The sequence below is a fragment of the Tasmannia lanceolata genome, unplaced genomic scaffold, assembly GCF_043159265.1.
Source record: "Tasmannia lanceolata isolate RefF3 unplaced genomic scaffold, GAP_Taslan_0.1 ptg000015l, whole genome shotgun sequence".
NCBI lineage: Eukaryota > Viridiplantae > Streptophyta > Magnoliopsida > Canellales > Winteraceae > Tasmannia > Tasmannia lanceolata.
This window is the reverse complement of record NW_027518692.1, coordinates 12,561,260-12,705,438: the sequence shown is the minus strand read 5'-3', so window position 1 is coordinate 12,705,438 and position 144,179 is coordinate 12,561,260. Positions and strand designations below refer to the sequence as shown.

Below are 144,179 nucleotides of genomic sequence, written 5' to 3'. Positions count from 1 at the left end.
GTCCATCGCAGAAGGGATTTGCTAGCGTCCATCGCAGAAGGCATTTCACAGATGGTATGTCGCATGTCAGACCAGCCACCTTGCAAATGATGACAAAATCTGATGAGAAGTGATCCTCTGTGGCTCGTCTGACATGCGACAGACCATCTGCGAAATGCCTTTTGCGATGGACACTAGCAAATCCCTTAATTTTAGGGTGATGATATTTTCACCTCTCCTGCATTACACATGCACCCCCCTTATAACTTGATTTGAAGTCAAAAAGCGTTAAAGTTGCCCACTTTTCATGTCAAATCAAGTTATAAGGGGAGCGCATTCGTAATTCAGGGGGAGTGAAAATATCATTTCCCTAATTTTAATTAAAAAAGATTGCAACTAGTATAGATTTACTCCCATCACTAGGTCATTTGGATGTGAGTAATTCAATTGCTGGAGTAATTTGATTTCATCCTAAACAAATTCCGCTCAAATAAATTTGTGGTGAAATTGGTTTACATTTTTTTCTTTTTTATTTTTTTACAAAAATCTAATTTCATTTAAAACTTTAATAAATGGTGTTTGGATGAAACATTTTTTCTTTTGATGAAATAGTTTTCTCTCTCTGAAGAAGTCTAAACTGAAGGGCGCCCTTGCATAAATAAGATGAAAGGGCGTCCCCATTGGTTGAAAGTTGCAAAAGTGAATTTAATGCCTTTGACTTTTACATTTTTTGTGCTACTATAAATGCACTTTCGTGAGTTTCAACCAATGTGGGCGCCCTTTCATTTTATTTATGCAAGGGCGCCCTTCAGTTTAGACTACGTCCTCTAGAATACTTGTTTTACACAGTTTGGGTAGTACATTTTCTACGAAACCAATATTTAATGGAATTAAATTTGACATGAAATTCAATCAAAATGGCATCCACCCCACACCCCCCTATTTCAATTTTAATGAAAAAGAATCACAATCAAACTATCATTGATCTAAAAACCTATTTTCTCTTTGATTGTGTACATATGCCCCTCTCCACTCTTAAGGTTGGAGAAAATGGAAATATTGATAATAAGCACAAATAAGATCTTATAAGTTATAAATAAAAGTAAAAATAAAATAATAGAAGAAAAAATCAGGGTTTAGAAATGCGGATGTGACGAGGAACGCGGCCAAGAAAAATCCTTGTCAACTCGGCGCGGACGTAGCCAAGAACGATGTTGATGCAGTCATAACTTGGGAGAGTCAAAGGAGTTTTTATTGTCTCTATATGGCAAAACGCAGAATGCGGATGCGGTGCAACGCGGAAAGTTGAAAAATAAATAGGATCTCCACTTTTATATATAACTAGTAATATCACGGGGAGACAGAAAATGCAAAAGATTATGTTTACACCTTAAAATTCATAATTGGAAAGGGAGAACATGTGGTGACACACAACTTTAAAGGTTATCATTATATTGAATATCGATTAAGGTTCAAGGATATATGATTAAATTATCCGAGACTAAATTATTAAATATGGCTCATCACAAACATATATGTATACCTATACATATATTTAAATAGAAATCCTCCTACTTTGTAAAAGTGAAAAACTAATCAATACAATCTCATACAAATCATTTCTAACAACAAACAAAAGAATGTGATATATCCGTGTGCACCTTATATGATAAAAAAATGCTTGCACCTTATATATATGTTTGTAAATGAAATGAAGTTCTTCATTCTATATGTTTACGACATGAGAGTAGAAAAGGAACACAATGAGCTACCCAAAAGCTAGAAAAAACAAAGACAAATGAGTAGTTAGGGCCGTGTACATTACATCTTGTGGGACCCGATCCCACGAGAGGGGTGGGGCGCGAGCCGCCACCCTCTCTCTTGGTCTCTCGTACCCACGCGAATGGCGTATGCTTTTTATTATTGATTTTAATTACCCAACCAAGCAGGCAGCAACCAAGCCATAGGGTGCAAACAAACGTGCAACCCAGTACCCATAAGGGCAGGGGTAAGCCGCCGAGCCTAGCAAGGTGTGATTTAATTCATCATTTCCGTGAACTTGGGATCACTAAGGCAATCCGAATTCCACACAAAAGAGAGTGACAGAGTCGCCACCTAGATGAGGGATCTAGGACCCATAATTGACCAGAAATCTAGACTCGTTACCTAGTTACGAGAATGGAAGGTATGGGGAGTTACCACCACATGCACCATTCTTGCCCGATAATCGGTCTTCAATTCCAAAAGTTAACTCTTTTGAATTTCTTTTAAATGGCTCATTTAACTCTATATTAATGTACGAACTACGTGACATGCATCCTAAGATCTAATTTCAGTGTAATTCCTAAATGTGTATCTTAATTTTCTTAATTTGTTTGAATTCAATATAAGTGAAAGTTCTCCTAAAATTCTAATTTCATGGAAAGTCCTAAGTGATTTAATTACTTTTAATTTAAGGATTACTGTACAAAATCCCACTTATGTATGGAGCCGACTCGTGATTAGTATGCCATCAAGCATTCAAGCTGCCTACGTACCCAAGCCTCACTGGGATCAGAGTCGACGTAGTTCGGTGCACCTGAACTAAGCTACTTATGCCTTACTCATCTAGGACACCGATCTAGACTGGATTGACTGTTTTACAGTTTAAGAGAAATTATTTAGTTCAAGTTGAGTAGATTTTATTATCCTAGGACTCCATCTAAGATGCTATATGGTCCTACCTAAGTGCAAGACATCCCTTTGACTAATGCAGGTGAACCTACATCCTAGGTAACTAGGCTTGTCCTATGAGAAAAGTGAGGTAACTAGTGTAACTAGATCTATGGCACGGTTGCTATCCATAGCAAACGCCCGTGATGAGGCTGGACTCCTAGCTCTAGGACTCCCTAAAACTTAGGACACAACATGACACAAGCGTTCCTAAATGGGGCTCTAATGGTTCCTACGATGGAAACCGCAATCCAACGGTTCCGAAAGACATGGAGTGAGTTAGTTCAAGTTGTTGAATTTGATGATTGTCAGATTTCAAGGATTTTCGGTTCCTAAACATCTAAGGAATACCAAAGGCTCTATGGTTCGCAAGTTTCGGCCTCGAATCACAACCATGGAAGGGAATCGTGCTCTCAACCCTTGTATAATTTAGCACGTAAATTATAGTATCTTATTGCCTGGCATATTTCTCAAGATTTCCGTGGACAGTGGATAGTCATCTCAAATATTGTAGTATGATCGACATCTTTTATGATACAAGTCATAAAAGATGCCCCTAGTATGATTACTTCCATGATAAAATTCATTGGAGAGCAATACAAAAGGGTTGAACAAAAAACTTTCATATATGAACACTCGGGTTTACAAAGCTTTTGTCAAGTACAAGAAACCGGTTCTACTCAGAAATTCTTTTCATCTCTGCCAGCCGCTGATACTTCAAATGGGTTTAAGAGCCTGCCACATTCTGAACTCTGCTCTGCTTTGCATTATAAACAGGAGGCACAGATTCTCACATCTTCTCTCTTTTTTTTTCTTTTTTTTTCTTTTTTTTGTCACCCCAGCTTTGGGAGGACATTAACTAAACAGGGCTTCAAAACTTGACCTCGATTCGACAAAAGAAAGACTTTGACAAGCGACAAACGAGGACTTTAACATAAACGCATGACATGAACACTAAGAGAGACTGAATCTGCTTCTTAACCTGATAAAATATTTTAAGATGGTAAAAGTCTACCACTCTTAGATTATTTTGAATATTGTGTTTAAAGGTGTCTCATTCCTCTTTTCAGTATTTCTGTCATGGTTATTATCCCTTTAGATTGCTTAGTCTCAACCTCCTTAACTCAAAGAGTATTAAAGGAAGCTTTGTTGACGCTTACTCAAACATTGGAGTGATGCCAAAGAAAAATGAAAGCTCAACTGGCTCTTTGAAGCTCTGTCCTCTCTGCATGAAGTCACTGCCATGACTAAATCGCCTTTCTAGGTTTTCGATTTGGTGGACCGTATGCCTTATATTTTGCCTGGACTATCTGCCCTTGCAGATTTTCCATCCAGCAGGCTCTGCACCCTGATTTTTGCCTAAGTCGCCCCTTCGGGTTTTCAACTTAGCGGGTAAATGACCATAACTTTTGCCTAGACCGCCCTTGCGGGTTTTCAGTCTAGCGGGTCTAAAACTATCATTTTTTTTTCTTTCTGTTTTTCTACAAACCTGGACCTAAATACACCAGAAGGACTTTAAGGTGGGCTTAGGTTCAAACCGGTAAAACCTTGGTGAGTTTGCATGTATTTAAACCAAATCTAGACCTTCTAGACTGCCTACGTATCCCTGAAGAAATGGGAATCAGGTCTGCGTAGTTCGAACATTTGGGTTTCAAAGGATTGTTGAAAATGTTGTGACCAAACCTGAATTGATCAGGCTACCTACGTACCCTGTAGAAAGGGATCAGGTCATAACGTAGTTCAAACAACTTTTTTTTTTTACTAAAAAAAAATGCCCCTAGTTTGGGTTTATCAAAGAAAATAATAATTTTTTTAAGCCCAAAGGGTTTGCAAATGGTTTAAAACTCTTGGGATGTTGGCTTGAAGCTCAAATCGTCCAAGGATGGCCTCCTGGTGTACTTAAGCGTAATACTTCTTGAGTTGATCCAAGTTTGTAGGTTCATTTAATTTTTCTCCATTTTCATCGGGGAGTCTTACGGCTTTTCCAAGCAGGACTTCATCGACGATGTAAGGACCAGACCAGTTTGGCCTGAATTTCCCTTGAGGATCAAATACCGGTGCCCTGTATGACTTTAAAACAATATCTCCAGGCTTCAAATCTCGGACCTTGACTTTCTTGTTAAAGGCTCTTTCGATTCTCCTTTGATATCCCTGGACGTGATATAAGGCTCTCAGCCTCTTTTCGTCGATCATCTGCAACTCATCGTATCTGACCTTTGCCCATACAGAGTTACACCTGTTGAAGACCTGATCGATGTCCGATAAGCCCATAAGGCATATGGAAGTTTATTCGACCAGTCTTTATAAGTCTCAGTCATCTTACTGATAATGACTTTGATATTCTTGTTCGCAGCCTCTACAGCCCCATTTATTTGAGGTCTATAAGGGGATGACTTGTGATGTTTTATCTTAAACTCTTCACACAGGTGTAACACCTCTTTCTTGAAATGCAACCCATTATCTGAAATCGACTCATGAGGTACTTCGTATCTGCAAATAATGTTGGCACGGATGAACTTTGCAACCGTGTTCAAAGTGATGGAAGCATACGAAGCGGCTGCAATCCATTTCGTAAAATAGTCAATCGTGACAGAATGTACTCATGTCTGCTTGAAGACATCGGATAAACTTTTCCAATGATATCAATCCCCGACACTGAAAACGGCCACGGAGAAGTCAAAGAGTGCGACTCTGAAGGAGGAATATGGATAAGATTTGCATAGACTTGACACTTATGGCATTTCTTCACAAACGTGAAATAGTCTACTTCCATTGTGGGCCAATATAATCAAAGTCTAAGAATCTTTCTTAACAACATTTTGCCATTCATATGCGGTCCACGAACTCCCTCGTGAGTCTGCTCAATAACCTCCGCAGCTTTGTCCTCATCAACACATAAGAGTTGTATTCCGTCAAAAGATCGCCTATACAGCTCTTCACCACAAATGATGAAGTTGGTAGCTAGCCTCTGAAGAGTTTTTCTCTCTTTGCTTGAAGCTTCAGGAGGGTGACCCTTGCCAGAGATGAAGTTCTTGATATCTGTATACCATGGTTTCCCATCCAGACATCTTGCCAATATTTCTATCATATTCACATGTGCAGGAGCCCACTGTAATCTGATAGCTAACGGTCAAACCTCCATAGTTGCAGAGATGTCTAGCATCGAAGCCAAAGTAGCCAAAGCATCAGCAAAATAGTTCCTGGTTCTTGACAAATGAGTGAAAGTGATATTCTTAAATTTTTTAACCAGAGATTCCAAATATGCATTATAAGGGATCAATTTATCCTCTCGAGTTTTCCATTGCCCGTTGGTTTGACAAATAATGAGCATTGAGTACCCAAACACATTTATGTCTTTAACTTGAAGAGCTAAAGCTGCCTCGAGTCCTACTATACAGGCTTCATATTCTGCCATGTTATTCGTGCACTCAAACTACAACTTGATGGATATAGGGATATACTCTTTCTTTGGAGATATCAACACTGCACCCACTCCTTGACCTTGGTTAATGACTGCTCCGTCAAAATATATCAACCATTTGGTACATGGAGTTTCTTCTTCAATATCCATTATCTCTTCATCAGGAAACTCAGTTTTCAGGAAAGCATTCTCCTCTGTAGGAGAATCAGCCAGCTGCTCAGCTATAACCCGTCTTTTGATGGACTTCTGAGTGACATAAATGATGTCAAACTCAGATAAGAATAACAACCACCTTGCGGTTCTTCCAGTAATGGCGGGTTTCTCAAACAAGTACTTTAACGGATCCATCTGTGAAAGTAAAAGAACCTTGTTCGACAACAGATAATGTTTAAGCCTTTCGGTCGCCCAAACCAATGCTAGATAAGTTTTCTCCAAAATGGAGTAGTTTATCTCATATTCCAACATCTTCTTACTGATATAATATATAGGCTTTTCCCGCTTAGACTCCAGATCTTTCTGAGCAGGCATACAACCCATTGTTGTGTCTCTGATCGACAAATACAACAACAAGGGCTGGCCTGGAATGACAGGTGATAGGACAGGAGGCAAAGATAAACACTGCTTAACCTTTTCAAATGCTTCCTGACATTCATCATTCCACTTCTTTGAAGAATTCTTCTTCAAAAGCTTGAAAATTGGTTCACATGTCATTGTCAGCTGAGATATGAACCTCCTCAAGTATTGAACTTTCCCAAGGAAACCTCTGATCTGCTTTTCTGTCTTAGGCGGTTCCATTTCTTGAATTGCCTTGATCTTTTGAGGATCAACTTCAATTCCTCTTTCACTGACCATAAATCCTAGGAGTTTCCCTGATGTAACTCCGAATACACACTTGTTTGGATTCAAACGAAGCTGATATTTCCTGATTCTTTCAAAGAATTTTCTCAAGGCAATTACATGCTCTGGTCGAGTCCTCGCCTTTACAATCATATCATCTACATAGACTTCAACCTCTTTATGAATCATGTCATGAAGAAGAGTAGTTGCAGCTCTCTGATATGTAGCTCCAGCATTCTTCAAACCAAACGGCATCACTCTGTAGCAGTAAGTACCCCACTGAGTAATGAACGCTATCTTCATCATGTCCTCGGGCGCCGTCTTAATCTGATTGTAACCTGAGAACCCATCCATAAAGGATAAAAACGCATGTCCAGCGGTATTATCCACCAGGAGATCAATGTTCGGCAATGGAAAATCGTCTTTCGGACTTGCCTTGTTCAGGTCTCGAAAATCAACACACATTCGAACATTCCCATCCTTTTTGGGCACTGGTACTACATTAGCGAGCCATTCAGGGAATTCGACCACTTGGATGAATTTCACCTCTAGAAGTTTCTTGACTTCTTCATAAACTTTCAATTCTCATTCTGTTATGAGTTTTCGGAGTTTCTGCTTCTTTGGCTTGATGCCAGGGATTAAAGGTAATCGATGCTAACCAATCTCCTCATTCAATCCCGGCATGTCATCGTAAGACCAAGCGAAAACCTCCTTGAACTCTTCAAGTAAGGCGATTAATTCTTCGCCCTCTTCAAGAGATAAAGTTTTGCCAATCCGTATTTCCCGAATCAAAGTTTCATCACCTATATTCACGGTCTCAACTTCCTCTTCGAGTGGTTTTGCTCGGCGATTCCCCTCCTGTTGAATCAGATGTTTGATTTCAAGGGGAGGTTCGTCAGCATCCTCATCAGAGGGGGAGTCTTGATTATTATTATTATTATCAGATTTAAAAGCAGATTCAGTAGAAGAAATAGAAACAGAAAAGTACAATGAAGAGTCTTTTATTTCATTGAAAGTTGAATTGAATACATCAGATGATGAATAGCCTACATCAGGCTTTACAGACTCTGGAATTGTATTTACAAACTTAGAAACAAACATGTTGACATCAGTGTCAACACACTCAGAAATATGTACATGAGAAACATCAAGTACATCAGCAGGAATGTCTTCAGACTGGACCTCACTAGCAGGAGACACATCACCAACTCCAAGTCAAGTATCACATTAGAGTCTAGGGTTTGTCGTGTCGAGTCGTGTGTGAAGTCGAGTTGTGCTGTATGTTTTGTTGTGTTTTCTCACTTTCATGTACAAGCCTTATACCTTTAGTTTTAGCATGCATGTGTTTGTTCATCAGAAGTTTGATACTAATTAGGTATGACACTCATAACCTAACTATTCTTAGGTAACACTTCTTTCATTTCTTTTTTATGTATGCTTATTATTCATTTTCGAGATACGCATGATTAGATAGACGTCTTCTCGGAGATATATGTTCTCATTTTACATGATTTTTGCCCAAACTTGCCTTGCACTTGCAAATCATTTGAGTTTGGATTTAAGGCTTTCATTTGCAACCTATTGTGGAGAGCACTCAAGGGGACTTCATTGTGCATCAAGCTTTCAAGAGAAGCCAAGCAATCTTCATCTTCCATTCATTGTAAAGGTGGCTAGGGCATCCCATTTTTAATACCCTAAGGAGTAACGCTTAGAACTCGGCGTAGAAGGAGAGTCGGTGTCAAGGTGTCAAGGGCATCCTCATTTAATACCCCTTGAGAGTGTAATCGCCTCGGAGCCGGGCATCGTGGAGGTCTCACATAGTGGAAATCCTTGAGGACGATCTCAAGAAGAGTGGAGTAGGGCTTTGCCCGAACCACTATATATCGGTGTGTTCCTTCCTTGTCTTGCACTTTCATTTTTGTTTGGTTTGGCATTCCCTTTTTGATTTGATATTATATGAACTAACCAAAATCTAATCAAGAGAAGAAAAAATCAAATTAGGATTAATACTTAAATTTAAATTGGTATAAATTTTGATAAAACCAATTCACCCCCCTCTTGGTTCTAAAGACCTTTATTTCAGTTTTCATGCCTTAGATCTGCTTGGCCTCTCCCATGTCTTTCATAGCAAACTGGGATGCCAGCATTTTCTTCACTTCAGCAATTTTCTTCATATTGGAGCTAGCTACTAGCATATCATCCACATATAAAGAGATGTAGACAATATCACCAGCATCGTACTCTCAGAAGTAGACACAATGATCAGATTCATAGTGTACAAATCCTTTCAATTCCATAAAATAATCAAACTTCAGATACCATTGCCGTGGAGCTTGCTTCAAACCGTACAAGCTTTTCTTCAAGCGGCAGACCATGTCTTCCTTGCCTTTGACTCCAAAACCTTTGGGTTGTACAATATACAACTCTTCCATGCAGAAACATTGTTTTCACATCCGACTGATCAAGATGAAGATCCTCCACTGCTACTATGCTCAACAGTACCCTGATCGATGCCATTTTCACTACTGGTAAAATATTTCGGTATAGTCGATCCCTTCTTTTTGAAAATAGCCCTTGACAACAAGCCTCTCCTTATGTCTCATGCTACCATCAGCTTCATTTTTATCCTATACACCCACTTGTTCAACAAAGCTTTCTTACCAGCGGGCAACTTGGTTAACTCCCAAGTTTTGTTTCGAAGCAACGAATTCATGTCGTCTTTCATTGCACACTCCCACTGCACGTGAAATGCATCTTGCTTTGCCTCATCATATGTCTCCGGCTCTCCCAAGTCTGTATATAAAATATGACTCAGAACAGTATTAGGTGATGGATCAAAAGTTACCTTTAGCTTTCTCACACGTGTAGTCCTCCTAAGTGTAGGGACTACAGGCTTACTGACCGACTAAGAATCACTGTGTCCTTCTTGAACTTCCTGCTCGCCAGTATCAGATTCATCATGAATCTCTTCATCTAGTGCACCATGATCTGCTGGAACCTTTTTCTCTGGCTCTGTATCCAGCTCAACGTACTCTGGCTCGGCTGTGTTCTCTTGCTCTGTTTGACAGTCCTTGTACATCTTTTCTTCATGGAATACCACGTGCCGACTGCGGATGACTTTGTTATTCTCATAATCCCAAAGTCTGTAGCCATACTCATCGCCACCATATCCGATAAATATGCATTTTTGGGACTTAGCATCAAGCTTTTTTCTGTCCTCCCTGTCAATCAAAGCATATGCTATACAACAAAAAACTTTTAAATACGAACAATTCACCTTTTTTCTGACCACTGTTGTTCTGGTATTCCTCCATTCAGCGCACTAGATGGACTCCTGTTGATCAAATACACTGTCACGTCAACTGTAGAGGCCCAGAGGTGAAGTGGGCGGCTCGCATGCAGCCTCATGCATCTCGCTCACTTGAGGATAGTCCTGTTCATTCTCTCGGCTACACCATTCTCCTATGGGGTTTTAGGAATAGTCTTCAACCCATGTATGCCTTCTCGGCTCAAGTATTCTCTGAATTCCTTGCTTGTGTATTCGCCTCCATTAACGGACTTCAGAGCTTTAATCCGGTAACCTGTTTCATTTTCAACCATGCTCTTCCATAGTTTGAACATGCCAAACACTTCTGATTTCTCTTTGAGAGCGTAGACTCAAGTCTTCCTCATTACATCGTCGATGAAAGTAACGAAATATCTCTTACAACCATAAGAGAGTTTCTGAGCTGGTCCCTATACATCAGTATGTACCAACTCTAGCTTCTTGGCCTTGTTGGGTTGCCCTTTCAACTGGAAAATGACTACCTTCTGTTTTCCATAGATGCAGCTCTCACAGAAATCCATCTCCACCTTCTTTAGCCCTGGAAGCAACAGCCTCGAATGTAACTCATTTACACCCTTTTCGGGAAGGTGCCTGAGTCGACAATGCTAAAGGGTAGACAGACTACCATTAGCTACTGTAGTTGCAACCATGGTTTTAAATTTTGGTTTCGGTTAAAATTTTGGAGTTATCTAAAACAGAAATTTCAGCCGAAATCCCGACATTTCGGGCGAAATTTGGTACTGCTGCACGAAATCCCGGATTTTTGAGACAAAATTTTTTAACAAAATAAAAAAGTATTATTTTATTATAAATTTCGACGGAATTCTTGAGATAAATTTCAAAAATTTCGGTTCGGTACCATTTCGTTTCGTTCCTCACTGAAATCCGAAATTTCGGATTTCAGTCGAAATTTAAAACCATGGTTGCAACCATATCACCAATATTGTCTCCCTTGAGAAGATAAAGCATACCCATATGCTTTCCCTTTGCTACTACTCTTTATCTGGAAGTAATTGTCCACTCTCCGCATTCAAAGGTTGTTACAAAACCTTCTTCGTCGAGTTTGTTGGTTGAGAACAGATTTTTCTCCAACTCTGGGATGTGCCTTGTTTCATGCAGAACAAGGTGTCCTCCACCATGAACCTTCACTATCATAGTTCCTTTACCGACAATAGGGCACTTGTAACCATTTCCCACGACCACTTGCCCGAAGTCTCCACGGACATACTCTTGAAATACATCTCTCCATGAGGTGCAATGGAAAGAAACATCTGAATTCACGAACTATTGATCCACTGCCAAATTGACCCCTGCAGATAAACACATATGTTCTAGCAGAGGTTCACTGCTAACCACGTTAGCCCCTTTGCCCTCTTCCTGCTTATTCTTCTTGTAGGCCTCACACTGATGCCTTCGGTGCCCAGTCTTGTAACAATGCCAGCACCCATCTTTTGCTACCTCCTTTTTGCCCCTTGACTAGGATCTGCCATGCCCGCCGAATCTTCCTCTGTTCTTGCTTCTTCTACAATTTTCCACAGTTAGTGTCGTAGAATATGTAGAAGTTGAAGGATTATCTCCGCCTGAGACTCTCCTTCTCATCTCCTCATCCATGATGCTGCTCAAAGCATCATCTAGAGTAAGATAATCTAAATGGTGCTAAAAATCCCCTGCACCGTGGTGTTATAGCTATCTGGAAGGGAACAAAGGAATAATAAAGCTTAGAGCTTCTCGTCCAACTTTATTCCTACAGATTCCAATTGGTTTGTGACCTGTGTGAAGTTGTTGATATGTTTTGCCACAGAACTCCTGTCGGATAACTTCATGTTAACCAACTTCTTTGGCGGAAAGATTTGATTTGATGTGGAGGGTTTTTCGTACCTATTCGAGAGAATATCCATAGCTTCGTTTGCGGTCTATCCTTTCAAGATGTGGTACTCCATTCTCTTCGTCAGCCCTAGACGAATCGCGCTGAGCGCCTTTCGATCAAGGATTGTCCAAGCCGATTCTGCTACCGGATCTACAGCCGTCGTTTCAGGTTTCAAACTCAAAAGAGGCTCATGGAGATCTTTCTGATAAAGATAATCCTCGAACTGGAGTTTCCACCATCCGAAATCCTGTCCATCGAACTTCTCGATTCTGATTTTATCTTCTGCCATCTTGCTTGCTCTTAGATTGTAACAACGTCATCGAATTGCTCGATCATATCCTACAAGCCAACCTTGCTCTAATACCAATTGTTAGGGAATTGTGCACCTGTTCACTAATAACAAGCAAATACAAACAAAAAATAAAATGGTAAAGACTAGATAAAAATAACAAACACACAAGAGAGAACAATCACACCGAGGATTTGTTAACGAGGTTCGCCCTAACTTGGCTATGTCCCTAAGCAGAGGCACTTATACGAATCCACTACTTGGAAAGAGTACAAAGATACACTGATCTTATCACAAGATCTCTCACTTTTGATAGTCTCACTATACAAAGTTTCCTGTCGAGGTGTACACACACAATGTGTTCTCTCCTTCTCACACACTCTCTCTCTCTCTCTCTCTCTCTCTCTCTCTTGAAACACTACCTGTGTTTCTGTGTCTGTGGTGTGTATAGAAATGAAGGAGGAGAGGCCTTTTTATAGGCATGGATGGTGGGCCCCACCCATGGTTGGTGGCCCACCAAATTTGACATTGAGGGGGATGCTGCCGTTTTCTTTAAAAAAGGGAAAGTGGTCCGTGGGCATTGTTTTTGAAGAGGGCAGCCACCATGGGTTGTTGGTCTACCATGGCAGCCACCAATGTTGACTTCACATCCAACACTTTTTTCATTAAAATTGAAATAGGAGGGATTGAGCTTCTAGCTCAATGGTCAAGGCTTTGCTCGTCAACCTAGAGGTCCGAGGTTAATCCTAGCTTACCTATCAAATAAGGAAAAAAATTGAAATAAGGGGTTCATACACTTTCGTTGAATTCCATTTTAGATTTCCTCAACTCAACTCAACAAAGCTTTTGTCCCAAACTATTTGGGGTCGGCTGAATGAATCCTTTAGAAAAACTTCAGGAAGAATGTGAAAGGAATCTATCCGGCTCTAATCCTGGCTCTAGTTAGGTTCTTCTACGTGGATTCATGTTAGATTACCTATACTCAATTAAATAGGTTTCATAGAAAATGTGCTACCCAAACTGTAGTATCCAAACACCTTTTATTAAAGTTTTTAATGAAATTATATTTTTGTAAATAAAAAGAAAAAAAAATCGGCTTCCAACCAAACAATGTAATCAATCTACACATCAACCTGGATGCCATCCAAAAAGTGTAAAACAATTTCACCACAATCTATTTTAGTTGCAATTTTATTTCAGACGAAATCAAGTTACTCCTGAAATTGAATTACTCACATCCAAATGATCTAGTAATGGGAGTAAATCTATACTAGCTGCAATCTTTTTCAAATAAAATTGAGTTACTCCACTAGTGGTAGTAGGGTTTAGGGTTTAAGCTTTAAGATTTAGGATGAGTTCAGCAAAAAATACAACAAGGCCCCCACATGAATAGATGATCTAAACCCTTATTGTGTTGATCCCTACCATAGATAGGCATGCCCCAAAATGGGTCTTATAGGATAATCCTAGCCCTGCAATTTGTGGAGGTTTTAATGGGCTTACCGAGGGCAAGGACTAACACGTGAATGGTTTAAGACAATCCCATTATTAGAATCTCACAATCCCATTAAAATCTCACAATCCCACGATCCCATTAAAATCTCTCCCTTGCTCTCTCTAGGGCTTCCTCTGGTACTATTTGCAGGTATTTTCTCTTGTTTCTCAAATCTGAAACCCTAGGGAGTTAAGATTTCATTTAACTTTTCCATTCTTTAGATTGAAATACAGAGAATGCACGTTAGGATAATGCCATTAACGAGATAAAAATCCATCAATATGAATCAAGATTGATGGAAGACTACCCAGACATCAATACTTTAATATATGTCATTTCATACCTCAAAATTCCTTAGATTAAAGTATATGCTTTTTATTATACTTTAATTTATTTTGTTTGTGAGTTCAATTTGTTTTTGATCGTGGAAACTCTTTGGTGGGATTTATCCACAAACCAATTCATCCAAAATGATGCTTGTAATGACATTTAATTTTTAAAATTGGCATTGATCGACTTTAAAATTTTGAATTCTTAGATGAACAGATCAGTTCTGTATTTCTGATCTTGTTCCTTGTGTAGGGAATTTGGGTATTAACTAAAATCTAATGACTTGCCAAAACCATGCCTTGATCCCTAATGGCCTGAGCCAAGCATCTTTTACCAATTATAATATTTCCATTGTTCTATGATTGAATATAGTAATGTAAAGGGTTGATTTGTATAAATCCACTTTTTTGTTATTGGGTTTCCAATATTTAAATCCTGAACAGCAGTTTTTTATTGTTTAACAAGGGAAAAGATCACTCTCTGATGTCTAGTGTGGGGAAGTCGACGAACATTTTCTGGCAAGAATGTTCAATCGGAAAACTTGAAAGACAGAAGTTACTCAAGCAAAAAGGATGCGTTGTATGGATTACGGGTCTCAGCGGGTCAGGTTGGTTAATGAAATTATCAGCTCAATCATATTTTCTATTAAGTCTATTACAATGCAAGGGCAGCTGGTGGCGAAGGTTCCCATTCTTTGCTAATTGTTATCGCGTAAAGTTCCATGTCATTTTTATTACAAATCCAGACTCATTTTTTGTACTTCAATGTTCTATGAATTCTATGGGGTTGTATAGTACTATAGTTTGTGCTAAACTACTCAAATGTCTCTCTAGTTTAAGCTATTAGTCATGAGATGTTATATTTGGTTACATTTTGCACAGGCTACATTGTCACTCACTATTGTTATACATGCTTTATTATAGTTAGTTTTCTTTCATGCTTGTCGATCTTGATTATCTATTTGTTTTTATTACTTGTTTAAGCTATTATTTTCATCATGCAGTATATGAGTTATATTTCATTTGCATTAAATTGAAAAAAGCCATTGCTAACTAACATTACATAATATAACGATAAGTTTTGAATAGTAACTATGAACTTATATTTTATATTCTTTACCAGTGTGCATTTTCATTCTTAATATGACAAAACATCATTAAGAGAGAAGAAGAAATAACCAAGGAGAAAACCCTCTTCACTAGTTCTACAAATCCTTTTACCTAATGGTTCTGCCTCTTATTCCCTCCCCTCAGAATTGTGGACTAAACAGATGTCCTTAAGTGGTAAAATAGGGTGTCAGATGCCTTTAGTCCATAATTCTGGGAAGCAACAATAACATTAAGGAAAAGGCTTCACAGAGTGGCAAAGTGATGTAGGCTAGGACGAAGAAGAAGAAGAAGAAGATCAGGAGGAGAACTCAGGTAATAATCTCAATAAAACATCAAAAGTGACAATAAAGTCTATAACTGGCCTATATATAGGCAACCAACAATAATAAAAAGACTAAAACGTCTCTAATATCAATAATAGACCAAAATATCCCTAATAAACCCAAAAGTCCTGCCATTAAAAAACCCAAAAATCCCCAAAATGTCCCTACAAACAATAAATTGATCCCTACGGGGGCTCTTGAGTGCGACCCCGCCTAGAATAAACCCGTAAGGGACGCCTACGATCCCCATCACAAAGGCTATGGCTGATAAGTGATCTGAGAGAGAGAGAGAGAGAGAGAGAGAGAGAGAGAGAGAGAGAGAGAGAGAGAGAGAGAGAGAGAGAGAGAGAGAGAGAGAGAGAGAGAGAGAGAGAGAGAGAGAGAGAGAGAGAATTCTAAGCTTGACCACTTGACCCGTATGCAGTTGGACTTCTTTGGAAATATTGCATTGGGAGCTTGCTATATGGACTTGACCACATTGGAAATCTCTCTTGTGGGAGTTAATTAGGGCTGGCAACGGGGCGGGTCGGGGCCGGATGTTGCATTCCCCGGCCCCTTCCTTGCAGCGGGGAATTTTTCCCGTCCCACACCCATGGGGAATATCCCCTCCCCATCCCCGCCCTGCATCCTTAGGGGACAAAATCCCCCCCCCCCCCCCAACATCAGCCCCTCTTTAATCATTCATACACTACTGATGGGTGCCCCTAATCAAAAGAGGCGGATATATCACTTCCCTTTGTTACTTGTTAGGGTTAAAACTTATAAGGTAAAGTTAAAAAGACCTAAGATGATGTTGGCAGTCCCATGTTTTGATATCTTCAGCTAACTCATCTTGTCTAGTTGTCTTTTAAGTTTTAATTTTAAACACACAAAAATTTGTGCACTTATCAAAATATGGTAGTTCCAAAATCACTAGCCTAAAAGAAAGAAATGCAAATATGAAACTGAAATGTTTAATATTATATTCCCAATCCAGTTCTTACGAAAAAAAAAAAAAAACTAAAGTAAATGGTATTGATTAATGGGTCCGGGGCGGGCCCAACTACATCCCCGTCCTCGCATCGGGGAATTTTTTTAAACCCCCGTCCCCACCCCCATCCCCGGTCAAATCGGGGAATCCCCATGCCGGGCGGGGCTGGGTGGATCCCTTGCTTTCACGGGTGAAATTGCCAGCCCTAGAGTTAATGGCCTAGGAACAACTTGGGGCTGTTTTTTTGTGTGTTTGGCATCAAGAGAACAGTTTTCTTCTCTTGAATCGCATCTTCTCCCTCCAACCTAGTTGGTTTCATTCCAAGAAGAGAGAGAGAGAGAGAGAGAGAGAGAGAGAGAGAGAGAGAGAGAGAGAGAGCCTGTGTTGGGACTTATGCTCTTTCTGTGTTATTGCATTTATTTTTACTACGATTTTTTTTTTGTCGGTCAAAAAGAAAAGGATTTTCGTAATTGCATAAAAGTACTGGAAATAAAACTAGCAAAGTTACAATTCAATAATAATAATAATAATAAAACTAGGAAAATTACATGTCAAAAAACTGCTCAAAACATGGAGATATCTACTGAAATGCTGCAAGACTTCTAACTTCTAATGATTAAATTGGTCTAGTGTATTACAAGAAATCTCCTATCTTAACACAACCTAATAATGAGATCAGCCTTACAGGGAGGTGGACTCCAAACATAAAATTATGCTCATTTAGGTGTATAAATTGAAAGAATTGGATGTTGTAGGTGCAGAATGTTCTTATAATTAGAAAGACAAACCGAGAACCACCAGCAATTCCAAAATCCGTACAACAAAACACTCTAACTTTGAACATAGAATAAGAGTGTGTTTGATCAAATCAATTGTTCCATATTCTTCAGTAGAAGCAACTGATTCAGTGGGGTATTGAACTTTCTCTGTACAGATTTCCAGATTAAGAGGTCCCATAGTGCTAGATCTTCTCGTCAAGTCTTTTTATTCGAGGGAAGGGGAGGGAGTGAATTATCATTATTGAAACTGTAATACTCTGATATGACGGACATGGATTCACCAGGGCTCCAACATTGAGACTAAAATGATATGTTTCACAGGGTACGAGATTGATGTGAGATCCATCTTGAGGTATCTGGATTATTAACGAAGATGTTGAAAATTGATGGAGTTGGACATGTCCCTTGTAGTTTCAAATTTGAATGATGATTAATATTTAAATCCTAAATGTTCCTTATCAATTACACTTAATATAGAACAACACTAGAGGAAACAAATATTTTTCAAATTTATTGACAAATTACACATGCTAATGGAGGATCCATGAACTTAAAAGTATCAGAGCCCTGCTTTTTTAGCTATGCTAATATTAGCTTCATCCTAGTGGTGTCTTTCCCAATTGTCTGTCATGAAAAGGAAAGGCAATTGAAATAAATATAACTTATCCAACACATAATTCTCTATACCATGAGCCCTTATATCAGGGATCAGAACTCAAGTTTGCTCATCAGATCATATAATTGATTTTGCACTTCAGAATGACTTTTTGGGAATCATGTGGTTATATGTTACAGACCTGCTAGTGTCATCCTGCACTGTAATTTTAGAATCATTAAGGCCACTTTTGGAGAATTTATGAATATTTCCTGTGTCTTGTACTTTGTTTTGTTTCCGAGAAATTCTGCTTCTGAGTATCATGCTACTATTATATTTGAAAAATTTTCATATTTTAACTTCCATGTTCAAATTGTGTAGGGAAAAGCACACTTGCATGCACATTAAATCGAGAACTGTACTCTAGAGGAAATCTTAGTTACATCCTTGATGGTGACAATGTTAGGCATGGACTAAACAAGGATCTTTGTTTCAAACCAGAAGATCGTGTGGAAAATATACGCAGGATCGGTAAGTATGGTTGTGTGTAGTATGATTGTTAAGTTCAATCATAGTTTGCTAGGTAGCTAAGCTCATCAATAACCTTAAACACTTGGTTCTTGCTGTAAAAAATCTATTTTAATAAATTCTATGTGCCAAACAAGGTCTTCTTGGTGCTGGGAATGTACTATTTTAGATACTTTTCGTTTTAAATCATTTCTAATTTATTAAAGCCTCAAATTTTAGGGGAAGTGTCAAAGCTGTTTGCAGATTCTGGTTTAATATGCATTGCTAGTTTGATATCTCCATATAGAAAAGACCGTGACGATTGTCGTGCACTTTTGCCAGAAGGAAATTTTATTGAGGTTGGTGGTTCTCATAACTTGTTTATTGCACCTACCTAGAACCTATTTCTTGTAGTTGGAATATCAACTTATGTTTATGTAACAGGTTTTCATGAACATGCCCCTAGAAGTTTGTGAGTCGAGGGACTCGAAAGGCCTTTACAAGCTTGCACGTGCAGGAAAGATCAAAGGTATTCATTTTTCATGATCATTTAATTCAACTCCACTCCCCCAACTTAAATGCATATGGGCATTAAACTTTCTCCCACATTTCCATCAATCCTTATATCCACCAACACAGTTCCATGTGGGCTTTCCCCTACCAAAGAACACAAACTTGAACTGCCAACCCTACAAACTTTTTTGCCCTACTAGCTTGTACATACTCTGCAAACTTAGAAACCCCATTCAATACAGGGAAGCAGTTTGTTAGTGGTAGAGTTAATAAGCACATCTGCACATGACCTTTGCTGAATTTAGGGCTCATGTTAGGAGATTTGTTTGGACTTTGGATTACCTATTGTAAACTTGTGCCAGTACAACTGGCTCTTGTTCCTAAGGTTCCGTTTCTTTCTACATAGGGTGTAAAATTTGTTTTACGCCCATTTTAAATGCAAAAGCAAGACTCTTACGCATATATCGTTACAAGTCTTCCATTTACCCGGGCAAGAAAACCATAGTTGAGCAGTCGGCATAAAAAGTATCAGCTCTATTTCCTCTATGAAAAGGCAGGGAATTGCAAAGTATATGTTCTACCATATTAATATGAAATCAAGTGGTGAGCAATAAATTATTACAGATTTCTATATTGTGGGTATTGCAATTGTGATTTGTAGGCAATAGGCATAATCTCAATATTGTTACGATACTGGGCCAGCAAATGCAAGTAATATTTGATCTGCCCTCCCCCATCAACCAAAATCTCCTAAACTGACATATTTATACTATGCAATACCAACACTGTTTGAATTTATTGTATACAACCCACGTGAACCCTGGCATAAACTGGGCAGAACGTTTCCACCCAAACTCTTTGCTAGGACCTAGGACTTGGGTGAAGACGGAAACGTGGTAGTCATCAAAAAGTGGTTGGGTCGGTTATAAAAAACTGAGATTCAGCTGAACCTCAGCCCAACTCCACTCATCGGATTTTTGGTCAAGTTTTCAAGATTTATTTTCAGTTTTAGCTTTCATCTGATCAGTGAAGTCCTGTTATCAAGTCAATTCATTTATGCAGAAAATCATTGATAAAACAAAATTCTTGATGGATTTTGGTTGTTATAAGGTTCCCACCTCCTGATGGAGTCTGGTTACAGGCATGGTTTTAAATTTCGACCGAAACCGAAATTTGCCGAAATTTGGAATTTCGTTAATTTTTGCCGAAATTTCTAGAAAATGTATATATATATATATATATATATATATATATGAGGAATAAGATTGTACGCTCGACCGTACCTAAAGTTAGGTACGGTAGAGTGCCAAATCACATGGGTCCCACATTTTTGGTGAGCATCTAAACCATTCATTTGCAAGGCCCCATCATAGATAGGGTGCATACCAAAAATCAGCTCCATAGGATCATCCTAACCCATCCATTTGTGGAGGCCAAAATGGACAGACAGTGTTTGTCCACAAATCTGCCCATTTTGGCCTCCAGTTTTGGAGGGGTTAGGATGATTCAATGGTGCTGATTTTTGGTATGCACCCTATCTATGATGGAGCCTTGCAAATGAATGGTTTAGATGCCCACCAAAAATGGGGGACCCACCAAAAATGGGGGACCCATGTGATTTGGCACTCTACCGTACCTAACTTTAGGTACGGTCGAGCGTACAATCCTTTTCCTCATATATATATATATATATATTTTTTTTTTAATATTACAAAATTTCGGTATTTCAGTCCGAAATTGCGGTATTTCGGTCCGAAATTAATTAAATAATATTTTTTAACTATTACCAAATTTCGGATTTCGGTGGGGTCAGAAATAGGTACCGAAACTGAAATTTAAAACCTTGGTTACAGGTTTTTGATTTCTTGTAATTAATGTAGTCTTTCTTCTTTGTCTTCTAGTCCATTGATGCAGTTTATTGAATCCGACATATCAATTTCCCCTACGACAACTACTGAGCGTCCCCCCCGGGCGCGCGCTCGCACATGAGTATCTTGATAGTGAAGATTGATAAAAGAATAATTCGTGATGGATTTTTGTTCTCTGAATCTTAGTTGTTCCCACATCCTACCTCATGATGGGATACTGGTTACTGGTACTTGTGTTCTGGTCAATGGATGTGTGTTTTTTCTGTTTTTTTTCCCGGTGTACTAGTTAATTAATGCAATTTACTGAATCTGAAACTTCATTTGAGACATGTTATGGATTAGGACAAACTATTGTGTTTTTCCTAGATACGTAGATATGATGCATCAGAGTCTCCCTTGTCATAAAAACGAGAACCCAGTATCTCGTTTTATTGTTTTTCTCTCTCCCTGAGTCAAATGTTTTGTAGACATTTATGAAAAGTGAGAGAACAGTTCTTTCTAGGAGTTTAATATGATATCATCTCCTTAAATTTAGGGAAATTAGTGCAGCTTGATGCCCCTTATCTCTTTTATAATCTAGATGACAGTTACTCTTCCTTCTGTAATTTTGGAGTCTAACATATAAGACTGAGTAAATCTGGATGACATTTACTCTTCTGTTATTTTGGAGTCTAATATATTAGGCCCAGTAAATCGTACACTAAAAACAACTGTATATTCAAAAGGTAATACCCATTGGCAACTCATTCTCACTGCAACTGAATACTGTCAATTGCATGCATCGCGTGAAAAGAGGCAAAGAAGCTTTGTCCACTTCAGGTCTGGTTTTATATCCTTGATATTGTAGGGATAGGCAGTTGAAGTGGTTTCTATCTAATACATGAAAATTTGAGTTGGTTGAGAACCATTCAGAAAAAAAAAAAAGAGTTGGTAGAGAGTCTCATTACCCTAACATTATCCATATCAATGGAGGAAAGTACGATAAAGAATATCAAGGGGACTCAAGATTTTTAAGACCAAAATTCTATTGTTGCCAAATGGGGGATAGGATTCTTCTAAAAGTAAGTGGTGATGCATTTTGCATTCTGTGATCAGATAAATAAATTGATGAGAAAATGAGATCATTAAGACTCTTCACAAATCCAAAACCAAAAACCCATATCTTGTTCTGTGGTTTCTCATTTCTGAGTGACTTTTGAAGTCCACTAGGGCCAACAAAATCCGGGTGGTTGTTGGCTAGTGATAAAAAGGAATGGCTTGGTCTCCTCTGGTTTTGGTTCCTAACTGGCATTTCAGTTTTCTTGCCTAAAGGGACTGCACGCCATGCTGTTATGTGTCGTCAGTTTTTTGAGTAAATCTTATCTAACCAGTATACATACTAAAATAGAGTGTCAGTAAAACAATGCCAATTTCGTATGTTCTGAAATGTTGGATGAGTATTGTTTTAATGTTGGAAATGATTATTGTTTAATCACCATTGTAATTGGAAGTTTGAATCATTAGATTATAAATTGTTCAGTTGCTTTAAGTATTTTAATAGACGTTGGATGAATATTGCTTTAATGTTGGCAATGATTATTGTTTAATCACCATTGTAATTGGAAGTTTGAATCATTGGATTATAAATTGTTCAGTTGCTTGAAGTATTTTAATAGAGGTTGGATGAGTATTGTTTTATATATTTCCCCTTACGTTCCCTTCTCTGAAGCAAAACAAAAATGTGTTTTCAGGCAGCTAAGGGCGTGTTCGGCAACTATTCTTTGACGGGATGTTCCCCTTTTTTGAGGCTGAGAATGGGGAAAGCCAAAAAAATCTCAATAATCTCGTTCGGCTGTGACCCGAAACTGCCCGTTTCTAAAATATCAGCTACTTTTTCAACTAAAAAATAGGATTCTTCAAACAAAAATATCCTCTTCTAAAGATTCTCATCACTCCGTTTCTCGCCCGTTTAATCGGGCGTAAATGAGAAGCCTTGCCGAACGTGCCCTAATAGTTTGCATTCATTTTTCTAATTTTCTAATTACTTTACAGGTTTTACTGGAATAGATGATCCGTATGAGCCACCATTGAATTGTGAGGTACATCTTTTCAAAACTTTGCAAACTAATGGACTCTTTCACACACAAATGAACTTGTAAAGACTTTGAAATAATGCATGTCACTACATAGTTATGTTTTTGTTGAACACATATGCTTGACAGTGCACTTTTTTTTTTTTGGAAATTTGACAAAATATATTTATACTATGAGAATTACATTGGGGACCAGAGGTCCCAATTTGCATTTACATAGTATGATTAATCAGGAGTATACTCCTGACCTAAAGATAAAACAAAAAGAACTATTCTTAGTTACATCGTGACAAGCTTGATCTGACGGATCTCCTAATCAAACAACCTCCAGATCCACTACTAAAATTTCTTCTCTCCGAACCTCCTGAGGGCAACAAAAGGCTCTAGGGAAGGATATCACCCAAAGCGAATGACCCTAAAGTCTCTCAAGCTAAGGGGAATCAACTTCCAAGCGAATGCTCAACAGCTTCCAATTAAAGATTAGTGCCTAGAACCATGGTTTTAAATTTCGGCCGAAATTTTGGATTTCAGTTGGGATCGAAATCTGAAAATTTCGGATTCCGGTTTGGATGTCAGCCAAAATTGTGTCATTTTGACCGAACCGAAATGACCGAAATTTGAAAAAAAAAATACTGAAATTTAAATCCATGCCTAGAACGGCCACATGTATTGAAGCATAGTGAAGATCTTCATCGTGTCCTTCGCTCACATGCTACCTCCAGAGTAATAAAATCCACCTTCTTAAAAAACTAAACACCTTATAAGTTAACCAACCATCTTCTTTCTGACCACACGGTTCCCATCATTTTAACAACCTTGCCCTGTAACTACCACCATCTTTTAAGTCTATTCTTCGCACAAAAAAACCTCTCATCACTTATAAAAGAAAAACTATGCCACCACAATCCAAAACGCTGCACTAACTATCTGTTTCCCAGCATGCCCATAATATCAACAACCTAAAAAAAGATCACAAAAAAGCCAAAAGCTAACACCAAACCTAAAAAGCTGACTATCTACAAGAGAGGGGTTGGATGATAGTTCCTTTAGGGTTCATGACTCTCGGCCTCCTCAGCATCAACCCGCTTCCCAGGCTCCTGTTCACTATGGTTCTCCCTTTTTTCTTTCAGATCTCTTATTGCCATACCCACAACCTTTTTTTTTTTTGGTAGCTTCAAGGTCATCGTCATAGCCTATCCCAAAGACATCTCCGTAGCCAACATTTCATCAAATTCCTCAGAGGAATAACCATTTTCCTCTACCCCCCTGGATATTCCTCAATGATTTTGTTTTTATCTCTGCCTTCTTCTCCCTTTCCCAACCGTTCTCGAACTTCCTAACTTACTTCCCTATCCAGCGAATCTCGGGACTCTTTAGATTCCTCTACAGAAGCTGCCACCAGTTTTTCTAACCTTTCTATCTCTACCGCCTTCTCCTCCTCCCACCACCGTCAACGAATCCTCCTTTCATCGCCTAAATCATCCTTGAAGTGAGGGAGCTTATAGACGGGAACATATGCACTCTTAACATGTGTCTTTCCTGATACTTTTATGAACTCCTCCATGTTCTCCCTTGCATCATTTTTGAATTGCTTCCACTGTTTTTTCCAAATCCCCATCGAAATTTCTCTTAGTGGGAAATTCCTCTGAAGCCATGTTCTCGCCGTACTCCAACTCCTTAAGTAGTTCAAGGTCCTCAACAACGAAGGAGCTGGCCTTCCTCTTCCTGATACTGGATCCTTCTACACCAGACATGTTGGGAGAGAGCGGTTTATCAAAATCTTTCAGAAAAAGTTTAACTTCGGAGGTTAAATCTTTCTTATTGATTTCTTCTTTCTTAAGACGGCCCAAGAGCCTCCTTTTAAACAGGGAAAGACTGCCTTTAGTGGCCAATAAATGTGACTCGACATGCGAGCCTCGACCAGCGTGACCGACCTTACCAACATGTGACAATTGCTTATCAGAGGGGTATTGATACAAAACCCATTGTCCTAACATTTATTAGATTTCAAATCCCTCAATCTTCCTTTGTACTTTTTGTTCCCATTAAAAAATCAATTTTTAAATTTGATGGCCTTTCCATCTACTGCCGACTGCAGATTGAAACTGTCAGAAATATCTTTTCTGATAGCTTTCCCCATGAGGCCATGTGTCTCAGCATTTAAGGATTTCTGAATCGCTCCTTTTCCATGACCGTCTATCTTCCCTCTCAATGATGATTTCTTACTTTTTACTTTTCCTGACGACTTTTCCATTCCCAAAGCGGAAGGAAATTCAAAAAACGTTAAGGGCCCATCCAACGGCTCCCTAGCGATGGTATTGACAATTTACCCTCAGGATTTTCCAGAGGAGTTCCTTCCTTTTCCAGGGAATTATCTTTCTCCGGCGACTTTTCATCGGAGACTTGATTTTCAGGTCCCTTGTGAGAAACTGAATTATCTTTGGCAGTGGAATCCCCTACCACCAACAAATCTACTATAGATATTTTTTTGAAACGGTAGAATTAAACTCCTCAGCTACCGCCTTAACTCCCACCGGATAGATATTGGACTCTACCTTTGACAGTGCACTCATCCATGTGGGAATAAACTCATTGCATTTAGATTTCTAGATTCTATTATAGGAACTATGTGATCTCACAAGCCAATTACACTCCTATGAACTTGATTATCTTGAAAGATCCTTAATCAATTGAAGGCTTCCCCTTTGGGCTTTGGGTGTCAGGTCTGGGAAATTTGGGATGTTAGTTGGCCTGTTGGCAAGTATCATTTTTCCTTTTGTTGGAATTACTAAATCGGAAAAATGGGTAGTTAATCATTGACAAATGAGGTACGCTACTGAATAAAAATTGGTGGATACTTTTCCTATGAATATGGGTATTGCAGCCTTGCAACCAGTGAGATGAACTTTACATCCCTCTTAGATGATTTTTTTGGAATGATGATGAAACTTTATTAAAGAGGAAGAGAGAGAACAATCCCTCTAAGTACGTGCATCCTTCCTAGACGTTATTCACTAAAGAATGGAACTATTAAGGGAAACATTATTCCGGTATTCAATTATTATTGATTGTTGTCCACTCCAAGGGCTCAAGCTGTATTTCTGCACAGTTTTCGTAATTGTACAAGTTCTTGACTTGGTAAATGGTACTCGAATCATATTGTTATACTATTTGACATTCAGATTGAGAACTAATATTGTAAGCCCAATGGTTCCCACCTTGGCAATTCCCATCGTATTTTGATGATTCCAATACACAAGTGATTTATGATCACTAATGTGTTTGATTGTCTAAGTTGTAGATCATAATTGCTTAAAGACATCATTGCTTGGATTAAGGCCAAAGAAGCTCGCATTGGACCGCTTATGAAGGCCAAAGACATCGGAGATCCAAGACAAATGAAGACTTGAAGAATCGCATTGAAGATCGAAGTCAATTTAGATTGTATAAAATCCAATCTTAGTTTTAGATTTTAAGAGGCATAATTAAGTTTATCTCACACTCCCTAAATGTATAAGAGATTGTCCTTGTGGTGTTCCAACACCTTGGAACCCTCATAGCAATCCCAAGTTGGTGAGAAATTGGAAGCCCAAAAACAGAAGTGAAAAATCTGCTAAACATAGGCTTCTCGGAACTCCGAGAGAATTCTCGGAGCTCCGAGCTCGGAACTCCGAGAAATCTCTCGGAGCTCCGAGAAATGGTCCAGTAGACTTTTTCCAAGTTCTGTTTGTATTCCCGGAACTCCGAGATTTTTTCTCGAAACTCCAAGAATTCTCGGAACTCCGAGAAATATGCTCGGAACTCCGAGAACACTATAACGGTCATATTTTGAGCCGTTGGGAATTTTGCTGGAATTACCACAATGCCATTGAACGGTCATATTTTGGTTTTCCTATATATATGGGCATTCTAAACTTCAAGAACATCAATCCTAACACTCTAAAAACCTACTTGAACATCCATAGAGTGAATCAAACTTGTTTATGCCTCTCATCATCTAAAGATTAGGATTTGGATCATAGGCTCAATTTGTACATCTTCTACATTTTGGAAACCCTTGTGAGGGATTGTTTTTTGTTCTTTCTTTCTTTTCAAGAACTTGTATTGGGCGAGTGTTCGGAGAAGCGTAGCCCACTCTCCGTGGTGAAGATTGCCACCAAGGTTAAAGGCGGTTGGAATTGTGTAATCGGCATTGATCTTCGCCGAGGTTAAGAAGATCACTTAGTGAAGCCATCAACGGGTCTTTGTTGGTGGAGTGGAGTAGGCCTCGCGTTTTGAGGACCGAACCACTTTAAATCTCGGGTGCACTCTCTCTTGAACTCTAGCTCTTTATTTTTGCATTGCACCTCTAGATTTAACTTGTGTGCTTAAATTTCATTGTTGATCTCTTAATTTCCAAATTAGGTTTGAGTTTTTCAAAAGGTTAAAACTTGCTAAGCAACCTAATAATTTTCACTCCTCATAGTTGCCATCTTGGGACCACCCTTGGAATTTCAAATATTAACTGGAATATTTAAAATTTATGGGACTGTTTCATTGACTCAATTGATCATTTATTTGTGTCAAAATTTTCTCTCAAACTTTCTAGATAAATTAAATTTTTTGATATTGAATAAAATATTAATGGTATTGGCACCTTTGATTGGTTGCCATTGGAGACCAGTGAGGGAAAAACACAGGGAATGGGAAATGCCCCTTATTTAAATTTGAAATGCTAGTTTCTGTAAATACTTGAATTTTTTTTGGGTTTAATAGGATACACATTTTATGTTTTCTTTAGAAAATGCTGGCTTATTTAGAAAATCTGGTAGCCTGACCTGATTTAGAAGCTTTCTCCTTTGCGGATGGGGCAGTTCAGCGTTTTTCCTGGATGGAAACATCAACATAAATACCTATAAAATCCATATGGTCTTATTCACTATAACTTTTGAGTGTTGTTGAAAATGGCTCTACAAAAAGTTGGGAGTGGATGCCAGCCAATCCATTTTTTGCCAAGCATCTCTCCATGTTAGCCCCGAATGTGTTGCATGACATAAAAAAATTCATACTATAATACTATACTTATCCGGTGTGGGAGTGGATGCCAGCCAAACCTGGAAGACTAATTTCTTACCTCTTGCAACACATCCAAAGTTCCATTAAAAAAATTCCAAAACGTCCAAAGCTATTCTACTTGTATATTCACCAATATTTGCACAAAGATAGATTCATTTTGCTTGATATACTTTAGCAGTTGCAACACTTCAAAGCTATATGTTGACATTTTGGTATGTTCACTTCTCTTCATGCAAAGCAACATATTCAAAGCTATGCGTATTTACGAATGCTTTCTTGGTGGGTACATTCACAGAGGTTTTAAATTTTGGTTTCGGTTGGCACGGAAATGGAAACATTTCAATTTCGGTTGAAATCTCGGTGGAAATCCTGTAAAATCTCGGTGGAAATCCTGTAAAATCTCGGAAATATCTGCAAATGATAGAATTTCAAGATGAAACTTCAGGAAATGCTAGAATTAGCACAAATTCACATGTACAGTAATTCATATAGATATTCATACATAATGCATGCACCACATTGCACATGCAATTCATATAAATATAAATATATAATTATGTAATACATACAAATATAGTATGCTGCTATTACACTTGTGATTTTGGTTTAAGCATTTCGGTGGAAATTTAAAACCATGACATTCACCGGTGTTTATATAATGATAAGATTCATTTGCACCATGTCACTTACTACTGAATGGCAACTTATAGAACTCTACCATGAGTCAGCATTTTGATCCTCTAAATATGGCAACATATGTCAAGAATAATTAGCTATATTTCATTTTTTAGTAATTTCTGCTGCTTAAAAAATTAAAATTTGCCCAAGGTTCTGCTTGTTATTCATATGTACTTCGTATTTATGTGTTTAGGTTCACTATGTTTCAATATTTTTAGCTCATGGGTTACATGGGTCTAGATGCTAATGGGTTTTCGATTACACCTTCGCTCACATGCTCAATATCTCATGACTGAAAACTCCTCATACAACATTACGACATAGTGAAACCAATGCTTTCTATCTGTCAAAGAAAAAAAACGAAAGAACCAGTGCCTGCTAAACAAATACATTATGTATTGCAGCTTTTGTTACAGAGTGAGTTATTTGATTATCTCCTTTTATAATTATATGCATGAGAGTATATGTTATGCTATTTATAATACATAGTGGGCTTCTGAAGTTGATTTGTTGTACACCCTGGCTCTCTATACCCGTGCCTAGCTTCTACCTGTTTATGTATCTCGGTATCATATGCACTGGTTTCTCATGCAGTTTGAAATACGATTATCTAATCAAATCAGCTAATATATGTTGAATGAAAACATGAATTGGTTTTTATCAGATAGAGATACAACAAATAGATGGCCTTTGTCCTACTCCGTCTTCCATGGCAGGGCAAGTTGTTTCTTACTTGGATGAGAAGGGCTTTCTTCAAGAGTAATTATCCATCCTCTATTCACATTCCTTCCATCTTTCGTACTTCCGTAAGTTCTTCTTTCGCTGCAACCTATACCATGGGTGTGATTTTATGGCTCTATTTGCTTCAACACTTGTGAGCAGTTACTAATTTATTCATTACTTATTTATCACAGGGAAATATTTCATCTGAAAATTGGTTCTTGTTTAGCTATTAATGTAGAGTTTGAACATATTATTGACATTGCAAGTTGTTTTTGAACCTTATGAAAACCTTATGAAGAGGCCAATAGTTTAAAAACTGAGTCAGCTAGTCTTACTCATGGCTGTTGAGCTGAGAGTTTCTCGTTTATTTTTATTTTCTCTTAATTGATTTAGAACCCAAGTTTTGTTTTGTAGAAAGTGCTGGAGATTCTGTAGTTCTGAGATAAAACTCAAACCCAAGAGCTAACTGAATTTCGAGGGTGAAAGTAGGGTCTGGTTGAGCTTCTGCTGAAAAATGATTTGAATTCGATTCCCAATAGCAGGTAAGAGCTTGAACTGATGAACCCAAAAACCTGGAAGACAGTTCAAGTCATGTAATTGTAATGTAATAAGGCGCTCCTAAGACATTACAATGGGTTCCACCTTTTGATTGATCTGAACGGTCTATCTAATAGGCCTTTCTGTGGATCTCATCTGACTGAAAACTCACTCCAATCATACATTCCTGACAGCCAATAATGTGCAGTTTTAGTTGTTGAATTTGAACCATGGGCCTTTCTTTGAATCTCATATGCAGTTAGGTTTTTTTTTTTTTTTTTGCCATCCATTTTCAGCAACAAAAGTACATATTATTTGATATTACGTTTAGATGATTGAATTGATTTTTGTCGTCACAGCTAATCCAAAGCAAGGACTATCAGATGGATGGTTCTGATCAACCATAGCTGGTACCCAGTGCACCAAAGTGGGTGGGCCTCATTGTATTTCAATGAGGTTACAACCTGCTGACCCATTTCTTGTGCACTTTTTATAGGCATGAAATTTAATAAAAACAAAAAAAAATGTTGGGTGACAATTGTCGCCCCCAATTGAAAAACACTTATCAATCTCTTATCCAATAAGGTGGACAAATTGGGAAAGGGACCCGGCACAAATTGCCCATGTCAATATGTGGGCATGGTTTCATCTTTCAAATTAAAAAAAAAAAGTTAAAATCTTAACATACAGATTAAAGTTGCATGGTACTTATGGCAAAACAACCAAATTGCTTATTAGTTTTGGTGAAACTGCCAAGTTGCCAAAGTTTTGAGGGTAAAAAGGTTGAAATACTATTCTTCTTCTTTTTTCTTCTTGCCAATTTTTAACTGTTTTTCTTAGGAGAGAGAGCATTAGGATTCCAATTTTCTTACTTTCAGTTTCAATCTAGAGAAATAAATTTGTAACAGGTGAATGAAGACTCTACAGATGATGTTCTTTTTCCTTTACAAAGCTGTACATTTCAATTCATAAAGATCTTACATATAAAACAATCCCTAGAATTCAACTTCTGTCATCGCTTTCCATGAGACGAACAAGCCCCACTGCATTGGCTCTTGCAGTTGGGCCAGGTTGCATACTTGAAACCCATGCATTGCTTTAAGCAGCTTTCATAGCATCTTCCTTCACCCATTTCCACCCTCACCAACACCACCAACATAAAAAATCAACAGCAATATTACGGAATTCTTCTTGTTAGTCATCTATTTTTAACTCACTAGATTCTCTTCCTTTTTTTGGGTAGGTAATCTGGGGTTAGGCGGACCCCCACCAGATATATAGATAAAAAATCAGAATTACATCCTTTTATAGAAAGTTCCCGACAAATCTGAGAACATTACATCATTTAAAGAAGGGGATCTAAAGTTAGGGAGAATGGAGGTCCCCTTACATTGATAATCATGCTTGGATAACAGATCTGCCTCTTGATTTGCTTCCCTCCAGACATGAGAAATTGACCATTCTTCAAAAGTCTTAAGCAGATTACTGATGCTACCGAGAGTACCTAGCTTTCTCCGGGGGCAGGATTGCCTTCCATTAATGACTTGAACTGCATGAATAGAATCTGATTCAATCCATATCTTCTTGATCCCTAGCTCTTTTGCCAGCCTAACCCTTCCAGGACAGCATCTATTTCCAACTCATGGATTTCAGTAGAGCCAGTGTTGATAGAGAGGCATCCAAGAGACTCCCCTCTTGAATTTCTAATGAGTCCTCCCAGAGAACCTCCATTTGATGTTAACGAAGCATCGGTGTTAAGCTTTAGCATTGGATCTATTGGTGGAATCCAGCGACAGAACTTTGGCTCCTTTTCGATTTGAAACAGTGGAAGGTCAAAATTCAAAGCAGTTTTCCTAGATTGAGCAGAGTCCTCATCAAACAATTTAAGGTGAAGGGTGCGAGTGCGAACACTGAGAAGGATGCGATGAAGAACATCTTGCTTGTGGGAGGAAGCACCTTCGAATATTCTCTGATTTCTCTCCAGCCAGATGTAGTATATCGCCGCAGAGAAGGCGATTTTTGCAATAATAGATGACTGACCTTTCCCCTTAAATTTGCCTCGAATCCATTCTTCTTCAGCCTCCAGGGTTCTGAACTGTTTTTTCTGTTGGAAATCCTCCTCAGGATAGTGCGCCAGTTCCAGGCAGAGAAAGAACATGAGAAAAATAGATGATCTCTCGATTCTGGCTCGATTCTGCAAGGAGGGCATCTGAGATCATTGACAGGGGAAAATGATATGAGCCTACCTTTTGTTGAGAGCCTGTTTTGAATGGCTTGAATGGCAGTGAATCTGTGACGTGGAAGGCAACCATGGAACCAGACAGAGCTGAACCAGGGACTTTAGGGCTTTGGATACGAGTTACATTCCATGCGCTCTTAATGGAGAATTTTCCGTCATTTGTGGGTTTCCATATCGGAATATCTGCACAAGAATTTTAAAAAATAGCCTCAGCGGTAACTGTATTTATCTCCCGAAGATGAGGGTCTCTGATTACATTTTCCCAGAAACTGCCATTGATGACCTCTTTAATAGATGCATAATCTGGGATGAAGTTGAAGGTAGAGCCTATAGAGGTTAACTCACCGATAGTACCTGATGGGAGCCATGGTTGATACCAGAAGTTGATTTTTGCACCATCTCCAATATCGTAGCAGATATTTTTCTTAGCACAATCTCTGGCTTTGAAAATACTCTGAGTGGCCCAAGAGGGGTTGGAAGGAGGTTTTGTAAGCCAGAAGTTTCTTTGCCTAATGTATTTAGCTTCAAACCATCTATTCCAGGGGGTGTCTCTATGCTGAACAATGTTCCAGACTTGCTTGAGTTGAAATGCACGATTTATGTCTGCAAGCCTTCGAATGCCTATTCCACCTTCCTTTTTTGGCTGACAAATGGAATTCCATCCAAGAGGATGATATTTTTTCTGAAGGTCACAACCAGACCAAATAAAATCTCTGAGTGTTTTTTCAATGTCATTGAGGGTCTCCACTGGAATATTGAAAGCCGCCGACCAATAGAGCTGGAAGGAATTGAGGACAAAGTTCACCAATTCTATCCTTCCAGCACGAGAAAGAAATTTCGAGGACCAGCAGGTGATTCTTTTTTTTACTTTTTCAGTAAGCGGCTTGCAGTCCATAGAAGTTAATCTGGTTGTGATTAAAGGAAGACCCAGGTACTTGATGGGCAGAGTTCCTTATGGGAACCCCAGAATGCTACAAACAACAACTTTGACATCCTTAACTACTCCCAAGAAAAAGATATTCGATTTGGAAAGGTTTACCTCCAGTCCTGAGCTAAACTTGAACTGAGATATGCAATTCTGAATTATACCAGCCGCAAACGGGGTTGCATCAGTGAACAACATTACATCATCTGTGAATAGAAAATGAGTAATAGACACATTTCCTTTTGAAAAAGGGGAGATCAAATTTCCAGCAGTTATGGCCTCTTCAATGATACAGGAGAACATCTCCATAACTAAGCAGAACAACAGGGGAGAAAGAGGGTCACCCTGCCTCAAGCCATTTGTGGACTTGAAAAATCCTCTGGGAGTGCCATTCAGAAGAATAGAAAATGAAGGGGTAGAAATACATTGATGAACCCAGCGACACCAGACCTCATTAAACCCTATCTTGTGCATAAATCCAAGAAGGGATTTATGGTTAACACTGTCAAAGGCTTTTTTTGGTCCATCTTGATACACATGGCTCTGATATTGGATTTATTATGGAAGTTATGACAGAGATCATGACTAAGAAGGATGTTGTCTTGAATAACCCTACCCTTAACAAAAGCAGGCTGAAAAGGGCTAATAATCTTATCCATAAGGGGTTTCAATCTATTGGCCAGGAGCATTGAGATGGTTTTATACTGGAAATTGCAGAGAGAGATGGGCCTAAACTTATCAGGAGAAGAGGCTTCAGGACACTTAGGGATTAAAGTTATGAACGTTGAGTTCAACTCAGGAAGGAGTTTTCCAGATTTGAAGAAGTAGGCTAAGGCTTTTTCAATTTCTTCACCAATTAAATACCATAACTTTTTGAAAAATTCGCCATTAAAACCATCAGGACCAGAGATTTGTTGCCATCTTGAGAAAAGACAGCCAGCTTTATTTCTTCACTAGAGAAAGGGATGGAAAGGGCAAGAGAATCATCTAAGGTTAGTCTTCTCATCGGATCAGGAGAAGAGTCATGACGATTATCAGATTCAGAATGGGAATTAAGGAGAGAGTGGAAATGATCAACTAAAATTGATGCTATCTGGTCCTCATTGGAGGTTATCTCACCACTAGAGTCAAAGAGGCCATGAATTGAATTTTGGTTTCTTCTGGACTTGAGGGCTGAATGGAAGAACTGACTGTTTGAGTCTCCAAGGTTTAACCAAAGCACTCGGGATTTCTGCCGGATCATAGATTCCACCTTCCTAGCAATAATCTCATAGTTTGATTTGGCTTCGGCTACTTCATCTCTCAGAGTTCTGTTAGCTGGGTTTGCGTAGAAATTTGCTTGAGCCATCTCCAGCCTCTGCCGAAGAATAGGAGCTTTTATGTCTATCCTCCCAAACACATTTTGGTTCCATTGCTTGATGGTTATTTTAACTTGCTTGAGCTTTTGGATCAAAATGTACATTGGGTTTCCTCGGACCTGATACTTCCAAGCTCTTTCAACTGCTTCAAAAAGAGAGGAGTCTTCCAACCAGGAGTTGAGAAATTTGAACGGCTTTTTGCCATTATCGGAGTAGGGTCTGATCTGTACGATGATCGGCATGTGGTCGGAGAGCCAAGGGGCTCTGTATTCAACAAATGACGTGGGGAAATTGCATAACCATTCAATATTGACAAGAGCTCTATCCAGCTTACGGAATTTAACTTCAGAGGATTGAGGACTATTATTCCAGGAAAGATCTTGGCCTATCGATCGAAGATCAGCTAGCCTGCAGTTATCTATACACTGGTTGAAGTCGGCAAGATGGGAGAGAATTGGATTGGCTCCTCCGAATCTTTCCTCCGAGAATCTAGTTGTGTTGAAATCCCCCAGAACAATCCAGGGGCGATTAATATGAAGTGATATATTTGACAAATCTTCCCAGAGGAGTGCTTTTCTGAGCCACGGTTTCTAGCATACACAGCAAATAAATAAAAACTGACTTGGGTTTGAAGGAAAAGAACCTCCGCATGAACGAATTGAGCAGAGTCAGAGATGATGTTCACATGGACAATGAGAGGATCCCATATTAGCCAAATCCTACCTCTTTCTGTATGATTATAATTGGCAAAGAAGTTCCAGGAATCATTAATATCTCGAACACAGGGATTTAGCATTGGAAAGAAAACTTTTGTTTCAAGAAGACAGAATAAGGGAAGATTAAAAGATTGGATGAGCTTTTGAATAGGGCTATAGATGCTCTGACTGATGCAACCAGATTCGTAAGCTGCTCGGGTGTAGTGTCCTTTGACACTTGGGAGGTCTGCAAACTTTTGAGGAGAACTTCTCGATGCTTAAGAGATACCATTAGTAATCCCCAAAGTGAGATATCTGTCTGAGTCTTGTTGAGCTGCCTGATGATGTTTAGATCTTCTTGATCAACCTCTGTGCTAACAACTTTTCGTTTGACAGTGTCGATCTGCTCATGAGTTCTAGAGGTTTGTAGTTCCTACCACCCCTGATGAGATGTCCTCCTACCTCTGAAGTTTCAGGATCACTGATTCTGCAATCTTCTAATGAAAGGTTTCGTCTATTCCAGCCCCTTCTAGGTCCAAAATATAAGGTTCTTTGTCGAAGTCTGCGCAAATGGCAAGAGGATATGGATCTTCTTCCCCGTCTTCTCATATGTAATTGTTGTTATCGGTACCCCATGGATAGGGTTCGATAGTACAAATTAAGGACGAGAAGTCCCTTGGCGGAGGTTCGGTGAAGATGTCATTTAAAGTGGACGAAGATGGGTTATGATTTGGAAGAGGGTTGGGGTTGATATTTGGCCCAAACGGGAGAATGAATTGTTTCTTTTCAAGAAGATCTTGGATAGCATGTTTTAAAGCAAGACGGCTACTCCGCTTCTTGTCTTTTCTCTTAGCTACAATTTTGAAAAACGAACAAAGTCCTTTGGATTTTGAGAACTGATTGTGAGTCTAGAAATGATTATTGGACTCAAAAGTAAATTGCAAATCTGAGTCCGATAATCAGTTTTGGACTCAAAATTGGTCCTCAAAATGCAAAATTCCTGATAAATTGATGCCTCAGAGTGGTGAGAAATGGGTAGGGCAGTGAGAGAAGGAGAGAGATTTGAGAGGGGCACGAATGAGATGAGCCTTAGAAGTGGCTAACAATCCGGAAAAATTCTATCCAATTTTGAGTAGAGTTCTTTGTTTCTTGACTTTATGCCACACTTAAACATCTCAAATTTATTGCTTTGAGGGCCTTGGAACCAAATTTACAACCCTTGTAACCATTGTTTAAAAACTTGCATCAATCTAGTGGTTCCAAGGGTCCTAAACTCTCTCGACTCTCGGAGAGAGAGAGAGAGAGAGAGAGAGAGAGAGAGAGAGAGAGAGAGTGAGTGAATAGAGTTCCTGAGGTTAACCTCATATAAGCTTATATGAGGTGGCGCTCAAAAAACATAAGGCGCCCACTTTGTTTGGATGATCCAAACCATTCATTTGCATGGCCCCATCATAGATAGGGTGTGTACTAAAAATCAGCTCCATTGGATCATCCTAACCCCTCCAAAAGTGGAGGCACGGCGGTCGCCCGCCCTTATCGGGCTCTTAATTTGAAATTTAAAATTCATACCGCGCAGTCGGTCGACCGGCGAGGGATTACTGTTTGAATTTAATTTTCGCTCAAAACACTATCGCAGTCGACCGGACCCATGGAGGTCGACCGCCCACACCATACTGGTTTGCTCAATTTCGTCATATCTCTCTATTGGATTTTCTGGTTGCTCTTCTAAGGCAATCCTATCATTTTCGCTCGCATCTTGAATGAACTCTTCTAAAAATGCGGCCTTGCTAGGCTCGGCGGCTTACCCCAGTTCCGAGAAAGTTCTCGGAGCTCCGAGAAATGGTCCAGTAACATTTTTTCAACTTCTATTTGTATTCTCGGAACTCCGAGAATTTGTCAGAGCTCCGAGAAAATGTTACTGGACCCTATCCCTATCCCTATCCCTCTAATGTTCCAAACTGCTAGAGCATTCATGGGAAACAAAAACAGGGGGTGGAGAGGCAGAAGAGGGTGGTGGTTCCACAATTTCAAAGGGGAAAACTTCCTCTGTTTCTTCAAGAATGTCAAAGGAATTTGATATTTTCAAGCATTCTATTCTGGGTAGAAAATTTGGGAACTGCGGGAGGGGGTCAAAACAACACTAAGGTTTTTTAACAGCAGGACGCTTTCACCCCTGTTTTGCATAGGGGATCTCTTACTATTAGCTGGTTCCCAGAGCACCATCCTATTCTCCGAAGATGGTCGAGGGCTTTTGGGCCTCATATTTCCTTCTACAACTTTCTTTTTCATAACAATCATGGGGGCTTTTTCTGAGGAAACCTTCTCTAATTCTTCAGGATCTGGATTTGAGACAGGACGCCATTCTTTTTTCTGGGGCTTTACCGGCAGATTTTTCGGACAAGAGGACGCTGAATGGTTGAATGTACAACATTCCTTGCAAGAAGGGGGCTTCCATTCGTATTCTACTTTCTGGTAGGAAATTCCCAGCGAAGTTTTGATCTCAATTTCATTTGGGAGGTCACACCCTGCTTCTATTTCAATGCAGACCCTGGCATAGCTGAGGCGAGAACTTCCAGTAGTTTGAGCATCCATGTATAAAGGGCGACCCAGTTTGCTTCCGAGTTTGCTAAGGCAGTGTGCCGACTAGAACCGAAGGTTCAAACCAGGAAATTTGATCCAAATCGGCACTAACGAAAGGGAGAGCTTCTCAAGAGCCATCTCCGGAGACCATCTTATGAGAACTAGTGGCCTTCCTCCATAGGTATTGCCTCCTTCCAATATTTTTTCGCAGTCCTCTAAGTTGTTAAATTGGAAGAGAAAGAATCCACTATGGAGGTTGAACATCTGGAATTCCCCTTTCACCTTCCAGCTTCTAAGAAGATACTCTTTCAAAGCTACAAAATAAGGCCTCCTTCCCAACAGGTATCCAACCAAGGAGTTTTCCCATTTTTTGTCATTTTCTTCTAGTTCTTCATCTTCAAAATCCAGCCCGAAACTCCCGTAGCTTCTTCTTTGGTGAAAAAATTTAGCTTTGAGGACTGTTGGATATCCTCTTTCTCGAATAGAGAGCTCCGGGCGTCAGTTCTTTTTGGGACAGGGTTTTCCTGCGCAAAATTTTGGGATGAATTTTCAGAGGTTTTTGAAGCAGGAAAAGGACAAGGATTGGGGTCTTCCACTAGACCCTTTGGTTGACCAGACCCACTACTACTGAACGATTCAAATTGACCCGCTTTAGCTAGGCGGGAATTTATAATTGGTGAGGGGCTCGAGGGAAAGTCGGAGCAGGACGAGACAGAGGGAGATAAAAGTATGTCGGCTAGCAGGGGAAGTCTTTAGGGGTTAGCTCTTTTATCTGGACAATAGCCGAACGTCTATTGTCCGATGGACAAGAGATAAGCTCAGGATGCTCTACCAATTGCAGGTTTTCTTCCTCACCAAGCTGTAACGATTTCACATAATCATTATTGAGAAGAATTCTCAAGGTTGGCGAAGGGGGAGGTTTGAAATCTTTCAAAGTCTTAGGGTCGAAAGGAATATGGGATTTTCCTTTAGAATGAAAAGACTGCAAAGAGCTTCGCTTTTTCTGGTTAGCAAACAGGGGAATAACTTTGGGAGGTTTCGGAAATATTTTGTGACGCCGAGTTCCCTTTTTAGAGTGGGTATCAGAATCAAAATCAGCAGGGATGGCTATCGAAGAGGGTGATCGGAGAGATTGAGTACGGGGGTGAACTGGCTGAGGTTTTAGCGAAGACAAGTACTCCTTCTCCAGGGCTAAAGCTTCAGGGTGATCATCCCTTGAGCTAAAGGGAGAAAGGTTAAGAGAGTCTATGTGCGAGAAGAAACTAGGAGAAGGGGAATCTTGCATCGACCATCCCCTTGTTTCTTTTCCCGAGCTCGCCAAGGAGAGCCTTACAGAAGGCTCAGAACCAGCCAGAAGGGTGGAGGACGGAGACCAAAATCGGCCATTAATTTCTCCAGAGGGGTACTTTCCAGGAGCAGGAGGCTCCAGCGAAGAAGACATCGCTTTTTTTGGTTAGCAAACAGGGGAACAACTTTTGGGAGGTTTCAGAAATATTTTGTGACGCCGAGTTCCCTTTTTAGAGTGGGTATCAGAATCAAAATCAGCAGGGATGGCTATCGAAGATGGTGATCGGAGAGATTGAGTACGGGGGTGAACTGGTTGAGGTTTTAGCGAAGACCAGTACTCCTTTTCCAAGGCTAAAGCTTCAAGGGGATCATCCCTTGAGCTAAAGGGAGAAAGGTTAAGAGAGTCTATGTGCGAGAAGAAACTAGGAGAAGGGGAATCTTGCATCGGCCATCCCCTTGTTTCTTTTCCCGAGCTCGCCAAGGGGAGCCTTACAGAAGGCTCAGAACCAGCCAGGAGGTTGGAGGACGGAGACCAAAATGGGCCATTAATTTCTCCAGAGGGGTACTTTCTAGGATCAGGAGGCTCCAGCGAAGAAGACATCGCTTTTTCTACTTAGCAAACAGGGGAACAACTTTGGGAGGTTTCGGAAATATTTTGTGATGCCGAGTTCCCTTTTTAGAGTGGGTATCAGAATCAAAATCAGCAGGGATGTCTATCTGTAGACACCCCATTTTGCTCCGCTCTAATCAACAAAGAAATTAATGTGTTGTTATCAGTTTTTTTTCAGTGTTTTCTATTCCCGCGTCCACACTCCCTATGTTTTCATGATATTTTCAATCATTTCTGCCATGTTTCGTATTTTTCCGTCAAGTGTCGAGAAGAGTTATTCAGAAAAATCCAAAGCAGAGAGAATTGGGACCCGTTTGGTGGGCCCGCATTGAATATTTTGGTTAGATTTGAATCAAGCAAGTTGGCCCATATAAGAAATATTCAAGTTATCTGTGGAGTTTGTCATGGATGTTAGCGATCAAATTTTATAGGAATAAGTGTGCCCAACATGGAGTGGAGTTCACCAAGTTGAAGCAAGCGGACCCGCTTAAAATTTCGATGAATGGATCTCATGGAAAATGCGGCCAAGGAATAGACCTAGCATTCGGTTGAGGGATTTAAAATGGAGTGGCCCACTAAATATGCGTGGGGCCCACCCAAAGTGGTTCAATCTTATTCTTCGAGGTCGGTATTGAAATCTAACGGAAAATATTTGTGGGCCACCAATTAAACCATATAAAGTGATTTAAGAGATGGTGTAACCGATCCACATTGTAGCCTATCAATTGGACGGCCAAGGTCAGCTTTCGACAATGAATTAAAGGAGCGAATCATTTATAGGGTAGCCCATTGAAATGGAGGGTTTGGATCATCTAATGAAGATGATCTCGAGGGCGTGGTTAATCAACTGGATGGCTTGGATCAGTCCATAGGATTGATTAGGAGAGTACGATTAATTCACATTTGATGCCTATAATTTGGGTGATGTGGATCAGCCCAATGAATTGAATGGTTTAGATCATCTTCCGTGTGTTGCTCGTTATGGACATTGCATGTTGAAATTTCTTAAAAAAGATTTGGGCTGAGGGAATATCACGTGAGTATAATGCAATTGCTAATTCATTAACTTGCTTTTCTCACTTAAAAAAAAAGCTTAAATTTAGACTCATTGCTAAAATCCACGGTAAGTCATATAAGATTTTTAGAAGGCAGCCTACGTGAGGCAATTTTTTTACCTCGGTAATTATAGTAAGAATGAGAGGTTTCTAAGAGGGCCCACTCGGCTAGTGAGAGGGGATAGATAGATGTGGAATTATTGGTTTCTACGAGGAGAAAAAAAACCAGAAAGAGGGAGCCGTCTCTCGGAAAAAAAACTCCGCTCAGAGCCTCTGTTTCTGGATTTCCACGAGGGAGCCTTTGTTTGTTCATTTCCACGAGAGAATCTCACGTTTTCATCTCCCCACCCTCTATCTCCATAGCTTGTCATCTTCCCACTCTCTCATATCCCGGCAGATCCCATCCCTCTCACTCTCCTGTCAATCACTCTCAAGCCTCCATCTCTCGGCCTCCTCCAGCTCCCAACCATCCCTCTGCCTCTAACATCTCTCGGCCTTTTTCACCTCCTCCTTCTCTCTACTCCCCACAGCCCACCCATCTCTCGTGTATCCATCCCCAACAGCCAGGAGATTACTGGTAAGAAAAAAAGAAAAAAAAAGAAAAAGAAAAAAAAACAAGCCGATACTCTGTTTTCCTTCTTCCTCTCTCTCCCTCATTTCCATCTCCTTCTCTCTCTGTTTCACAACTATCCCTCATCTCTCATCCCCTTTACACTCTCCAAACGAAAGCTCTGTAATATAATAGAAGAAAAAAAATAAAACGAAAAACAGAGTGTCGTGGTTTTCTGTTTCTCTCTCATCTTATTCTCTCTCATTTATTCTGTTACTCTCCCTCCCTCTCTCATCTCTGTTGCTCTCCCTCACTCCCTCATCTCTGTTACTCTCCCTCCCTTTCTCATCTCTGTTACCCAAGCTCACTCTCCCTTTCTTGTTTTGAAACATTCACCCTCGAACTTTCTATCTCTATCTTTATCTTACTCTCTCTATTTATCTCACACTCTCTGCCAATCCCTCCCTATCTCGCACACTCCCTCTCCTCACAGTGGTTTGAATTTTTTCAAAAATAAAAATAAATAAAGATATAAAGAGGAAGAAAAGCGGAGCGGATCGCACGTCGGCGGGATTTTTCGGACTCTGCAGCTCTCGGATTCGGCGTGGAACTCTATCACAGGTAGGTACACTGTTCTCGAATTTTTCCGAAATTATTTGGTATTTTTTTTAGATTTTTGCATGATTTTTAAGCAATTAAATGATTTTAATTCAATATTAAATGTGTGTGCTTAAAATCATGATCTGCATGAGTGTTTCAATTCCGTTTTGTCCCGAAATTTAATACAACGATCTATCTAAATAGAGTAAGATAATCATCAGATCGGATCGGACATTGGATCAACGGTTTTCGAAAATTTGAGTGAAGAGGGGTATTTTATTTAAAATAATGGTTGAGTAATTACGGAATTCGAAAAAATAGCCATCTCAGGATGATCTATTTTTTGGAATTTTAAATTTTTCTTGTGTTCATCACATCAGAACAAGGTTGGAGGATGTTTTCCGGAATCATAATACTCTCGAAAATCGTGTTTTAAAAATAGAAAACTCTTCAAAAATATCTTTTCGACGAAGAAAAATAAAATATATAATAAACGAATTCTAAAATTAATGAAATTTCGTGAGAAAATAATATGATACTGGTACATTCTACCATGAATTTTTGAGAATTTTTGGATTTGTTTTGGTATATTATTTTATGCTTTCTTTAAAAATTATCAGATTTTGGGATAATTGTTACAGACATCAGATCACAGATAAAATTCCCAAAATTTTTATAGTAGTCTTATATTCCATATTTCTAGTTTCTGTAAACGTTTCGAGTGATTTAGATCTTGTTTCATATGGGATGTAGGTGTTAATTCATAATCTTGTCTGAAAATTGAAAAATCTGAAACTGATAGTAAATTGTTTCTAAAATTCATGAAAATCTCACAGCATGCTATATTTACTCATATCTTATTTCTGTAGAAATTTCATTGAATTTAGATTTCTATTTCTAGTAGTTTCTGTGTTATTTTTGCAATCTGGTCAATTAATTGTTAAATCAAAATTAAATATGAGCTTAATGTAAAAATCTTCCAGTAAGCTACATCTCATCATATCTTGCTGCTGTAGACGTTTCAACTCATTTTGAATTCATTTGCAACAGTTTCACTTGTAAAATCACTCATATGGTTTATAATTGATAAAATCCATTAAAATATTGAAATTAATTGAAATTCATCTAAAAATCTCTAAAGAACCTTAAATCTCTGTCACATATTAACTCCTTAATCCATTGAAACAGAAATCTTAGGATCTTTAGATTTTCCTGGAAAAATGGCCAGCGCATCCATAATCGTATCCCTATTGCACTCGATCTTTGACAATTTGAATATTTAAGCTATAGCACGTTGTTGGCTCCGAGGTTACTGTCCACGGAAATCCTGAGATATGACAGGCAATAAGGTGCTATAACCTAAGTATTAAATTGCACAAGGAAAGAGCGCACGATTCTCTTCTTTGGATGCCATTCGAGGCTGGAATTGGTGAACCCTAGAACCATTGGTATTCCTTAAATGTCCAGAAACCGAAAATCCTTGAAATCTGAAATTAACTAACTTCAAGAACTGAAATCGATTCATCTCGTGTCTCTCGGAACCTTTGGGTTACGGTTTTCGTCATAAGAACCATTAGAGCCCAATTTAGGAACACTGGTGTCGTGTCTAGTCCTAGGTTTTAGGAAGTCTTAGGTTTTAGGGAGTCCTAGAGTTAGGAGTCCAGCCTCATCACGGACGTTTGCTATGGATAGCAACCGTGCCATAGGTCTAGTTATACTAGTCACCCAATCTTTCCCTAGGACAAGCCTAGTAAACTAGGATGTAGGCTAACCTGCATTAGTCTAAGGAACAACTTGCATTTAGATAAGAATCATATAGAATCTTAGATGAAATCTTAGGATAATAAAATCCTCAACTTGAATTAAATAACTCCTCTTAAAACTGTTGAAACAGTCAAATCCGTCTAGGTCGGTGTCTTAGTTGAGTTAGGCATATGTAGCTTAGCTTAGGTGCACCGAACTACGTCGACTCTGATCCCAGTGAGGCTTGGGTACGTAGGCAGCTTGGATGTCTGATGGCATACCAACCGCGAGTCGGCTCCACAACAAATTGTTGGATTTTGTATATTAATTTTCTTGTAAATTCTTAATTAAATCACTTAGGATTTTCCATGAAATTAGTATTTTAGGAGAACTTTCACTTAGATTGAATCCAGACAAATTAAGAAATCAAGATACACATTTAGGATTCATATTGAAATTAGATTTTAGGATGCATGTCACTTAGTTCGCACACTAACAAAGAGTTGAATGAGCCATTTAAAATGAATTCAAAAGAGTTAACTTTGAAAATTGAAGACCGATTATCGGGCAGGAATAGTGCATGTGGTGGATAACTCCACATACCTTCCATTCTTGTAACCAGGTAGCGAGTCTAGATTTCTGGTTAATTATGGGTCCTAGATCCCACATCTAGGTGGCGACTCTGTCAGTCTCTTTTGTGTGGAATTCGGATTGCCTTAGTGATCCCAAGTTCATATAAAAGATGAATTAAAATCGATAATAAAAATGCACACGCCAATCGCGTGGGTATGAGAGACCAAGAGAGAGAGCGTGGCGCCCCACCCCTCTCCCGGGATCGGGTCTTAATAACAATTTCACATAATCATTATTGAGAAGAATTCTCAAGGTTGGCGAAGGGGGAGGTTTGAAATCTTTCAAAGTCTCAGGGTCAAAAGGAATATGGGATTTTCCTTTAGAATGAAAAGACTGCAAAGAGCTTCGCTTTTTCTGGTTAGCAAACAGGGGAACAACTTTGGGAGGTTTCGGAAATATTTTGTGACGCCGAGTTCCCTTTTTAGAGTGGGTATCAGAATCAAAATCAGCAGGGATGGCTATCAAAGAGGGTGATCGGAGAGATTGAGTACGGGGGTGAACTGGCTGAGGTTTTAGCGAAGACCAGTACTCCTTCTCCAGGGCTAAAGCTTCAGGGTGATCATCCCTTGAGCTAAATGGAGAAAGGTTAAGAGAGTCTATGTGCGAGAAGAAACTAGGTGAAGGGGAATCTTGCATCGACCATCCCCTTGTTTCTTTTCCCGAGCTCGCCAAGGAGAGCCTTACAGAAGGCTCAGAACCAGCCAGAAGGTTGGAGGACGGAGACCAAAATCGGCCATTAATTTCTCCAGAGGGGTACTTTCCAGGAGCAGGAGGCTCCAGCGAAGAAGACATCGCTTTTTTTGGTTAGCAAACAGGGGAACAACTTTTGGGAGGTTTCGGAAATATTTTGTGACGTCGAGTTCCCTTTTTAGAGTGGGTATCAGAATCAAAATCAGCAGGGATGGCTATCGAAGATGGTGATCGGAGAGATTGAGTACGGGGGTGAACTGGCTGAGGTTTTAACGAAGACCAGTACTCCTTTTCCAGGGCTAAAGCTTCAAGGGGATCATCCCTTGAGCTAAAGGGAGAAAGGTTAAGAGAGTCTATGTGCGAGAAGAAACTAGGAGAAGGGGAATCTTGCATCGGCCATCCCCTTGTTTCTTTTCCCGAGCTCGCCAAGGGGAGCCTTACAGAAGGCTCAGAACCAGCCAGGAGGTTGGAGGACGGAGACCAAAATGGGCCATTAATTTCTCCATAGGAGTACTTTCTAGGATCAGGAGGCTCCAGCGAAGAAGACATCGCTTTTTCTACTTAGCAAACAGGGGAACAACTTTGGGAGGTTTCGGAAATATTTTGTGATGCCGAGTTCCCTTTTTAGAGTGGGTATCAGAATCAAAATCAGCAGGGATGGCTATCGAAGAGGGTGATCGGAGAGATTGAGTACGGGGGTGAACTGGCTGAGGTTTTAGCGAAGACCAGTATTCCTTCTCCAGGGCTAAAGCTTCAGGGGGATCATCCCTTGAGCTAAAGGGAGAAAGGTTAAGAGAGTCTATGTGCGAGAAGAAACTAGGAGAAGGGGAATCTTGCAACGGCCATCCCCTTGTTTCTTTTCCCGAGCTCGCCAAGGGGAGCCTTACAGAAGGCTCAGAACCAGCCAGGAGGTTGGAGGACGGAGACCAAAATCAGCCATTAATTTCTCCAGAGGGGTACTTTCCAGGATCAGGAGGCTCCAGCGAAGAAGACATCGCTTTTTCTGGTTAGCAAACAGGGGAACAACTTTGGGAGGTTTCGGAAATATTTTGTGATGCCGAGTTCCCTTTTTAGAGTGGGTATCAGAATCAAAATCAGCAGGGATGGCTATCGAAGAGGGTGATCGGAGAGATTGAGTACGGGGGTGAACTGGCTGAGGTTTTAGCGAAGACCAGTATTCCTTCTCCAGGGCTAAAGCTTCACGGGGATCATCCCTTGAGCTAAAGGGAGAAAGGTTAAGAGAGTCTATGTGTGAGAAGAAACTAGGAGAAGGGAAATCTTGCATCGGCCATCCCCTTGTTTCTTTTCCCGAGCTCGCCAAGGGGAGCCTTACAGAAGGCTCAGAACCAGCCAAGAGGTTGGAGGACGGAGACCAAAATTGGCCATTAATTTCTCCAGAGGGGTACTTTCCAGGATCAGGAGGCTCCAGCGAAGAAGACATTGCTTTTTCTGGTTAGCAAACAGGGGAACAACTTTGGGAGGTTTCGAAAATATTTTGTGACGCCGAGTTCCCTTTTTAGAGTGGGTATCAGAATCAAAATCAGCAGGGATGGCTATCGAAGAGGGTGATCAGAGAGATTGAGTACGGGGGTGAACTGGCTGAGGTTTTAGCGAAGACCAGTACTCCTTCTCGAGGGCTAAAGCTTCAGGGGGATCATCCCTTGAGCTAAAGGGAGAAAGGTTAAGAGAGTCTATGTGCGAGAAGAAACTAGGAGATGGGGAATCTTGCGTCGGCCATCTCCTTGTTTCTTTTCCCGAGCTCGCCAAGGGGAGCCTTACAGAAGACTCCGAACCAGCCAGGAGGTTGGAGGACGGAGACCAAAATCGGCATTAATATCTCTTCCTTGTTGTGGACCCCGATCCCCAGGACGGTGAGCGAGGGACACGAGATCCCCCGTCAGTCCTCTAAGATCTCCACAATGTAAAGGAGAGCTCTACCAATGAACTCTCGAAATGATGCCACTCACAGCATGGGTGGCTATATGAATGAGATACCTCTCGATTCAAGGATTAGCCCGGAACCAAGATGTACCTATAACAAAGAAGAGTCGTCATGCAAGGAAGTAAGCCCTGGATCCTATGAAATACTCTGTTACAACGGATAACCAGAGATACAAAAGTCTGTGCCTGATGACGAATGGGGAAGGTGTTAAGCGCCCTCAATTCGCCCAAGTGCAAGCACCTGGTCTATTATGCCATTTTTAATTAATTTTGAAGAGTTTTGGGCTAAAATCATGTGAAATGGGAACAAGTATCCCCGAGAAAACGTCTATCTAAGCATGCATGACCCAGGGATGGGCAAAAGAAAATAAACATCCAAATCCTAACTCACCGTATCTAATCCTAACTCACCGTATCTAATCCTAACCCATCACATCTAGGAAAGCAGTAACATCCGCACGCACAGCTACAGCTAAGCAGATAATCAAGATAAGATGAATAAATGCTACAACTAAGCAGGTGAGAGGACAGATAAGTACAACAGTAAACTACCAAAGCAATAGAATAAACACACTAGCATGTGAACCTATGTAAGAGATAATGCTAAGAAAATAATAATCAATCTCATGCTAGGAAAGTAAGCAAGCTAACAGTAGCACATAAGAAGTCAAAGATAAACACAGAATGAGCTAAAAGATACAGGGAAAGAAATGAATCGGAAAATCAACGGTACATGAGGACCAAGAATGCCAGGGAAAAGAAAAGGGAGCGCACGATAGGCTCAGGGAGCAATTCTAATGAATCAAGCTTAGCGATCCTGATCCACTAAAATCAGATAAGTCTCACGATCATCATAGCCTATCATTGGGCTCAGGAGGACAATTCCTGTGAAGGGGCTACGCTACGTCGTCGCCCATCCCGAAACCCGATAAAACCGGAAAACCACGATCAAAATCGGAAATGAAATGAAAGGAAAGCTCCGAGTGACTTCGTAATCATTCATCCTTGCCCATTTTGATTTTTGGTGTGAAAGGTTTGAAAGATTTTTTAGAAAATGTTTGAATGATTTTTTGAAGGGTTTAAATGATTTTATTGAAAAGTTTGACTGAACTTGGGACGAAAATCCCAAGCTGCCTACGTACCCTGTGGAAAGGGATCAAGCCAGCGTAGTTCGAAACAGCATTTCGAAATACGCCTTGAGTGTTTTTTTGTTATTTGATTTTTATATATTTTTATCCATTTTGATCGAAAGGGGGTTTTGGCTCAAGAGGTTGCCGTCCGTCATCGCCTAAACCCGACGAGAGTGTTCCTGTAATCGAGGGAATCCTGAAGCTCGAAAAGGATCCCGATGAACATAAGGAGAATGACTCTGAATGAAAAAGAAACCCAAGAAAATGTACCCTATAGTCGAAAGAATCCCGAAGCTCGAGTAGGATCCCTAGGAACATGAGGAGAGTAGTCCCGAAAGAAGACAAGGTAGAACCCCTGAATCCTATAAGAAACAAAGGTCCTAAAGAAAGAGAAATCCCTAAACCCCTATGAGAAATCCTAGTATAAGGAGGAGGACAAAGAGGGTAAAGGGGTAAGGATACAAAGGAAACTCCATAGAATTAATCAAAATAGGAAAGACTCTATGGAATCATTAGACATGGCTATGTTGATGTATAGCCCAGAGACAGTGTCAAGGAATGGGGCTTCTTTTTTATACACAACTGGATTTTAATAATTTGAACCAATTGAGATCCAACCCCTTTTAACTCCTACAATTAAACTACACGAAGAAATCTAACAGATTAAGCGATCTCAGCCATCCACAATAACCAAACCAAAATTGCAGACCTACATCATTCTAAACAATATGATTCACCTATTAGATTTGAATTAAAGAGAAAGGAAGAGATTACTTGAGTCTTGGGTCAAATAGATTAGCTTTGGATCTCTAATCTCGATGCTACCCTTGCGGATTGGATCAGCTCTTCCTCCTCCAAGAAAAATTAGAAGCTCTTAATTGATCTCCTCCTTCTTCTTCTTTCTTCTCTGTAACTCATCTACCCTTGAAATTTAAACAAATTCTTCAATTCCCAAACCAATTCTTAAGGAGATGGTGGAGGTAGAAGAAGGGTGGAAGAGGAAGAGGTAGCTTGGTGGTGGTGGTTATGGAAGATGGTGGCAAGGGGGAGAAAGTTGGCCGGCGAAAATGGTGGCCGATGGAGCTCAAGACCCTTCTCTGCTACTCCCTCTCTTTTCTTGCAGCTGCCCAAAAATGAGGCTCTCCCTTTCTTTTTTAGAAAATGGGGGCTCTCCTAAAACCCTAGTCGATGGGCCTCTTATAAGAAAAGAGTGTGCTGATATTAGCACACCCTTGCCTTGATATTTGCACACCCCACTTGCTTTTTGTCTACTTTATTTGCTCGTACACGGGTATTGGTAGTGGCACACCCCCGCTTCAATAATTGACCCCTCTTCTGCTTAGCGCAATTGATAATGGGACAAACTTGTCTTGTCTTTTCCTCCAAATTTTGTTCGATTTTTCTGAAAATTTGCAGGGCTATTCCTTAGAGTAGTAACCATTTTTCGGGAGATTTATATCCACTGAAGGACAAGATGAATTGGATAAAATTTTGGACTTTTCTCGCGTTTGGATTTGGTTTCGGGAATTTCAGGATTGGGATTTTATTCGATTTTGGGAAAAAGGGTCCGGTCAAAATGGGGTGTCTACACTTGTGTCTAGTTTTAGATCCTTGCAAAAGAAATTACACAATAGATGGATTTATAAAGGAATTGGGGCCCTCTAATTTTGGAAGAACTCTAATAGTCTTCTTGTTAGCATGTAACTGTTTCAACAAAACGGCAGTTTGTAACTTCTAATACGCCCAAGGGGGGATGTCTTGGCACAGTTGTGATGAATCTCCCTTTAATATGGTTGTGCCAGTTGGATAATCTGAACCCACTATTATGGTGGGCCCTATCATGGATGGATAGTGATAAGAATCTCACCGATCGGACAATCATAACCATCCAATTATATGAAAAAGTGACATCTGCCAACTAGACACCTATAAATCTTTGTCATTGTAATGTGAAAACATGAGTTGTCATATTGTGGATCTACACCATCCATTTGGAGATCTTCACCATGGATGGATCATCATGCAAAAATCACATTGACAGCACATTCCTAGCCATTGATTTGTGGCTTGCATTCAGGCGGTTAAAACGTTATGCAAGCCACTGACCAAAAAGGTTAGGAACACTATCCATTTTGGTGTGGGCCCAACAGATGGATGACCCAGATTGATGATCTAACTGTCCACATGTCCAATACACCTCATTTGTTGAACAACTGGTTTCTCCATTATAAGCCAATAGGAGAGCCCTTTCACCTCTTTTTTGCAAGGGCTCCCTTCATTCTAGAATTCCTCTTATAATCAATTTCCAACATTTTCATTGTCATACTACTTATGGCTGTATTAGCAGATGTTAAAAGTTAACTGTCCATACAGTGTATTTTTTACCATTTTAGCCCTTTCTTAAAACAGTTGCATGCAAAATTAAAGGGTCCCCAATTCCTTTAAATTCTGCTAATCGCTTTCAAGGATATAAGATAAGAGGCGATCAAGAGAGATTTCGGAGAGTGAAAAAGTGATGGCTAGAAGGAAGGTTTCTGTAATGGTATTGATTTTGACGTTGGTTATGTTGGTGACTGTGGAAATGGCTCAAGGAGGATGCTATGAGAGCTGCTTGCTGCAATGCATGGATCTTAAGTATGTGACTTGGCCCAACTGTAAGAGGGAATGCAGTAGGGCTTGTTCGTCTATCTAATGGAGACAGGTGACGAAAGTTGAATTTAGGAAGATGGCTTTACCTGTAAAATCTTTGTTGGTCGAAATCTACAGCTTGTACAATGCCATTCCAAAAAAAATCAAAAAAATTCTACAGCTTATACACATGTTGGGGGTTTCACCTGAAAGCAAAGATCTCACATCGGAAAAGTGAATGGATGTGAATGGGCTTATAAGGACTTTGACACCCTCCCCTTAACGGCTAGCTTTTAGGGGTGAGTTCTACCTGGATCCCAACAAATGGAATAAAAGTCGGGGTGTGGTAACCCCCCCAGTGTACCTCCGAGGACGAAAAAATCCCTTGGAGAAGATCTCGGTAACCCTAGTATGCCTCCGAGGATGGAAAACTCCCTTGAGGAAGATCCTAGTAATCCCGGTATGCCTCCGAGGAGGAAAAACCCCTCAGGGAAGATCCCGGCTAGTAATCCTTGTATGCCTCCCGGTATCTCTTAGGTCCCACATTTCTCCTGCATGGAGGGATGAGATTGTCCACATTGCTTCCATGTGCAAGCAAAGATTGTTGGGCATTCCACGTGAAAACAAAGATCCCACATAAGTGAATGGATGTCGATGGGCTTATAAGGACTTGGACACCCTCTCCTTAACGACTAGCTTTTACAAGTGAGTTCTATCCCGGTCCCAACAATACAAAAGCATTGAAAGCTTTCAAAACGATTATGGGAGGAAAAAGAACATCATGTACAGACTCCTTTCACCCATTACAGTTTTTTTTGGGTAAATAAAAATGCAAAGCTTTTGTGAAATTGTGAATGAAGGGTGAGGTTTTCAAATTCATCAGAAAAGGGCTGTTAGGTACGGTTGGGAAAGGAAGATTACTAAAATACCCTTCCATCCATTTAACCTCTCGTTTTACCCTTTCACCCTCTTTTACCCTTTTTCAGTCGTTTTCTTCATTTTTCACTCGTTCTCTCCCTTTTACCTCGCCGGAAAATACTATTCTTGCCGGAAATCTTGCATACGCGTAGGAAAGTTTAGCTTATCGCCGGAAAGTGTAGCTCCTCTTGCCAAAAACAGTACTTCAACTCTCCCAAGGTATTTTTTAAACCATTTAATGTAGGGTTTCATTTTTTGGGTTTTCTTGTTGGGGTGTTGGATATGAAATACTTGGAACCATTATTGAAATTGTATAAAGCTATAATTAGTTCCTGTGTTAGGGTAGGGTTTCAAAAGGTTTCACTTGATTTCTAGTTTATCCATGGTTTGCAAAGGGTTTCATTTTGTTGATTTTTGTTTTTTTAGGATTTTGATGGATTGAAAGAAATACATTTTAGAAACCAAATATTTTCTTAGTTTCCATGTATTTGACTATGGTTTCGAAGGATTTAATGTAGGGTTTCTATGTTTTGAAGGGTTTCATTTAGGGTTCGAAAGGGTTCCATTTGTTTTGAAAGGTGTAACTGTGGTTTGTTAGGATTTCATTCAGGATTTGTAGGTTTTGAAGGGTTTCATTTTGATGGCCAAGGGTTTTATTTGATTTTGTTGGGAGAAGGACCGTTATCAATTTTGTTTTGCACTCTTTTGACAGAAGGGAAAGAGGCATAACCATTAATTTTGGGATTTTTGACACTTTCGAACCCTTGAAACCAGTAAGTATGGTTCCAAGGATCCTTGTAAGCAGTGATTTTCATTCCAACTGTCTAATAGTGTGTTTGAAGTGGTTCCAAGTCTGAAAATAGTGGTTCCTATTGTTCCTAAAATAGTGGTTCCTATTGTTCCTTCTGTGGAAATAATTATCCCAATTGTCAATTTTGGTTCAATTGTGGTTCTAACTATTTCTAGTTCAAACCCTCATATTTGTGGTTCCAAGGATTGTTACGTCTTTCACTTGGATTTTCCTATGGTGAAAAATGGCTACTTCGAGGGAGCCAACTTCCACGAAAGAGTATACTTTTTAGGAGAAGAAAGTTGTATGTCTTTCATTCATGAGAAAAGAGTTTAAGTAGAATACAATTCTCCAAATGACAACTACGACAACTGACTCCACGTACTAGTAACAGGACTCCATAACTGACACCACAATGACTCAAAACAAACTCCATTACATACATGGGACTGACCCTACAGAAAATAACTAAATAACTGGTATAGATTGTTCACGTAACACTCCCCTCCACTTCAAGCAACCTTGTCCTCAAGGTTTGAATCTGGAAACCTCTTCAATAGATCATGGTAGCGCTCCCATGTTGCATCTTCAACTTCAGCTCCTTGCCATTTCACTAGCACTTCAGTCATGGTTCGATTCCCACGCTTCAGAACTCGACGATATAAGATGATTTGAGGTTGAGGTTGGATTAATCCCTCATCAGTAACTGGTGGCAGCGAGGTCTGTGTTGGAATGCTCTCTCCCAACTTCTTCTTGACCAAAGAGACATGAAAAGAAAATACTTGGTTGACTGAAGAAGGTGAATGGCCTCCCTTCTTGCATGAGGACACCACCCACCCCTTTTCCTGAAGCATCACAGTCAATGGTGAAAGGTTTGGAGAATTTGGATGGAGCCAACACTGGGGGTTCAGCCATTGCCTTTTTGAGGTCTTCAAAAGCTTCCCTTGCTACATCGGACCATTTGAAAGAATCCTTCTTTAGCATAGCCGTCAAAGGTGCTGCGATTTTTACCATAATCCCTTATAAATTTCCGATAATACCCACATAACCCCAAAAACCCGCCTAATGGTTTAGTTGAAGTAGGTAAAGGCGAACTAAGTATGCAAAAAATCTTGTTTGGGTCAGCAGGTACTCCTTCTCTTGATATTACATGACGAAGGTACTCCACTTTGTCACAACCTAACCTACATTTAGAGTCCTTTGCATAGAGCTTGTGAGATCTTAATAACTCCAAGGTGGTACGAAGATGTAAAAGGTGTGCATCCCATGATTGGCTGTACACAAGTATGTCGTCAAAGAAAATGAGAATAAACTTGCGTAGGTAGGGTTTGAATACCTCGTTCATCAAACCTTGAAAAGTTGATGGTGCATTGGTCAGCCCAAAGGGCATTACAAGGAACTCGTAGTGGCCTTCATGAGTCTTGAAGGCTGTCTTAGAAATGTCGTTTGGATGCACTCGAATCTGATGGTAGCCTGAACGAAGGTCAAGCTTGGAGAAGATTGTGGCACCATGCAACTCATCCAACAATTCTTCGACTACAGGGATTGGGAACTTGTCTTTGACAGTAGCCTGATTGAGAGAACGATAATCTACGCGCATACGCTAGCTTCCATAACTTTTTCTCACTAGCAATACAGGTGAGGATAAGGGGCTTTCACTTGGTAGAACTATACCATGCTGTATCATCTGTCTTACTAACTTCTCAATTTCTAATTTCTGACAATGAGGGTATCTATATGGCCTAACAGTGATTGGCTGAGTTTCATTAAGCAAAGGAAATCTGTGGTCATTTGGCGTTGAGGTGGTAGTCCTTTTGGTTCTCCAAAGACATCTTGGAATTCAGCCACCAATGTCTTGAGATTTGAGTTGGGATTTACTTGCGGCAGACTTCCCTCCACACTAAATAATTGGAGAAGTAGTCATCTTCTTTCAGTTTTAGAAGCCTTCTTGATGCCATCCCCAGTAGTGACAGTTAGCTCTTTTGTCACCTCACCCTTAAATTGGTGAGTCTTCCCATCAATTGTAAATTGCATAGAGAGATTAGCAAAATCCCACAAGAATGGGCCAAGGGTCCTCAACCAATGGGCTCCAAGAACCACATCACAACCTCGTAATTGTAATAAATACAAATCAGTGGTTAGGAGAAAACCTTGTATGATTATAGTAACTCCCAAACAACAGCCTTCACTTGCAAGCTTTTCTCCATTCGCCACCATCACCCTGAAGTGGCCACCCGAACTAATTGGTAGTCCCACCTTACGAGCAATACTCGGATGAAGAAAGTTATGTGTACTACTGGAGTGAATCAAAACCACCATTTGATGTTGACCAATAACACCCTTCAGTCTCATAGTTTGAGGCGTTGGTGCACTCGCAATGGCATGTACTGAAATTTCGGGGGCGGGATCTCCTTCAACATTTGCTGCATGAATGGCTTCGAAATTGGCATCTCCTTCCACTTCCTCCAGTAAAGGTTCCTCGGGATCAGCACCATCAAGTAGACAAAGTTTATGAGTTTTACATCGATGTCCGAGTGATAGTGTTAAGAGAAATATACCTTTTTTTACTTTTTCTTTCTTACTTTCGTTTTTTAATTTTGACACTGTTTTTTTTTTTACCGTTCTCTTCTCAAACGAGCCCCTCTTCTCGGTGGAGAAACGAGACTTCTCACCGTCGTACGTTGGCGTGAATCTCGTTGACGCACGACCTACTCGCCGGAAAGCATCCCCTCTTGCCGGAAATCAGTTTCGTCCAGTATAGGAAGGTAATTTATAAACATATCATCTAGGGTTTTGTTAATTTTGGGTTATTTTCGTGATGGGTTGGATCTCACACACCACGAACCATGTTCGTTGGTATCTGAACCTGTTTTAAGTACCTCTTTGGTAGTTTGTGAGAGGGATTTGCATGAGTATGTAGTTTTGAAGCCTTTGAAATGCTTTGCAAGGGCTTTCATTTGGATGGATTTAGAAATTTTAGGGTTTTAATGGGCTCGAACCATTAATTGTTAGAAACAAAATATTTTGATATAGGGTTTATAGGTTTTCAATGGTTGGGCTTTGATTTTTGTGTCAAAGGGTTTCGTTGAGGGCTTTAAATGGGAAAAATGAGTAGGAAAATCAGAGGAGATCTAAATCCCAAGGGTAGGAGATAAGAGTATGGGCATGGAATAGTCCTGACCAGTTTCCAATCATGTCTTTTATCTTTCCGCATGAGATGATATTTCATCAGTAGGATGGTTGAGAGGGCCACTAACCGTATAAGAAGGTGCACTTTTGGAAACTATATCATATGCTATTATGTCATTTTGTTCAAAAACTTGAAAAGAGAACGGAAGATTGTTTAGCGATAAAGGCACATCGTTAGTGGAGAAGAAGATGTTAGTAATTCATAGGAAATTGTGAGGAAAGGGATTAGAGACATCAACGTACAAGACTTCGAACAGAAATAGATGATGCAGCACAAAGTCATAAGTCCTTCAAACAAGAAATTGGAAAAGGAAAGAAAAGCTCTCCATGGTGAAACTCATGATAAACCACGGCCCCAATTCCTCAATAGTGAAAAAAGGTGAAGAAGAAGAATTAAAATACCAAAAGAAGGGGTCACTGATAAAATAAGAAATGTCGCAGAACTTTTGGGCACACACTTCTTTTTTGAGGGAGGGAGGGGATACACTCAAACGGAAGGAAGAATTGATGGAGTTACAGAGAAGGACAAAGAATGTATTCCCAATCACAAAAGAGGAGATGAATCCAGTGTTAGGGTGGAGGAATCAGAGTTCGACAAAGAACCATCTTTAATGAACATTCTGAAAAAGAAGAGAAATTTACTACAGAAAGCTAGAAATTGTCTTTGAAGATCATGATGAGAGATGTGTAGGAGAAAAAGCATTTGTTGTTTTGATGTGTTTCTTTCACTCTGCATGAAAATAGCAAATATACGAGAAGATGTTATGGCCGTGGTTGTGGATAAAAATAAAGTGACAGAATTACTGAGGAAGGTGAAGCTCTGGGACTTTGATTCGTCAATGAATCTATAATTTTTTATCAGAAAGGCATGGCACCTAAGTAGAAGGTTGTAGAAAAGATGAGTCATGAATCATTAAATCGGATCCGGAGAAGGAGATGTTCAAGGAAACCATGGAACAAGAAATGGACAAAAATTAGGGGGGGTGGAAACATGGAAAGAACTTGTAATCGACGCACTCACGCTCAACTTTGAAGAGAGCTTGGTTGGAATTTGAGAACATCCAGAATTGGGGTATTCAGGAATTACATAGGAAAACTGAAGTTAGTTTTCTTATAAATAAGGTGGATGCTAGAGTATTATTGGAAGGTTTACAGAAAACGACGTGAATGCTAGAGTATTACTGGATGAAAGAAGTTAGGCAAAAGATGAGTAATCAAATAGGATTGAAGTAATTATAAGAAAAGGTCATGTCATTAGTACTCAACTCAACTCAACTAAGCCTTTGTCCCAAACTAGTTGGGGTCGGCTAATGAATCCTTTAGAAAATTTTAATGAAGAAGGTGAAAGGATCTACCCCGCTCAAATTGACTAAGTCTACTCGTGACACTAGTTGGGTTCGTGTGCATGGATAATTTTCTTCCATTCTATCCTATCCAAGGTCGGTTTGGGGTTTATTTTGGGTTTTAAAGGGTTTAATTTATGGTTTGAGAGGGTGTAAATATTTTCATTTATGGTTTCAATAGCTTTGAATGGTTTAGGTTTTCGTTTAGGGTTTGAATAATCCATGAGAGCATCTAGCGACTCCAATACAGAGCTGAAGGGGTGATGGAAAACCACTTGGAGTTGCTAACGTGTTTCGTCCGCAGAAATCTGTCAATATGAAATGCAATGGTATGTATTAATGGTTGTTTGTGGTGACGAAGAACCAATGTGGGGGAAAGCGATGGCATTTTGCAAGCCTGGTTTTTTGGATGGGGCATCTTTCTCGAACCTGAATTGAGCGAATGCCCCTGGTTTGATGCATCTATTTGGTGTGTAGTGGTGGAAAGGAGGGAGGGGGAGGGAGAGAATGTTGGTAGTAAATGTAAATGTATAGTGATATCGGATATGTTGCTGCTTATTGTGATTTAAGGGTGCATCTAGCACACCTAATAGATCTTTAACATGCGGAATGCATTTTAAAAATGTAAATTTAGTATCTTAACCTAAATCATCTTCTTCCCTCCATCTTACCGTGAACTTTACTGATGAAAACATAATCGTGCCTACCTGCTTGGGTTGCAGAAGATTAACGGGGAAAAATTCTGGTTCCTTTCATCATTTGATCTGTGGACTGGAGATTGTTGAAAGAAGACACTTCAATACTAGTTTGTATGCATCATTGAAGTTGAACTTGGACATTTTTTAAGTATGCCATGGTGCTTGGTACCCTGCTAAATCTAAATTCTTAAATTTTTTCTGTGCAGGTTACTTCTCACCTGTTCTTTGGAGAACCCTGACTCGAGCAGTTTCACACGATTCTTGTCCTTTGACTGTCTATGTTGCTACCTCTATAAGGTTATCTCAGCTCTCACTGTCATTTATGGTGTAATGTTTCCATAATTTGTATTACCTTGAAGCCTTATAATGTCTTCATATCCACTATTGTTGCTATAAGTATTATTTTTCTGAATGGTATCTACTTCAAATTTTATATTCTCCAGCTTTCTGCCGATAAGCACCGGAAGCGGCTCCCTTTTTTACTTTGTAATCCTCCCTAACCACCTAAGCGAAAACCCCTAGTCATGCGGCGTGCCAAGCAAACAAAGAAGAATGTGAATTTAGACGAAGGGTCTTCCCACCGCAAACAGCGTGGGAAGGCTATCCGTGAGCCCTCCCCTAGTCCTCCTGCCTCTGACGAGGATATGGGCAATGAGGATGAAGATGTAGAGGTCGGCTCCCTCGGTCGTATAGAAGCGAAGGGCATACTCCGAGGTAGGAAAGTCATTTTTCGAGATCTCAAAGTTTATAATGTGAAACCCTTATTTCTGGCCTTTGGATGGGTCAATTTTCTCGAAATTCATTGTAACTCGTACCCGACTCTCTTGAAGCAATTCTATGCCAATTACAGATTCGACAGAGATTTGAAGGTGTTCCAATCCAGAGTAAACAATAAAACCATCCATATGACACTTCAAAATTTTTGTGAAGTTCTCTCTCTTCCCCCCACAGGCGACGAAATCTACTTTTGGCCCGGTAATATGGATGAAATTAGTGCCTGTATACATGATCTGGTCGCCGCCTATGGGGAGCTTGGTTGCGAAGGACCACCTACTGACGGGTCAACCAACGTATCGTACAATTCCCTCACCCCTATATGCAAAGTCCTACACAATCTTCTTCCCTCCATCTTACCGTGAACTTTACTGATGAAAACATAATCGTGCCTACCTGCTTGGGTTGCAGAAGATTAACAGGGAAAAATTCTGGTTCCTTTCATCATTTGATCTGTGGACTGGAGATTGTTGAAAGAAGACACTTCAATACTAGTTTGTATGCATCATTGAAGTTGAACTTGGACATTTTTTAAGTATGCCATGGTGCTTGGTACCCTGCTAAATCTAAATTCTTAAATTTTTTCTGTGCAGGTTACTTCTCACCTGTTCTTTGGAGAACCCTGACTCGAGCAGTTTCACACGATTCTTGTCCTTTGACTGTCTATGTTGCTACCTCTATAAGGTTATCTCAGCTCTCACTGTCATTTATGGTGTAATGTTTCCATAATTTGTATTACCTTGAAGCCTTATAATGTCTTCATATCCACTATTGTTGCTATAAGTATTATTTTTCTGAATGGTATCTACTTCAAATTTTATATTCTCCAGCTTTCTGCCGATAAGCACCGGAAGCGGCTCCCTTTTTTACTTTGTAATCCTCCCTAACCACCTAAGCGAAAACCCCTAGTCATGCGGCGTGCCAAGCAAACAAAGAAGAATGTGAATTTAGACGAAGGGTCTTCCCACCGCAAACAGCGTGGGAAGGCTATCCGTGAGCCCTCCCCTAGTCCTCCTGCCTCTGACGAGGATATGGGCAATGAGGATGAAGATGTAGAGGTCGGCTCCCTCGGTCGTATAGAAGCGAAGGGCATACTCCGAGGTAGGAAAGTCATTTTTCGAGATCTCAAAGTTTATAATGTGAAACCCTTATTTCTGGCCTTTGGATGGGTCAATTTTCTCGAAATTCATTGTAACTCGTACCCGACTCTCTTGAAGCAATTCTATGCCAATTACAGATTCGACAGAGATTTGAAGGTGTTCCAATCCAGAGTAAACAATAAAACCATCCATATGACACTTCAAAATTTTTGTGAAGTTCTCTCTCTTCCCCCCACAGGCGACGAAATCTACTTTTGGCCCGGTAATATGGATGAAATTAGTGCCTGTATACATGATCTGGTCGCCGCCTATGGGGAGCTTGGTTGCGAAGGACCACCTACTGACGGGTCAACCAACGTATCGTACAATTCCCTCACCCCTATATGCAAAGTCCTACACAATCTTCTTCCCTCCATCTTACCGTGAACTTTACTGATGAAAACATAATCGTGCCTACCTGCTTGGGTTGCAGAAGATTAACGGGGAAAAATTCTGGTTCCTTTCATCATTTGATCTGTGGACTGGAGATTGTTGAAAGAAGACACTTCAATACTAGTTTGTATGCATCATTGAAGTTGAACTTGGACATTTTTTAAGTATGCCATGGTGCTTGGTACCCTGCTAAATCTAAATTCTTAAATTTTTTCTGTGCAGGTTACTTCTCACCTGTTCTTTGGAGAACCCTGACTCGAGCAGTTTCACACGATTCTTGTCCTTTGACTGTCTATGTTGCTACCTCTATAAGGTTATCTCAGCTCTCACTGTCATTTATGGTGTAATGTTTCCATAATTTGTATTACCTTGAAGCCTTATAATGTCTTCATATCCACTATTGTTGCTATAAGTATTATTTTTCTGAATGGTATCTACTTCAAATTTTATATTCTCCAGCTTTCTGCCGATAAGCACCGGAAGCGGCTCCCTTTTTTACTTTGTAATCCTCCCTAACCACCTAAGCGAAAACCCCTAGTCATGCGGCGTGCCAAGCAAACAAAGAAGAATGTGAATTTAGACGAAGGGTCTTCCCACCGCAAACGGCGTGGGAAGGCTATCCGTGAGCCCTCCCCTAGTCCTCCTGCCTCTGACGAGGATATGGGCAATGAGGATGAAGATGTAGAGGTCGGCTCCCTCGGTCGTATAGAAGCGAAGGGCATACTCCGAGGTAGGAAAGTCATTTTTCGAGATCTCAAAGTTTATAATGTGAAACCCTTATTTCTGGCCTTTGGATGGGTCAATTTTCTCGAAATTCATTGTAACTCGTACCCGACTCTCTTGAAGCAATTCTATGCCAATTACAGATTCGACAGAGATTTGAAGGTGTTCCAATCCAGAGTAAACAATAAAACCATCCATATGACACTTCAAAATTTTTGTGAAGTTCTCTCTCTTCCCCCCACAGGCGACGAAATCTACTTTTGGCCCGGTAATATGGATGAAATTAGTGCCTGTATACATGATCTGGTCGCCGCCTATGGGGAGCTTGGTTGCGAAGGACCACCTACTGACGGGTCAACCAACGTATCGTACAATTCCCTCACCCCTATATGCAAAGTCCTACACAAGATTCTGACGAGCAATATCACGCCTCGCGGAGGCAATGCTGACATGGTCCGGCCTTTTGAGGCTTTTATTATGCACCGACTTCTTCGCCGCACGCCCCTTCACCTTGGCTATATCCTCCTTAGATTCATGGAGGACACGAGGACGAAGGCCTTGGCTAGTCTACCATTCGAGATGCTTCTCACGCATGTCTTCAACCATGAGAAGTTGATACGAGGTGGTGAAGAACGCCTTAGTCCCTCTACTATGTTCAATGCTAAAACTATAAAGGCCATGCGGCTTGATATACAGGGCCCTGCTCCCCCTCCTCGTCAGCCGGGTCAGCGTTTTGCATCACAGGAGTTTGTTGCGCAGGAGCTTCGTGCACATCGTCAGTACCTTGACGGGCAGTTTACCGCGGTTCATCAGCTTCTATAATCCCATCATCAGGACCAATTGGCGACTCAGCAAGCTTTGACAAAACAAAAGGGAGCATGCATTTGCCTTACTACCCATCTAGCTGTGAGATTAAATTCACTTATAAGTAATGGTTTTTATTTTTGAAGCTGCAGGCAATTCTAACATTTTTTTTTCTGGTTGTAGCAACTTATACTGCGCGAAAGATGTGAACGTCCCAATGCATGTTCCAGATTCGTAAATCGTCTACAGAACATCTCACTTCAACAGATACGAAAAGTACTCATTCCAATTAACATAGATATGGTTCATTGGGTTCTTCTAATGTTGGATATGGGGCATCGTACTTTCCTTCTTTACGATTCTCTAGTCGCTCACACGGATTCTAGAAGGGTGCAACCCCTTGTGAGTACTACTCTAAACTTGATTCGTAGGTCAATTATTAATTAATTTGTGCTGAGTACTGCCCTAACGTACGGAATTATTGATTTGTAGGTCGATTACCTTGTTCAATGGTTCAGAAGGGTGAAAGACATTGATATAAGTGCATTCCCCATTGATGTAGTGGCCGGTCGGCCCATACAAGGTAACAGGTATGTTACGTGCAATTACTTCAGTTTACGAAACCTCCGTAAACGATTCATTCTTATTGTTGCATATATTCTTCATGTTTTGCAGCCACGACTGTGGGCTGTTCGTTTTGAAAGAGATGGAATACATTACCCGTGATGATAGCCTTGATTTCACCCAGAAAGAATTTACGGCTATGCGAGCTTCGCTACTTTCCGAAATGTTGAATGGGGTGTATGGGACAGTATCCCTATAACTTGTTCACATTCTTACCTGGGAGACATTGTTGTTGGTTGTACATGTATTACACTTCAATTGGTCGCCAGCTGATCCGATACTTGCTCTCTTCGTTCCAGAAGTAGGTGGCGGAAATCAACCTGCTAGGGTGAGTGGATATTTTTCAAACAATTGGGAAACATCAAAATGTTTTTTTTATTCATTATGATAATTGTGCTTGTTTGCAGGTAAGCCTTGTTCCAATTCCTGACTCTCTTCAGCGTTAGTGGCAACTTGAAGAAGTCGTGGATAAAGAATGGCTTCAACATCTGCTCCTTCAATGGCAAGCTTCTGAGTGAGCAGGATCGGAAGAAGTGGAAGAAGTTGCAGGAAGAATGGGAGAGATGGGGGAAGCACTGCAGACATTTGCATGAGATGGCGAAGCTACTGATGAAGAGGAAGAATATGAAGCCAAAGAAGTGGAAGTTGAAGAAGTCGTGGATGTTACAGAACAGATTGTCTCATATGATTTTTTAGTTAGTACTCATTGATCACACTCTAATTGTTTTTTTTCTTTTAACTTTTAAATGTTGATTGTATGTTTAATTTCAACCCATAACTGACACAGCTGGGACTTTTGTTTTAGTCCATATGTTCAATGAAACCAAGAGGCAGGTGCTAATTTTTCTTTCACCCATTGGTCTCTCACTATTTATAAATGTAATCTGCAATTTATTATTTTCGCTGATATTGGCACTACAATGTTTTGATATTAGGGCAAAGTCCTGTTATCTTTGCCATATCACATCATTTTCGTAATTGTACTACTTTAAAAAATGAGAAGGTGAGTTTCCTCCATTATGAAAGCATGGGATCTGTTTCTCCCCTTTGAACTTTTCAGGTTTGTTTGTGGATCAATGCGTGTGTAAGGTAGTGCTTTTACTAAATCTGTGTCATCGTTCTCTCTGTCCTTGTTTGACCCCTTCACCTGAATTTCATTTATCTCGGCTGAACAAATGTTTGTCAATTCTGCCCATACAAAAAAAATATCGGAATTGCACCCAATATTACTTACACACTTACATGTAAACCCCCTTAAAGGTTTGAATTTGTATAACGTAGCCCCCTCTTGGAAACACAAGCAATGGTAATGAAAACCTCATACACCCCTCCAAACCCCATTCCCATATCCAAACACTGGGTTTCAGACTGGATTTCATTGTACTGGATTTCAAATGAAGTCCAGTGCAATGGCAACTGTACTGTATTTCATTCGGAAGTCCGAAAGGTTTTGTCGGCATTCCTTTTCGGAATTCCGAACAAAGTTTCGGCCTTCCGAATTAAGTCCCGCAATTCTACTGGACTTACTTCGGAAGTCCGAACAAAGTTTCGGCCTTCCGAATGAAGTCCAGTGGAATTGAAATTCTACTGGACAGTTCTACTGGACTTCATTCGGAAGGCCGAAACTTTGTTCGGACTTCCGAAATGGAATTCCGAAAAACCTTTCGGAAATCCGAAGTATGTCCAGTAGAATTTCAATTCCACTGGACTTCATTCGGAAGGCCGAATCTTTATTCGGACTTCCGAAACGGAATTCTGAAAAACCTTTCGGACTTCCGAAGTAAGTCCAGTGGAATCGCAATCCTACTGGACTTTCTTCGGAAGTCCGAACGGTTGTTCGGAATTCCATTGCGGAAGTCCGACCAAAGTTTCGGACTGCTGAATGGAGTCCAATTGAATCGTAATTCAACTGGATTTCATTCCGAAGTCCGACGATGTGTTCAGACTTCCGAGTAGGCCTACGTAGAAATTGTTGGTCCACATATGGAAGGGTTACGATGATCCGATGGACCTGAATTTTTGTGCACACCCTATATATCTGACGGCCCATCAAATGAACGCTTTGGATGATCCAAACAATGTGGGCCGACTCACTTTTCGGTAGTGTTTGGAACCAATAATATTTCCAACACCAATGATACATTAATGATCACTTTTACAACAGTCACGATCAACTGTACAACCAATTTAATACTATAAGTCTATAATAACGTTTAATTTATACAAATTCTGTGTGAGTAAATATCATGTGCAGTATGGAGTATCCCAAAATCAAGGCCACTTTGTACAAAAAAACCAACAACTCCATCCCTAAGCAAAGAAAGGAGGTGCGAAGGACACACCGGACCTACAAGAGAAAGTTGCAACAATCAATAAAATGATGGGTTTGATAGAGAAATCGTATCGAGTGAGTAATAATGGAACATACCTATTTTCTGTAGGTGCGGATGGAGCGATGGGCGTCATATTTAACTGACGATTCACAAGGGGGAGATTTTTGCACGTTCTTTTGTTGTGTCCAGGTTCCCCACATGATTTGCAGTTGTGATGTTCTCCAAATTGCAGCCCTCTTTCCATTCGTACTTTTTTCGGTCGTCCAGGCTGTCTTCTTACTCGTGGTGGCAACACTACTTCTAAAACATGTGATGGCTCCGGCCATTGTGTTCGATCTAAAGTAGGGTGAATCACCTCCTCATATGTAGTCCGATAAGTTGAAGCCAAAAACCAATCCTGGCAGTACCTATATTTGTCCAGCTTGTTTACTCCCATGGCTGCTATGGCATGCCCACACGGCAATCCCATAATTTGGAAAAGACCACACGTACACGTTCTCTTCTCTAAGTCCACACGATCCGTATTAGTTGATGATATCACTTCATATTCATTCCAACTACACGGCCGGGGTGTAAACTTACTGCTATACAGACATGATCTGTCTAACCATTTTTCTACATTATGGGTCAAATGCGTTTTCCATTCAGAAGTAGCCTTGCGGCAAAGGTGGAAGTACTCTTGTACTTTCCATCTAGTGTGATCGACTAGAGCCACGATCGGTAACTCCCGTGCGCCCTTTAATACATTGTTGAAAGACTCCGCGGCATTAGTTGTCAACATATTCCACCTAGACCCTTTAAAGTATACATTAGCCCAGTTTTCTTTAGAAATCTCAGATATCCATTCTCTGCTTTTGCGTTCTTCGCTTTAATACATTACATCGTCTCCTTATAGTCTCTCTCCCTTAAAGCATATGTGGCTCTCGAAAATAGTTTGCAAAGTATTTGACTCTTAAAGGTCTTCAGAAAATTGGCATTGAGGTGACGAATACAGTAGCTATGGTATGATCCCGGCAATGCTTCGTCTATAGCTCTAGGCAAACCCTTCATCCGATCAGAGGAAATAGTGAATTCGTTATTGTTTTTTTCTGCTGGTATCACCCTCTGGCGGAGTAAACGAAGAAACCATAGCCAGCTCTCATACATCTCATTATCAACCACTGCATATGCTAACGGAAATAATCCACCGTCACCATCTACTGCAGTCGCAGCCAATAAAATTTCTTTATACTTGCCTCGCAAATGTGTCTCATCAATTAGTATCAGTGGTCTAATTGTTCGACTGAAGGCACGTATGCTAGGGCCGAATGACCAAAATAAACGACAAAATGTATTATCTCCATCCGTCCATAGCTGCCGACTTCGATATACACACATAATGGTGCCAGGATTGCATCTCTCCATCTCTTCAGCATATGCAGGAAGGATGCGGTAAGACGCCTCGGCATTTCCACACATTATTTCGTGTATAATTACCTTCGCATTGAAAGCCTTCGCATACCTTATGGTTATACCCCACTTATCATTTATGTATGCTCTTATCAAAGTAGGCCTCACGTCTCCTGGGCGGGGAAATAACCCAAGGCAGGTGTCTGCTGCCCAAGCTGCTATGACAAGGGGATGGTCATTACCCTTCAAAGTACGTGAGCATGTATGCTCTGGCACAAACCTTTTTACCATAACATGATCCAAATAATTTCTCCCACTGATTCTGAAGGGGCAACTTTATCCTTGCATCTAACAGCATGCTTTGTAGGCTTTGAATCTACTGGGACGAATACAAACTTCCGCTCAATTGCTTACTCTTTGACTTTCTTCTTAAATACTTTCAAATTCGGGAAGATTCCCCCCACCTTCATCTCCTCAAGTCCTATACGTCCCTCATTTAATTCATCTACAACCATCTCATCTACTTCCAACGGCTCCCTTGTATACGTATTACAGAACGGGTCGCCCACAACGTTCTGTAGACCAACGAGGGGGCGTACACCTTCGCACTCATCTTCCTTACCAAAGTCACCTTCGCGCTCACTGTGCTCAACAAAGTCATCATCACCAAATGAATCATCACCCTTTATACTGTTACCATCCTCCCATTCAATGCCATTATTAACATGCATATCACTATCGAAATCCCTGCTGGACTCTGCATCATGCCTGCACAGTAGGGACTACGTTAGAATGAATATTGTATGAGAGAAACATAGAACTGGCCAAGTAAATGTAATTAGTAGTTAGAAGATTACATGGCAGTGCTCATATGTTGACTTGTATTTTCCTCTGTCTCATTAAAAATAGGGTCCTCATAGTCTTGCTTCAAGTCTACTGAATATCTTTTCGGATTCCGAGCAATATTGGTATATTTTCGGATTCTGCCCAATATTAGTATGTTCTTCGGACCAGCAACGTCATTTCGATTAGGTGTTGCTGAGGCTGCACGGATGGAATTATTTCTGGGGTTCAATGGCAGTTTAAGAAGACGACAAGAAGGTTCACAAATATTTCCATATAAAATAGGATTGTCATAATGTTGATTTCTATCCCTCATATTCCTGACCAATGACAAATTTCACATGACCTAATAGTGTAATCGAATGAGAGTTCAAAGAATGAAAATTTCCACCTGAGTGAATATTTTACCTCCGGATGGGGATCGGTGCAGAACTAATTCCTGCTACTTTGTACTCTTTGGTTATGTACAGGCTCATACAATTGAAAAGGCTATTCTCAAAAAGCATCATCACCATAGCTAGGTCATCATCATTTCGAATGTCGTACAACAAGATTTGATATGGATCCACGACATATCGACATTTTATAGATTATGACATACCGGTTGCTGTGGTCCCAATTTTTTGGTGAACTAGCGACTCAAATTCTGAAAATTTTATATGCCGATTCACAATTAAAGACATCTTCGTCCCGCCAATATACTGAAATGATACTTCATCCTTGAAGTACCCATCAACGTGTAAGATAAAAGAAGCCCTTCTTTCCACCATTTTCGCAAACCCTATTAGGATAAGAACCATTATTAAACCTTCATAAAATTTCAATACAAACTATGAACGACCATTTACAATGATACAACCACTTTATAATGTTAGAACCACAATTGGAACAACAAGTTAGACTCTTGGAACCACTGCGGAACCACATTTTATACCTCGGAACCACTAGGGAACCACATTTTATACCCCGCAACCACTCCGGAACCACATTTTATACCACGGAACCACTAGGGAACCACATTTTCTACCTGTGGGATCCGATCCCGCGAGAGGGGTGGGGCGCGAGCCGCCACACTCTCTCTTGGTCTCTCATACCCACGCGATTGGCGTGTACATTTTTATTATTGATTTTAATTCATCTTTTATGTGAACTTGGGATCACTAAGGCAATCCGAATTCCACACAAAAGAGAGTGACAGAGTCGCCACCTAGACGTGGGATCTAGGACCCATAATTAACCAGAAATCTAGACTCGTTACCTGGTTACAAGAATGGAAGGTATGGGGAGTTATCCACCACATGCACCATTCCTGCCCGATAATCGGTCTTCAATTCCAAAAGTTAACTCTTTTAAATTTATTTTAAATGGCCCATTCAACTCTTTGTTAATGTGCGAACTATGTGACATGCATCCTATGATCTAATTTCAATATAGATCCTAAATGTGTATCTTGATTTCTTAATTTGTTTGAATTCAATCTAAGTGAAAGTTCTCCTAAAATTCTAATTTCATGAAAAAATCCTAAGTGATTTAATTAAGCACTTACAAGAAAATTAATATACAAAACCCCACAATTTGTTGTGGAGCCGACTCGCGGTTGGTATGCCATCAGACATCCAAGCTGCCTACGTACCCAAGCCTCACTGGGATCAGAGTCGACGTAGTTCGGTGCACCTAAGCTAAGCTACTTATGCCTAGCTCAACTAAGACACCGATCTAGACTGAATTGACTGTTTCAACAGTTTTAAGAGAAGTTATTTAATTCAAGTTGAAGATTTTATTATCCTAGGATTTCATCTAAGATGCTATATGATCCTATCTAAGTATAAGTTGTCCCTTAGACTAATGCAGGTTAACCTACATCCTAGGTAACTAGGCTTGTCCTAGGGAAAAATTGGGTGACTAGTGTAACTAGACCTATGGCACGGTTGTTATCCATAGCAAATGTCCGTGATGAGGCTGGACTCCTAACTCTAGGACTCCCTAAAACCTAAGACTCCCTAAAACCTAGGACACGACTTGACACCAGTATTCCTAAATTGGGCTCTAATGGTTCTTACGACGGAAACTATAATCCCATGGTTCCGAAAGACTCGAGACAAATCGATTCAAGTTCTTGAAATTAATTAATTTCAGATTTCAAGGATTTTTGGTTTCTGGACATTTAAGGAATACCAAAGGTTCTAGGGTTCACCAATTTCAGCCTCGAATGGCATCCAAGGAAGGGAATCGTGCGCTCTTTCCTTGTGCAATTTAATACTTAGGTTATAGCACCTTATTGCCTGGCATATCTCAGGATTTCCGTGGACAGTAACCTCGGAGCCAACAACATGCTATAGCTTAAATATTCAAATTGTCAAAGATCGGTTGCAATTGGGATACGATTATGGATGCACTGGCCATTTTACCAGGAAAATCTAAGGATCCTAAGATTTCTGTTTCAATGGATTGAAGAGTGAATATGTGACAAAAATTTAAGGTTCTTTAGAAATTTTGATAATGATTTTTAATTAATTTCAATTTTGAGTGGATTTTATCAATTTTAAACCGCATGAGTGATTTTACAAGTGAATTTATTGCAAACGAATTTGAAATGTATTAAAATTTCTACAGCAGCAAGATGGGAATGTATGTAGCTTACTGGAAAAGGTTTGCAGATTTTTACATTAAGCTCCTATTTAATTTTGATTTAACAATAATATGACCAGATTGTTAAAATAAGACATAAACTACTAGAAATAGAAATCTAAACTCATTGAAATTTCTACAGAAATAAGATATTAGTAAACATAGCATGCTGTGAGATTTTCATGAATTTTAAAAACAATTACTACCAATTTCGGATTTTTCAATTTTAAGACCAGATTATGGATTTACACTACAACCCTTAGGAAAAAAGATCCAAATCAATTGAATATTTTACAGCATCAATAAATATAAAATATAAGACTACTGTAAGAATGTTGAGAATTTTAATTGTGATCTGATGTCAGTAAAAAGTCTCAGAAAATCTGATAATTTTCAAATAAAGCATCAAATAATATACCAAAAAAAATCCAAAAATCTTTAAAAATTCATGGTAGAATGTATCAATACCATATTATTTTAGCACAAAATTTCATTAATTTTGGAATATGTTTAGTATATATTTTATTTTTCTTCGTCAAAAAGATGTTTTTGAAGAGTTTTCTATTTTTAAAACACGATTTTCGAGAAAATTACGACTCCGGAAAATGTCCTTTAACCTTATTCTGATGTGATGAACACAAGAAAAATTTGAAATTCCACAAAACAAATCATCCTGAGATAGCTATTTTTTTAACTTTTGTAATTTCTCAGCCATTATTTTAAATGAAATTCCTCTCTTCACTCAAATTTTCAAAATCCTTTGATTCAATGTCCGATCCGATCCGATAGTTATTTTAGTCTATTCTATTTAAATAGATCAGTGTATTAAATTTCGGGACGAATCGGAATTGAAACACTCATGTAGATCATGATTTTGAGCACACACATATAATATCGAATTAAATTCAATTAAATGCTAAAAACCATGCAAAAATATATAAAGAATACCAAATAATCCTGAAAAAATCTGAGAATAGTGCACCTACCTGTGATGGAGATCCTCGCCGAATCCAAAAGCCGAAAATTCCGAAAAATCTCGCCAACGCTCGATCCTGCGTCCTTTCTTCCCTTTCTTTCTTTGTTTTTTTTTTTTATTTCCACCACGTTGATCGCGCTCCTTGTCTTTAGGGTGCGTAGATCCGAGGTATACGCTTTGTCGCACCCTTTTTTATGATGAAGAAAACCTAAAGAACACTCCAATCATTCTTGATTGTATGATGTCTTGGAGAAGAAGAAGGAATTCAAGAATTCCTTTTTTTGAAGAACCCTTCAGAGAGAAATTACACTTCAAGGGAGAAAAGAAAAAAAAATTTCTTGGGAGGAGAGAGAAAATGGACGAATTTGGATTTTTTTTCCTTTTTCTAGATTGTTTGCTTTGATTTTTATATATAAAAAAGTTAGGGTTAAGAGAGAAATAGCAATTTCTAATGTGAGAGCTCCCTTTTTGGCTTGTTTCCAATTTTCCCCTCTTGCTTTCTTTCTTTCTTGTTTCCAAATTGGATTTTATTCCAATCTTAATTTCTTGTCAATCAAGACATGTTATTCTCATTCCACATTGCTTCTTTGGAAGAAAACCTTTTTAAGCAATCATTCATCTTTTCCTTCTTTCCTTCTTTTCATTTTTTATTCTTTTTATTTTTCTTTTAACAAATATGATGTCACCATTGTGACATCATCAAGGTGGGTGCTCAACTCATGCGGGTCAACCATGTGGGCCGCCCACCATGGTGGTTGACCCATATGGGTGAACCCACATGAGCTCCATCTTTGCGGGCTTTAGCCCAATGGGTCATTTCACACGGGTTTCGGGTTTTTCCGTAAAAAAATCAATAAAATCTTTCTAAATTCAACATTCTATATATGGACCCAACCCATTTGACATTTATGGCGCATCCCTCACACATGATCGGACCATCATTTTTTGGGAAATAACTTTTCGGTCCAAAATGCCCCTACTTGACTGTTAGACATCCAAATGCGACCAAAATACCCTCAGATTGGTTCACCCCTAAAGGGAAAAATTAAAAATGGAAAGTCTTTGTGGTCAAACTTCAAAAATAGAAACTTTTAAAATTGGGTACTTTCGGTGAGCTAAACAGAATCATTTGGTATCCCTGAAAATACCCAAAATGCCCTCAACACTTAAAATTTCCAAATTAAGCGAAATTCCTGAGAAATTCTAAATTTAGCAGGTTTTCCAAAATTCAGGAAATCATTCATAATCTCTCAGACATATTTCGGGGATCAAAAGAATTACATAGGAAAAGACAAAATTACCCAAAGGCGCTAGAATTTTGGCGAGACTAGGAAAAACCCTGAGAAATTCTAAAAATAGCAGATTTTCGAAAATTTATGAACGGACTCAAGATTTCTTAGACACAACTTAGGGACCAAATATGATATGTTTGGAAATGTCTAAAATACCCCCGAAGTGCAAGACTTAGAGAAAATCTTGAGAGATCTAAATTTAGCAGGTTTCCCAAAGCTTACGAAATTACTCATAACTCATCAGCCGTACCCTCGAGATGGTTTTGGACATATGAGAAATGATTGAAATATCCATAAGATGATGAAAATGTGGAAGCCCCATGAGTTTCTAAAAATAGCAGCTTTTTCAAAATTTGTAAAATCACTCAAGTTTTCTCAAATATAACTCGGGGGGTCAAACGAGACACATCGGGAATGACCAAAATACCCCTGCAGTGCAAAATAGGCAAAACTGAGGGAAACCCTGAAAATTCTAAAAATAGCAGGTTTTTTCATTTGCTTGGAAACTTGAACTTTCATCTTTCAGAGGCCAAATGAACCCCCTAGAGATCTTCAGGATTGCGAATCAACTTCAAAACTCTCATAATGAAATTAAATCTACCCTAAAATGCATGGATGCCTAATCTAATGCTGAATACGGATATAAAAATTGATGATACTACCGAATCTTTTGTTTTTTAAAGCTTAGCAAAATGGAGGTGTCTACACTACCCCGGAACCACTAGGGAACCACATTTCATACACCAGAACCACTAGGGAACCACATTTTATACCTCGGAACCACTAGGGAGCCACATTTTCTACCCCGGAACCACTAGGGAACCACATTTCATACACCGGAACCACTATGGAACCACATTTTATACCCTGCAACCACTACGAAACCACATTTTATACCTCGGAACCACTAGGGAACCACATTTTCTACCCCGGAACCACTAGGGAACCACATTTCATACACCGGAACCACTTGGGAACCACATTTTATACCCCGCAACCACTACGGAACCACATTTTATACCTCAGAACCACTAGGGAACCACATTTTCTACCATGGAACCACTAGGGAACCACCTTTCATACACCGGAACCACTAGGGAACCACATTTTATACCCCGCAACCATTACGGAACCACATTTTATACCTCGGAACCAATAGGGAACCACATTTTCTACTCCGGAACCACTAGGGAACCACATTTCATACACCGGAACCACTAGGGAACCACATTTTATACCCCGCAACCACTACGAAACCACATTTTATACCTCGGAACTACTAGGGAACCACATTTTCTACCCTAGAACCACTAGGGAACCACATTTCATACACCGGAACCACTATGGAAACACATTTTATACCCTGTAACCACTACGGAACCACATTTATACTTCGGAACCACTGGGGAACCACATTTTCTACCTCGAAACCACTAGGGAACCACATTTTCTACCCCGAAACCACTAGGGAACCACATTTCATACACCGTGTAAGCCCAATGGTTTCCACCTTGGCATTCCCATCTTATTTCGATGATTCCAATACACAAGTGATTTAAAATCACTAATGTGTTTGATTGTCTAAGTTGTAGATCACATTGGTGCTAAGACAACATTGCTTGGATTGAGGCCAAGAAGATCTCATTGGACCACATCATGAAGGCCAAAGACATCGTAGTCCAAGACAAATGAAGACTTGAAGAATCCATTAAAGATCAAAGTCAATTTAGATTGTAAAAGATCCAATCTTAATTTAGATTTTAGAGGCATAAATTAGGTAATCTCACACACCCCTAAAATGTATAAGTGTTTGTACTTGTGGTGTTCCAACGCTTTGGAACCCTCATAACAATCTCAAGTTGGTGTAAAGTTGGAAGCCCAAAAAACAAGAAGTGAAAATCTGCTCAACATAGGCTTCTCGGAGCTCCGAGAGAATTCTCGAAGCTCCGAGCTCGGAACTCCGAGAGAATTCTCGAAGCTCCGAGCTCGGAACTCCAAGACATTCCTTGGAGCTCCGAGAAATGGTCTAGTAGACATTTTCCAACTTCTGTTTGTATTCGCGGAACTCCGAGATTTTTTCTCGTAACTCCGAGAACACTATAACGGTCGGATTTTTAGCCGTTGGGAATTTTCCAGTAATTACAACAATGCCACTGAACGGTCATATTTTGGTTTTCCTATAAATATGGGTATTCCTAACATACCAAACATCAATCCTAACACTCTTAATCTTTACTTGAACATTCAAAGAGTGAATCAAAGCTTATTTATGCCTCTCATCTTCTAAGATTAAGATTTGGATCATAGGCTAAATTTGTACATCTTCTACTTCTTGTAAACCCTTGTGAGGGATTTTTTGTTCTTTCTTTCTTACTCAAAAGAACTTGTATTGGGCGAGTGTTCGGAGAAGCGTAGCCCACTCTCTGTGGTGAAGAGCGCCACCAAGGTTAAAGGCGGTTGGAATTGTAATCGGCATTGATCTTCGCCGAAGTTAAGAAGATCACTAGTGAAGCCATCAACGGGTTTGGTGTGGAGTGGAGTAGGCCTTGCGTTTTGAGGACCGAACCACTTTAAATCTCGGGTGCACTCTCTCTTAAACTCTTGCTCTTTATTTGCATTTGCACCTTTAGATTTAACTTGTGTGCTTGAATTTCATCTTGATCTCTTAATCTTCTAAATTTGGGTTTGAGTTTTAAAAAGGTTAAAACTTGTTAGCAACCTAAATTTCACCTCCTCATTTGTTGCCAATTCGGGACCACCCTTGGATTTTCACTTGGTATCAGAGCAAAGGCTCTTAAAAGATAAATCTTTTCTATAAATCTTTGGTAAATTTTTCTTTAAAAATTTCAAACAAGGGAAAGATCATAAGATCTTTGGCAACTTTCTATTTTTTGTGAGATGGCAAATTCAAATGGAACCGGACTTCCGGAGGGCCATTCCACAACTAGACCTCCCTTCTTTGATGGGTCCAACTATGGACATTGGAAGACAAGGATGCGCATCTATCTTCTTTCGATAGATGTGGAACTTTGGCACATTGTTGAAAATGGATACATGTTGCCTTCCAAACCATTTGAAGAATGGAATGTCGTAGAGAAAAGGCATGCAAATTTAAATTACAAAGCTATAAATTCTTTGTTTTGCGCCCTATCTACGGAGGAGTTTAATCGAGTTTCTCTTTTTGATTCCGCCAAGGTTATTTGGGATACACTTGCCGTTACCCATGAGGGAACATCTCAAGTTAAGGATTCCAAAATAAACTTGTTAAAGAGCAAATATGAAATGTTTAGAATGAGTCAAAATGAAAGCATTTCCGAAATGTATACCCGTTTTTTTAAAATTTCTAATGAACTAGCTAATCTTGGTAAATCTTATCCTACTGATGAGCTTGTGAGTAAGTTGCTTAGGTCACTTCCTCCACATTAGGATCCAAAAGTCACTGCCATACAAGAATCAAAGGATCTCAAGGCGCTAACTATGGAAGAGCTCGTAGGATCTCTCATCACCCATGAGATGCTCCTCACTAGCCGATAAGAGGAGAAGAAGCCAAAAGATAAGGAAAAAAGAAAGCCGATCTCTAGCTCTAAAAGTCTCCAAGATAAAAGCGGACTCATCATCTTCAAGTGAGGCGGATAGTGATAAAGAAGAAGCTTTAAGAAAATTTAAAAGCTTATGGAGAAAAAAGCATAAGAAGGATAAAAAGAAGAAGAAAGTGAAGTTGAGGAAGCTATAAGGTGTTACAATTGTAAGAAGACCGGACACAAAAGACCGGATTGTCCACTTCTCAAGTCATCTTCCTCAAAATACAAGGGAAAGAAGGATTGGAAGAAGCATAAGGCTCTTGCCGACGGTTGGGATGCGTTAAGCACGTCGGGCAAGAGTTCAAGAGAAGGGGAAGATAAAAAAGATGATCTTTGCCTCATGGCATTCTCCCATGAAGTTGAGGTAAATTCTAACCCCTCTTGTTATTCATCAAGTAGTGATAGTGAAAAAATATCCTATGATGAATTATGCTCAACCTTGCATTCTCAAATTTCTAAAAATAAAGTTCAAAAGAAATCTATTTCAAAATTAGAAAATGAACTTAATTTTTTGAGAAATGAATCTTCTTCCAAATCTCAAGTTCAATTTGAAAATTTTAAACTTGAAATTGAAACCCTTAAGGGTATGTTGGATGAGAAATCTTGTCAATTAGCACAATTTCAAAATATGGCAAGCTCTTCCAAATCTTATGAATATGAATTTAATGATTCTTTAAATCAAATAACACATCTTCATAAGATTAAGATTATGTCTCCATGGATTCCTAAATGGAGATAAAATAATTGACATAATCTTAAAGAAAGTTAGTCAAAGACCTAATCATGCACATTACGATAGAACTAGTTTATCTAACCCTCATGTTAGATGCCATTATTGTGGAATTAATGGTCATTACCAATTCCAATGTGCATCTAAGATTAGGGATTATGGTGGAACCAAGAAATCTTGGGTTCCCAAAACCCCCATATGATTTTCATCATATGTGCTTAGATTAAGGGCTTGCTCTAAAATTGAATATCTTTCTATGGATAATTAAAATATCCCCTCTTATGTTGAATAAAAATTCTAAATAGGGGGAGTTCTAGGTTTGTCTTTTTCCTTGAAAAAGGGGGAGCCTTAAATTGAATATTTCATCCATTTGTTTCTCTTTTACCCCAATCTTTTTTATTGATGCCAAAGGGGGAGAGAATTCTAGTGTAAGGAAAATATGTATGCTTTTATTGGAAAATCTCCTGTGCTTGTCATCATAAAAAAGGGGGAGATTGTAAGCCCATTGGTTTCCACCTTGGCATTCCCATCTTATTTTGATGATTCCAATACACAAGTGATTTAAAATCACTAATGTGTTTGATTGTCTAAGTTGTAGATCACATTGGTGCTAAGACAACATTGCTTAGATTGATGCCAAAAAGATCTCATTGGACCACATCATGAAGGCCAAAGACATCGTAGTCCAAGACAAATGAAGACTTGAAGAATCCATTGAAGATCAAAGTCAATTTAGATTGTAAAAGATCCAATCTTAACTTACATTTTAGAGGCATAAATTAACTAATCTCACACACCCCTAAAATGTATAAGTGTTTGTACTTGTGGTGTTCCAACACTTTGGAACCCTCATAACAATCCCAAGTTGGTGTAAAGTTGGAAGCCCAAAAAACAAGAAGCGAAAATCTGCTCAACATAGGCTTCTCGGAACTCCAAGAGAATTCTCGGAGCTCCGAGCTCGGAACTCCGAGACATTCCTCGGAGCTCCGAGAAATGATCCAGTAGACATTTTCCAACTTCTGTTTGTATTCCCGGAACTCCGAGATTTTTTCTCTGAACTCGGAGAACACTATAACGGTCGGATTTTTAGCCGTTGGGAATTTTCCAGTAATTACAACAATGCCACTGAACGGTCATATTTTGGTTTTCCTATAAATATGTGTATTCCTAACATACCAAAACATCAATCCTAACACTCTTAAACTTTACTTGAACATTCAAAGAGTGAATCAAAGCTTATTTATGCCTCTCATCTTCTAAGATTAGGATTTGGATCATAGGCTAAATTTGTACATCTTCTACTTCTTGTAAACCCTTGTGAGGGATTTTTTGTTCTTTCTTTCTTACTCAAAAGAACTTGTATTGGGCGAGTGTTCGGAGAAGCGTAGCCCACTCTCCGTGGTGAAGATCGCCACCAAGGTTAAAAGCGGTTGGAATTGTAATCGGCATTGATCTTCGCCGAAGTTAAGAAGATCACTAGTGAAGCCATCAACGGGTTTGGTAGGTGGAGTGGAGTAGGCCTCGCGTTTTGAGGACCGAACCACTTTAAATCTCGGGTGCACTCTCTCTTAAACTCTTGCTCTTTCTTTGCATTTGCACCTTTAGATTTAACTTCTGTGCTTGAATTTCAGCTTTATCTCTTAATCTTCTAAATTTGGGTTTGAGTTTTAAAAAGGTTAAAACTTGTTAGCAACCTAAATTTCACCTCCTCATTTGTTGCCAATTCGGGACCACCCTTGGATTTTCACAACGGAACCACTAGGGAACCACATTTTATACCCCGCAACCACTACGGAACCACATTTTATACCTCGGAACCACTAGGGAACCACATTTTCTACCCCGGAACCACTAGGGAACCACATTTCATACACCGGAACCACTAGGGAACCACATTTTATACCCCGCAACCACTACGGAACCACATTTTATACCTCGGAACCACTAGGAAACCACATTTTCTACCCCGGAACCACTAAGAAACCACATTTCATACACCGGAACCACTAGGGAACCACATTTTATACCCCGCAACCACTGCGGAACCACATTTTAAACCTCAGAACCAATAGGGAACCACATTTTCTACCCCGGAACCACTAGGGAATCACATTTCATACACCGGAACCACTAGGGAACCACATTTTATACCCCGCAACTACTACGGAACCACATTTTATACCTCGGAACTACTAGGGAACCACATTTTCTACCCCGGAACCACTAGGGAACCACATTTCATACACCGGAACCACTATGGAACCACATTTTATACCCCGAAACTACTACAGAACCACATTTTATAACCCGAAACCACTAGGGAACCACATTTTCTACCCCGAAACCACTAGGGAACCACATTTCATACACTGGAACCACTAGGGAACCACATTTTATACCCCACAACCACTACGGAACCACATTTTATACCTTAGAACCACTAGGGACCACATTTTCTACCCTCGAACCACTAGGGAACCACATTTCATACACCGGAACCACTAGGGAACCACATTTTATACCCCGCAACCACTACGGAACCATATTTTATACCTCGGTAGTACTAAGGAACCACATTTTATACCCCGCAACCACTACAGAACCACATTTTATACCTCGGAACCAGTAGGGAACCACATTTTCTACCACGGAACCACTAGGGAACCACATTTCATAAACCGGAACCACTAAGGAACAACATTTTATACCCCGCAACCACTATGGAACCACATTTTATACCTCGGAACCACTAGGGAGCCACATTTTCTACCCTGAAACCACTAGGGAACCACATTTATTACCCCGGGACCACTCGAGAACCACATTTCATACCCCGGAACCAGTAGGGAACCACATTTTCTACCCCCAACCACTACATAACCACATTTTATACCTCTTAACCACAAGGGAAACACATTTTATACCTCGGATCCACTACGGAACCATATTTTTTATACACCGGAACCAGTCGGGAATGACATCTTATCTTATACCCCGGAACCACTTGAAACCACATTTTATACGCCGGAACCACTAGGGCACCACATTTCATACCCCGGAACCACTAGGGAATCATATTTTATACCCCGCAACCACTACGGAACCATATTTTCTACCTCGGAACCACTAGGGAACCACATTTTCTACCCCAGAACCACTAGGGAACCACATTTCATACACCGGAACCACTAGGGAACCACATTTTATACCCCGCAACCACTACGGAACCACATTTTATACCTCGGAACCACTAGGGAACCACATTTTCTACCACGGAACCACTACGGAACCACATTTCATACACCGGAACCACTAGGGAACCACATTTTATACCCCGCAACCACTACGGAACCACATTTTATACCTCGGAACCACTAGGGAACCACATTTTCTACCACGGAACTACTAAGGAACCACATTTCATAAACCGGAACCACTACGGAACCACATTTTATACCCCGTAACCACTATGAAACCACATTTTATACCTCGGAACCACTAGGGAACCACATTTTCTACCCCAGAACCACTAGGGAACCACATTTATTACCCCGGGACCACTCGAGAACCACATTTCATACCCCGGAACCAGTAGGGAACCACATTTTCTACCTCACAACCACTACGGAACCACATTTTATACCTCGTAACCACTAAGAAAACACATTTTATACCTCAGAACCACTACGGAACCACATTTTTTATACATCGGAACCACTAGGGAACCACATCTTATACCCCGGAAGCACTTGAAAACCACATTTTATACGCCGGAACCACTACGGCACCACATTTCAAACCCCATAACCACTAAGGAACCATATTTTATACCCCGCAACCACTACGGAACCACATTTTATACTTCGGAACCACTAGGGAACCACATTTTCTACCCCAGAACCACTAGGGAACCACATTTCATACACCGGAACCACTAGGGAACCACATTTTATACCCTGCAACCACTACGGAACCACATTTTATACCTCGGAACCACTAGGGAACCACATTTTCTACCACAAAACCACTAGGGAACCACATTTCGTACACCGGGACCACTAGGGAACCACATTTAATACCCCGCAACCACTACGGAACCACATTTTATACCTCGGAACCACTAGGGAACCACATTTTCTACCATGGAACCACTAGGGAACCACATTTCATAAACTGGAACCACTACGGAACCACTTTTTATACCCCGCAACCACTATGGAACCACATTTTATACCTCGAAACCACTAGGGAACCACATTTTCTACCCCGGAACCTCTAGGGAACCACATTTATTACCCCAGGATCACTCGGGAACCACATTTCATACCCCGGAACCAGTAGGGAACCACATTTTCTACCTCACAACCACTACGGAACCACATTTTATACCTCGTAACTACTTGGGAACCACATTTTATACGTCGGACCCACTAGGGAACCACATTTCATACCCTACAACCACTAGGTAACCACATTTTATACCCCTTAACTTAGTACAGAACAACATTTTATACTCCGAAACCACTTGGGAACCACATTTTATACGCCGGAACTGCTACGGAACCACTTGGGAACCACATTTTATACGCCGGAACTACTACGGAACCACATTTCATACCCCGGAACCACTACGAAACCATATTTTATACCGCTGAACCATATTTTATACCTCGAAACCACTAGGGAACCACATTTTATACCCCAGAACCACTAGGGAACCACATTTTATACCCCAGAACCACTAGGAAACAACATTTTCTACCCTACAACCACTTGGGAACCACATTTTATACACCGGACCCACTAGGGAACCACATTTCATACCCTACAACCACTAGGGAACCACATTTTATACCCCTTAACTTAGTACAGAACAAGATTTTATACTCTGGAACCACTTGGGAACCACATTTTATACGCCGGAACCACTACGGAACCACATTTCATACCCCGGAACCACTACAAAACCATATTTTATACCCTTGAACCACATTTTATAACTCGGAACCACTAGGGAACCACATTTTATACCCCGCAACCACTACGGAACCATATTTCATACCTCGTAACCACTAGGGAACCACATTTTATACCCTGGAACCACTACGGAACCACATTTTCAACCCCGGAACTACTTGGGAACCACATTTTATACGCCGGAACCACTAGAGAACCACATTTCATACCCCAGAACCACTAGGGAACCACATTTTATACCATTGAACCTAGTACGGAACCAAATTTTATACCTCCCAATCACTGAGGAACCACATTTTATACGCTGGAACCAGTACGGAGCGACATTTTCTACCCCGGAACCAGTATGAACCAAATTGGGTAGAAACAAGTAATGGTCTTTTTCCAACAGAGAAAATGATGGTTCTAACTTTCTTTTAAAAACCAAGAAAACAATGGAAACCATTATACAACCAACATAGAACAACTTGGGTAATTTCTCTCTTTTTTTCAACACAAAACAATGAAAACCTTCATAAAATGTTAAAACCCAACAAAACTGAAAACATTCATAAAATGTTAAAACTCAACAAAATATGAAAACGTTCATAAACTGTTAAACCCTATTGAAGTAGAGGAGCATGGACCTACTTGGAGCTATGTTTATCACCGAAGTTCAAATTTCTAACAAGTAATGGTGTTTTTTTTTAACAAAATACAATGGGATTGGAGCTTCCAAAGGATGGGAATGGCTGCACTGGTGTTTTTCACCTTGGCTGGGTGAGGAAGAAGAAAGGAAAACGTGGGGATTAGAGCATAAGAAATGGTGGGAAAATGAAAGTGGGGGTATATTTGTCCTAAAACTCATACTCTTTCACCTGACAGCCCTTTTTTACAATATTTAAATATCTACCTTTTATTCACAATTTTGCATAATCTTTGCATTTTTTTTAATCATTTCCCCCTTTCTTGTTTTTCAAAAGATTAAAACTGAATTTATGAAAATTGGAATCCTGTTGCTCTCTCTCTCTCTCCTCGAAATGATGAGAATTTTATTAATCAGTGAACGGATAAACGCCCGAGATAAAGATGGTCAGAGCAATACGAGAAGAAACAAAAAATGAAAAGGAACAATGAACTTGAATGATCACGGAGAAACCTCATCAAATATCTCCACACTCGTCCTAGTAATGCCAAAGTGGGCCCAGCAATCCACCTTTCTATTAACTGATCTCTGAACGTGCTGAAAGCAAACCGGTAACCCCTCCATACGATCACAAATCTCATCAACCAAAGATGCAAATCTCCTATGGTGAGATCAGCTACCGTCTATCCGCCCAAATAACATAAAGGGAATCTCCTTTAAATAAGTCTGCACAACACCCTATTATCAATGAGATTGTCCAATTCCTTGCAGCCACTGCTCTCACTTCCTCCTTATTAGAGTCCTTAGTTCCGATGGGTCCCATTTGCAAGTAAGATTAAATAAAAGTAACATTTTTAAAAATAGTTGAAAAAGTAAATTCAGTTGTACTTAATGACATGGATCCAATCAAGAGCCCTTTTCCGTCTCTTTATTGCATCTATCATTCCTCAAAATCTTTTGGTAGGTAAGCTAGGATTGAAACTCTGACCTCCAAAAGTTGAAAAATAAAGACTTGGCCATTGAGCTAGAGGCATAGTTCAAATAGCCTAGAATTTTCAACAGACTACTCTTGATCATGGTTTTAAATTTTGATGATCATGGTTTTAAATTTCGACCGGATTTCGGTGGAGACCGGCACCGAAATGGGTAAAAACTGAAACGGTCATTTATTTCGACCGAAATTTCGGTTTTTCCGAAATTTGACCCAAAAAATCTTTTTTTTAATATTAATTTAATATTTCACCTAAATTTAATATTAAATAAAATATTAGTTTCAGGTTTGGTACCAGATTTCGACCGAAATTTTGAAATTTCAAGTCCGAAACCGGTACCAAAACCGAAATTTTAAACCTTGCTCTTGATGAGTCATAGTTCAAATTTAAACCATGCTGTAGTTTCAAGTGCTAATAATTTGCTAAGATAGGTCATAAGTTCTCTAATGAAATCCGAACTTTGTTTTGAAAACAAAATCGGACAAAGATAACCACATTTGAAACAAAGTTTAGTAACCCAGATGGATTTTGACAAAATTAATAATTGATCTTACATTATCTTTAACTCATAGGAACTTGTTATTGATCACTAATCTCTTCCCATTATTTAATGAGGGCCATTAATTGAAAGTGGTGGGGGCTTTCGGTTCTTAATGGGGTTACTTTTAGGGATCTTGACATGTTTTAGTGTAAAACATAACCTATTACATACTTGTTGGGATTAGTGTATGCAGTAATACAAGGAATATTGAGAAGAATTAGATAGCATAATCATGGCCTCTGAAAGGAGAAAAAGATCCACTCATATTGGGACAGTATGCATCCACATCCCCAAAGCATAGATTCTACTTTCTTTTTGCCCTTGTTTAATATTAGAGATGACTCCATTGCCTTTTCAACTTCCCCTACTTTCAAGTTTTATAGTGTGTGTTGGTACCAGATCTCAAGATGAAGAAAAAAATTCACTAAATACATTGTATGTTTCAGACCATGTGAGGCTGGAGAGAAATGGGTTCATTCTTGTTTTGTTCAATGGAAAAGGATGGGCAGCTTTGTCTACTTACTATAGATTTTTTGCATTCAAACCATGCTCACAAGTTTTTTTTTTTTTTTTCTTTCTTTTTTGAGGGCTTGGGTCCTACTAATCATTTTTGCTACTCCCATGCCTGACTACTTGGTTCTGGCTCTAGTGTACACCATTAAAGCCATATTTCTTACACTAGCTAGAGATTTTTTGTCCAAATGTGATTCAAGACAAGCTTTATAATGCAAAGAAAACAAATTGATGGTAATTGATTTTGTATGTATGTGAACTGTGAAGACATGTGAAAGGGTCTGCTTTGACAGCTAGCCGAATCCAGCGAATTGTGGCCAATGTCTATTGGAAGAAAATGTCCAGCCGAAATTGGCGCTAGTCCAATTTCACAGCATACCTACCGCATAATTCATCAAAATCTTAAACATGTTTGTTTCATGTGTGAGAACCCTCCTTAATTCTACATGAAAAATCATCAAATGTGCCATTCAATGATCTAGCACCTAGTCAAACTACAGTTTAAAAACTCTGAGTAAATCATTGACTGCTTGCATCAACTCAATTATACTTAAGCTGAATTCTTGTCTGAGTGTTTTGTCTCACCAAATCAATCAAAAACTTGTGTGAAATGAAATTATTATAAATGACCAAAATACTCCTAAAACTTAGCTTAAAAAAAAACATGAGATTATGAAAAGAGAAGTAGAATTTGTGTGCAATGGCACCATGATTCCTTCATCAGATGAAATTATAAAAAAAAATTCCAAGATTAGGTTACAAGCAACTACAAGTGCAAAAGAGTCAATTAAATGTATTATCTTAAGCATTTCGAAATTAAATTTTAATTTTTAATTTACGATCAACTTATAAGTTAATTCGAAAAATGTGTTTGAGTAAGTGTGAATGACTCAATGTCACAAAATATCCATACAGCCTCTACTCTTCTGAGCTTACTTATGAAAAATCACTCCCCTCTATATAATCATTTGTTATGACAATATGACCCACACTGCATCTGGGTTAAGAACTTACTGAACCCATACAACATACCCAAGAGTAGAACTAGAAAATCCTATTTCAATAATGATGATTAGTGAGATTTCAAAAGGTAAAAGAGAGATTTAGAGGTGGGCATGCTTTTGGAATGAGAGAAATAGGTCTCTTTTTAAAATGAATTCTTTTCACTCAAAAGGAAAGGAAAAAACAACAACCCCATGTGGGTATGTGACTAAAATACTCACAACATAGAGGAATAAGCGTTTACATGTCATGTTTTACTTGGAAAATGATATCCAATGTTCTCCTTAATTAAAAGGACAGGTTATGTAATGACACAGTAAAATATAGAGTTCGGTTACTCATTCAAAGGACAAAAATTCCTTGTAACTCGGGATTATTAATAGGGGTGTTCATTATTTGGTTATAACCGAAGAACCGAACCGAATTATTTTGGTCGGTTTGGTTTAGTTTTTTTCATTTTCGGTTCGGTTTCAGTTTTTTTTTTGTTGGAAATTCGGTTATTCGGATTCGGTTTTGGTCATCTCAAAAACAATTATTGTTTCAAAAAAAGTGCTATATGGGCACTCCGTAGGATGATCAAAACCGTCCATTTGATTGATCACAACTTAATTAGGTTGTGCTCAAAAAATCATTTCGATAGGATGATCGTGGCCCTCCGATCCAAACCGAGATTTTGCTTTTTTCCCTCTTTTTCTCCCACTATAACCAAATAACCGAATTTTTAATCGGTTCGGTTTTTAGAAATTTCGGTTCGGTTTTGGTTATCGAAATTTGATAACCGAAATTATTTCGGTTATCAAATTCGGTCTATTCAATTCGGTTGTAACCAAACGAACACCCTTAATTATTAAGCTCTTGTACACATGACAAGATTCTTACGGCATGTGAAGAGAGAGGTCTATTCGGTTCGGTTACAACCAAGCAAACACCCCTAATTATTAAGCTCTTGTACACAACACAAGATTCTTACGGTATGTGAAGAGAGAGAGAGAGAGAGAGAGAGAGAGAGAGAGATCCAATTTCTTAAACAATTGTTCCTTTCATCATATAAAGACTCCTTTTGTTAAAAAATGAAGAAAAAGATAGAAAGGGAGGTTAAAATGCTTCAATCTTTGGGGAAAAGAGAAAGAAGAGGTGGGTAAATGGGGTTGGAAATATTATTTCCCTATAATTGTTTATAGGGTATGAGAGAGTTTGGCCCACCCACGTGATGTGACTATGATTCAAATCCTTCATCCAAGGGCCCCTCACTTGTATATGACATTACATGAAAATGTTCAAATTGTTTGATGATACAACTTTATATAGATCGTTGATTGCTTTCTCCCATTGATCAGACAATGAGGGCCATTTGATGAGTATAATTTTTAGCTACGCCATCCCCAATTGACCCCTACCAAATGGAGGGTTGTCTTCATGTGGGGTGGGCTCTGAATTATTCTTCTCACATCGAGGCTTTGAATTTTTTTCACTTCAATTTGAAATAAAATCTGCTCCTCGGATTCCATTTTTTTAGACCCTCTTTTCTTTCGTTTTTTCCTTAAGCGGTTCCCGCTTTGGTAGTAACGATTTAGCTGGCAAATGGCTTGGAAAAGGATAGCATTCCCTCAACCCTAACCCGACCCAACCCGAGCCTCAAGTTGAGGATGGTCAACCCAAACCCACCCGCCTCTAAATTTCTCAATCCTAGCCCAACCCATCTCACCCAAAATTGGTCGGGTTGTTTCAGGTTCACCTTGGGTGAAATAGGAAACTACAATAACCCAAAGAAAATCAAGATAAAATTATTGGATGGAGGTCGGGTTGCTAAGGCCATAATCCTAACCCAACCTGAATTTAAATCGGGTTAGCTTTTCCCAACCCTAACCCAACCCAACTCCAGAAAATGCCAACCCTACCCGAGCCAAAATCGGGTTGGCTCACATCCATCAGGTTGAGGTTCAGGTTGAGTCCGACCCAAGTTCACCCCAATTGAGTGTTAACTCACATCCATTCCACCGTGGAACCTTATGCATGCCCCAACTTTTTCTAGCGCTGAATAGATTAGAAGGGTATCTCACACGTGACTAAGTGTACTTTTGCTATGAGTGACAAATGCCGGAACAATCCCACCATTATTTATTTCTTTACCCTTTTTACCCCTCCCTTGCGAGGGTAGAAAAGGAAATGAGAAAGAGAAGAGAAACCTACCGTCAAATCACAAGGGGGCGGTTTTGTAGAATTTTTTCCCAGTGGTTTCTCCACCAAAAACCAGAGTGACTGTGAAGTCTGTGAGAGAAAGAGAGAGGAGTGTGAGTAACAAAAGTGAGGGGGGTGCTAAGAGAGGGCCAAGTTGAAGAAAAATCTTCTCTAGCAGTGAGACCAGTTAAGAGGGTTTTATATATTTTTGGGGGCGTGGGTGGATGGGCTTATCGTTAACTATGGTGGCGCAGGTTAGCAGTATGAGGAGGGTTCTGATGGTATTTCTCGCATTGATGATGGTCTTATCGTGCGCCGTGGGGATTCCCATTTCACGGCAGAGGCTGGAGGTTCAAAAGCATCTCAATCGGTTGAATAAACCACCTGTTATGAGCATTCAGGTTCTTTGTTTTCTTCTATTTTTTCCTTTTTTTTTTTTTTAAAGCGTTTAGCTAGACCTGTTTCTGGAGATTTTGTGTCTCTTTTGTGGGTTTTCGTTTCTGTGAAATGGGTTCTCTCTCAACCTTTCAGATGTTGTTGGTATCTCTGTATTTTCAAAGAATTTCTTTCTTTTTCTTGTGTTCTTACAAAAAAAGAAAAGAAAAAGAGTGTGTGGGTATTTTTCATAGTGAAAAAGTTTCTTTTTTTATTCTCTCTTGGTGGTAAAACAGAGCCCAGATGGGGATATAATCGACTGTGTTCATGTCTCTCATCAACCTGCTTTTGATCACCCATATCTCAAGAATCACACAATTCAGGTCTGCTTCACATTTTGGTTTTGATGCTAGGTGTTTTTGCCTAGTTGGTTGTTGTTGTTTTTTTTTTTGCTGATTTTTTTAAAACTTTTTTCATTTTTTCAGTTGAGGCCTACTTTTCACCCAGAAGGGCTTTTAGGTGAAAGCAAGGATAGTGAAAAATCCAATACCATTTCTCAACTGTGGCATCTGAATGGAAAGTGTCCTGAAAACACCATACCCATCAGAAGAACAAAAAAAGATGATATTCTAAGAGCAAGCTCAGTCAAAAGATATGGAAAGAAGAAGCAAAGAAGCATCCCTCAACCCAGGTCTACTGACCCTAATCTGATTAATGAAAATGGTCATCAGGTAAAAAAAAACTAAATAGAATGCACTCTTTTAGTTGTTTTTCTTTAATGGTTGTTGGGTTTTTAATCTGTCACTTGTTTTGGCCTTTTTTGAGTAGCATGCCATTGCTTATGTGGAAGGGGATAAGTTCTATGGGGCAAAAGCAACCATAAATGTGTGGCAACCAAAAATTCAGCAGCCTAATGAGTTCAGCTTGTCTCAGATTTGGATCTTGGGGGGTTCTTTTGGTGAAGATCTCAACAGCATTGAGGCTGGTTGGCAGGTATTAATGTGAAATCCAAAGAGGAAAAATAAAAAGAACACCCCATCTTTACCTTTCATCTCTTTTCTTATCCTTTCTCTTCCTCTTTTCAAATGTAAAAACAGGTCAGCCCAGATCTGTATGGAGATAGCAACACAAGACTTTTCACATACTGGACTGTAAGTTGATAAGTCTTTTGTCCTTCCTTTGCCACCCATGTGATGGTTTTGCATTTTATTTGTAAGATTTTATTTGGGGATATGACATCAGCACAACCATGCTTTACTAATTGCACAAACCCACCTTGTTTTTTCTTTTTCCTTTTTTAATTGTTTGTAAGAACCTTTTGGGAACTGTAATAACCCGTGACAGCTCTTTAAATAATAAAAGACAAGATAAGTTAGTGCAATTATCAAAACATGGTTGTGCTGATATCATTCCCTTTATTTGTAAGAGCTGTCTCCCAAATGACATGGGTTCTTTGGATTTTTTTTTGTCTTTCTAATGTTCTTTAAGTCATTGTCTTGTATGATTTTCTTAATTGTCTATTCCATTCCATTTCTTTTCTTTCCCTAGTTTGTCCTATTGACATGGACTTTCTCTTTGTGTGTTTTTCTTTCTCCATGTGAAATTACAGAGTGATGCTTATCAAGCCACAGGCTGCTACAACCTCCTCTGTTCAGGTTTCATTCAAACCAACAGTGAAATAGCAATGGGTGCCAGCATTTCCCCTATTTCTGGCTATAGTGGCTCCCAATATGATATCAGTATCCTTGTCTGGAAGGTAAAAAACAAAAAGTATCCTGATAAGAAAAAAGAAGACAAAGACCATGGAAAACATTAAAAAGAGGCTTTGAATCTCTGCCACCTGTTTTGATTTATGTATTTTCTCCAATTTCCTTAGTATAATTTTTTTTGGGTTTCTTTGGCAGGAACCCACAGAGGGGAACTGGTGGATGCAATTTGGGAATGGCTATGTGTTGGGTTATTGGCCTTCCTTCTTGTTCTCTTACTTGGCTGATAGTGCTACCATGATTGAGTGGGGAGGAGAGGTTGTGAACTCAGAACCTGATGGAGAGCACACATCTACTGAGATGGGTAGTGGCCATTTCCCTGAAGAAGGGTTTGGCAAATCAAGCTACTTCAGGAATATTCAAGTTGTTGATGCATCCAATAATCTAAGGAGCCCAAAAGGGGTTGGTACTTTCACAGAGCAGTCCAACTGTTATGATGTGCAAAATGGTAATAATGGTGATTGGGGTACTTACTTTTACTATGGTGGGCCTGGAAAAAACTCTAATTGTCAATAGAAAATCCTAATCCCTCTCTTTCCTCTCTCTCTCTCTACTCTCTTGTAAACCTAAACCTATAATTCAATGTAACCTAAGTTTTATCCTTTCCTTTTCTTTTTTATACATCCTTTTTTCACTCTTAGAAAGTAGTATCATGTGCATGCTCTCTTAATTCTCCTTTATAAGTTTTGACTTAACAACTGCTATGATGTGCAAAATGGTAATAATGGTGATTGGGATAATTACTTTTACTATGGTGGGCCTGGAAAAAACTCTAATTGTCAATAGAAAATCATAATTCCTCTCTCTCTCTCTCTCTCTCTCTCTCTCTCTACTCTCTTTTAAATCTATCTTTCAATGTAACCGAAGTTTTATCTTTTCCTTTTTTTTTATACATCCTTCTTTCACTCTTAGAAAGTAGTATCATGTGCATGCTCTCTTAATTATCCTTTATAAGTTTTGACTTGATGTTTTTTACTTGCTCCCCACATAAACAGTCCTTGTCTACTATGTAACCTAAGTGTGTCTGCTCCCTTCTTGGGGTGATTTGTTGAGCTATTAATGGACGGATGAGATTTCAGTGTCGGTTATCTTGTTGAGCATATGGATCTTGATCTTGCTATTGGTTGTATTATTAGTTGTATGGGGCTTGGAATAATGCGAGCAAGCAAAGAGGATCTGCCAAAAAAGGAGAAATCTTCTTAACAGAGGGAAAGAGAAATACCTTTTTAACAGTAGATGGTGAATTGGACGGTGAGGATGATAAGGACCAATATGTGAATGAAAAAATTATTTAGTGTAGAGGTGCAGGTTAGTAGGTGAGACATTAATTTGAATGTTCCACCTCCTTTAAGTACACCACTTCAACAGTTCCACCTACCTTTTCGTGAGCATTAAGTTGCTAATTTCCCATTAGATCTTTAAAGATTCATCTCATTACTTCCTTTCTGTTTCAATCTGAACCCATAAAAAAGGCTTTAGACATGGTTTGTGGGAAGACTTGAATGAGATGTCCTTGTAGAATTATTGTATTTATTTGTTTGAATCATTTGCTCTCCCAAGCTTTCTTACCAAAGAAAAAAGGATCAGGTAAACTTGTGGTGGATAAATCGAGGCCTGATCCTCGTAGCTAGACCTGGCAAACGGGTGGGCCGGGCCGGGTCAACCCGCGGGTCATGCGGGTGCGGGTCAACGGGTCGGGTTATCAAATGACCCGCATTTTTGCGGGTCAGAAATCTTGTGACCCGCACGGCCCGCGGGTGGGCCGGGTCAACCCGCGGGTCACCCGCAAATTCAAACAGTGGTTAATTTAAATGATTTTTTTTGGTTAATTTAAATGATTTTTTTAATTTGGGAAAATGTTAAAACTTAAAAGTAGGGTATGGCCCGCACCGTGGGATGATCCAAACCGTCCATTAGATGGCCCACAGCCTAAATAGGTTGTGCCCCAAAAATCATTTCAATAGGTTGATCCCAACCCTCCGATCTATAGAGGGTTAGGATCAAGTGATCAACCCTCTAACATTCAGATCGGAGGGTTGGGATCAAATACAGGTCTTTCAAACATGTAGTTAAAAATTAAAATCAAAAGTTAGAAATTTTCACTATGAAGTATGTGTTGTTACCCAAGGAATACACAATGGAACAATCTCTCTCTCTTGGGTTCAAACATTCTTGACCCCACCACAGTACCAATAACAACAGCAAGCACATTCATCATCACATGCAAGCAGCACTACCAGTAGCAGCAGTTCTTCCTCTTTTTGAGTACCTTTGAACCATACGCAAGTTTGGAGACTTGGTTTTTGTTGTTTGTTGATGACCTGACCGATCCTCAACTTTCCATGAATGAGCATAGCAACAGAAAGTGCTGGAGGCACCATTGTCCCTCTCATTTGTTTCACTGCCTTCTCTTCTTCCATCTGCAAAACATAGACAAATGAATCAAAACCCCTTTAAGAAAACATAGATCTAATCGGCTAATCCACACAAACTAATTGATTCATTTGTCTTGGTTTTCTTAAAATACCACTTTAAGAAAACCAAGACAAATGAATCAAAACCCCCAAAAAAAAAAAAAAAATTGGTAACCACAACTCAAGTCCACAATGATCTAATCGGCTAATCCACACAAACCAATCGATTCATTTGTCTTGGTTTTCTTAAAATACCACTTTAAGAAAACCAAGACAAATGAATCAAAACCCCAAAAAAAAAAAAAATTGGTAACCAATGATATTTGGGTTTGGGAAAAACCGAAAATAAAATTGGTAACCAATGATATTTGGTTTTCTCAAATTTTCATTTTCAAAAAAAAAAAGCAAAAATATCGAAGACAGAGACTCAGAGAGAGTACCTGTGCGGCTGTGCTGTGCGGCTGTGTAGCTGTGCTTCGGCAGAGAGGCAGAGGCTGAGAGAGAGCGATGACTCGGCCGAGTATAACTCGTGAGGGAGTGAGTTTGGGAATGGGGTGGGGGGGTGGCCGGTGCCGTCGCCTTCTCTGTGTCTTCGACTCTTCGTCGTTTGGGTTTGGAAAAAACCAAAAATGAAATAACGAGGAAGAGGAAGAAAGAAAGTAAGAAACTAGAAAGTAGAAACCCTAGGTAAGTAGTAAAGTAGCTAATAAGCTAAGTTAGGTTTTTTAAAAGAAAAAATATAAACTAAAAAACCAAAAAGCCCGCGGGTACCCGCGGGTTGACCCGGCCCAACCCATGTTTTTGCGGGTTGGGTTGCCCGCGGGTCACATTTTGGCGGGTCACTAAAACCCAGACCCGTGCCCGCAAATTTGCGGGTGGGCCGGGTCGACCCGCGGGCATGGGTCGGTTTTGCCAGGTCTACTCGTAGCATTGGACACCATTTATGTGGTAAAAACTGTAGAGAAAGACTGCAAATATGAAGAGGACACCTTCTAGTCTTACAATCTGCGGCGAGAATACAGCTTGTGGGCCTCCGTTTCCATTAGGGCTGCAACTTGGGTCGGGTTTTACCCGACCTACATCGACCCGACCCGAAAATAGCTTGGGTTGGATTCATGTTTCTCGGGTCGGGTCGAGCTGGGTCTACGATCCAAAAGTCCACATGAATCTTGGGTCGAGCCGGGTTTGAAGGGGCCCAACCCGACCCGACCTGAGTTACTTAAGTTATAGTATGTATTTTTTTTTTCTAAAACTTTGTTACTATAAAAGTGAAAACTTAAAAGTAAAGCTCACGCACGCACACACGCAATCATAGGGACTCTTTCCATCTTCTGTTCGTTTCCCCCTTTAGCTCTAGGGTTTCAAGTTTCAACTAAATAGTTAATGCACTGAATAGTTTGTTGTTTATCTCATATGAGTATGATCATTTTCATTTGGTAATGCATCAATTTATTGTCTTTGGACTCGTTATTAGTTAATGCACTTAAGAGTTTGCTATGCTTGAGTTTTTCTACTTCTATGAGTTGAGTTCTTGCCAAACAAGATTTTCCTTAAAAAATTCCGTCAACTTAAAAAAACCCGACCCGACCCGAGATTTATCATGGGTAGGGCTGGGTTTGGGAATCGTGAGTTTTTCGGAAAAAAACCCAACCCGACCCGCCCGACCTGAGTTGCAGCCCTAGTTTCCCTTAGTTGGATTTATAGGACCTATGAGAATACAAGGATGGTGCACTGTATCGTGAAGGCTGGCCTTTTTCCTTTGACCTTTATCCATTTGTTGGTTGGAAAAGACTACCTGATGGGGTCCGAACTCAACACTGATGGGTCCGAACTCAGGACTGATGGGTCCGAACTCAGCACTGATGGGTCCGAACTCAGCAACCAATTGGTTGTTGACGCGTGGCCCTCACAGGGACCGCTGCAAAGCCAACACCTGTCCCTGCTAGGTGTGACACCTGGACCAATCAGGGACTTCCACCTGCCCCTCCTAGGTATGAGACCTGGTCCATACAGAGGCCACCACCTGTCCTGGACAGGTGGCTCAGAACTACCACCTGTCCTGGACAGGTGGCTCAGAATCACTATAAATAGCCTTCACTTGTGATAAGGTGAGGGATCTGAAAATCAAAACCCTAAGCTTTCTGCTCTGACATTGCTCTGCACTCTTGCTCATACTGACTTGAGTGTCGAAGCGCCCGTCCGGAGCAACACTCCGGGTTGGTCCTCTGACCCTTTGTTTTCTTCTCTGTGCCCTTGTGCAGCGCAGGACTCCACTAGCCCTTCAGCCGTGGCGTGTCAGATCAGCCCTTCCGGCCCTACCATAACCTGTTACCAATTTTAGACCTAACAGATTTGGCGCCATCCGTGGGACCCCGCAACAAAAAGCTGTTCGGAACCTCACTTAAGCAATGGTAGGGAAAAACGGAAAGCATGTGCCAACCTCCCGGACGACCCGGGCTACAGCCCCCCGCGAAGGAAGAAGCGAGTGATTGGCCTCGCAGATAGAGGTCGGGGCGGTAGGGGAGCGCAGTCCGACTCGCTCGGACCGCTCAGACCCTACCCCGACCCCGAGGGAGATGCGGGCCCTTTTCCAAGAAATGACTGCTGTGATTGCGCAGTTCAGGAATCCGGCCACCGCACCCCAGCAGCACCCAGCCGAGGCTTCTCAGCCCACCCAGAGGAGAGGAAGCTCCCGCAGAGAGCACACGCCCCCGCCCCGGGAGCAGACTCGTCACTCCACAAGACGAGATCACCTCTCCCGGGACAAGCATGTGCGCCCCGAGCCTCGCCTGCATCACCGGTCACGATCTCCCTCCGTACAAAGGCATGGCAGCAAGAGAGACGCCACGCACGGAGAGGGATCGCGGCACCGGCGAAGGAGTCCGGCCAGTCAGTCCGGATCGGCTATAAGCTCGCCAGCAAGGAGAGAGAGGCCCGTCCACCGGGCTGAGGAAAGAGAGGAGCCGGTGTTGCGAAGAATCCAGCAGATCGACCACCGGATCGAAGAGCTTGCCAGAGAGCAGGGCCGGCCTGCCTCCCGGATCTTCACAAGCGCTCAACCATTTTCGGAGAAAGTGCTCAGCGCGGAGGCCCCCGCGGGCTGGAAGATGCCGCAGATTTCGCAGTATGACGGAACCACCGACCCCGTGGACCACTTGGAGACTTTCAGGACCACAATACTCCTCCACGGGGCGTCGGATGGATTCCTTTGCCGGGCATTCCCCACCACGTTGACCAGAGCACATGGTACTCGCGGCTTAAGCCCAGGTCCGTGGAAAATTTTGATGATTTTGGGGATGACCTGGCCCGCCATTTCATGAGCAGCAGAAGACCCAGGAAGACGACGGCTTCGCTGATGGCCCTCAGACAGGGAGATGATGAGGCCTTGAAAGTGTTCGTTGGTCGCTTTAATAGGGAAGCTCTTCAGGTTCCCAACCTGGATCCCTCCGCGGCCACGAACGCCCTCCTGGCCGGCGCCCGATCAACTGACTTCAGGCGAGCAGTGGCCCGGCGCAATCCGCAGACCTGATGGCCGGGGCGGAGGAGTACATCTCGGTGGAGGAAACTCTCGCCGCCCTGGACTCTGCTAGCAAGAGAAGGCCCGAGGAGAAGAACCCTACCAAGCAGCGTAGGGATGATAAGTCTCAGAAGAAGGAGAGAAGCCCTTCCCGCAGGAAGAGAAGCCCTTCTCGAAAGGGGAGAAGCCCCCAACCAAGAGAGCATTACACGCGGCTGACCGCGTCCAGAGCGCAGATCCTGGCAGCCATTCGAGAAGAGGACTTCATCCGGTGGCCGGAGAGGCAGACCTCGTCGACAAAAAGAAACATGTCCCAGTACTGCAGGTTCCACAAGGACCACGGCCACGACACCAACGCGTGCCTTCATTTGAAGGAAGAGATCGAGCAGTTGATCAGCAGAGGGTACCTCGGAAGGTACTTGAAAAATGATGACAACAAAAAAGAGCGCAAGGACAAGCCGAGGCCCAGAGGCAGAAGCCCCCGGGGCGCTCAACCTCTAGGCGACCGCATTCAAGCTCCGGCCCCGGCCAGCCCCCCTCCTCAGGTACCTCAACCTCAACCTCATGGTGTTATTGGTACCATTTCAGGAGGGCCGACCGTAGGAGGAACCTCTTCATCAGCCCACAGGACTTATGCCCGGCAGGTCAACGCCGTCCATACCTGCAGTAAGAAGGCCAGGCTAGAGAACGAGATATCCTTTTCAGATGCAGATCTCGACGGCCTGATCCTTCCGCATGATGATGCCCTAGTCATCACCATTCTGGTGGCGAACTGGGAAATGAAGAAGATCTTGGTCGACAACGGGAGCTCCGCAGACATCCTCTATTATCACGCCTTCGAGCGGATGCTGATCGGAACCGACCGTCTGAGGCCGGCCAACTCTGATCTGTTCGGGTTCTCCGGAGAAGTTGTCAAAGTTGAAGGGCAGATCGAGCTTCCAGTTCTTATCGGGGAGCCGCCCTGCCAGTCCGTTGCCATGGTGAACTTCTTGGTAGTAAGGGCCAAGTCTGCCTACAATGCTATCCTGGGCCGCCCCGGCCAGAATCTCCTCCGAGCCGTTCCCTCCGCCTATCATCAGAAGATGAAGTTCAGTACACCAGGGGGCGTAGGGGAAGTCAGAGGGGATCAGCCCCAGTCAAGGCAGTGCTATGCAGCGGCACTGAAAGGGAAGAATGCGTCCGAGTCTCTGCCAATCGAGCTATTTGATCTAAGGGACGAAGCCCAGATCATAGTAAACGAGCCGGCCGAGGACCTTATATCTATCCTGTTGTATAGCGATGACGACCAGAGGGTTGTCCAGATCGGCTCTGCCCTGCCAGAGGCTGCGCAGCAGGATCTTGCTCAGTTCCTCAGAGCCAATGCAGATGTCTTTGCCTGGGCTCCTTCAGACATGCCCGGCATCGACCCTGCAATCAGCACCCATGAGCTCGGGGTTGATCAGACCTGCAAGCCCGTGAAACAGAAGAGGAGGCACTTTGCACCGGAGAGGCGAAGGGCCATTAGAGAAGAGGTGGAAAGGCTTCTGAAGGCCGACTTCATCCGCGAGATCCAGTACCCGGACTGGCTCGCGAATGTTGTGATGGTGAAGAAGTCTAATGGGAAGTGGAGGACCTGCATAGATTTTACAAACCTGAATAAGGCCTGTCCGAAGGACAGCTACCCGCTCCCAAAGATCGATCAGCTCATCGACGCTACTGCAGGTCACGAGCTGCTAAGTTTCATGGACGCCTTCTCAGGATACAATCATATTAGAATGCATGAGTCCGACATTCCGAAGACATCATTTGTAACCGATCAGGGGACTTATTGCTATCGAGTTATGCCTTTTGGACTGAAGAACGCAGGAGCCACCTACCAGCGGCTCGTCAACAGGCTGTTCAAAGAGCAGATCGGCCGCAATATGGAAGTATATGTGGACGATATGCTGGTCAAGAGCAGAGCTGCCTGCAATCATGTTGCCGACCTCAAAGAAGCGTTTCAAGTCTTGAGGGAGCACAACATGAAGCTCAATCCGACCAAGTGTACGTTCGGCGTCGGAGCAGGCAAGTTTCTGGGCTTCATGGTAAGCCAGAGAGGGATAGAGGCAAATCCTGAGAAAATCAAGGCGGTGATGGAGCTGACTCCGCCCAGAACTATCAGAGAAGTACAGCGCCTGACCGGATTAGTAGCTACCCTGGGGCGGTTCATCTCTAAGTCTGCAGAAAGGTGTCTTCCGTTCTTCAACGCAGTCAAGGGTATAAAAACCGCGCCCTGGACTTCGGAGTGCCAAGCGGCATTTGAAGAGCTGAAGCAGTACTTATCCTCTCCACCGTTGATGTCGAAGCCAGAACCGGGAGAAGAGCTGATTCTGTATCTCTCAGCGGGACCTTTGGCAGTTGCAGCAGTACTGATCAGAGAGGAGTACCACCAGCAAAAGCCGATCTACTATGTCAGTAAGGTCCTCCATGATGCAAAGACAAGATATCAGCGAGTCGAGAAGCTCGTATACACCCTCGTTATGGCGGCCAGAAAATTAAGGCCGTATTTCCAGGCGCATACGATCAAGGTCCTGACAGGACAGCCCCTCGGGCAGATCCTCCACCGTCCAGACACTTCAGGCCGACTTGTGAAGTGGGCCGTGGAGCTCAGCGAGTTTGACATCAAATATCTGCCCAGGCCAGCAATCAAAGCTCAGATTCTTGCAGACTTCATAGCTGAATGTACCATGTCAGATTCAGACCCCGGGTCAGGAGCAGCGCTTCCTTCAGAAGCAGAACCGGTTATATCCGAGCAGCAGATCGAAGCCGAAGCGGTTCCGCTTCCCGGGTTTGAGAGTGCAGCTCCTCCGACCAGCCCGCTTCCATGTTCTGAAGAGCCGCTCTGGGAGGTATATGTTGACGGGTCTTCAAATAAAAGTGGCAGCGGTGCCGGACTAGTTCTCACAGGACCAGATGACTTTGTCCTGAATTATGCCCTGAGGTTTGGATTCCATGCGTCAAACAATGAGGCAGAGTACGAAGCGCTCATCGCCGGAATGAACCTCGCCATTCAGGCCCGCGCTCAGAGACTGAAGGCATATTGCGATTCACAGTTAGTCGTATGTCAGATCCAAGGAGTATATGAGGCCCGAGAAGAGCGAATGATAAAATATCTGCAAAGGGTCCGTGGCCTGGCCAGCAAGTTTGGAAGTTTTGAGGTCATCAGAGTCCCCCGGACTGAAAATACAAAGGCTGATGTGCTCTCAAAGCTAGCGGCATCAGGCTACACCGCTCTCAGAGAAATCCGTATGGAGTTCCTAAAGACCTCCAGTATTGATGACCAGCCCGTCGTAGTAATGCAGATCGACGATGAGCCGTGCTGGATGGATGAGATCATCAGATATCTGCGCAGTGGAGAGCCCCCAGGGGAGAAAAAAGAGGCCCGTAAAGTAGTACAGCGGGCAGCAAGGTTTTCACTTGACGGCGAGACTCTGTACAAGAGATCTTACACCCTCCCGTACTTGAAGTGTCTCCGGCCAACCGATGCCCTGTATGCCTTGCGAGAGACCCATGAAGGGATTTGCGGAGAACATCTTGGGGGCAAGGCCCTCGCCATCAAAGTCCTTTTAAGAGGCCTGTACTGGCCTACATTGAGACAGGATGCACTGAGCCTTGTGAAGAAGTGTGAGAAGTGTCAGAAATTTTCTCCCGCCGTTCACCAGCCTGCCGTGCCAATGGCTCCGATCATCAGCCCTCTCCCTTTTGCTATTTGGGGAATGGACATCTTAGGTCCTTTTCCGCCGGCCTCCGGAGGCCGCGAGTTCGTCATTGTCGCCATCGACTACTTTACTAAGTGGGTAGAAGCTGAACCTCTGGCCAAGATCACCGAGCAGAACGTCCAGAACTTTTTCTGGAAATCAGTGGTGTGCAGATTCGGGATACCCCGGGTCCTCATAACAGACAATGGCAAACAGTTCGACTCAAGGAACTTCAGAAAGTTTTGTGCAGATCTGAAGATTGAGCAAAGGTTCACTTCCGTGGCTCACCCTCAGACGAATGGACAGACCGAAGTGACGAACAGGACTCTGCTGCAGGGGATAAAGAAGACACTGGATGATAAGGCCGGACGCTGGGCTGACGAGTTGTACCATGTGCTCTGGGCGTATCGGACTACCCCACGCACTGCAACGGGTGAGTCGCCTTTCAATCTCTCCTTCGGAACAGAGGCTGTGATTCCGGTTGACATCGGCATTCCTTCCCCAAGAATTGTTAACTTCAATGAACAGCTGAATGAGGACGGGCTCCGTGTCAACCTCGACTTGCTTGAGGAAGTCCGTGAGGAGTCACAGATCAGAGCCGCAGCGTATAAGCAGAAGGTGTCTAGATACCATGACATGAAGATCCGACCAAGGGAGTTCCGCACAGGCGACCTAGTTTTGAGGAAAGCGGCCGTCTCCCAGCCAAGAAGGGTAGGCAAACTCTCCCCGACTTGGGAAGGGCCGTACCGAGTCAAAGAGGTCATCCGTCCAGGAAGCTACCGCCTAGAGGCACTTGACGAGCAGCTGCTGCCGCACGCCTGGAATTCCAGAAATCTTCGAATATACTATCAATAGCCTTTTCTTTTGCCTTTGCAGGCCTGTAAAGAATCTCTGTAATTAAATTTCAAAGAGAAATAAAGTGGAGTTGTCTCTGAACTGTGTCCCTCACTTTTGAGTCACTAGTATATGCCAGCTCCCCCATCAAAAGACTCTAAGTGTTTGCAGACTTAGCTCTCATTCTAAGTGTTTGCAGACTTAGAGAACGGCAGTGGTGCATTCTGGCGCGTCCAATTTGGTGTGGAGATCAGTTCCAACCACGGACCCGTCCTAGTGGAGAACCACCTCAAAGACCTGCCCAGCCTGGCCGCCCAGAGCCTTAGCCGGACAGGATATGGCGCAATCGCTAAACGCCAAAAGACCTGCCCGGCCTGGCCGTCCACAGCCTAAGCCGGACAGGATATGGCGCAATCGCTAGACGCCAAAAAGACTAAGTGTTTGCAGACGGCAGTGGTGCACTCCGGCGCGTCCAATTTGGTGTGGAGATCAGTTCCAACCACGGACCCGCCCAAGTGGAAAACCACCTCAAATACTCTAAGTGTTTGCAAACTTGGAGACAGAAGTGGTTCACTCCGGCCAATGACATCCGGTTAACCACTCCGGCTCGGCAGAAAGATAAGGAAGAAGCACAGACGTCATAGATACAAAAAAACAAGGCAGCCGTACAGACAGTTAGGCAAAATTGAATTTGTATTCATATCACAAAAGTGCTCTTTTCGCCGAGCTGGCTTACAAAGAATGAGCCTCGTGGGCCATTACAAAAATTTACAAACAAAAATTAAGGATAGGAGCAAGAGGGCGGCCACTCAGGCCTCCCCGTCGACCACCTCGTCGGTGACTGCCTCTGCAGTAAGGGCTGCAGCCTGGCCGGCCTCGGCGGTTGGAGGGGTGACCTCGGAAGCCATAACGACTTCCTGTTCTACCTCGATGGGTTAGGAGGAGTCCAGTTCGCCTTCTTCCTCCTCGTCCTCTTCCTCCTCTGGAGGTGCATACGGGACGGCCAGTCCGTCCAGAGAGATGTCGGGGTGAGCCTTCTTAACCTGCTCGGAGCAGAGAAGGAACCCCACCTTATAGGCTTGGAGGCCCAGGTTGAAGAACTGTGTGTCCTTCCTCTCTTCGGTCTTCTGCACGGCCTCCCGTACTGCCACTTTCACGGCCGCCTCGATAGCCGCCTTCTCTCTCTGATCGGCTCTCTCCCTCGCAGTTAGGAGATCCTGCACGGCCTAGTTCTTGACCCTCTGCACCTCGTCCTTCAAGCTGTTGTATTCGGCCTCTTTGACCTGGACGGCTTCGCTAAGCCTGTCCTTGTCCTTTTGGAGCTCGCCCTTCTCGGACTGTATCTGTGTGAGCGTCTCAGAGAAGAGATAACTCTTCTTCGCCATATCCCTAGAGTACACTTGGAGCTGATAGAGGGCGGAGGCGATCGCCTCTGCACAGGTCTCCGGCGCCTCTTTCTCGACTTCCCGTCGATCGCGTGGGAGGACGCCCTGGTACATCAATTCTGTGGCCACCCGGCTATCCCCCAGGCCGGGGTCTGTTTTCTGCACCGCCCAGTTTGGGCGGAAGACATTGTCGCCTCTCGCCACCGTGGCGGCAGGGATGCCCAGAACTGGCCCGCTGTGTTGGGGCTCTGCCACCCGTGCAGACCCGGAGCTCTGCCCGACGAGATTTGGCCGGCTCGGCTTATATGCAAGCTTATGTGTCGCCCGGCTGCTTTTGAGAGGCTGAACCAGCGCGACCATTGCCGGAGTTGACTCCGGCACCTTTCTTTTCTTGGCCTTGGGTTGGGGCTGCTCATGCGTTGGGGACGCCTGGGAGCCCTGCCTGATTTTGTCCAGCATGGACATCTGCTTCACCATTTCTGAACGTGAAAACAGAACAGAGTCAGAACTATAAAAAAAAAAGGAAAAGAAAGGAACAGTTCAAAAAATAGGAGCTGGCCTAAAAAAGTCTACGTACGTACCGGCGTCGCATGGCTGATACCGAGCTCTACCAGGACGGCCTCCTCGGAGAACTCCGAGCAGTTTATTTGACCGCGCTTCAGCTCTTCTTTGATCAAAACGAAGGTCATGTAGTCATAGCCCTTAAGGGCTGGCTTCCGACTAAGGTTCTTGGTGTCTGGCGTTCTCCACTCCAATGAGAACGGCCAGTGGGAGCCCTGCTCGGTGTCCCTAGCGTAGAAAAACCTGTTCTTCCATGTGTGAATGGAAGTAGGTATGCCAGTGATCATTTTTACTTCGGGCCGTTGGCTGATGTAGATCCAACCGCCGTCCTTGTGCCTCTTCAGGTGCGCACACATCCTGAAGACGGGCAGGGTGGGGTTCCTATGGAGCCGAACTCCCAAAAGGTGCAGGAAGCCGACCAGCGTCCTCCAAGAGTTCGGCACGACCTGTGTAACCGCCAGCCCGTAATAATTCAGCACGTCGACAAAAAATGGATGCAAGGGAAGCCTGAGCCCGGCCCGTAAGGCTTCTTCATATAGGCAGAGATCTGCACTATCGTTGCTGGCCCGGTCCCCTTCAACGGCCGCCCTCAAAAGGTACCGATCAGGAATACAATATTTGTCCCTGACGGCCTGAAGTTTGCCCGGCCCCAGATGATTCGCCTCGTACAGGGCCCCGATGTTGTACTGTGGGTTGGCCTCCATCCGTGCCTCCGCTATCACCTCGACGGGTGTGCGCGGCAAGCGAGGAACTTCACCGTGTTCTTCGTCGTCGCTGGTTTCTACCCGGTGCGGTCCGTCCCCACGGACCAGGATTGTGTCTAAGTCCACAATCTCTTCCTCTCCGCTCTCCTCGTCTACTACGATTATTATCTCCTCGTCCTCAACACCGGCCTCCGCAGGAGAGGCCGGCCTCGTCCTTTCCGACGCCCCGGACCCAGTACTACTAGTCGAACCAGACTCCTTTGAGCCGGAGTCCGACTCGGAACTAGTGCTAGACATTAAAAGAGAAGAAAAGAAAAGCTAAAATAAATTACCGAACTGAGGTGCTGACTGAAGATCTCCGGGCTCACTGATCCGAGGCGGGCAAAAATTTGACTAGCCGAGCAGCAGAGAAGGAGAGGAGAATGTGAAAAGTGAAAAATGATGAGTAAAAACTCCGGTATATATAGGCTTGGAAGAGCGGGAAAAATCCCGCCCTTTTCCCAACAGCTGGAGTGCGCCACGTCACCTACCGCATTAAATGCGCCGCTCGCATTAAATGCACCGTCCGCATTAAATGCGAGGTACAAGTTCCAAAGTGATGACGCCAGAAGACAAAAGATCTGTCCGGCCTGGCCGTCCAACGCCTTAGCCGAAGCCGGACAGGATATGGCGCAACCGCTACGCGACAAAAGACCTGCCCGGCCTAGCCGCCCAGAAGGCTTAGCCGGACAGGATATGACGCATTCGCTAGAAGACAAAAGATCTGTCCGGCCTGGCCGTCCAACGCCTTAGCCGAAGCCGGACAGGATATGGCGCAACCGCTACGCGACAAAAGACCTGCCCGGCCTAGCCACCCAGAAGGCTTAGCCGGACAGGATATGACGCGTTCGCTAGAAGACAAAAGATATGTCCGGCCTGGCCGTCCAACGCCTTAGCCGAAGCCGGACAGGATATGGCGCAACCGCTACGCGACAAAAGACCTGCCCGGCCTAGCCGCCCAGAAGGCTTAGCCGGACAGGATATGACGCGTTCGCTAGAAGACAAAAGATCTGTCCGGCCTGGCCGTCCAACGCCTTAGCCGAAGCCGGACAGGATATGGCGCAATCGCTACGCGACAAAAGACCTGCCCGGCCTAGCCGCCCAGAAGGCTTAGCCGGACAGGATATGACGCGTTCGCTAGAAGACAAAAGATCTGTCCGGCCTGGCCGTCCAACGCCTTAGCCGAAGCCGGACAGGATACGGCGCACTCACTAGGCGACAGAGGACCTGTCCGGCCTAGCCGCCCCGTCCAGGAGATCTGCCCGGCCACAACGCCCAGGAGGTTTGGCAGGAGGTTTGGCCGGCCAGACTTCTGGTTCAAATTTCGACCGGACTGAATTGCACAGGGGCTCCTGCCCGGCCGTGCTCCTTCAATCCAAATTTCAAGGCCGGACCAGGCCGCCTAGAGGCCCCTGGCCGCCGCGGTTTTTCCTGGTCCCTGCCTGAGGCCGGCCTCAGCTGCCCAGAGGCCTTAAGGCCGGCCAGATGCTGTTTTAACCCTCTTTTTGCTTCCCCTAGCCGCTATCACGACTCGGAGAACCAGGGGGCAACTGATGGGGTCTGAACTCATGACTGATGGGTCCGAACTCAGCACTGATGGGTCCGAACTCAGCAACCAATTGGCTGTTGACGCGTGGCCCTCACAGAGACTGCTGCAAAGCCAACACCTGTCCCTGCTAGGTGTGACACCTGGACCAATCAGGGACTTCCACCTGCCCCTCCTAGGTATGAGACCTGGTCCATACAGAGGCCACCACCTGTCCTGGACAGGTGGCTCAGAACTACCACCTGTCCTGGACAGGTGGCTCAGAATCACTATAAATAGCCTTCACTTGTGCTAAGGTGAGGGATCTGAAAATCAAAACCCTAAGCTTTATGCTCTGACATTGCTCTGCACTCCTGCTCATACTGACTTGAGTGTCGAAGCGCCCGTCCGGAGCAACACTCCGGGTTGGTCCTCTGACCCTTTGTTTTCTTCTCTGTGCCCTTGTGCAGCGCAGGACTCCACTAGCCCTTCAGCCGTGGCGTGTCAGATCAGCCCTTCCGGCCCTACCATAACCTGTTACCAATTTTAGACCTAACACTACCCTTTTCACAAACATAAAAGGGCATCTTGGCTTTTGATGATGAGGAGATAGACGCTGGGTACGCCAATTACATAGGCTTCATGGGCCCTAGTGGTCATAGTGGTCCTGACCTATGTTGCCTAGTTAGGGGTGCAACTCGAGTATGGTCAGCCCTAATCCAATTGGAAACACTAACCCGAACCGTTTAGACCTTCTTTTTTTTCTCCAAATCAGGTCGGATTAAGTTTGCATTAGCCTAGAGAAATAACAGAAAACACATACACATGTTCCTAAGATTTTGATAATCACAATAAAATTAGGAAAGTGATATATCCGCCCCTTTTGATTACAATAAAATCAGTGTGTTTGTGGCAATCAGGGGCATTGAATTCTCCAGACATAAGTACAACAGCCCTTCTTTAGTCATTGATACACTGACAGGGGGTTGTTCCTGGTGATCAAAAGGGGCGGATATATCATTTCCCTAAAATTAGAGGACGGAGGTCAAGTTGGTTCTGGTCGGGTTACCCAAGGCCTCCAGCCTAACCCAACCCAAAATTTAATCGGATTGGCTTTTCTCAGGTTGGCTTTTCCCAACCCAATCCGAGGAAATGCCAACTCGGCCCAAGCACAAAATCAGGCTCGGGGTGGACTGACCCAAGTTGCAGCTTTTGCATTTCCCTTGGAGGAAAACAACCATGGGCCCCACTTCTTTAGGGTAATGTGTGAGTTCTCGGATGGGCCCACCATGCTGAAATGACATCTTCACAGTTCACACTTGGGTGTCAAGATGAATGCAATAAGATGAGGGCCCATCTTCTTGCCCATGAAAACACTAGTTTTTATCTCCATCTACAGTCTATTTTGGTGTAATCCTCTCTCAAACCCCATTTGCAGTTTTTTGCATTCCCTTGGCTCCAGAATAAGCATGGACCCCATCTTGTGAGTCCATGGATGGGCCCATCTCTTGGGGACACAATAAGCATGGGCCTTATCTGCTTTAGGGTAATGTATGAGTCATTGCATTGGCCCATGTCTTGGGGCCACAACCACCATGGGTCCCATCTTCTTTAGGGTAATGTTATGCGTCCATGACTGGTTATTGCCATATTAATAACATCATCATATAGGTTATTGCAGTATTAGTAACATCATCATATAGGTTATTGCAGTATTTGTAAAATGGTTGTTATCTTTCAAGAAAAAACAAAGGAGAGAGAAAGGAAAGAAACTCCCAGCATGAAGCTACTTTCTCTCCGAAGTATATATTTTATGCATCGAATAATCTTGCACTTGAGTAGAGCAACATATACATAAAATATTTCTTCTGTATAAAATGATCTGATATTCTCTTAATTTCATCTTTACTGATTTTTTGGCAATGAACTTCACGGAGAACAGAAGAAATGTAGCATTGTTCCAGTAAAAAATGCTCTTACGCAGTCGGTCAGTGCAGAGTTGTGTACGTGTGTTGAATGCGTGGGCATGTCAGCCTCCTTGGAGGAAAAAAGTAGGAAACTCAATTCAAGGGGTCGGCGACATAAACGTTTCTGTTCCTCAGGATTGAATTTCAAGCAATTAAAAAGAGGGGAACGACACTTTTTCCTTGGGCTCCTCTGCCATTACACAGATGGAAATGACTTTTTCAGTACTGACGCAACACCAAATGTGGGGATGTCGACACACGCAGAATGTGAACGACATGTCAACACACGCAGAACGTGAATGACTCGTGATTGGTCAAAACATCAATGCACATAGATCGCAACGACACATTTGATGCATGCAGAATGCAAACGACTTTCAGAGTCGACAAACCGCACGATCTAGCTAAACGACAAAACATAGAAGGTAAAACGCCGGTGCAAGGGATAGTTGAATTAAAGAGGACTCACCTAGGAAGATGAATTCATTGCTTTCTTAATCCAGATAAAAGCTACAGGTACGAAAAGTAAAGGGTACAATACTGGAAAAGTAAAGATAAAATGCTAAAGGGAGCTGATATTTACACCCCTTTTAATTCTGCGGACACCCGCATTTAAACGCCGTGACCGGCTTGGATGAGTTGTTAGTTAGTACAAAAAAAAAAGTACTTCTAAAATGACGAGAATACCCTTTCAATAAACCGCCTATGTCATCTCTCACAATCAAAATCTGTAAACCTCGTTTCTGCTTTTTCTCTCCCAAAACCCAAATTAGAACTTGAAGATCTTTCTCCAATAACTTTCCTTCTTCAATCTATCTTCGGTAAGCAGTAATAGCAGAGTAATCCATCTTCATCTTCTCCATCCATTCACAACGGAAGAAGGGCGAGAAGAAAGAGGAAGTCGATTTCTTCTCCAAACCATAACCCTAACCCTCACCATGGCCACGGCAATTTCTGGCCAAGCAGGACAATCCCAAGGCGAAGATGACATCATTTGGCCTTCAAGGCCTAAAAGCCTCCCTCCAAGGGAAAGAGTTCTGAGCTTTGTTGTTTGAGTGTTGCCTTGGAGGATGTGATTGTGAATTCAATACCTAAAAGTATAGTGGGAGAGAGTTCTGATTTTTGTTGAATCAACTCCATCTGGACGGAATTGTGCCAAGAGATCAAATTTAAAACTGGAATGTTTCATGTCTGAACAATTCGTATTGGAGCTTGTCCTCAATTTCAGTGTCAAGGAATTACTTTCACATATTTTTTCTCTCTGAATTGGATGCCAATATCTAATCAATCCCTTCTCGGGCATTTCACCGAACACTAGAGAAGCAAATCAAATAACCCAAAATGGAAAACCCTGTTTTCATAGACATGAGATATTTTCATGGCCAGAGATAGAGACACCTATGATGATGGCAAGCTCTTTTTTCGATTTGAGCTTAGAGACGGAGAGAGCTCGAAGGTCTCCATTTTGGTCGTGCGAGAAAGACGAAATGAGGTTTTCAGATTTTGGTTAGGCGAGATAAAGGAATAGGGGATTTTGGTAAGGCCAGAGAAAGCGGAAAGATTTTGATTGTGAGAGATGGAATAGGCGGTTTATTAAAAGGGTATTCTCGTCATTTTAGAAGTACTATTTTTTTGTACTAACTGACAACTCATTATAGCCAGTCACCACGTTTAAATGCGGGTGTCCGCAGAATTAAAAGGGGAGTAAATATCAGCTCCCAATGCTAAAAGATGTTTGGATTTGGTTGCGAGACCTCTTCTTTGGAGATAGACATCTCCTTATACAGCTTTATTTGAGTAATCATTCCTCATTACCCCAAGTTCTCTTGGAGGGAGCTTTTTGGTAACTGCCCATCTCAAGCTACCTGTGGACCCCGATCTTGAGAGGACGGTGAGGGAACGAGTTCCTAACACCCTCAAGATCTCCACAACGTGAAGGAGAGCTCTGCCAAGGAACTCTCGAAACGGATGCCACCCTCACAGCATAGCATGAGTGGCGCTATAAAAAGAAAGAGATACATCCTGATCCGGAGCCAGGGCTCGAAACCAAGATATATCTAAAAATAACTCAGAGTCGCCATCCATGGACACGCCATGGAACCAAAACAAATGCTCTGTTTGCAATGGATAACCAGAGATACAAAAGGTCCGTGCCTGATGACGAATGGAGAAGGTCCGAAGAGCGCCCCCAATTCGCCCGAGTGCGAACATTTGGTCTCTTATGCCATTTATTATTAACCTTGAAGAGTTTCAAGCGAAAATCATATGAAATGGGAACACGCATCTCCGAGAAAACGTCTATCTAATCATGCATGTCTCGGAGATGAAAATAAGCACACACAAAAGAACCGAAATAAATGTCACCTAATGATAACTGGGTTATGAGTGACATGCTAATAGGTGTCTAAATTCTTGTGGGCAAACACATGCATGCTACAGCTAAAGGTATAAAGTCTGCACATGATAAAAAATTTAGAACTAGCAGCTAATCATGAAATGAATTAAGATACAATAAACGAAGTAAGGAATAAACAGAAATGCAGGCAGATAAAAGAAGAAACATATGAACGAAGTAAAGAATAAGCAGCAATGCAGGCAGATAAAAGAATAAGCATGTAAGAAAGCCAAGAAATGAACACACACTATCATGATCTTATGTAAAAATCGATATACAAACATAAATCCCAAGCGCTAACAACAGACCCTAAGACTCTAATGCTTAAGCCCAAGTCCTCGGATAGTCTTATATTCATCCAAAGAAGCCTACGTATCACCGCCTCCACGAGAATCAAGGCAACGTAGTTCTTCGCGCCTATTCTAAGCTAGGATGCCTAAGACACCTAAACCTCTATCTTAGACTCGATCTAAAAGACCGGACTAGTTATTAAAGCTTCTTGAACGATTATTTAAATTCTAGTGAATTGTAGATTTTAGGACACCCTATATGCCCTAACTAAATGCAGATTAGCCTTAAACTAATACAGGTGGTTCCTACAACCTATGTGTAAATAGGCTGTATTTCCTAAGGAAAACAAAGGGTTGACTAACGCATCCTATTCTAGTCATCAGTCGGCGATGTGGATCGCCAACTGACCGGACGGAGGTGCTCCTATAACTCTAGGACAAACCCCTAACTCTAAAACAAGCACACAACAAACAGACAACAAATCAAAACAAAACCTCAACTCTAAAACTCTCTATCTAAGACAAAGTCTTAACTCGAGAGGAAGATTTTTTCAAAAAAAAACAATGCTTTGGAAGATTTTTGGTATTTTTAAAAGGGTTAAATGATTTATTTACAAAGGTTTCGCTGGACCTGGGATAAGAATCCCAAGCTGTACTACGTACCTCGTGAAAGAGGATCAAGCCAACGTAGTTCGAAACGAACTTTCCTAAACTACTCTTCTAAAAGAAACACTCAACACTTTATAAGGTTTTGAATTTTTCTGGTTTTCAAATGTTTTATTTATTTTTAAGATATTTTAATGTTTTTGATGTTTTTGAAGTATTCCAATACTCTTAGACCTTAAAATGTTTTCACTCTTAAAGGGAACACGCAAGCAACACCACAAACTAGGGCAAAGCCCTAAATCTAAAGGAAAAACCCCGAACAAACAACAAGGAATTAGCGTCTCAAAGAGACGGACCACAACAAGAAAGATAGTGTCCCAAGAACAGAGAAAACAATCTAAGATCCCAAGCAGGGAATGCTCTATATGACTGAGTTAGTCTCTAATGAAAAAACTCCAAACTAATAATACTAAGGAAGGAGTACAAATGAGTCAGAGACTCTCTAATAACAATACCAAGTCTAAGACTCGTTCTAAAAGAGGAGGCCACTCTAACATGAGGCTAGGTAAGCCTCCTAAAGGGGAAACTCTCTATATGAGACAAGGCTTGTCTCTGAGACACAAATGACGTAAACAAAGGTTCTGATGAGACTGGGCAAGTCTCCTATATACAAATGAGGGGTATGTTACTTTGACTGAGCAAGTCCCCTAAGGATGGGCTTGGGCTGGCGCCTTCATCGCCCGGACAATGGATAACTAGGAGCGAGGCAACTAACAGACCAAGTTGGTCTCCAACTAGTAGGGGGTACGAGTTGAGGCACAACTTAGAGAGAGAGACCAGTTGGGGGCGCGCAACCATCAAGACATAGCCGAATTTATGAGGGAAATGATATTAACACCACGATGCTCAGATACTTGTACTAACCCACCTTGGCTTTTAGTGCTCATAGGACCGCTTCCAAAGATTATTGCAATTTCCAAGATCAACAAGCCCAATGAAAGGAAGAGACAAGGCAGGGCTGCGCGATTAGCTAGATATAATTGGTTTGATATCACATGTTAGATTCATCCAAGAACTGTTAATGCTACAGTTCTCCCAAAACTGCCCCAACTCAACCTTGAACAAGGCTTTCTTAAGTTACCTGAATAAATGGTTCTATAGGCTTCCTAACAACTGCAAATGCTCAGCTAAAATAATAGAAATAGGTTCAGCTTTTAGAACATTAAAGCAAGGCAGTACAGATATTTACAAATGAAGTGCACAAGGTTGTTATTTTAGTCCATCATCCACACCAATATCATGACACACAGATTTCACTCTACACATCATTAAAACTAAATTCATATGAGCTTCAACCTCGCTCAGCACTTATAATTCCAGCCTAGTGATAATTGAGTGAAATATTAGCTACTGAAATTTTCCCAATAAAAGTACCATTCGAATTAGAAATCCGCAAGGCTGTTAAAGCAACACTAGTAGATATAGAAGCCCATAAACCAATCTAATAAAAGAATAGGGAACTCAAATTTTAAAAGGAGAAAATCATCAATCACAAAGAGAAGATAAAAATGTCAAATGAGCTACCTGAGTGAAGAACATTTAGTAGAGATGGGATCAGGTTTGCCAGATACATGGCCGAAGAGCGGGGTAGAGAGAAATGATGGGATGATGGGTGGGAGAAGATGGAGTTGATGGCGGTCTGCCTCCCTCAATTTTTCCTTTCTACTCAAAGCTCTCTCTCTCTCTCTGCCAGTTCTCCCAAAATAAATGAAGAGCCTCCCTTTGCTACTGATGTTGATTTCTCTGCAACCTTCCTTTTTCTTTTCCTTGGAAGTGAATTAGAATGGGTTTGAATGGAGGCTAATGGAGAGGGGTTTCAATGAGGGTTAAATAACAAAGGTTTGAGGGTAAGGGTAGTGGCCGACGGAGAAGGAGGATGATGGTGGTAGGCTGAGAGGGAGGGTTTGATGGTGAAAGAAATAGCAGAGGAGATGGAGGTGGTTAAGATGGGGATGAAGGATGGTGGTGGCTGAGCCACTCAATTTCTCCCTCTATGATTTTTCACCTATTTCCCTCAGATTTTCCAAACGAGAAAAACAGGGGATGAGGAGATGAGTAATGGGTCATAGTGATGGGAAATTGAAATGGTGGAGGTGGTGGTGACCGGAGAAGGTGGTGGCTGTGGTGGAAGAAAGGTGGAGGGTTTTGGAGGTTGACCGCAGCACGGCCGAAGTTAATGGTGGTGGGTGGAGGTGACACGACCGGAGAAGATGGTGGTGAAGAGGGTTTTGGATCGGAAATGGGAATAGGGGTTGTAGATGGTGGGAAATTATGGTGGTTAGATGTGGTCGGTCGGGTTTTGGAGGTGGGTTTGAGAAGGGGTTTCGATGGCTTCGCCGGAAAAAATGGTTAGGGTCAAAGAGATGGTGGTTGTGAGGGTAGGTAGGAGAAGAAGCTGGGAGAAGATGGGGACGGTTGGATCTCCGGTGATGGTGGTGGAGGTGGCGAGGGTGTTTTTACTTTTCTTCTTCTTCTTCTTGCTTCCTCTCAATCTCCGCTTTCTCTCCCTCTCTCTGCCTCTGCTATGCGGCTGCCCTCCTCTCCCTTTTTTTTCAGAAAATGTGGCTCCCCCCCTCTTTTCTAAACCCTAACTCGATGGGTTATATGTGGGAAAATGAAAAATTTACACACCCCTTTTCTTCCGAGACAGCCCCTTTGGTATATTTGTAACTATTCATTTTGTTAGCAGGGGTGGCCCAAGGAGAAAACAGGGCGAAAATTCATTCAGCTATACATGATTCCTGACCCTCTGATCTGATCTAATGGCCACAAAAGATTGCTTGCGAGGGAAGCAACATAAATTCTCAAGAATGCCCTCGTTTACATGGGAAATGACGTATTTCACCTCCGCCCTTTCGGAACTTGCACCACGACACTGTCTTAGCTCGTTCGCTAGGCAAACGTGCTCGGATCCTGACGAAATTTTACAGGGACCCTGGTGGGACCCTAACCTGCTCTAAGGTAGAATTTGAGGTTCCAATTTAATGATTTGATGGGGTTATGCTCAAACAGGGAGGGATTAGGGTACGGTCAAAATGGGGTGTCTACAGTACCTTATTTGCACGTCCTCCATTCTTCCAAGTGGTTATCATCCACGTTTCCTCAAGTGGTTATTATCCATCTTTCCTCAAGTGGCAACTGAAGCACCACTTCTTTGACCCAGTCTAACTGGTTGGATATTCAGCAACTCGTAGGAAGGAGGGAACTCTTGGTCACTGTCCAGTTTTCAAGGTTCTACTATTCGAACGTTCCCCATTCCTATCTACTGCAAGCTTGGCACATATCTTCATTGATTTAGTCCAAATGAATCCCCATTTGGTAATTCGGTCTCTCATGACCGATCATGCCCCAAAAATGGGTGTAAACAAGCATATGACATACTCGTACTCTTTCATAATCACCAATAATCTCCACAATAACACCTCACTCTTGTGAAATGTTGGAACGTACTTCTGTTACAAACCAAAGAAATGGTTTTGATGGCATTGTGGCAATCACCACAGACTAAGGTTCTTAAATATTTGATTCCAAGTTCCAGTGTGGGTGGTATCAGCCCAAACCCAAGAGCTAGTTTTTCACGGTGGTAATACAACAACCTCTCCTACCCTTCATCCCCATCATGAAAAGACTATTCTGTGTCTTGTACATATCCAGCCAGTCTCATATCAATTCTCAAATCATCTAGAACCTTATATATAAGTTCCTTCTGAGGATGGGTTGAGTCTCCTGCACCAAAGACATGGAAACTCTTCTCAACTTCGATCCAACTTAGCCCTGGAACTTTTCTCACTCCTTTCTCTTTCATCACAGTCCTTACTCTCAATGTATCGTCCCATAGACCCGCAGCCGCATACATGTTTGCAAGGAGCACGTAGGTTGCATCGTCATCTGGTTCCAATTGAAGAAGACGATTCGAAGCATAAATACCCAATTTAAGATTTTTGTGAATTCTACATGCCCCGAGGAATGCCCTCCAGATCAAAGGACTAGGCTCCTGTGGTATTTTATTTATAAACTCCAGTGCTTCTTCTAAATGACCTGCTCGACCCAAGAGATCAACAACACATGCGTAATGGTGAAGAAATGGCCTGATCCCATAGTCTGAAGACATGAGATTGAAATAGTTAAGGCCTTCACTAACAAGACCCGAATGACTACATCCACAGAGAACACTCACAAAGGTTACACCATTTGGCTCCACACCCTCTTCTATCATCCTCTGGAACAATTCTAGGGCTTTTCTACCTTGCCCATGTTGTGCATACCCATCAATCATAGCTGTCCAAGCTACCCTGTCTTTTCGAGAGATATTAGTAAATTCCTGATAAGCATCCTCGATAAACCCTGTCTTTGCATACATGTCTACAAGAGCACTAGCTACACAGGTATCAGATTCATGTGCGAGTTTAATGATTTGAGCATGGATTTGTCTCCCTCGTAGTTGATCAATGAGTTTGGCACACGAAATTGTGGCACTAGCTGAGGCAAAAGGATCATGCTTAACACCAGATTTATGCAGGGTAGAGTAGAATTCAAGTGCTTCTTGGTCTTGTCCATTATAAGAGAAACCAGAAAGTATTGAGGAGCAGGATATCAAATCCTTCTCTTCCATGTTTTCAAAGACTTGACAAGCATCTTTCATCTTCCCACACTTAGTGTACATGTCAATGAGTGCACCCTCAACATGGACGGTCGATTCATGCCCTGTCTTGAAGGCGAAAGCATGAAAACAAGTACCTAAACCATTCTCTCCAAGGTCTGCGCAAGCAGATATCACATTAGCTAAAGTGAATTCATTGGGAAGAAGCTCAAATTCTTCATGCATTTGTAGGTATATCTCAAAGGCAAGCCTTGATCTCCCATTTTGAGCATACCCACCAATCATTGCAGTACACAAAACAACGTCACGAAGAGGAGACCGATCATAGATCGCCCGTGCACTGGATAGGTCCCCGAACTTCCCATATAGCCCAACAAGTGAAATTCTCACTGATATATCCTCTATAAAGCCGGTTTTTATGGCATACCCATGAATTTGAGAACCCCATTTGGGACCTTCCAATGATGCACATGCCTTGAGAACACTAGTAAGAGCATATTCACTTGGCCTAACATCCTCTTCCAACATCTGAGCAAAGACTGCAAATGCATCAAATGAACGACCTGCATTCGAATAACCAACCACCATCGAAGTCCACGAAAATGCGTCTTTCTCATCCATTCTCCTCAACATGCCAATTGCTAAAGAGAAATTCCCACTCTTCGAGTACATAGCGATCAAACCGCTATCCAAAAACACATTTTGAATCAAACCCATCTTCACAATCAGCCCATGTAACTGCAAACCAAACCATACATAGCCAGAGTCAGCACAAGATCGAAGGACACTACCAAAGGCGAATTCATTTGGCAAATACCCAGAAGCCAACATCCGAAGAAAGATTTCAAGAGCTTCTTTAGGCCTTCCTAGACGAGCGTAACCGGATATTAGAGAGGTCCAAGAGACAAGGTTTTCCTGAGACATTTCATCGAACAATTGGTGGGCATACAAAATTTCCCCAGTCTTGGAGTATCTATGAATGAGAGTATTGGAGAGAAAGACATGTGAAGCAATGCCAGTTTTAATGAGGTGGGCATGGAGATTTTGTGTGTGGAGCGTTGGAATTCGGATGATTTTGTCTAAGTTCTTTAGAGGGATGATGTGACTAGTGTTGCCTTGTTGAATTTGAGGTTTGGGGAGTGTAAGAGAAGGTGAAGGAATGAGACTCAAAGTGGACATGCTTGTGTTGTTGTATGCAGGCGTGAATTGTCTGGCGCTTGTCAAGTTAGAGATCTGCCAATTATCTCAACCGGTGCCACCAAAACTCTAAGTAGGGTGAAAGGTCTGGATCGTACCCAACAAATTAACGGTTTGGATCATCCTATGAAGTTGGTCATACATACTTTTTGAAAAAGCACTGGACTATACGGTCACACCGTATAAATTCTCAACAAATGACTGGTCCCTATGGAAATGATTTTGCGTGAACAACCTTACTGACACTAAGGCCCACCACACATCATATAAATTCTCAGTATGGCTGTGTATTCATAAACTCTCGCACGTTTGGCTACCATGAATTAGTTTTCATGATAAATTGGTTTATCCGAATGGAGACTTTGTAAAAATCAGGAAAATAAAATCCAGAAAACTAGTGTGTCCTAGCTAAAAATCAAGAAACAAAAAACCATATACTAAAAAATCAGTTCAACCTTTTTCCTGGTTTTTAGCCACATCTCATCACCGAAACACTAGTTTCTTAGAATTTGTTTCTTGATTTTTAGGGACTTCACTCCCATCTCCACTCGAAGAAAACCGTTTTATCGTGGAAACAAATTCATGACAGCCAAACTTACCTTGCTGTATCTTAGGACTGCATATATTAGGCTTTCATATTCTGTAGGTGATTGTGCCAAGATCTACTCCATCCTTGGAGGGTACACCTGGGTACCTACCCCAGCTCTCATACCACTTATTCGGATCGAATTAGAACTCAAACCTTAAAAGATGTTTTGGTCATTATCCACCATAGTTTATAGGGATTTGCTATTATCTCCATTCACGAGGTCGGTGGTCTGACATGCGACAAACCAGCTGCAAAATGCCTTTTGCGATGGATGCTAGCAATTCCCTAGTTCATATTTACCAAAGGGAGTCAAAAGTGTTTTCCGTTCTTTTTTAAACTAATTAATCGGCTACTTAGAGCTAAGGTTTTAATTTCGGCACGGATTTAGGTCAAACGTTCCGAAACTGGAATTTCCGAATTTTACCAAATTTTTCGAAATTTCGGCGAAATATTTGATAAAATATTAATTTTTCAGCCGAAATCACTGGAATTTCATAATTTCGGCTGAAATGTCGGGAGAAAAATCTAGGATTTCATTTTCTTCTACGGACCGAAATTATTTCGGCTGAAAATTCAGTTTCGGTGAGGACCGAAATTATAGCCAAAACCGAAATTTAAAACCTTGCTTAGAGCTTTTGGAGAAAGACAGGATGAGTTCGTCTCATTGTCAAAACATGTAGTTCGAATATCAATTGCACTAGTCTGGGACGTTTTTATATGGGTGTATGGAGAATTTATATGATGGGTGGCCATGAAAACACGTAAAGTCTAAAAAAAGTAGGTACGACCCGATTTTTTTTTTTAATCCAAACCATTCATCTGTTTGGGCACAACGTAAATAGGTTATGCCCCAAAAATCATTTCCATAGGATGATCTTAACCCTCCAATCTGTAGAAGATTCCATACATGATTTTTGGAAATCTCCATATTCAGATCAGCTCAGATCGGAGGGTTAGGATCATCCATTTCCGGATCATAAAAGAAAGTGGGGGCGTACCTACTTTTTTTTAGACTTCACGTGTTTACACGGCCACCCATCAAATAAATTCTCGGGGTGTATGTACTAAGCGTAGCTGGAGGACGAAGTTAAAAAAGGTTAAAAAAAATTCAATATATGGAAACCGCGGAAGGCTACAAAGTTAAGTTAAGAAAGACAGGCGAGAAACGAAGGGCCATTGCCAGCTGCCAGCTGTAAAGCACCCAACGGAAGACATCCTGTCAACAACGGGCAAAATTGGAAAGATGGGTTGTCCTTGGGGCACCCTCGCCTACCCAACGTCTCTTTTCTCTCTCTATTTAAACCCTGCCCTTCTCATTCCTTCCACAAAATCTTCACCTTCTCTCTCTTATTATTTTTGCTCCTACAATTCCTGCATTTTCAGTGTTTATTGTTTTTCCTCAATAGAAATGGAGGCTTTGAAGTTGAGACTCTTTGCCATTGTTTTGATGGCGTTGGTTTTGGTCTCGTCCATGTTCGAGAGGGCTTCGGCCGCAGAGACCCCCGCACCGAGCCCTATGTCCAATGCGACGGTTGTAGTTCCCACCATCTTCGCCTCATTGGTGGCTCTTCTCTTCGGATTCTTCTTCTGCTGAGGATTTTTTTTTTTTTACCTTCTTTCTCATGGGTTTGTGATGATGTATTTTTTGGATTTCTTTTATTATACCGCCATTGGTCTCTCTGTATTTCTTCTGATCTGATAAAAAATTAGCAAAAATTCTGTGTGTGATGTGGGATTTCTACCATTTGAAAATGAATCTATTTTAATCATCCTGGTAGAGTACTTGTGATCCCCATTTTGCAAAAATACCGCCATTTTGCTCATTGTGATTATTAAAAACCAAAGAAAGGGAGATGATATTTTCACCCCCCCTGCATTTAGGCATTCGCCCCTCACCTCTCTTCGCCCCTTATTAACGTCAACAGTGGGCAACTTTAAAGATTTTCTCATCAACGGTTAGATAAATGGGAGTGGTTTTCATGTTGGATACGTGGCAGTACAGGGTGTGGAAAGCTAGGATCATCCTAATCATCTATGGTGCGCAGACTTTTTACATTATGGCCGAATAAATGAACGGTTTAGATCATCCTGTGAAGTGGGCCGTGCTTTCTGAAAAAAAAAATAATTTACTCAATCAGGCTCACTCGCCGTATAAAATCTCAGGATTCAACGGATTTGATTGCCGCATACACTGGGTGTCCCATCTGATGAAAAATGAGCGCATTTATAGTCCAGTATATTTCAAAATGGAACGTTGGATCTAGACCTGGCAAACCCGCGGGTATGGGGTGTAAAATGGATATTCGGAAATTCGATTACCGTCCGCATCCGAATCCGTTTAAAGCGAAAATTCTCCAAATCTGTTTCAAGCGGATATTATCCGAATCCTTTTATAAGATATCCGGCTCTTAGCGGATGCGAATCTAATAAATGGTATATTCGATCCGTTTAACATCCGAATCCGAGAATTAAATCCTTTTTATTTATTATTAATAATATCATTAATATTTATTTTTAGTAATGACATACTATCTTTTGTTTTTATAAGAAAAGTGAATATTCTTTTTAGAAAAACAAAATATAAAAACAAAAATAGCCCAAACTCATTCCATTAAAATAGCCCAAACTCATTCCATTATTATATACAAAAAAAGAAGAAAAAACCCCATCGCCTCCCTCTCTCTCTCAGCCACCTTTGTTTTAAAAGGAAGAAGAGGATCTCATATGTTTTAGGGTTTGAGAGTTAATTTTGTGAAGAGAACGTAGAGAGAGTTTTAAGGTTTGGAAAATTCATTCGAGTAAGTAGGAGAAAAAAGATAAAGTGCTGCAATAAAATGTTCGAATTTACCGGATATACGGATACGGATAATATCCGAATTCGAACAATATCCGACGGATACGAATTCGGTAATAAATATTAAATATCCGTCGAATCCGAATCCGAATCCGAATTCGGATAGTGTATACTGTAATCGAATTCGGATATAGCCATATCCGCTCCGAATTCGATCCGTTTGCACCCCTACCCGCGGGTCACCCGGATTTTTGACATTATTTTTTAAGATGGTGACCCGGACCCGTAATTTACAGGCAAGCCGGGTGGACCCGGATTTTTGCCACGTCTAATAGGATCCATTTGATGCCCAGAAATCATTTCCATAGGCTAGATTGGCTATAGTCCAATATTTTTCAAAATAAACTGTACGGTCCACACAATAAGATAATCCAAACCATCCATTTTATGGGCCAAAAAATAAATAGGTTGTGCCAAAAAATCATTTCCATAGGATGATCCTGGGTGTGTTTGGCATCCTATTTTAAAATACATCACAAAAACATAAAAACAAGTTTGGGAAGGTAAGGGCCGTTTGGTTACACGGATTTTAGAATCCGGAATTTCTTGAAAATTGTAGCTAAGAGAAGAGAAGAAGTGGACCAACCGTCGTTTTTTACTTCTCGCCCTTCTTTCTGTCAGCAAGAGAGTAGTAGATCCTCCCATATTTCCAGGTTTTATAAATCTCAGGATGCGGGAGAGATTTTTAAAACTTGAATTTCTCACTTAAAATCCAAGAAACGTTGTCAGGACAGCATACAACAGCTTGATCATGAATCCTCTTTTACACTGCTTTCAAACTAAAAACCCGAATTCTAAAATCTGTGTAGGGGGCCGTTTGGATTCGCGGATTTTAGAATTCGGGATTTCTTCAAAATTGTAGCTAAGAGAAAAGAGAAGAAGCGGACCAGCCGTCGTTTTTTGACTTCTCGACTTTCTTTCCGACAGCAAGAGAGTAGCAGATCCTCCTATATTTCCAGGTTTTAGAAATCTCAGGATGGATGAGAGATTCTAAAACTTGGTTTTCTTCCTTAAAATCTAAGAAACGCTGCCCGGACAATGGCAACAGCTTCATTATGAACCCTCTTTTACACTGTTTTCAAACTAAAAACTGGGGTTCTAAAATCTGCTTATCCATTCGGTATGTTAGTGTATACGTTTTTTTCGGATGTTGTTTCGACAGAGGAACAACTTTTTGACGTTTCTTAGTTGAATTGAATTGTTTTGTCGGGCGCACGTCTTTCCTCCTCTACAGAACATTTCATGCCAAAGTCTTGGGTATGTTCCCTAGAGACGAGGTTCGAATCCCCCTGGGCTTACCCGATGCGTGTGGTTATCGGGTGATTGGGTGCATCCGGAGGCAATTAGTCCCCCTCTACAAAGTGGGGCGGGGACACCCTACGTGATAAAAAAAAGAAAAGAAATGAAAAGAGGCATCCTCTTCTCCACTGTTTTCCTCCTTAGAGCCATCCTCTTCTCCAAGGACTCTCAGGCCTCTCCTGTCTCTCTCGCCCAGCCATAACAAGTTGGCTTCGAAATCTTAAAAAACAGAAGCAGACTTTTCTTCTCAAATTGGGCGTTATGATACTCTGCTGCTGAAATGGCTTGAAATTTGCTTGCTGATATTCGTAATTCCTTATCATTACTATGGGTTTTCCTCTAAGGTGCTGAAGGTTATTTCAAATTGGTTGAGTGCTTCAATAAAATACCCATTAGACCTAATGTATGACTGTTCATTGTGATTTCAGAACGAAGAGCTTCTGATTTATATTGTGATTAACGTCTTTTACCTACGCAATAATTTCAACTCTGAAATTTGGATCGGTGTACTCTGAGTACATGAGTGCTGGAACGAATGTTATTTGCTTCATTTTAGTTCTGCCCTCTTTGAAACATAGGCTGAATGTTGTGCGCAATCTGTTTGATTAAATGCCCCAATAGAGTTCAGATCGATAGTGTGACCCAACAGTCTTTCCTATCACCTTTGTGTAGCCGGGTACTCATTGGTGTAGCTTCCAATCCCCCTTACCACATCAGGCCATTAATACCCACCATTTCAATTTCAAAAACAAAAAAATTGGTTTTTTTTGTGACAGCTAACAGACATAATTTTGATTTTTAGAATCAGAATCAAAATAAAAATAGAATCAAGAAACAATGTCAAAATCGAGAAACAGACTTAGAATTGTTGCCAAACACACCCATACTCTTCCAATCTACAGAGGAACTACCTATTATGGAAACATCTAACAAACCATTTTTCCCTAAGAATGTAGTCAAGATACACTGAAATCAACCTTCTCAGAGAACGCGTGTTTGTTTTTTAAAGTAGACCCATCGTCGAAGCGAAAGACTGAACTCTCCTTCGGAACATCTCCTTTTAGTCGAGTCTTCCTTCGTGAAGTCGAGGATCTTCACCAATCAGAGGGTCTGAAGGAGTCTCAATTCAATTTGTTAGGTGAACCACTCTATGGTTATGAGAGGGACTTGCTGAATGGCAAGTTTTTGAGTGTCCAACTTCCCCTAAAAAAAATGCAAGATAGGGAGTCCATTTCGAAAAATACGGGACTACATGGGGCCTGCAGTTGGAATGCTTTCAAGTTTCAATCAATGTTTAAAGGTGCCATATATGACATATACAAGCTTCATGTCAGCCCTGATACTTGCCACTGTTATTATTTCTTAATTATCCCATGTATAAAAAACTGTACACTGAAACTTGATGCCAGTGCTTATTGACTCAGATCTTTCTTTCTACTTAATGGATCCAAATCACTTGCATGGCTATCAAAATCATGAGCATCGGTACGTAGGTTCAAATCCAAAAGGTTATATAGGGCCTTTAGCTACTGTTCTTGAGAAATGGCTAGATCTGGCCTATCCATGACTAGGATGAAGCTTGGGTGAAACTAAGTAGAGGTAACCGACAATTGTTGAAGACTTAACGGATGAATTGTGGTTAGGGGTGAAATGCCACTCAAACACAGAGTTAGCTGGTATCTTGAATCAGTTTGGTTGAACAATACAAATTCATTGAATATCCGAGCATTGGACTTCTTTAGCCCAGCATCCATCTGGGAATTAATGGCATACAAAATTGAATGAAAATGACAGAGATAGATGATATGGAAGAGGAATTTTGTATGGAATCCCATCGAACCTGTTGAGTCTTTAGCTTCACAGGAAACAAATGTCTTATGAAAAAAAACAGAACAAAATCTGGACTTTGAGATTTGACCTTTTCTTGTTGGTTGAATCCCGTTGATTAAATTCCATTTTCAATACATTTGTGAAAAGTGAACAGTGACTTATTTCAAATCTTAGATGATTTGATCCCATTACATATCATGAAACTCCATTGCTTTATATGCTTTAGTGTTATGATGAGTAGATAAGCATTTGAAGTAGGTCCAATATGTTTTCTTGTTTATTTATCAGATGCTTTCATCCTATGTTACGACTTATGAGAACTAGTCACCATTAATTAAGGGAAATGATGCACAAAACTTTTGTTATGGAAGCAGTTGTAGCTTGTCTTTTCTTTTTTAATTGGCTTGTGAGAGTTGCGTAATAACCTTTTAACATTTAACTAGAAGACAAGATAGGTGAGCGCATATATCAAAAGATGGTTGCGTAGATATCATTTACCTTAATTAAAATCTCATTATAACTAAACTTGATCTACACAGTCAAGTAGCCCAATATATCGTGCACTGATGCAGCTTTCTCTGAATACAAGCATGAACTACATATCAAGCAATTCCCTTGTGCACTATGCATCATACTTTATTTTTATGTACAGATGTAAAGATCTTACACAGATAATAAAAATAAGTGATTCCAGGGATGGATACACGGATGAGTACCAGATCTTCTCGAGCAAATCCGACCCTTAAAGCCCATCATAGTAACCTCCAAATGTTATCTGCGCTCTTGCCAGAGGAAATCTTACAACTGAAACTGCCTCGTTCAGTTTGGTGGCATGGTGAACCACTTGCTTAATTATCTGCGGCCAAAGTTAGAAAGGTTAGATACAAGATCTTGGCATAAAACAGTTGAGAATTTTGACATGGGTGTGTGGAGATCTTTATAGGAATTGGTTGAAATTTTGAAGAACGTGAAATGGATGCTTGAAATTCTAGGGATAGGATTGGTAACATAAAACAATTGAGAATTTTGACATGGGTCTATGGTGATCTTTGTAGTTAATTGGTACAAATTTGAGGAATGTGAAATGGGTGTGTGAAATTGTAGGGATATGATTAGTAACATAAAACAATTGTGAATTTTGACTTGGGTCTGTGGTGATCTTTGTAGTGAATAGCTAAAATTTTGAAGAATGCCAACTGGGTGTTTGAAATTCTAGAGATCAGATTGGTAACAATGACGATTTTGAAATTGGTATGTAAAATCTTGAGAATTTGAGAAATGGGTCTAGTTAGATTTGCAAACCTTTTCGTCGTTGTAGATCTGGAACCTAAGCTTCTGGTTTTGTTTCTGTTGCATATTCCTTTGGTGGTTTCCAAAAATGCATATGCATATAGTAGCAGCAGCCACTCCTATGGAACAAAGAGCTCCAATTCCTGTCACCCTACACCCACAAATGTTAATTCCAACATCTTCCCAACACCTCTTTCCTTTGATCTCTGAACCCATATAGTTTTTCTCTGCCTCTTGATCAGCTTCCATTTTAGTGGGCTTATTTTCAAAGTCATCACCTATATAGGCCTCTTCTTCTTCCTCAAATTGGATTGGACCCACCTCAATTTGAGGCTTGAGTCCTTTGTTACTGGACTTGGGAGAGTCCATCTTCATGTCGACAAATTCGTTCTCATTCATTTTCTTGAAAAAGACTAAGGAAATTGCATCTTGATCCTCCACCACTTTAGTTGGATCTTTGATCTTCAGAGGTACTGCTCTGTTTTCCACTCTGTTTTCTGCTCTGTTTTCCACCATAGGAACTTCTCCAATTTCTTTCACTAATTCCCCATCTGGGTTCTTATCTAATGCCAATTCCAATTGAATTGGCACTGAAACTAGTTGATTCTTACCACTTGGAACACTTGAATTCTTTGGTGTTTGGAGACGGGGACGAGAATTGGGCGATGGGCAGATGAAGTAATTCATATCGACAACACCTATGGTATCAAAACCCTTCTCTCTAGAGAGCAAGCTTTTTCCATCTTCATGTGATAAATCAAGGAACCCCTTATCAGGAAGGAATTCCCAGTCTTCAAAATCTGAATATTTCTCCATGGGAAGCAGAAGAAAGGGGAAGCTGTATAAAATATAGATGGTTTGGCTTTCAAGAGTAGAGTTGAATTGTTAAATAAAAGAGGTATTCTCATAGAATTTTGGCCTCGGTTGGTGACTTTTCTTCTAGGGTGACCCTTGCTTGTGTCTTCTTGTTCCTGGAGGGAAGATTGAAGAAGCAAAGAAGAAGACGGTGAGCTTATCCTTCCATAAAGAGACAAATGGAGAGGGTCCAATGGTCACACCAATCCGAAGACTCCTTTCTTGAATGTTCCTAGATATTTCTTTTCTATTTTTAGGCTACTGATATTCCCACTACCATGTTTTAATAATGGGACAAACTCTACCTTTTTATTATGTAACTAGCTGTCAGCATGGTTTTAAATTTTTGCCGAAATCTGAAATTTCGGACCTAAATTTCAGATTTCGGTGAGGACCGAAATTGAAACGTTCCAAAACCGAAATTGCAAAATTTATGAAATTTCGGTGAAATATTTGATAAAATGTTAATTTTAAGTTCTTTTACAGAATTTCAGCTGAAATTACCGAAATTTCGGGAGAAAAATATGGGATTTCAATATCTTCTACCGAATTTCGACCAAATTTTTGTGATTTCGGCTGAAATTACGGTTTCGTTGAGGACTGAAATTACGGTTTCGGTGAGGACCGAAATTATAGCGAAACCGAAAAGTTGAGTTCGTGCCATTATTAAAACATGGTAGTGCAATTATCAGCAGCATTTTTTCATTGCAGTAATTAATATTGAGCTAGCTTGAACGCCATGAAGTGGGTGGTAAGATTGCTCCTCTATGGTCATTTTGCTCTCTTTTTATATGCAAAGGAGATATTAAATAAGGGGAAAAAAATCAAAAGGTCGAGAGCTACTGGTTTACCAAAGAGGTGGATTCTATTTGAAAGAGCGCCGGTTGCTTGTAGTTTTGGTTTGGAATGATTTTGATGTGGGGGGTGGAAAGAAAAAAGGTGAAAGTGATAGGTCACTGGTTCTTTGCATAGCCCATTTATTGGTCAAAAAGAGTGAAAGATGCTGCCTTTTGTTTAAACATTTTCAATATAGGGCAAAATATGGGGGTGCAGATATGATTTCACTAACTAAAACTTCATTACTGACTGCAGTATTTGAGCCTTGGTCTATCTCCCGGAGGACCCACATTTTGGTATTGTCTTAGAACACCTTATGGCGCATTTGGATTGCCGGAATAAGATCGGGCAAAATCAGAACAGGATGCAGATTCAAATTCCGGATTCTGTGATTACATGTGTTCTTCACATGCCCATTGGAGATTCCAGAGCTCCATCAGTGCCGCATCATGATTTATGAGTGATGTCTAACATGTGGGACCCACATCTGATATTTTTGCAGGTGATAGGAGAGGGCAAGCCTTGTGGGATGTCCTCAATTTTCTTCGAAGAAAAGTATGAAATGTTGATGGGAATATTGTATAGTAGCATTTAGAAGAGTTGCTTCGAGGCGCGTAATCGCTTTCTTTAAGACAAATTTTGCCTTCACCAGTTGTATACAAAGGGGATCCGCGAATTGCCTTAAAGATACAATGAAGCCTTGTTGGAATATCCTACAAATGTTTGACGACGCTTTACACAAGTGGAATCAAACCCAAAACGCCTTTTCTGAACTTCAAGCCATAGAGAAATCTCTAAATACTGTTTCTGCAGTATGACAGTATCTATAACACTTATTTGTCTGAAATACAAGTTAGAAAATCAAGAGAGTGGAGGATTTCAAGAGAGAATGAAATATACAACAATAACTAACTCTACAAAGGAGAGATTTTATGGTCCTTTTATAGAACTTTTGATGTCTTTTCATTATGAAAAGCATCCCTTCAAGGCACCCTTTGGATTTGTTAGAATAATGGTTGTTTGATCGCAACTCTTCGCGATACAATTGGTTTGGATCATCCACAAAGTGTCCCTTTTGTTTAAAATCATCCATGACTGTTGGGAAGTAAAAGGACAAGAAAAAGTTCGAACTTGAAAGTGAAAAATTGTGTCAATTTTGCCCCAATGGATAGATTTTCGAACAGTCGCGGTCAACCTTCCGATCCAATGAATCGCAGTCGACTGAGCTATCACGGTCGACCACCCATACCTTTTTGAAAAATAATTAATTTTCCAATAACCAATCCGCGGTCGACCAACCCTATTTGAATTTTCTATTTATAATAAAAATCTTTTTCAAATTGTATTGTGCCCAACCATTTTGAAAATCTCTAACAATATGCGATGCAAGATTGCAAATGACTACGCTATTCGGGTATTTTTCGACTTTAGTTCAAAACATGCACTGCCCTTCCTCACACCATCAAAGAGCCCAAATTGCCTCCTCGGATTTCTTGCATGAGAGTAGACCTCAATCAATCTCTCTGACTCCCTTTTCAATATTCGAGTATTTCTTCTTGAGAAAATCTGCTTGCATTTAATACATATCTCGGGTACAAATGTAAATGGACATCTACCAGCAACTTTATTCATTAACACGACACCGGTAGTGAGAACGACAACGTCCTCGAAGGTAGAGTCTCCTTCTACTCCCTGATAGATTGTAGATAGAGGAACATCAATGTCAATTATCATTCCAGCAACGTTAATTATCATACCTTTGTAATCAACCCGTTGTTGATTAAGGTAGTCGTTCCGTCGTTAACTTGCCCTAGATTAAATACCGTAGTCCAGTTGTTCCTTCATACGGGCCCACTAACGGAAACCCTACAGCCAATACCGGCAACATTTATTACTTGACCCGTTTAAACTCCAGATCGACCCGTCGTTGATTAACGTAGTCAATCAATCCCTTCCTGGTCTTCAATATATTGACGGCATCGTTATTCACTCGCCGACCCGTCTTGTTAGTAATTTGATCCCAACTTTAGATAAGTTGAACTGAATCTACTAAAAGATCGCTTTCCTTGAAAGTCCCCATTTCCCACCAACAGAAACCCTAGATCCAATTTCATTGCTTTTAACTCCATATCGACCCGTCATTAATTAATGTCGATCCCTTTCTGGTCTTCAATATAGGAACGTCAATGCTACTAGTTGACCTGTCCGTTTAGTAATTTGATCCCAACTTTAAATAACTTGAACCCAATCTATCCCTCAAAAGTTCACATTTTCCACCAACGGAAACCCTAGATAAAATACTGACAACCTTTATTACTTGACCCATTTTAACACCAGATCGATGCGTCCTTAATTAAGTTAGTAGATCGCTTCTTGGTCTTCAAATATAGGGACGACAACATTATTTACTAACTGAACCGTCCGTTTAGTTATTGTTGGGTATATATTATAACCCTGATATGTTCTAATATAATTCCAATAAGATAATGGACCGGTGTAGTGGGCCTACATGGGCTAGAGTCCATTAACCAGTCAATAACCCTAGTGTATTTCTATATATAGGGACCGGAAGCAACAAACTTGGTATTTGACAAATTCATGGATTTCAAGTTTCAAGAAGACAAAGAAATCACTCTTCAAGTAACTGATCTTGAGAACTTGAGATCTAAATTAAACAATGAGAAAATTGTTGTCTGTGATTCGTTTCTTGTGGGTGCAATCATATATAAGTTACCATCTGCATGACACTCTTTTAAAATTGAAATGTATAGAAAAAAGGTGCAAGCGGGACTGAATGATCTCAAACGATTCATTCGAATCGAAGATGAGAATCGAGCCAGAACTAAGTTGGAGATGGCTAGACAGCAACAGTCTGCAGCTAACGCGGTAACATATCCCAAGAAATTTTCTAAGAAATCTAAGTCACCTAAAAGTGAACCGAAGTTGGAGGCAAAAAAGACTATCTTTCAGAAAAAGAAAGGCAAGTGACGCAACCGTGGGAAATGGGGTCACTCTGCAGCAAATTGTAAGCAACCTAAGAAGGTTAAATCTGACAAACCACAGAAGGAAGCTCATATGATGGTGGGCAGTGCTGAGCTTAAAGGTTTTGTTGCTATGTTGGGCAACAATAAGACCAGTACCTCTTCATACTGGTGGTTAGATACAGGAGCCACCTGCCATGTTTGCAATTCTAAGAAACTACTTACAGATATTGTTGAAGCAAAAAAAACCGTTACAGTAATTAGTGGAGCAGAGGCAGAGTGACTCACACTGGAACTGCGAACCTGGTCCTTTCTTCAGGTAAATACTAACTTTAAAAAATGTTAAAGTAGTTCCTGCTATTCAAAAGAATTTAATTTTTATTAGTCTTTTAGATAATGCTGGCATGTGTTTTTCTTTTTTGGGTGGTAAAGTTACTTTAACTGTTAACTCTTTTATTTTGGATGTGGATTCTTGATCGATGGTATGTATAGATTGAGTTTAGCAAATGATACAATTAGTCAGGTTAGTTCAACTTTGATTGATCCTAAGTTGTTACACACTAGATTAGGATATATGAACTATATGAAAATAGTCAAACTTGCTAAAACTTATCATATATCTTTAGATACATCGATTAGATTTGACAAGTGTGAAGCGTGTGCACAGACCAAGATCACTAGAAAATCTTTGCGTTTGGTTTCTAGAAGCACACAACTTTTTAAGTTAATACATTCTGACCTCTGTGATTTTAAAAGTTTCACTGCAAGATGTGGTCGAAAGTATTTAATCACTTTTATAGACGATTTTTCAAGATATTGTCATATTTATCTATTAAAATTTAAGGATGAAGCTTTTGATAAATTTAAAATCTTCAAGAATCGTGTTGAAAATCAATTGAACTTGAAAATTAAGAGATTTAAGAGTGATAGAGGAGAATACACTATGACACAGTTCAAGGACTTATGTGCTCCTTACTCGCCTCAATCTAATGGCATAACTGAACGTAAGAACATGACGCTAACAGAAATGTTAAACTCTATGTTATTGACAGCTGGCATGCCTACTTATTATTGGGGAGATGCGGCTCTGACTGCCAATCACATCCTGAATAGAGTGCCACACTCTAAATTGACCTTCATTCCTTATGAGTTATGGCATAAGCATCCTTGTAGATATGACACTCTTAAGACTTGGGGGTGTATTGCTTATGTGCGGATACAAGACCCTAGGAGACCTAAAGTGGGGCCTAGAACTAACACTTGTATATATCTAGGTGGTGCAGAAGATAGTGCTGCTGATCAGTTTCTGGATCTATCTACCAATATGATTATAGAATGTAGAGATGCAGTATTCTTTGAGAATAAATTTCTCAGAGATCATGGCTTGACCATACCAGGTGATACAGAGGTGGTTACAGAATCGCATGTAGAGTCTGAACATAATAGTTCTGACACCTGTCCCACACTTATTTCTGAATCAGAACCTTTAAAAGTATCTAAAAGAGATAGAGTACCCAAGAATTTTGGTGAGAACTTTGTGACCTACCATTTAGAGAATGATTTATCATCCTATAAGGAAGCAATGAGATCTAGGGACTCATTGTTATGGGCAGAAGCCATTGATGATGAAATGAGCTCTCTGTTACAGAATCAAACCTGTCAGCTAGTCGATTTGCCAAAATGGACTAAGACTATGGGTCGTCAATGGATTTCAAAGAAGAAACTTAATCATGACGGATCCATAGCTCGGTATAAAATATGTTTAGTAGCTAAAGGTTATACTCAAGTTAGTGGGATAGACTACTTTGATGTTTACTTACTGGTTTGTCATTTGGCAACGATAAGAATTCTTTTTGCTTTGACATCTACTGAGCATTATGTTGTGCATCAAATGGATGTAAAGACGGCTTTCCTTAATAGAGACCTCACAGAGGAAATCTACATGAACCAACCTGAAAGGTTTGTCGTGGAAGGTTTAGAGAACAAAGTTTGTAAGCTAAACAAATCTTTGTATGGTCTTAAACAAGCACATAAAATGTGGCATCAGAAATTCAACAAGATAGTAAAGAGCTTTGGTTTTCAGACTAGTTACTCCGATAAATGCCTTTACTTTCGTTCTGTGTCGAATAAGGTTGCGATTATTTGCTTGTATGTAGACGACATGTTGATTCTTGGTTCTGATCTCTCTGTAGTGAGCGGGTTGGCTAAAGAATTCGACATGAAAGATATTGGTATGGTAGACACCATTCTTAGTATGAAAGTAAGTTTTGACAGGCAAGGGATCACTCTTAGCCAATCTCATTATATTGAGAAACTACTTTCTATATGAGGATATAGTAAATGTAAACCGGTTGAGACACCATTTGATTATACCAAAAAGCTGAGACCTAATGAAGGAACCAGCGTGAATCAGTTGGATTATTCTAAACTGATTGGTAGTCTCATGTATGCAATGAGTTGCACTAGACCAGACATAGCTTTTACAGTTGGCATGCTGAGTCGTTTCACTAGTAATCTTGGCCATGAGCACTGTGATGCCTGATTGAGAAATTAAATAACCGCAAGTGCACGGATCGTGTAAATACGGGTCGAACTCAAGGAAGAGAAATCTAGTTGTCAATCCTATTCTTTTACCGATTAGAATACTAGCTATGATATAATGTTGCCTGGAATGGACTCAGGATTTCCGTGGACTTAGACCTCGGAGCCAACACTATATATAAGCGTGTATTCTATTCAATCTAAGAATCGGATTCAACTACGATCTTGATTTGAAAATCTTAATTTAGGCAAAGTGTACCAAAATTCTAATGATCTTGATTAACTACTTATCTAATCTGATTAGAAAACTAAAATTCTAAAGGCCTAAATTAATTGAAAAATTGCGAAAGTATTTTGGAATAGTGTAAAAACCTTAATTCAATATAAAAGATTACTTAGGGTTAGAATCCACCATGGGTTCGGATTAAATTGATTAATTAAAACAACTCTTGAATTAGGTTGAAAATTCGATTAACTAGTCAATAAGGAATAAGATCAAAGGGATGTCATTCCTTATAAGTAATTAATCAAATCCACTCTCCAATTTACATTGATTATATAGAACTTTATATTTGTTAATCAACAATCATTCATACGAAAGGGGAAAGCCAATGGCATGAATGATTGGGATTTTCCAAACACAAACTCCTACACAATTTTTTCAATTGAGTAGATTGATTTAATTATAAATATTTCTCCTTCCCCATGGTTTCAACTAAACCCTAAGTAAATAGGATTTAGTTACTCATGAAGAAGGGAAGAAAAACAAAAATATACGAGATAGATGGGAGAAGAATTGCCATATAGAACTTGAAAGAAAATTAAACAAAAACTAATTACTTCTTCATAACTTGAATTGAAACAAAATTACATCAAATTGAACTTAAAATAAATAACAAAAATTAAATAGAACTTAGTCTTTTTCTCCTCCAACTTTGGTTGCATCTTCCTCCTTCAAGCTTTAATGTCACCTTGAGTTTTAATGGTGGATGATGATGCCTTGGATTGAGAGTTGAAAAGAAAAAAGAAAAAGAAAGAACAAGAAAACCTAAGGGAGAGAGCTTGAGAGTAGTGGAGAGAAAAAGAGAAAATAGAGTGAGGAAAGCATGGGAGAGCAAGAGAACTTTTTTAACAAGAGGGCATAGGGAGAATATGTAAGAGAGAAGGGTGATAGAGAGGAGAGTTCTTTTTTATTCTTTACACCAATATATGGAGGGAATCTCTTTCTATTTACAAGCCCCAAGGAAGTTCACAAAAATAACTTGGCATCTTTGAAATTTTAGCAACTTCCACCTTGTGTGTATAATTTCAGCAACTTTGTACCTTGTCTTGGTAATTTGGGCCATTTTTGTTGACTTTTTTCCTCTTCTCTTACGTAGAAATGGGTGGGAATTTAGCAACTTTCTCTCATTCTTCATGGTGGGCCCAACCTCACCCATTGTCGTATGATGATCTAAACCGTACAAATGATGGGCGATAATATAGAGTGGTTGCACCCCTAATTCATCTTCGTAGAACGATCCACACTGCCCATTTAAAAGTCCCCAAATTGGTTTTCATAGGACAATCCAACCGTCCAATTTGTTGGCTGCAAGGTAAATAGGATTGTGCCTTTTGAATAATTCCAAAGAACAATCTAGACCATCCAAATATTAGTGATAAAAACTACTTTTAGGGGCCACTTGTTCGCTAATCCAAACCATCTAGACTATGAGCTTTGACGGACTTCTCCCAAACCATTTCTATTGGATGATCTAAACTATTCATTTAATGGGCCGTGATGGTAATCAAGTGCACCCTCTAAATCATTTCCATAGCTGATCCGAGCCATCCAATTTAATGGTCCACCATGTAACTTGATTGCTTCCCTTAAATAACTCCAATAAGGTAATCTGAACCGTTAAATTCAACCCAGTTAGAGCATCTTGAACTCGGCCACCAAAGTATCTTGAAATTTTAGATTTTCTTGAAAATTGATTGTTTTCCTTAGGAATTTCATCTCCTTAGCTCTATTTTCCGTGAAAATCCATAAATAACCCTGCAACACCAGAAACACACAAAATACATTAGTAGCACCGCTTTAATTATCAAATATGCATGCTTTTTACACCTACAATTCACACATAAATGTGCTCATCAGATTCCCCCATACTTAAGTTTTGCTTGTCCTCAAGCAAACAAAAAGAAAAACTAAAACAAACACAAAAACTAAATAAAAATAAAATCCTAACTCACTTTCGTAGGAATCACGATTGCACTTAGCGCGTGCAACAAGCCTTTAAACCCCCAGGTTACCCTAGTGGACGAGTTGTGTCTCGTGAGTGTTTGCAGTGAATATACACACAAAATTCTAAAAGTAAACTTTTCTTTTTAAATCTCACTATAGAATAAAGCCAAAAATTTCTAATCCTTTTTATTTGTTTGATAAATTACTCAAAATAGAAGAACAAGAATACATATATACTTAAACTTTGCATCCTATCCCAAGTCGGAAAAATTAGAAAAATATTTTAATCAAGGAATCCTCTTTTGAATTTGTCCTACTTTGCTCCCTTAAACTTGTCTCTGATGTAATCGTACCATAAAAGAAATTTGATTCGGAAACTTCGTAGAAAACTTACAAATTTATATGGTCCACCATACTTTCAACTTTTCCCATAGTTTCTAAGAATAGAACTCATTTTTTTTTTTTGTAATCCTCTACTGCTTTTGGCGTGAATGACATGCAGGGCATGCACCAGACACCCAGGCTACTAAGCAGTGTCCGACTAATCTTTGATTTGCATATGTCATAGACATTGATGCATATGAGTCCAAACTTTACCTTTGATTACGTGCAATGCTTTGATTTATTAAGCTTTCTAATTGACCCATGTATGTAGTTTTCAGTCAGTTGCTCTCAAGCCAGTTGGCTTTGAGGAACTAGGCATAAAAACCCTTCAGACTTAATAGCTCAAGTCAAAAAGGCTACAAATCAAAACTATAATCAAGAAGCAAACTTTCTAAAAATCATTCTTTCTTTCTTTTGTTTCAACCTTTCTTTCCTTTTTATCCATACCATATAAAAAGCAAGTTTCTATTTCTATTTCTTATTCAAATCCTTTTAAAAGAAAGATTCCAAAAGAAAGCAAAACTAAGAAAGGAAAGTATTCTTTCTAATTTTTTAAATTCCAAAATTAAAATATCCACAAACTTTCTTTCTTAAAATAGGAAAACAACTTTCTTTTTAAGAATACCAAGTTCTTTCTAATTTGAAAAATTACCAAAAACAAAAGGAAAAGAAAATTTCTAACTTTAACTATAGAAAAGATTAGAAAAGAAAGTTTCTAAAAGCTACCCCCCCATACTTGAATCATGCAGTGTCCTCAATGCATGCAAAAATAGAAACAAGGACAATAAAGAGAAGAGAGGGGTGTACCTTGTTCTTTTAAGAGAGATTTGAATAAAGAGGCTCATGAAGATCCATGACCTCTTCTAAATTAGATCTTGGTAACTCAACAAAGGACTTCAATCTGAGTAAATGAAACTTGTCCTTCCAAGTAGAGTCCTTATTTTCTTTTAAAAAATTAATTAACTCTTCTTCTTGGGTCGAGTTTAAGTCCATTTTGATTGTCACAGGAGATGTGCAAGTCTTACCCAAATATGCTTTTCTTAAATTTGAATGCAAAGGCGGCAAATTTAACTGTGGGGCCTTTTTGGGTGGAGGCTTGGGAATGGGCGGAAATAGGGATGCTCCAAATTCTATTTGTTGGATGCTAAGGTCATCAGAAAAGGAGTCCCCTATATCTCTTGCATTCTCCAAGCCTTCTTCATCCAGAGCTTCTTCAAATCCTGCATTCAAAATATTTTCACAATTAGTCTCAGGAGAGGAGTGCAACATATTAATTTCTTCTTGTAAATTAGGTTGCTTACCTAATCTAAAAACATTAAAGTCCATGGAAGCATTCCCAAAAGTTAATTTCATTAAACCATTTCTACAATCAATTAAGGCGTTGCTCGTAGCAAGGAAAGGCCTACCAAGAATTATAGGAATTTGATCCTTGATATTAGCAACGGGCTCAGTTTCTAGCACAATGAAATCTACAGGAAATAAGAACTCTCCTACTTTAACTAAGACATCCTCAACCATCCCTTTCGGTTTCTTCATTGATCTATCCGCCAACTGAAGAGTGACGGTGGTGGGTTTGAGTTCTCCTAATCCTAATTGTTTAAAAACAGAAAGAGGTAATAAATTCACACTGGCCCCTAAATCTAAAAGAGCATGATTAATATGAGTATTTCCAATAGTGCATGCAATGGTAGGACATCCCGGGTCCTTGTACTTAGCCATCATCTGTTGAGACAAGATGGAACTAATGTTTGCAGCCAAGAATGCCTTCTTGGGTACATTAGACTTGCGCTTTTGTGTGCACAAGTCTTTTAAAACTTTGGCATAAGTCGGGACTTCGGAAATCGCATCTAACAATGGAATATTAATTTGCACTTGTTTAAACATATTTAAAATTTTCTCCTTAGCAGCCACATTTTTATTATTAGCAAGTCTCCTTGGAAAAGGAGCTTTAGGCACATACTCTTTTTCAGGTGGAGAAACTGCCTGCTCTGTACTTACCGGTTCGGGCTCTTCTTCTAAACCAATGGAGGATGACTCTTTACTTACCTTAATTGGAGATTCTTGAGCATCTTTAGAAGGTTCGGATCTGCCCTCCTCCCTTTGATATTCTCTGCCACTCCTTAAAGCAAATACAGCGTTACAGTGATCGGAGGGCTCCTGCTGCGGCAAGTTTGGTTGCATGGCATTCAACTGATTTACCTGTGGTTGTTGATTCCCATTTATGGCCACATTCCTTGGATTAGGAACTGGTTGACTTGGCATCTTCCCCTTTTCCCTTTCATGCAAGGCCATGGCAAGTTGGGAGATTTGTTTCTCCATATTGTGTTGGCTTGTCATGAAAGTGCTAGTGAGAAGTTCTATGCTCTTTTCTAAGGAAGTTATGCGTGCCGACTCCTCTTGTTTTGGAAAACCCGGTGGTTGCTGATTTGAAACATTATTTAAAATTGGGTTTTGAAAAGGTGGAGGTGTGGTTAGGGGTGGTCGAACATTCATAGAAGGGAAGGTGGGCCTAGGTTGGCCAAATTGGCCTTGACCTTGGAAATTTGATGGCCCTCCTTGATAATTCCCTTGATTCCAAGAAAAGTTGGGATGATTCCTCCATCCCGGATTATATGTGCTACTATATGGATTATTTAAAAACATGGCACTTGCATTTTCATTAGAATTACCAAATTTAGCAAGAGTTGGGCACTCTTCCATGACATGGTCCGTGGCTTGACACCAATTGCACATAGGAACACTATGTGCAATTTGATGGACCTGTGAAGGTCCTTTGACAACTATTGCTTCTAGCCTTTTGATTAGGCTATCAAGATGGGCCTCCTTAGCCACGGCACCCTCTATTAGAAATCCCTTACCTGTGTTGGCTCTCTCACCTTCTTGAGTGGATTCCCACTCTCTTGTTTTTTCCGCCAAATCAAGTAAGAAGTTCCATGCCGCGGCCTCATCTGTGAAAGATGTAAAACCGTTAGGACACATGGACTCAAGAAGTTGCTTTGTTTGGTAATCTATGCCCTCATAAATAATTTGGCATAAATGCCACACATCAATTCCATGGTGAGGACACTCTTGGAGTAGGTCCTTGAACCTCTCCATAAACTTAGAAAATGACTCTAATGGCTTTTGTTTGAATTGTAAAATATCATTCCTAAGCTTATTAGTTTTATGTAATGGAAAAAACTTTTTTAGGAAAGCGACGGCGAACTCCTCCCAAGTGGTGATGGAGTTCGTTGGTAAGCCATAGAGCCACTTTTTAGCTCCCTCCTTGAGTGAAAACGTAATAAACCGCAACTTTACCGCATCATCGGTAAGTTGTTGCATCTTAATTAAAGCACATACATCTTCAAACTCACGCAAAAATAAATAAGCATCCTCCGAAGGGAGGCCATGAAAATGAGGAAGCAAAGAAATAAATTGCGATTTTAGCTCAAAATTATTGCCCTGCGCAACTGGCAATCTAATGCAAGAAGGTTGCGCGGTTCGGGCCGGATAGAAGCGATCGCGTAAACTTTTTGGCGGCTCTTGTTCTTCCGCCATGGCTACTTGATTTGGATTTGGTTCGATGTCTTCCTCCGTCTCTAACTGGTTTGCTCTTTCTAGTCGATTGGCCGAGTTCCGCACCCAACCTTCACTCATAAACACAGGAAAACCAAGTAAGAGAGATGGATAGCCAAGAAACCAAAAAATATAACTAAAATAAAAATAACTACTAATCTAACACTTCGAATAATTAAGATTCTAATGCAACTCTCTTCCCCGGCAGCGGCGCCAAAAACTTGATTGAGAAATTAAATAACCGCAAGTGCACGGATCGTGTAAATACGGGTCGAACTCAAGGAAGAGAAATCTAGTTGTCAATCCTATTCTTTTACCGATTAGAATACTAGCTATGATATAATGTTGCCTGGAATGGACTCAGGATTTCCGTGGACTTAGACCTCGGAGCCAACACTATATATAAGCGTGTATTCTATTCAATCTAAGAATCGGATTCAACTACGATCTTGATTTGAAAATCTTAATTTAGGCAAAGTGTACCAAAATTCTAATGATCTTGATTAACTACTTATCTAATCTGATTAGAAAACTAAAATTCTAAAGGCCTAAATTAATTGAAAAATTGCGAAAGTATTTTGGAATAGTGTAAAAACCTTAATTCAATATAAAAGATTACTTAGGGTTAGAATCCACCATGGGTTCGGATTAAATTGATTAATTAAAACAACTCTTGAATTAGGTTGAAAATTCGATTAACTAGTCAATAAGGAATAAGATCAAAGGGATGTCATTCCTTATAAGTAATTAATCAAATCCACTCTCCAATTTACATTGATTATATAGAACTTTATATTTGTTAATCAACAATCATTCATACGAAAGGGGAAAGCCAATGGCATGAATGATTGGGATTTTCCAAACACAAACTCCTACACAATTTTTTCAATTGAGTAGATTGATTTAATTATAAATATTTCTCCTTCCCCATGGTTTCAACTAAACCCTAAGTAAATAGGATTTAGTTACTCATGAAGAAGGGAAGAAAAACAAAAATATACGAGATAGATGGGAGAAGAATTGCCATATAGAACTTGAAAGAAAATTAAACAAAAACTAATTACTTCTTCATAACTTGAATTGAAACAAAATTACATCAAATTGAACTTAAAATAAATAACAAAAATTAAATAGAACTTAGTCTTTTTCTCCTCCAACTTTGGTTGCATCTTCCTCCTTCAAGCTTTAATGTCACCTTGAGTTTTAATGGTGGATGATGATGCCTTGGATTGAGAGTTGAAAAGAAAAAAGAAAAAGAAAGAACAAGAAAACCTAAGGGAGAGAGCTTGAGAGTAGTGGAGAGAAAAAGAGAAAATAGAGTGAGGAAAGCATGGGAGAGCAAGAGAACTTTTTTAACAAGAGGGCATAGGGAGAATATGTAAGAGAGAAGGGTGATAGAGAGGAGAGTTCTTTTTTATTCTTTACACCAATATATGGAGGGAATCTCTTTCTATTTACAAGCCCCAAGGAAGTTCACAAAAATAACTTGGCATCTTTGAAATTTTAGCAACTTCCACCTTGTGTGTATAATTTCAGCAACTTTGTACCTTGTCTTGGTAATTTGGGCCATTTTTGTTGACTTTTTTCCTCTTCTCTTACGTAGAAATGGGTGGGAATTTAGCAACTTTCTCTCATTCTTCATGGTGGGCCCAACCTCACCCATTGTCGTATGATGATCTAAACCGTACAAATGATGGGCGATAATATAGAGTGGTTGCACCCCTAATTCATCTTCGTAGAACGATCCACACTGCCCATTTAAAAGTCCCCAAATTGGTTTTCATAGGACAATCCAACCGTCCAATTTGTTGGCTGCAAGGTAAATAGGATTGTGCCTTTTGAATAATTCCAAAGAACAATCTAGACCATCCAAATATTAGTGATAAAAACTACTTTTAGGGGCCACTTGTTCGCTAATCCAAACCATCTAGACTATGAGCTTTGACGGACTTCTCCCAAACCATTTCTATTGGATGATCTAAACTATTCATTTAATGGGCCGTGATGGTAATCAAGTGCACCCTCTAAATCATTTCCATAGCTGATCCGAGCCATCCAATTTAATGGTCCACCATGTAACTTGATTGCTTCCCTTAAATAACTCCAATAAGGTAATCTGAACCGTTAAATTCAACCCAGTTAGAGCATCTTGAACTCGGCCACCAAAGTATCTTGAAATTTTAGATTTTCTTGAAAATTGATTGTTTTCCTTAGGAATTTCATCTCCTTAGCTCTATTTTCCGTGAAAATCCATAAATAACCCTGCAACACCAGAAACACACAAAATACATTAGTAGCACCGCTTTAATTATCAAATATGCATGCTTTTTACACCTACAATTCACACATAAATGTGCTCATCAATGCCCTTATGAGGCTGATGAAATACCTTAAAGGTACTCAAGGTTATGCTCTATGTTATAGTGGCAATCCTCCTATCCTGAAATGATATTCTGATGCATCATGGGGCTTAGAATTAGGAGACAGTAAATCTACCAGTGGTTATCTGTTTACATTGGGTGGAGTCGTTGTTGCATGGAAGTCAAAGAGACAGACTTGTTTTGCTCTGTCATCTATGAAATCGAAACTTTATGCTCTAGCTTCTGTAGGAGATGAAGTAGAGTGGATAAGGGATCTGATCTGAACATTCCATTGACCCATTTAAAGATTAATTCTTTAAGTATGTTCTGTGATAATCAAGCTACAATTACGATTGTAAAGAACTCACTCTTTAATGGTAAGAGGAGACATGTCAGGCTGAAACATGCCACGTTGAATTATCTTATAGAACAAGGAATTATCACTTTGGTTGATGTGTGATCGAATGATAATAAGGCCGATGCTCTTACGAAGGGACTGAATAAAGATCGAATATTTAAAACTGTGGGGGAGATGGGGTTAAAGATTGTGTAGACATGTCTTAACCTACATCTATGTTATTTTGAATTTTTTGAATCTCCCTTTCTTGGCCAAGATAAGCCCTTGATATGTTTCAATGATGTTTACAGTTGTCTTTATGTCATTCCACATTTGATGACAAATCTTTCTTAGGAAAGTTGTTTCATTCCAAACTTGATGATACAACTTAACTCAATTTGGATATATTGGCTGTAACATTCCAAATGGAAACATGGAATGGTTCTTTGTAAAAGAAACTATTTAGATCTTATTCTTGTTTTGAAACTTAACGTTGATGCTGATTGATATTGATATTTGTTTTCAGCCATTATGAAATTGTACTAAGTTCTTCTGGTAGAACTAGATACTTTTAGTAATTTACACAAATGATTGGATTCATTTGTAATGAAATTCATAATTGGTAATTTACCGGAATTGGCAAAAATGGAGGAGTTGCCTCAATTTGGATCTTGATGAGGATGACTTACTTGATGAGTGAATCCTTATAGAGCAGTGGGGACTATTATTTTCTTTTCAGTTGAATAAATAGTTCACTTACATGTGAAACTGCTTTTATTTGAGTTTAGATTATTTCTAAAACTCTTGGTTATTCTTAGAAGTATTCTTATTTTCAGTTGGATTACAAATCTTCTTTGATATGGTGATATGGATGATTCAATATTTTGTTTGGACATCACATTATCTATCTATTTGATTGTGCTATATGTAGAACATAGGAGGAGATTGTTGAGTATATATTATAACCCTGATATGTTCTAATATAAGCTCAATAAGATAATGGACCGGTGTAGTGGGCCTACATAGGCTAGAGTCCATTACCAGTCAATAACCCTAGTGTATCTCTATATATAGGGGCTGGAGACAAAAAACTTGGTATTCCAAACTAGATACCTAGGGTGTAATGCTTCAAGCAATCCTTGCTTGATTTAATAGTTATTTCAGTAACAATTAAACCCGGGAGATGATATTTTCACCCCCTCTGCAGAACGCATTTGCCCCCCTTATAATATGAACAGTGGGCAACTTTAACGCTTTTTGACGTCACGTGGGGGGGGGGGGCGAATGCGTGCTGCAGGAGTGAAAATATCATCGCCCACCATTTTACATCCTGTTTTGATGAAGTGGGCCCAACGATTTCCACCATGCCGATCTATAGGGTTCGGCTCACCATTTCACACTTCATGTTTTGATGAAGTGGGCCCAGGGAAAGTTAGTGTATATCTAAACCACCCCAACTAAATGTTTATAGAAGATTTGACGTAGGGGGGTCAAATAAATCATATAATGACACAGGGGTCTAGCTATAGCAAAAATGACATAAGGGGGTCAAAATGTGGGTTTCAAAGTTGCTATGGACGAAAATACCCTTCCAATGAAGACACGTTTTTGCTTTATACTTTTTAAAAATATTTGTTTTATTTTCAGTTTTTCAGGTGACATGACTGCTACTTTTTCCCTCCTCTTCCATTTTTGTCTTTTTTTTACCACTTATCTTCTTCCCCATTAAACCCACTGTAGCACTATTCCTTGCCTACAAACGTCCGGCGAGCACGTCCTCCGTTAAACCCATTTGAAGTTTTGAAAACCCTCTTCGTCTCTTTTCATTTTGTCGTTTTTTTTTAAAACCCTCTTCGTAAAACCCACTGTTTCCCTCCTCTTTTTGTCTTTCCTTTACCACTTATCTTCTTCCCCATTAAACCCATTTTAGAGCTTTGAGCACTGTTTCTTGCCGCTGCACGTCCGGCCACTGGCGAAAAAGATGTTGAACGTCAGACATTGAATGTCTTCCTCGTGCAAAAGAAGATAGTAGGGGATTAAGATTAGGTTGTTTTCCAATGTTATTTGAGGTTTATTTATAGTATTTTGCACATTTCAGCTTATGTTTTTTTTTTTTGTTTTCTTGCTTATATCAATGGAAATATGTTGTTTTTGTTATTTACGGTTTGTTTTCTTTATTGTATGTGGGTGGAAGAAGAAGAAGAGAGTAATGAAAAGTGTGTTATTTTTTGTTTGTGTAGTGTATGACCCAAAAGTGTAGTGTATTTAGGTTCTTGATGACCCCCATCCCCCTCCCCTCCCCTCCCAAATAATGGCTTAGAGAAGCCCCAAAACCCCATATATATACCTGGTAACCCTATATAGGTACCTGAAAATCCCAAATAATCAACTTGAGGTCTATGGTGTGTAGTTCATTGGCACCCTATGGGGACCTATCTTCTACACCATTTAGGGTCCCATATTCTCTTCTTTAATACTATAAGGAGTTTCCCTCTAATGCCCCACACTATCACCCTTTGGTACTAGTAACCACATATAAGTATCTGAAAACCCCTGATTTAGAATGTGATGCCCATCTTGTGGAGTTGATAGGCTCTCTATGGGACTTCTCCTACCCCATGTGAAACCTTATTTAATAACATGTAGATCCAACCTCTAATGCCCTTGAGGAGCTCCCTTTAGGTACTATTAATCCCATATAGGTAGCTGAAAACCCCTGATTTGCAACATCAACACCATGGTGTGTAGTTGATTGCCACCCTATGAGGACCTATCTTCTACACTAATTAGGATCCCATATTCTCTTCTTTAATACCATAAGGAGTTTCCCACTAATGCCCCACACAATCACCCTTTGGTACTAGTAACCCCATATAAGTATCAGAAAACCCCTGATTTAGAATGTGATGCCCATCTTGTGGAGTTGATGGGCCCTCTATGGGACTTTTTCTACCCCATGTGAAACCTTATTTAATAACATGTAGACTCAACCTCTAATGCCCTTGAGGAGCCCCCTTTAGGTACTATTAAACCCATATAGGTAGCTGAAAACCCCTGATTTGCAACATCAACACCATGGTGTGTAGTTGATTGCCACCCTATGGGGACCTATCTTCTGCACCATTTAAGGTCCCATATTCCCTTCTTTAATACCATAAGGAGTTTCCCACTAATGCCCCACACAATCACCCTTTCGTACTAGTAACCCCATATAAGTATCTGAAAACCCCTAATTTAGAATGTGATGCCCATCTTGTGGAGTTGATGAGGGGCCCTCTATGGGACTTCTTCTACCCCATGAAAAACCTTATTTAATAACATGTAGACCCAACCTCTAATGCCCTTGAGGAGCCCCCTTTAGGTACTATTAAACCCATATAGGTAGCTGAAAACCCCTGATTTGCAACATCAACACCATGGTGTGTAGTTGATTGCCACCCTATGGGGACATATCTTCTACACCAATTAGGGTCCCATATTCTCTTCTTTAATACCATAAGGAGTTTCTCACTAATGCCCCACACAATCACCCTTTCGTACTAGTAACCCCATATAAGTATCTGAAAACCCCTAATTTAGAATGTGATGCCCATCTTGTGGAGTTGATGGGGGGCCCTCTATGGACTTCTTCTACCCCATGAAAAACCTTATTTAATAACATGTAGACCCAACCTCTAATGCCCTTGAGGAGCCCCCTTTAGGTACTATTAAACCCATATAGGTAGCTGAAAACCCCTGATTTGCAACATCAACACCATGGTGTGTAGTTGATTGCCACCCTATGGGGACATATCTTCTACACCAATTAGGGTCCCATATTCTCTTCTTTAATACCATAAGGAGTTTCTCACTAATGCCCCACACAATCACCCTTTCGTACTAGTAACCCCATATAAGTATCTGAAAACCCCTGATTTAGAATGTGATGACCATCTTATGGAGTTGATGGGCCCTCTATGGGACTTCTTCTACCCCATGTGAAACCTTATTTAATAACATGTAGACCCAACCTCTAATGCCCTTGAGGAGCCCCCTTTAGGTACTATTAAACCCATATAGGTAGCTGAAAACCCCTGATTTGCAACATCAACACCATGGTGTGTAGTTGATTGCCACCTGTAGACACCCCATTTTGACCGGACCCAAGTTCGGGTTGATTGTGCAAAACCCCGTCCAATGAGTGAGTGGATGCCCCAAAATCTAAAAAAAAAGAAAAAAAGAAGTATTCATCGATATACCTCATGGGGCTGTATGAGAGAAGAAAATGGGAGTCCTTGTTATTCACCCTGTTTTTACCCGGACCACCCTCTTGTGCATAAAGAGCTAACAGGATACACCTATAAAGAGTTGTCCAAGGGAGAAATAGAGGGCGGGTATGTTTGTTAAGGGATTCACTTTACCCAAGCCACCCTATCTTTTTGTAGAATAATAAATAAAAAAAAGTGGTCATGAAATATACATAGAGTGGGGTGTCCAGTAGGTAGAAGAAGGGGCTGAATATATCATTTCTCATTTGGGCTTTTTCTCAGACGAATTGGTTTTCTTTACAAATAAAAGAAAATGTATTGAATGGAGGTAAAAAGAGCAGGAGAGCGCATTGTCGGGTTAGAGGTGTGCTCACACTAATAGCAGTCCTTAAATTGTTTAAGAAGGAAAAGATAAAACAAAGTAGGTAGTGTAATTACCAAATTCAGGGGGTGCTAATGTCAACCCCATTTCTGTCTATAAAAGAGGAGGCTCTCATTTTCGTTGAGAGGGAGGGGGGGAGAAAACAGAGTGAGAAAACAGAGAGAGAGAGAGAGAGAGAGAGAGAGAGGAAGAACGAGAGAAAACCCCTAAACACTACCCCTCTTTTTCATTTTCTCCGGCGGAATTCTCGTCGGAATCCGGCCGGATCTCCATCGATTCTTTACCCTCGCTATCACCCCTTGCAATTAGCCTCTCCATCATCGCTATCTTCATGAATTCGGGCATCATTTTGACCCTAAATCCATTTCAAAACCCTAATTGCAGAGAGAGATTCGAGATCCGAGAGAAAGAGTAGGAGATCAGAGAGGATGATTTCAGATCTGAAGATTCAGAGAGAGAAGGGGGATCTGAGAGCTTCATCTCCGATCATCTCCGGTTGCCATTTTCCGGCAAAAAAAAAATCATCTGCTATGATTCCGTTTTCTTCCATTGTTTTTTCTTCACCTTAGATCATTAATCTTCATCCTCAGTTGCTATCCAAAGCCATTTTTTTCTACTGATTGCAAGGGAAAAAAGATCGGTATTGCCTTCTTCTTCTTCTCCGGCAAGGCTCGCCGGTGCTCTGGCCAAGCTCTGATCATCTACTTTCACCATTATCCTGTCCATTTATTCTCTCACCCTGCTTCTTTACGAGAGATCTGAAATTTATGCCGTTTTTCTTGTTAGAAACCCTAACTTTTCACTTTTCCGATCTTCTCTAATTGAATCCGGTTTTGTTGAAGTTCACATGCTTTTGAAGAAGATGATGAGGAGGTCATGCAATTGAGCTCGGATTCACAAGATCATTAATCATTTAATACCCGAAATTCTTTAGGATCTGGTCATTTGTTTGATTTTTGAGAAGTTGTGGCGAAAATTAGAGCATTTGTGGCTGAATCTATGATGAAGAGGGAGGAC

General features: G+C 40.7%; 6 protein-coding genes, 1 long non-coding RNA gene, 1 other non-coding gene and 1 pseudogene across 10 annotated transcripts; 4 read left to right on the top strand and 5 right to left on the bottom strand.

The window, feature by feature from the left end:
* The first annotated feature begins 13,922 nt into the window (after window positions 1-13,922).
* LOC143845458 (adenylyl-sulfate kinase 3-like) lies at window positions 13,923-30,231 on the top strand. Of its 3 annotated transcripts, none has more exons than XR_013234416.1 (8): window positions 13,923-14,075; window positions 14,721-14,862; window positions 18,413-18,562; window positions 18,779-18,897; window positions 18,983-19,067; window positions 22,650-22,784; window positions 22,951-22,997; window positions 29,389-29,475. XR_013234416.1 is itself a non-coding variant. In XM_077353813.1 (8 exons), exons 2-7 carry the CDS (start codon window positions 14,739-14,741, stop codon window positions 29,485-29,487), a joined length of 624 nt encoding a protein of 207 aa, XP_077209928.1. In that variant the 5' UTR covers window positions 13,923-14,075; window positions 14,721-14,738; the 3' UTR covers window positions 29,488-29,530; window positions 29,862-30,231. The 3 variants fall into 3 exon arrangements, 2 of the variants coding, with proteins under 2 accessions (XP_077209928.1, XP_077209927.1); XM_077353813.1 differs by lacking the exon at window positions 22,650-22,784 and adding an exon at window positions 29,862-30,231 and having other exon boundaries at window positions 29,389-29,530; XM_077353812.1 differs by lacking the exon at window positions 22,650-22,784 and adding an exon at window positions 29,639-29,763 and having other exon boundaries at window positions 29,389-29,530.
* Window positions 30,232-31,575: 1,344 nt separating this feature from the next.
* On the bottom strand, window positions 31,576-37,793 carry LOC143891731 (uncharacterized). Its single transcript, XM_077396267.1, has 7 exons — window positions 37,400-37,793; window positions 35,150-35,235; window positions 34,013-35,096; window positions 33,263-33,354; window positions 32,569-33,001; window positions 32,231-32,406; window positions 31,576-32,178 (listed from the first exon to the last, which is right to left on the bottom strand). The coding sequence occupies exons 1-7, from the start codon at window positions 37,791-37,793 to the stop codon at window positions 31,576-31,578; spliced, it is 2,868 nt and encodes a 955-aa protein (XP_077252382.1).
* Window positions 37,794-65,252: 27,459 nt separating this feature from the next.
* LOC143891730 (uncharacterized) lies at window positions 65,253-66,056 on the bottom strand. The gene has a single exon (XM_077396266.1). It carries the CDS (start codon window positions 66,054-66,056, stop codon window positions 65,253-65,255), a length of 804 nt encoding a protein of 267 aa, XP_077252381.1.
* Window positions 66,057-86,646: 20,590 nt separating this feature from the next.
* Window positions 86,647-89,428, top strand: LOC143845992 (protein neprosin-like). The gene is made up of 7 exons (XM_077354394.1): window positions 86,647-87,044; window positions 87,315-87,401; window positions 87,504-87,749; window positions 87,847-88,011; window positions 88,116-88,169; window positions 88,628-88,774; window positions 88,923-89,428. Exons 1-7 carry the CDS (start codon window positions 86,868-86,870, stop codon window positions 89,298-89,300), a joined length of 1,254 nt encoding a protein of 417 aa, XP_077210509.1. The 5' UTR covers window positions 86,647-86,867; the 3' UTR covers window positions 89,301-89,428.
* Window positions 89,429-90,860: 1,432 nt separating this feature from the next.
* On the bottom strand, window positions 90,861-91,701 carry LOC143892428 (uncharacterized). The gene is made up of 2 exons (XR_013255492.1): window positions 91,639-91,701; window positions 90,861-91,204 (listed from the first exon to the last, which is right to left on the bottom strand). It is a non-coding gene; the product is annotated as an uncharacterized LOC143892428 (long non-coding RNA).
* Window positions 91,702-97,213: 5,512 nt separating this feature from the next.
* On the top strand, window positions 97,214-99,328 carry LOC143891729 (uncharacterized). Its single transcript, XM_077396265.1, has 4 exons — window positions 97,214-97,582; window positions 97,802-98,273; window positions 98,898-99,049; window positions 99,308-99,328. The coding sequence occupies exons 1-4, from the start codon at window positions 97,214-97,216 to the stop codon at window positions 99,326-99,328; spliced, it is 1,014 nt and encodes a 337-aa protein (XP_077252380.1).
* A 10,881-nt stretch (window positions 99,329-110,209) lies between these two features.
* LOC143846646 (pentatricopeptide repeat-containing protein At4g13650 pseudogene) lies at window positions 110,210-114,582 on the bottom strand (annotated as a pseudogene).
* A 7,077-nt stretch (window positions 114,583-121,659) lies between these two features.
* On the bottom strand, window positions 121,660-123,497 carry LOC143846407 (uncharacterized). Its single transcript, XM_077354842.1, has 2 exons — window positions 122,469-123,497; window positions 121,660-122,022 (listed from the first exon to the last, which is right to left on the bottom strand). Exons 1-2 carry the CDS (start codon window positions 123,270-123,272, stop codon window positions 121,909-121,911), a joined length of 918 nt encoding a protein of 305 aa, XP_077210957.1. The 5' UTR covers window positions 123,273-123,497; the 3' UTR covers window positions 121,660-121,908.
* An 11,833-nt stretch (window positions 123,498-135,330) lies between these two features.
* Window positions 135,331-135,437, top strand: LOC143847594 (small nucleolar RNA R71). The gene has a single exon (XR_013235124.1). It is a non-coding gene; the product is annotated as a small nucleolar RNA R71 (small nucleolar RNA).
* Window positions 135,438-144,179: the final 8,742 nt, after the last annotated feature.

Bases quoted from the DNA above. Each gene is read 5' to 3' on its own strand.
- LOC143845458 (XM_077353813.1), top strand. From the start codon at position 14,739: ATGTCTAGTGTGGGGAAGTCGACGAACATTTTCTGGCAAGAATGTTCA. The intron at 18,563-18,778 runs GTAAGTATGGTT...CTCAAATTTTAG, and splicing joins GGAAAATATACGCAGGATCG to GGGAAGTGTCAAAGCTGTTT. The intron at 22,998-29,388 runs GTACATCTTTTC...GGTTTTTATCAG, and splicing joins AGCCACCATTGAATTGTGAG to ATAGAGATACAACAAATAGA.
- LOC143845992 (XM_077354394.1), top strand. From the start codon at position 86,868: ATGGGCTTATCGTTAACTATGGTGGCGCAGGTTAGCAGTATGAGGAGG. The intron at 87,045-87,314 runs GTTCTTTGTTTT...GTGGTAAAACAG, and splicing joins CACCTGTTATGAGCATTCAG to AGCCCAGATGGGGATATAAT. The intron at 88,012-88,115 runs GTATTAATGTGA...ATGTAAAAACAG, and splicing joins GCATTGAGGCTGGTTGGCAG to GTCAGCCCAGATCTGTATGG.
- LOC143891730 (XM_077396266.1), bottom strand. From the start codon at position 66,056: ATGGTAAAAAGGTTTGTGCCAGAGCATACATGCTCACGTACTTTGAAG.
- LOC143891729 (XM_077396265.1), top strand. From the start codon at position 97,214: ATGGCGGCCAGAAAATTAAGGCCGTATTTCCAGGCGCATACGATCAAG. The intron at 98,274-98,897 runs GCAAGGCCCTCG...CCTTCGGAACAG, and splicing joins TTGCGGAGAACATCTTGGGG to AGGCTGTGATTCCGGTTGAC. The intron at 99,050-99,307 runs GTGTCTAGATAC...TTGCCTTTGCAG, and splicing joins CCGCAGCGTATAAGCAGAAG to GCCTGTAAAGAATCTCTGTA.
- LOC143846407 (XM_077354842.1), bottom strand. From the start codon at position 123,272: ATGGAGAAATATTCAGATTTTGAAGACTGGGAATTCCTTCCTGATAAG. The intron at 122,023-122,468 runs GTTTGCAAATCT...CTTTGGCCGCAG, and splicing joins AGATCTACAACGACGAAAAG to ATAATTAAGCAAGTGGTTCA.
- LOC143891731 (XM_077396267.1), bottom strand. From the start codon at position 37,793: ATGGATGCTCAAACTACTGGAAGTTCTCGCCTCAGCTATGCCAGGGTC. The intron at 35,236-37,399 runs GTAAGAGATCCC...ATAATCATACAG, and splicing joins GCTCTGGGAACCAGCTAATA to AAAGAGGTAGGATTTGGCTA. The intron at 32,407-32,568 runs GTGAGTTAACCT...ATTCTTGTGCAG, and splicing joins GCTCCCATCAGGTACTATCG to ATATTCCGATATGGAAACCC.